Raw genomic sequence first — 143,108 nt, 5'->3', positions numbered from 1 at the left:
AACCCACTGAGCCACCCAGGCACCCCTATCACACACTTTCTTGTCTCTGCTTGGAATGGCCCTCACCCTAGTGGCTGCTGCTTTTCATCCTGCAAGAAACCATTTCCTCAGAATGGCCTTTCCTGACCATCGATTTAAAAATAAGTTCCCACTATCATTCCTTCTTTTCATTCAGGGTTTGTTCCTTTCATTCAGAAAAGTGAATCACAACTTATAATCCTTTTTTAAAAAAATATTTTATTTATTTACTTGACAGAGAAAGAGATCACAAGTAGGCAGAGAGAGAGGGAAAGGGGGAAGCAGGCTCCCCGCTGAGCAGAGAGCCTGACGCGGGGCTCAATCTCAGGACTCTGGGATCATGACCTGAGCCAAAGGCAGAGGCTTTAACCCACTGAGCCACCCAGGCGCCCCACAACTTATAATTCTGTTTTTCTGTTTATTGTCTGTCTCTTCCACTAGACTGTATGATCTATGAAGACAGGGACTACCAAAGGTATGCACAAGGCCTGGCTCCATGCTTGGCTCATAGTAGGCTTTCAATAAATATTTGTTGAAAGGTCGAGTGACCTAAAAGGTTCTTATTGGTATTATGATGCTATTCTTTTCCTTTTAAAAAAAAAAATCTCACTTCCTTCACATTTTGCACAATTCTATATTCCATTTTACTGATGAATAGAAATACTCCTCACTGTTGAATTGGAAAATCCCTTGACTCTTCTTTTCTGTACACTATGCTGGGCTTAATGTCTATGTATAGTATTAACAATGACTTGTTTTTTTTTTTTATGCTCACTTTTCAAGGCTATACTTGTCTTCTTTACAGGCAGATGGCAAAAGAATAAACCTAAGCTTCAGATCATCTAAGAACCATCACTCTTATCCATCCCAAGTGTTTGTATAAGCAAAAGGAGTGGGGAGGGCATTCCAAGAAAGGGAAAGTGTCAGCAAAATCATGCTGCATGTTGTGTGTGGGATAATTAGGAAACACACAGAGTTTTGGGCGTGTGGGTGGCTCAGTGGGTTAAAGCCTTGCCTTTGGCTCAGGTCATGATCCCAGGGTCCTGGGATCGAGCCCCACATCGGGCTCTCTGCTCTGCAGAGAGCCTGCTTCCTCCTCTCTCTCTGCCTGCCTCTCTGCCTACTTGTGATCTCTGTCTGTCAAATAAATAAATAAAATCTTAAAAAAAAAAAAAAACACAGTTTTTATGGTTGGGGCAGGAGAGTCAAAGATCTGGCTGGCTAGAGATCTAACAAGTTGGAAATATTCCCTCTTCTTCCATTTTCTGAAAGAATATATATAAGACTGATGTTACTTCTTCCTTAAATGTTTGCTAGAATTTGCTGGTGAAACCATCCAGGCCTAGAGCTTTCTTTAGGGAAGATTATTGATAAGCTCAATTTCTTTCTTTTTTTTTTTCAAGAATGCCCAGTTTATTTGCTAAAGCAGCTCAACTGCCATGGAAACAAGTTCCATTTCTTTAATAGATATAGGGCAATTCACACTTTTTCTTTCATCTTGTGTCAGTTTTAGTAAGTTGTATTACATAAGGTCTTGAATGCCAAACTGAAATTTCTTTTCTTGAAATTACTTACATTTTGGAGTCATTAAGGTTTTTAGGCAAAAGGGGGACAATCCATCAGAAAGGTTAATCTGGAGAATGTACAATAAAGGTTTGAGAAACAGGTCAGAGAAAGGGGAGAAACTGAGCTAGGAAAACCAGATAGCAGGCTTTTACAGAAATGTGAGGAATAAGTGACAAGGGCTCTGACCATAGTGGTTTTGGAAATGAGGGGAAAGAACCAAATTCCAGAAATATAACCACTTCTTTATCTATATCTCCCTTTGCCTGAACTAGGGTATTGGTAAATTTTAGTGCTTCATGGAACAAAATGCTGCTTCTCAGCATCTACTCTGACCAAGGTGGAAAGTATTCCTTGTACCAGAGCCCAGTGGTAGAAAGGTATAATATTTCTTCTGTGATTTAGATTTCTAGCCTTTAAAACTGAGGCCTTAGGAACTGGTGCCAGCTGCCTGTCCTTTTGGTTTTAAGTTTAAATTCACAATTAGCTTTTCCAATATACTGTTGATATTTTTCTTTTTTATGTGACAGATGTGGTTTCATAGGGCATCTAGAGGTTGCTTAAATTCTGTAAGTAAATACTGTGGTGTATCTATTTTCCTAATTTGGGAACTGAAATGGCAGCTATGCTAGAGGGAAGAAACATGGGATTTAGAGTCAAAGGCCTGAGTTTTAACACTGGCTCAACCACATATTAGCTGTGTGACCTAAGGCAAGGCACTTAATCTCTCTGAACCTTAGCATTCTCTTGTGTAAACTGAGCATAATACCAATCTTGCACATTTCACAATTTGTTCTGAGACCCAAATGAAAGAAAGTAGTTTTCATTTTTTAAAACAAATAATCCATTTAAAATCCAACATCTAATTATTTCTGTGAATAATGCTCTTAGTTAAAGCAAATTAACATAAATGAAAATCTTTTAGCTGATAATTTTAAGAAGTTTTATTTGTTTGCTTTTTGGGTGGATTTCCGTATCCCTAAGTGACTACAGTAATACTATTTGACTTTCAGGGAAAAAAGTAAAATTTACTTTTTGCTGTGAAAATTTCAACTGACTCTTAGAAGACTTTATACTTACCTCTAAGGGCTCAGTAACTTTCTTTTTTTTTTTTTAATATTTTATTTATTTATTTGACAGAGATCACAAGGAGGCAGAGAGGGAGGCAGAGAGAGGGGGGGAAGGAGGCTTCCAGCAGAGAGCCTGATGAGGGGCTCCATTCCAGGACCCTGGTATCATGACCTGAGCTGAAGGCAGAGGCTTTAACCCACTGAGCCACCCAGGCACCCCAGGGCTCAGTAACTTTCAAAGGAGAAATTATTGTGCATTTAGCAAAGACACTCAAGTTAGGTTAGAATTTGCAAGTCCTAACTCTTAACCTATGCTCTGAGAGGTATTAAGCCTGTTATCAGGAATAAGCCATAATGGCTTGCTTACTTCTTTACCTCCTTCAGAGGTCTTTACTTCAATGACACCTTCTCAGTGAGAGGTTCCCTGCTCATTCAGTTTAAAATTTAAAACTTCTCCCCAACACTTCTCATTTCCATTCTATGCTTATTTTTTCCCCACAGCATGTCATTTAACACATTATATAATTATTTGGTTTATATCTTGCCCTTTCCTCACCCTGTCCCCCGCTTTAATGTAGCCTCCATGAATTTTATCTGTTGATTGTTAATATCTCTAGAATATAGGACAGTACCTAGTTCATAATAGGCACTTGATAAGTATCTGTTGAATGAATTAAAAAAAAAACACTTCATGGGTTCTCTCTTTGAATTTAGTAGTGTAAGAATATGGAAAATCTGGAATATGGCATTTCAACAAAACAGTGATAGGACTCTGTGAGCCAGCTACTTCTTCTAATACTAGCCACAGCAGACCAACATGTCCACTTGTTTTTAAAAAAGATTTTATTTATTTATCTGTCAGAGAAAGAGAAAGAGCACGCACAAGCAGGAGGAGAGTGGCAGGCAGAGAGAGAAGTAGACTCCCCACCAAGCAAAGAGACCTATGCAGGACTCGATCCCAAGACCCTGGGATCATGACCTGATCCCAAGGCAGAGGCTTAACTGACTGAGCCACCCAGGTCTCCCTACATGTTCACATTTAAACAGAAAGGGTCCTGTTTGCTCAGCTCTGAGAACAATGATTAGAAACATTTTTGGTCACTGTTCACTTTATTGAAGATGGTAGAGTACAGGAAGTAGCAGAGAGGTGTTCGGGGGTCGTTTTCTAAAAAAATGGTCTCCCAAATCTTGGGCTCTGGCACACTGCCTATCAAATAAGGTTGGGAGTCATTAAGATAATCCTTTCCTATCACTTCCAGAGGATTCCCTCTGAAACACAAGTACCCCAGGAGGGGATCACAGCTTAATCCTTCATCATTTAACACTTGAGTTGGATTTAGGTTATGGGGTGAGAACTGGGCAGGAATATTTTACCAATTTTGCAGTTGTGCCTAAGGGCAGACTCTGACTAGCTTTTTTCACATGCCAAAGTCCTTTTGCCCCTAAATATCACTCCACCAATAGTATAGATTGCAACTAATGGAAAAGGATGGGAAATGAGTCCCTATTTCTAACCAGCTACAATTGTATCAATTCTATCAACCTGATCTCTGCAATTGCAATTACAGAGATCATAAAGGAAAAGGAGATTTGGATTTCAAGCATACCAGTCTGGTGCCACAGAAGGTAAGACAGGTTATCTGTCTGTCAATTTGGGGCCCTGAGGTGTAAATTTGGCTGTGTGAATGCCCACTGATTAGGTCACCATGTGATAAAAATAAGTACATGTTTTGTAGTTTATACCCAAATGTTCATACTCAAGCTGAGTGACTCTTTTGCTGTGTGCTATGAGCAATGATTCTCCGTCTCCTATAAGGGGACTGACTATACCTGGAGCGCCTGCAAAAAATACACATTCCTGTTAGACCTAACAGAACAGAATCTCAGGAAGAATACAACCCAATAATCTGTGTTTTAAAACAAGAATCTGATGATTATCATGGATAGCCAGGTTGGAGAACCTTTGTGAGGGACACCAAGGATATGACATGGGCCCCAAATTTAGGAACTTTGTTGTTTATTTGGAAAGTTAGAAATGAAGTAAGAAATAACTGAGCAGGGGTGCCTGGGTGGCTCAGTCAGAGTGTTAGCCTTTGGCTCAGGTCGTGAGTCTAGGGTCCTGGGTTTGAGCCCTGAGTCGGGCTCTATGTTTGGTGGGGGACCTGCTTTTCCCTCTCTCACTCCCCCTGTGTGTATTCCCTGTCTCATTCTTATCTCTCTGTCAAATAAATAAATTAAATCTTTAAATAAATAAACAAATGAGCATGGTTTCATCACAGTGGTGAACCTGTGGCACATTATATAAATGTTAACAATATGAAGACCAGAAAGAGAGAAGTCAGTGGTGGTGAAGACCGAGTAGAGGAAATAAGATTTTGAGTTTTGGATAGGATTTGAATAAAGGAAAGAGGAGCATGTGGGGGAAACCAGTAGGGAAATGAAGAGAGGTTCAGAGGCAGCAACACAACAGCATGTTCTTAGAACAGGGAGTCTGACCAAATTAGAATCTATACTTTGATGAAGTGTTAGAAATAGGAATTGATAGGTAGGTTAGGCCAGATTATAGGAGGTCTTAGAAGTCAGTCAGAAGAGTTTAACCTGACTGAGGTGGGAAAATAAGGAGTAAAATTAAACCACCCACTGAACAAAATCCACTCTAAGTGGCAGACAGGGTATGGATTGTGGTGCACACTTGATGACTAGGCCTACTGTCTCTTCTTAATTCTGAGACTCTATGCAGAAAGGGAAAACAAGAGGGGCCTGTGTGTATCTTCTCACTAAACTCTCTTATATAAATTTTTTTTCAATCTCTGATACAAATTGCCTTTACCTCTTCCTTTTAAAATCAACAGAAAAGTTTCCAGGGAACCTGAAAGCTGCTTCACTGTTTAAGGCGATGCTTACTTCTAATGGTAGAAACCCTTCTACCTATCTGTCTATAATCCTAAAGTAGTTTTTCTACCTATCCTGAAAACATATTGGTCTGGAAATTCCCCATAACTGAGGAAGCAGTTTACTTACACTGAATATGAATGCATTGCTCCCAATTTTTCTTGTAAAAGGTTTTATGAACTGTGAACCTATAGAAAACCATTTGAAGAGAGAAGGGCACTGAGAGTGTGGTATGTACCCTACCTATGGAGGTAAGCTTTCTCCCCTTCTGTTTCTTTGGTCACTACTGAGCAAGAAATTTTAGAAGCCAATGCCTGAGTCAGAAAGCCAAGCTCCTGAGTGATTGAGGATTTTCTGGTTTCAAATTAGACAGAAAACTAAATTAGCAAATTAATTGTTGGATGTGTTTTCCTGGGCCCTTCATCAGCTGCTGCAGGACGGGTAGCCAATCAAAGAAGACTTTTGGCTGCCTTGGAGAGGGGGCAGGGTTCAGAATCAGGTTCTGCTAGCTACCAAGTGTCAGACATGTTAATTTTAAATTACTTTTGTACAGCTTGGTGTCAAAATGATTAAAGCATGAAGAGAAAAACAGAACCAAAGGAGAGAGAAGGGAAATTATTTACCTTGCATCTGGAGCAAGGACACTTGCAATTCTATTTCATCTGGCCTTCTATAAATTATGTAAGTTCTAAGCGTTAGGCCTTTTAGTGACCACCTGAGAGGGTTGTGATGGTGATGGTGATCATGGCTCTCCATTCCCTTTGTATAATGTTGCTATCTCTAGATGGCAGAATCTATATCGCAAACACTAATATGGCCACAATTTCTTCCTCCTTCTCCAGTAAAACTTTATTCCAATAATGTATTAGTCACTATGTGTCACACACTGCCCTAAATATATGTATATTCTTAAGATTTTATTTATTTGAGGGAGGTGGGGGAGCAGAGGGAGAGGCAACCAGACTCCATACTGAGCATAGAGCCCAACCCAGGGCTCTATCCCAGAACCCGGAGATCACAACCTGAGCTGAAATCAAGAGTCATCACTTAACTGAGCCACGCAGGCACCCCCTAAGTATATTTTACATATAATATACCCTATAATCCTCACAAAAGTGCTATGAGGGGGATCCTATAATCCTTCACAAAAGTGCTATAATCCTCACAATAATGCTACGTATGCTATTATTTCCACTCCACAGATGAGAAAACTGAGGCCTGGAGAGGTAAAGTTATTTGCTGTAGTCACTCATCTAGCTTCTGCAGAGCCTGGATTCTAGTCCCAGCTTTGTCCTACTCCTAAACTGTACTGTCTCCTCTCCATTTCCCTTCTGGGTTGAAGGAACCAAGAACTTAAGTAAGTCTGATTACTAAGACAATTTCATTGGCCCTTTTAGCAGTCACACACATTTACTTTTTGTTGAAGATGCTGCTGAGATCAACCTTATTCTCCATGAAACAGCAAAGTCTTTACAGAACTTGTTTCCCAGGGTAAGCAGATAACCAGATCACTGGCTGGCTTGTCTGTCTTCGTCTCTGTACATAGCTTTTCCAGTTGGTTTCATGGACTTTGTGACACCTTTGTGACACCTTTTGCTCAAGATGAGCCATTTCATCTGTATTTTGTATGTGAAGTGTAAGACTGACCTCAGCGGCTATTGCTTTTCAACAGTTAACACAACGCTGTGCTGCTTAAGTTCTCTCAGTCTGCCAGATTTTATTAAGTTTATTTTTTCCACCCTTCCCACATTATCTTATCATGTTTTTTTGCCTCTGGAATTGCAATGTAGTGCTACTATTCAACTTTTAAGATCCTGATGGTGTAGAATTCAAAATATTGCTCCCTGGATGCTACTAAATAAGTTTTAGTTGCATCAGGATATTCTAAAGTTGCTAAGTGATACCGAAGCCACCACTCAGGATAATATTGATAATGCCTAAAAGTGATCTATAAATACAAGCATTAAATAATTGCCCACTGATAAATTTAGAAATAGTAAATCTTATAGCTTTAGGGATGTTTTAATCAACTGATTTTTAGTGAGTGCTATCATTTACCACTGTGCTAAGTGCTTGTCGACAAACTAATGAGGTGGGTTATATTATTTTCCCTCTTTTTACAGTGTCTAAGTGAATGGCAGAGCAAGGATGATAGGCACCTTGAATATTATATAGTCCAGCCGCCGTGTGCATTTCGTATGCTTCTAGTGAAGGATGTGGAGCTTGTTACATTTTAAGACTGTCTATTTTATATTTACATGACTTCTTCCATATTCTGAGCTAAAATGTGTGTTTCTAAAGCTCCTAATCATCAGTTCTAGTCTTGCCCCATCCCACCTCCCTGCTCCAGGACAAGTTTAATTCCTTTTTCATGTAGTAGTCCTTTGGTTATTTCAAGATGGTTCTTCTATCTCTCATGAATTCTTCAACTCTTCCTCATAAGCCAGGGTTTCAAGACTCCTTACCATCTTGGGTGGCTGGTCTTTATTATATTCCTCTAAAGGTGAACACATTACTTAGATGTGGTCTAAACAGAATAAGGCAGAATTTCCCTCCCTCCTTGTTCCAGATGCTATATTTCCATCAATCTAGTCTAAAGTTCCACTTAATTTATCTGAGCTGCATATGGAGGAAAACACAGCCTGACTCCCTATCGCCTTCCCTTGCCATGTGCTTGGTTTTAATGTTAATGTTCCTTTTCTGGTTCCATCATAATACGAGCACATATTTTTCTTCTGCATGACCTTGATCCTCCATTCCTTGTAGCATAGTACTGATCTCTGCATGGCACATAGGTTACATTTATTTTCTCTTGGTTTCTATCACCTCATCTCTTTCCGCTTCACCTCCTGGTTCCTACCTAGTTCAAATCAGAGAATCCAAATTGCTTTCTAACCATCTTGTTTCTTTCAAATGTGAGGTAGGCATGTTCTGAATCTGGTGTATTTGGATGTGTCTGTCCTGGTTAGCATTTACAATACATATGCTAACAGTCTGAGGCTGGCTGCCAAGAGAGTAGTTTGATTTGAAAATGCTTTTCCTAAGCAGATCTCAACGAGTTTCACTTTACATGAGTTCCAGAGGAAAAAACACGACCCAGGGCTTGGTCATCCTGAATGCAAAAGGTGATGAATGCATGCTTACTCTTCATTCCATGGACAACTAAACTGATAACTAACGAGGTCGGATGATAAGCATAATGGAAGGAGCCTGGGTTCAAAACTTGACTCTGCAGATTGCAGCCTGGGCGATCTTGTGCTAGTTACTTAACTTCTCTGTGTCTCAATTTCCTCATCTGTAAAACAGTGGCAACAATTGTACCCACTTCTTAGGCCTGTTGTGAGGAGTTAATTCGTATAAAGAGCTTAGAACAGTGTCCGGCTCACACATAGTGAAGGACAGATATTCCTTCATGTTGGATAACACCAAAACAGAAGGGAGATTATTTCTCCTAGGCATTTAAGTTTTCCGCCTGCATCTTTACAAGCCTTAATTCACTGAGCCTTAGTATTGAGGTTTTGGCTTTATAAGGAAGCAGACTTTCAGAAGGAGGCTCAAGAGTCATTTGTGAATGAATGCCCCTCAATCTGGGGCTGGTGAGAAGCAGGGTAGAATTGTTATTGAAGAGGGAGAAAGGCTAGAAGAATTAAAATCTATCGGGGATGAGATCCAGCATTATCTTTCTTTTCTTCCTATTGAAACAACAACAGCAGCAACAACAAAACTTTCAGACAAAAATGAGTAAATATGACTCCTAGTGAGGGCTGTAGAACTACAGACCTTAACTAAAAGAATTAAGTAAGTGGTCTATAATGGCCAATCTTTTGTGCTTTAAAAATCTCTGGATTTAAAAAATGAAAACATGACTTCCTATCCCCCTCCCCCCTCTCAAAACCACCCCTCTTCTTAAGTCTTGGTCGTATAGCAGTTTCCTACGGAATTCTACAAAATGCCAAAGGTTTCACAGAAACTTAAGTTTGCTAATGTATGGTCTACAATGTACACTCTACACTAACAGAGGAAATTAGTATAGGTTGTGTCAAATCATGTTAAAATACAACATTAAATAAATGCAAAGAGCCCAGAACAAAGGAAGTGATTAAGCTGGTTTAACTGCATTCAACCCACTATGCTAAATCTCTGTAGGGGGCTTGAGTTAAACAACAAATTTGGTTTCTTGGCCTAAATCCTTTTCTTCAAAGAATACATTTTTCTGGTAATTCCGATAAATTTGTTTTCATCTTCTTCATTTCTCAGTCCCTGGGGAAACTGGGGTGAGAATAACCTATCCAATTGGGTTACATTTTAGGAAGAGATGGGACTGCGAAGAATGGAATAGAGAGGATCAGTTATACAGCTAAAGAGGCATTGGGTTAACCGAGGAATGGGAGGTGTGTGATTGTTCAGCCCCAGAAAAAGGCCAGCTAGTGACGCCCGGGATGAGGATTTTATCCGGCAGTGAATCAGGGAAGACTGAGAGGGAGATAATAAGGTGTAATTATAGCAGTGCTGTTAGTGCCTGTTTATGGGGTCTGGCAGCAATTTGGTTGAACACCCCTCATTTTGAGAAATTTGTAATTTGGCAGTAAGAATTCTTGCCTTAAAATCTGGCACAAACCCTCACAGTTTAATATTGCAAAATCTGGGAAATGTTGAAATGTGGCTGCTATTCTAATTGAACTTTTTCAGGCTCTTTCGAATTGGTTTTTTTCCTGTTGGATTCAGAAACAAACGCCTTTTTAAAAGTTCACGAAGGTTTTTTAGACTCTAGACTCAAGTAAGCTTACAAGCAGATGTACTGCTGTAGTAAACGCTCACGACTTAAATCTTTGTGTACACACAGTTGCGGGGGTGGGGTGGGGGCTTTAACTTGAAAAACCAGAGTTCCTTCTGTTTGGTAGCCCTTTAAAAATTCCTCACAATCAGTATTTTGTTTAATTTCCTTTGAGTCGGAGCGGTGCAACGTGGTGGTGCTCTTGGTTTTAGCAACCGACTGCTTCCCCCAAGATTATTCTCCGTTGTTTTAGAGTAGAAGGGAGGTCACCAGGCTTTAGTGAAATGTGGCCAACTCCGGCTGGGACCAAGTTGGCCCAACCGACTTCTCTAAAGTAACTGGAAGTTTTCTGACAGGAAACCGGTCAGTTCTTGTAAGTCTCGGCTCCGGTTCCCACGGCCCCGGCCGCGGCGGCGCCCCCGACGCCCCTCTCCGGCCGGGGAGGGGCGCGGGGTGCGGGGCGCTGTGGGCGGCAGGGGGCAGCAGCGGGAAACCCGTTGTTCTCGAGGCGGGGGGTGGGGCGGGAAGCCGCGCCCCCCCCCCCCGTTTCCGCGCCCCGCTCCCTCCCCTCCCCCTCTCACGCCTTCCCTCCCCTCCCCGCGGGGAGGAGGGCGGGGGTGCGGAGCCCTCCCCCGGGACAGGGGGCGTGCGCGTCTCCTCCGCTCCCCTCCCCCCGGCCGGGCTCTCCTGGCTCCCCGAGGCGGGAGTTTCCAGGAAGAGCTCAGAGCGCGGCCGCACCACCGAGCGCACGGAGACATCAAGTAGTCCCTCAGAGCAACATTAATAGGGAATTCTAGCCGCCAGGGCCTGTCCGAGTCGCAACTCCGGAAAGATAGCGGGTGACAGCCTGGCTTGAGGAGCTCAGAGAAAGAGGTCCGAGCTTCCACTGTGCATTGCCGGAGAAAGATGTGTGGGGGAGGCGGAACGAGTTCCGGCGGAGGGCTCGGGCGCGCCCGGTGGAGTGAAGCGCCGCGCGGTCGAAGCGCTCACGGAGTTAAAGTGGGCGGGAAAACCCGGAGCGGACTGTCCCTGACACGCCCAGGACCTCCCGTACCATTTTTCGTGGGGGAGGGGGACGAAAAGAGCTTGGGAGAGTAACGTGTTTCCTTTCTCTGCTACCTAAATCCCCACTGAAGAAAAAAGTGACGACCCGCCAACGGGTACACTCAGCAGGAAGCTTAGCTCCCGCCGGGGCGAGGAGGTGCCGCGTGACTCCTCCTTCTCTAACGTCCGCACCGTCGGCGCTAGGCGCGCGGTCAGAAGCCCAGGCCTGTGAGCCAGAGGAGCTGGGCGCGCGCATGCGCGCGATGGCGCGCGCTTCCCGCCCCTTTCCTGAGAACGTTCGCTTTCCCCCTCCCCCCACGTTCCTCTGCCGCCACCTCAGAGCTTCCCCCGCAGCCAGCCCTGTCTTTTCGGGGGAGGTGGCCCGTCTTGCCTATCCACTGACTAACCCCTTCACCTCAGCTTCGCCCCGCCTCCCCTGAGCTCCGGTACAAACTCCGCAGCGAGCGCTCGGCTTTCACATTCCCGCCTCCGCCCTCTATTTCCCCTCCCAGCCCTGAAGCACTTCCTGCGAACTGCCCGGGTCTCGCTCTTCTCAGCGCGCCGCCTACTCCCTGCCCCGACTGGGTAGCTGCCTTCGCCACTGCTTGTGATCCTGTAATTCTTCCTCCAAGTAGCGTTCGCCTGCTCCATTTTACAGATGGGGAAGTTAAGGCCCAGAGTTCTGACAGGCTGGATTCTTCGAGTTCTTCCCCAAATCGAACCATAACTGACACTGGAAAGATAAACCCTCGATTTCCTAGAGTTTCAAGCAAGCTTGGAAGGACAGCCCCCCAGTCTTTACCTTGGGACCCTCAGTCCTACAGGGCAAGCCACAACAGACCAGTCAGCCACAGCCATAGAAACAATTTACCCCCAATCAACTCTGTAGTGTTTACTACGTCAGAAGAAGGGCCAATTCGAGATCCTAGACTTAGAGGTGATAAAAGGTTATTTGTTCAATGTAAAATCGTTTTTTAACGTGATGTGTCATGTTTTCTCCTAGATCCTGTAATTCTCTTATTCCTCCCCCCATTCGAGATCAGTTTTTAAGGCTTTGAAAACATTGTGATGGAACTTGTTTCCTCGATTAATTAAAAAACTATTTTATCTTAAAAGATAACTTCACTTTTTGTTAATATGGTTGGTTATTTTTATCCTGAATTCCTCCTCTTCCCAAAGTTAGTTCTTCCATGGGCTTCAGCTCTAATTTGAGTTATCCGTGAGAGGCTTGCAAGAGACGTCATAGAGAAAGCTGGAAGCACTGTAAACCTTTTGTGTACCACAAAATCTTAAAGATATAACTGGGAACAAAAAGAAACTGGAGACCCGTGTAATTTTATGTATATTTAGAGATTTCATTAATTCAGATTTAATGATTTGAGTCTTATTCCAAGCATGGTAAATATGGATCTGTTTTGTTACTTTTTTTTTTTTTTTTGGTATGACTCTTTTATCATGATTTCCCTCTATTGTAAATATTTCTTTTTTTTTTTAAGATTTTATTTATTTATTTGACAGAGAGAGAGAGCACAAGTAGGCAGAGCAGCAGGCAGAGAGAGAGAAAGGGAAGCAGGCTCCCTGCTGAGAAGAGAGCTCTATGGGGCTTAATCCCAGAACCCTGAGACCATGACCTGAGCCACCCAGACGCCCCTTTGTAAATATTTCTAAATTATATTTTGGGCTGATGTCTTCTAAGCATAACCATGGTCTTAAGAACCAGTCCAGATTTGTTACAAGAGAGTTTTTTGTTAAGTAGACTAAGAGTGTTGCATGCTAACACTTTCTGAACATTTATTTGTTCAGCAAATGGATACTTCCTAGATGCATAGATAGCACTGTTACTTCTTTTGTGGGATATAAAGTTGGACAAAACTGGCCTTTTTTTTTTTTTTTAAGATTTTACTTATTTGAGAGCGAGAGAGCATGCCCAGAGGGAGGGGGGAAGAGGGAGAGGGTAAGACACAAGCAGACTCCCTACTGATTGTGGAGCCTAAGGAGGGGCTCCATCCTAGTATCCCAAGATCATGACCTGAGCTGAAGTCAGAACTTCAACCGACTGAGTCACCCAGGTGCCCCAAAACAGGGCTATTCTTTTTTTTCTTTTAAAGATTTTATTTATTTCTTTGATAGAGAGGGACAAGCAGGGGGTGGGTGGGAAAAGGAGAAGCACGTTTCCTGCTGAACAGGGAGCCTGATTTTGGGGGGGAGGGGTTTGAGGGGGAGGTCCATGAGGAGCTCAATCTCAGGAACCTGGGATCGTGACCTGAGCCAAACGCAGACACTTAATGACTGAGTCATCCAGGCACCCCAAAACAGGGCTGTTCTTAAAATGCAATATAGTAGTTGGGGTGCCTGGGTGGCTCGGTGGGTTGAGACTCTGCCTTCAGCTCTGGCCATGATCTCAGGGTCATGGGATTGAGCCCCACATCGGGCTTTCTGCTCAGCGGGAAGCCTGCTTCCCTCTCTCTCTCTGCCTACCTCTCTGCCTACTTGTGATCTGTCTCTCTGTCAAAAAAAAAAAAAAAAAGCAAGCTAGTAGTGGAGATAAAACTCTTTATCATAGGCTCAAATCAGCGAAAATTCATTATTTATAATTCATTTTAAAAAATCATATAAGTTAAAAAAATCATATGTTATATATTAATTTGCGGTTTACAGTACTCTTCCCCTTTGTTCGTGTACAGTTCTCAGGTTCTGAACATGCAGATCAAGGGATGAGAGCAATGAATAGTTAAGAACCATCTAAACAGAAAGGAGCAGGAGTGGTGACTTAATGGAAATGTGAATAATGACACAGTCCATTATTGAAAAATAAGATCGTAAGAACGGCAGGAAAGAGAAATTTAAGTGTAAGAATGTGCAGGTCTTCAGATTTTAAGTGCCGAAGAAAAATGGGAAAGTCTTAGGAATTATGTACTGTTTAACTTTGCATGAGTGTTCACAAACACAGTTTTTATTTCAGGAAAGATAGAATAGTCTTGGATTTAAGCATTTGCCTACACACATAGATTTGGTGAGGAGTTTTAAGGAAGGCAAATGGTAGAGAAGTAGAATCTAGTTTCCAGTGGAATTCAAACTTTGTAGAGCAGGAGTGGGGAGATCCTTTGACTAGTTTAGGCAGACCCAAAACTCTTACCCAACCATCCCTAAGAAATCACTTACGAGTCAAGAGATTAAATATAACTTAAATCTAAATACTTTTGACCAATTTAGAAAGCATTGTATTTGAACTTTATTACTCAAAATTACTCTTGTAGGGGCACCTAGGTGGCTCATTCGGTTGAGTGTCTGCCTTTGGCTCAGGTCATGATCCCAGGGTCCTGGGATAGAGCCCTGTGACAGGGCTCCCTACTTGGTGGGGAGACTCCATCCTCTTCCTCTGCCTGCTGCTCTGGTTACTCGTGTTCTTTCTCTCTCTGTGTCAAATACATAAATCTTTTTTTTAAAAGTTACCCTTCTAAATGATTTTTTAAGTTCAAGCTCCATTCAGCTACTCTAAGTGTGTGTGCTGGGTTCTTGCTTCTGCTTCCAGAGTTCACTGCAACTTCCACCTTGATGTTACATCCTAGTCTGCAAACTGATGCCTCTCATGGGGTTAGTGCTCTAAGTAACTAGGGGGTACCTGGGTGGCTCAGTCAGTTAAGCATCTGCCTTCCGCTCAGGTCATGATCCCAGGGTCCTGGGAACTAGCCCTGCATCAGACTCCATGCTCAGTAGAGAGCCTGCTTCTCCCTCTCCACCTCCCTCTGCTTGCATTCTCTCTCTCTCTCTCTGTCAAATAACTAAATAAATCTTAGAAGAAAAAAAAAGTAAGTAACTAGGTTTTCAGCTCGATCTCATTTTGTTTCTCACTTTTAAGTTCAGAAGTTAAATTGTGAGAACCTCAAGAACATAGTCTTTCAAAAGTAAAATGAAAAAATTACTTGTGAAAATGTATATTTTTTTAAGTCTAAGGATTTTCAGAATTCTCATATGTAAAAAAAAATTCGTGTATGTGACTGTATTGTTTGTTTTTTTTTAAGATTTTATTTATTTATTTGACAGACAGAGATCACAAGTAGGCAGAGAGGCAGAGAGAGAAAGAGGAGGAACCAGGCTCCCTGCCAAGCAGAGAGCCCTATACGGGACTCAATCCCAGGACCCTGGGATCATGACCTGAGCCGAAGGCAGAGGCTTTAACCTACTGAGCCACCCAGGTGCCCCTGTGACTGTATTGTTACTCATAACCCGCAATAGTACCACAAAGACATTACAAGTCAATCTGCTATGGTTTGTTATCACTGATATGCGAGAACAGTGGCACTATCTGATTTCTTAAGGGAAAATCACATTGTAGACTAAAATCCATAGAAAAACTGACACAAGTTATCACCTTTATCCCAATGGAATTTGGGCCTTTTTTCCTCCCTTTATTGTCATCCTCTGTGTCATAGTGCATAAATGGTCAACCTGTGTGTCACATAGTATAAACAGATCCCTATTGTTAGTCCTGCATCCAAGCTGGAATTCATAAGGCTTCCGTTTCTTCTGTCATTTTAGAAGCCACAGTTTGAATAGCAGCCCATTAAGTCTTTTCATTCAATAAGCCTTCTAAAGATGACTTTTCTGGCCACTGCTTCTGACTCCATTCTTTGTGGGATCCTGGGTGTATCACTTCTCTTATTTGGGCTTCAGTTTCTCTACCTTGGGTCTTGCTGGATCCACAACCAGCTCCTGGACATTCTTCAGGGGACCACTTTTTTTTTTTTTTTTGCCTTAGTGCTACAGGGCCCTGGATTCTTCATCTATGGTTTTTCTTGTGTTTTTTTTGTTTTGTTTTGTTTTTTAAGATTTTATTTACTTATCTGACAGAAGAAAAGAGCACAAGCAAGGGCAGTGGCAGGCAGAGGGAGAAGCAGGCTCCCTGCTCAGCCAGGAGCCCCACGCAGGACTCCATCCCAGGACAATGACCTGAGTTGAAGGCAGACACTTAACTGACCGAGCCATGCAGGCATCCCTAGCATTTCCTTTTCAGTGTGAATGTTAGTAACAAAATCATAGCCGTATTAGCAATACTGGTACTTGTGAATTTCACTGATAGAAATCACAGATAATTTCCTATCACACTGTAGTTGTTGAGGACATGTTGATATAGTTTGCTTTACTTTACTACTAGATCTTGTCATTTAATGTGTTAATAAACACATTGTATTATAAATTTTTAATATTTTGATAACTATTTTGGTTTCCTTTGTAAAGCTCTTTTTAAAAAAGATTTATTTATTTATTTTGGGGGGTCAGAGGGAGATGGAGAGAGAATTTTAAATAGACTCTTGCTGAGTGCAGAGCCCAGTGTGGGGCTCTATCTCATGACCTTGAGATCATGACCTAAGCCAAAATCAAGAGTCCGATGTTTAACTGACTGAGCCACCCAGGCATTCCAGATTTCCTTTGCAAACCTATGTAATATCCTCTATAATTATTTAATGCATTTAAAAACATTCTGACAAGAGATGTATAGGTTTTTCCACACTGCCAAAGAAGTCCATGGTATACAGAAAGATTAAGAACCCCCACTTTAATAAAAATAATTACTATTTGTAACGGTTATAAACAGTTGAATAAGAAGAGTCCATGAGTCCCCATGGAAATAAATAAGTATATGATCATTATACAAATGTAGGAAAATTGAAAGCTTTTCCTACAGTAAGATGAAAGCTAATAAATATAAATGGAATGATGAGGGAGGAAACTCATTCACAGATGCTAAAACTGGTGGGTAAAAGTTTGATGACGAGAAGGATATTTACATTCCAAAGTATCTCTCCATAAACTACTTAGTAGTTATAAAGGGGAAATAGTGGAAGAACCTCTTTAACACCATCTTAACCAAGTCATCAAGCTTATATCACAGATATTGGGACAAACTGACTTTACGTATCTCTTAACAAGAAGCTCTGAGGACACAACATCGCTTCACTGGTAATCCTGCCAAAAATGTACAGACTGAATCTAATCATGAGGAAATGTCAGACAAACCCAAATTGAGAGCCATTTTTACAAAATAGCTAGTCTGTACTCTTCAAAAATGTCAAGGTCAGGAAACAAAAAGAAAGGCTGAGGAACTGGTCCAGATTAAAAGAGGCAAAAGAAACATGGCAACTAAATGCAATGTGTGACCTTAGAAGTTATCCTGGACCAGGAAAAAAATAACCCTAGATAGTGTTTTTAGGACAACTGACAAAAGTGGGTTGGGCCTCTGCCTTTGGCTCGGGTCATGGTCTCGGGGTCCTGGGATCGAGCCTCGCATCGGGCTCTCTGCTCGGCAGGGAGCCTGCTTCCTCCTCTCTCTCTGCTTATTTGTGATCTCTGTCTGTCAAATAAATAAATAGAATCTTTAAAAAAAAAAAATCTAACATGGCTTGTGAATCAGATAATAGTACTGAATCAATGTTAAATGTCCCAATTTTTATATCTATACCGTGGCTACATAAGAGAATGACCTTGTTCTTAAATAACATACTGAAATATTTAACAGTAAAAGAGCATGATGTCTCTAAGTTTCAAACGGTTCAAAAAATGCATATATTTATGTCTATATGCAAAGATAGAATAATAAAGCAAATGGAGAAATGTAAATAAAATTTGATTTGGATAAAGGACAGGGGAGTTCTTTCTACTATCCTTCAAATTTTCTGACACTTTGAAATTATATTACTTTAGATCATTTGCTCCATCTCCTCACTTTGAAGAGGTGAAAATTCAGATTTTGGAAGGTGAAGACTGGCTCAAGATCATACAGCAAGTTAGTGACAAGACTTAGGGGCAAAACTCAGATCTCCAGATGTCAGTCTGCTTTTAACAACACTAACTGAATCCTTTGGTGTTTGTGTTTGGAAGGCAAAAATTGAGCCATCCCTTTTTACTTCTCTTTTTAGTGTCTTGGTTCCTTAGAGATAGTTCCTTCTACTAGAGAACCACAGAATCATAACTAAATGCCTCTTTCAGTTCCTTCATGATTAGGCAAGGATCAATTTGAAGTTTCTGAGCTGTAGAGTTGGAATATCGCTTTACTTTTGTAGGTTCAACATCTTTCTTACTGCCAATCTTTTCCGTAAATGGTTGGTTTCTTTTATATGGCATTATTTGTACCCCTTCTCCTATAGAGTGATGGTGTATTACTGTTTAAACTTCGTTCCACAGGCCACTCCATTTCAAGGTCTCGTCAACACTGTGCACTCTAAAGAAAATTGTATTTTTCATTTCTATGATTCTATAATTCAGTTTTCTTGTAAAAAATTAAGGCATAATATACTGGGGAAAGGGGGATCTAGGATCTTAGAATTATAGTCTTAAAGAGAGTAATCTAACCACAGTAATAGATGGTGGGGGACATTTAATAGTTCTACTAGTTACTGAGTAATATCAGCTTTATCAAAATATTAAGGACTCAAATCTGTTGTTTTCTATGTAAATCAGTTAATTATCATCAATATGAGGACTCCATGTCTCCAAATGGAATAATGGAAAATATTAAGTTCAACCATATGAAAGTGCCGTTTTTGTAACAGCTGACTATCAACACTTTTATATGGCTCAACTTAACAGCAGTGAGCACATTATTAGGATTACTTTAGGTTGTTAAATTAGGCTATTTTTCTTTTCTTACAGCACTGTAGAAAAATGGAGATATTCATGTGGTATCTGCTTTTGACTCTTCAACTTCTCAGTTTCTTTTCCTACCCTGGCTGTTCCTGCCCTCACACTCTGTGATATTCTAGCTAGGCTTTGGATTCCTCCAAATTTCCGTCTTGGCTTGTATTACCTTCCAGCACTTGGGAGCCTTCCATCAGTTCTTAGAAAGTTAGAGATGGACTATCAGAGGCAGTTTGTTCAATCTCTTTATACTTCAGATGAGGAAACAAAAGCTAGCATCATAAAGCTGATATCTGATAGTGTGGCAAGAATGCAAAATCCTGACTTCCAGTCCTTTGATCTTTCTATCTCAGTACCTATGTTCTGTCTGGACTTATATTCCTGCATCCCAACTGTATAGACTTGTGTCTATCCATCAGTCTCTTTCTCTTTCCTACCCTTATCTTTTACTTGGTTCTCAATTCTCCTCAATCACCTGGATCTTATTTCCTCAGTTTTGCCTTTTTACCATTCCAGAGCAGACCATGCTTATGCATTCTTTCATCTTTTCCATTCGTGAAAGGTGAAGAAGTAGTTATATTCCATGAATTTTACTTCCTGGGGTGATACCATGGGGAGTAGCTGGGATCATTTTATTTTAAGATAATGAAAGATACCCTTGTGTATTTGTGTATCTTCAGTGCATTATTTTATACTTACACAATATTTTGAAAATAATTTAAGAAAAACTCGTGGTTGATAATATCTGTCTGTACAATAAAAAATTCCATAGTCCAATGGAAACAATTGAAAGTAATTAGAATATTAGAATATTATTATTTAATGAATGAGTGATTCTTTTGTTAAGCCCCAGAGAGTAGAGTTTTGAGTTGCGTTTGACTTTGCTAAAAATATACCATATCTTTATTCCTAAAATACTGAATTGTTTATTTGAAAAGACCTTGGGAATCATGTTTAGAGGAGCAAGGTAAAATATCAAGAAAAAAAATTGTCATGAGGGAAGTGAAAGACTAAGGTAATGAACAAGTGCTGGAGTCCTAGTAGTAATGTAGCCTTTTTTTTTTTTTTAATTTCCTTAAGTAATTTCTAAAACCAACATGGGGTTCGAACTCATAACCCTGAAACAAGAGTCACATGCTCTATCAAATAAGCCAGTCATTACTCCCTAATGTAGCAATTTTTAAAAGGAAGAGGGAAAATAATAATAATTTCTTATAATATGTTTATTTTTAAGATAGTTCAACTAGAGACTCAGCCACTAAGTAGCAAAACTTGGCAGTAAATGTTTGGTTTATGAATCTGGTAACCTGAAGAGTATCTCAGATTTTTCTACCTTTAAAGACTTAGCTATTGATAAGAAGTTCCTTATAAACACCTTATTTTGGGGCACCTGGGTGGCTCAGTGGGTTAAAGCCTCTGCCTTCAGCTCAGGTCATGATCCTAGGGTCCTGGAATGGAGCCCCACATGGGGCTGTCTGCTCAGCGGGGACCCTGCTTCCTCCTCTCTCTCTGCCTGCTTCTCTTCCTGCTTGTGATCTCTGTGAAATAAATAAATAAAATTTTTTTACAAAAAATAAACACCTTATTTTGTCATATAGGCTGCATCCTTGCAGCCCAGGAATTTGGTTTCATGTGTGTTACCTGCTTAAGGACAAATTGACTTTCTATGGGTTAGATGTGTGGTAGGCAAGATGCTACTTCAGCGGGGAATTTGGATAAGCACTGACTGATGGATGTAAGAAGTCAATGGAGACTGGGGCGCCTGGGTGGCTCAGTGGGTTAAGCCTCTGCCTTCGACTCAGGTCGTGGTCTCAGGGTCCTGGGATCCTACTTGTGATCTCTCTCTCTCTCTGTCAAATAAATAAATAAAATCTTAAAAAAAAAAGAAGTTAATGGAGACTGTCTTAAGGCCAGTGTTTGTATTTTCTTCCTTCTGCCATGTAGCTTTTCTAGAAATCATCTTTGGGTTCTTTTATTAGTTAATCTCCCACTCCCATTCCCAAACCCACCCTCATCCTCATCTCCCCACCATCTTTTTATGTGTAAACCAAACTTTTGTCAAAAGCAACTTATGGCAAGGTTGTACAATTTTCTTTGGAAAATAAAAAATGGTTATGTATATGACTATCTCTGGTCTCTTTTCCTTTTCAAGCTTTAGTCACTCTGTTATTCATAGACCTGATTTGGAAAAACAAAGAGAAAGGACTGTTCATCTGTGGTAAATGGTGTTACCACCGATAATTGTAAAAAGGGTTTTTAGACACTATTAATGATTCTGTCTAATAAAGTACAACTCTTAGAATCCTAATTTTATCACCTAAGAACTTGAAGTTTTCTCCAACTATCAGTTGTTCCTGTTAGATAGATAGAGCTGAAAAGAGGTGGTGTTTATTTCAGGGTTCTTTCACAATCATATAGTGAAAGTGAGATGTTGCTTTATCAAATATAAAGAAATCAGTTGCCCATTACTCATGCCTCTATTCTGCAGGTATTTCCTATGAATACAGTGGGCAGTACATTTAAAATTTTTTCACTTTAGCTTATTTTACTAATAGTTATTATCTTTAGTTTGTTGAATTTTCTCCAAGACTCTAGGAAAAAAGAGCCTTACAGATAAACTTAAAAGAATGACACTTCGATGACCACCCTTCCTGAATTCTTCTTGGCTAAAGGGTTTAGCTGATGAACTTGATTTAGACAAGAACCTACCTAGATCCATTCTACTTATTCGGAATTTGCCAATCTCTTAAAATTTGTTTTACTTTTTAAAATTTTTAATAAATTCTTTTTTTTAAAAGATTTTATTTATTTATTTGACAGAGAGAGAGATCACAAGTAGGCAGAGAGGCAGGCAGAGAGAGAGGGGGAAGCAGGTTCCCCGCTGAGCAGAGAGCCCAATGCAGTGCTCAATCCCAGGACCCTGAGATCATGACCTGAGTGGAAGGCAGAGGCTTAACCCACTGAGCCACCCAGGCACCCCTTAAAATTTGTTTTAAATGTCTTCATCTTCATAAAAATTTTCTAGTAAGATGGCCAAGATGATCTTTTCTTCTCTTTTAGCCACCCATTAACACATTATACATACCAGTTTATCAAGCCAGCTGGATTCTTTGAGATATTACTAGGTGTTCAGAGTGAAATAAATTAAGTAAACACCAAATATTATATATCTCTCAAATATATTTATAATTCACCTTATGGATATATTGTGAATGAATATTCAAGTCTCTGAGAAGGCCTGCAATAAAAGAAATCTGCCTAATTTTGTTTAGTCCATTGTGCTTAGTAAATGCTTTCTAAATTGCAAGTCATAATTCATATGTCACTTTCTGCATGAAGACTTTAATGACTCCCTCAGGCTGTATCCAATGTGTCCACCACTGAATTCACATAGCTCAGAGTTACATTTTAAATGCTATAAAAATTTAGTTTCTATTAATATTATGATATAATCTTTTAATTGTAAGCAACAGAAAACTCACTTCAAATTGGCTTAAAGCAGGGTGCCTGGTGGCTCAGTGTGTTGGGCCTCTGCCTTCAGCTCGGGTCATGATCTCAGGGTCCTGGGATCGAGCCCTGCATCGGGCTCTCTGCTCAGCGGGGAGCCTGCTTCCTCCCACCCCCTGCCTGCCTCTCTGCCTACTTGTGACCTCTTTCTCTCTGTCAAATAAATAAACAAAAATCTTTAAAAAAAATTGGCTTAAAGAATTAAGGGAATTTACTAGTCATTAACTGAAAACTCAGGCAAAGTTTGGTCCTCAGTATTGAGGATCCATGATATTACCAAAGACCTGGTTTCTTTCCATTTCTTTTTCAAAATACTTGATTTTCTAAAATTTGCTCAATATGACTCAACATGCTCAATCTCAATATGGCTGTAGCAGTTTCTAGGAGGGTTATATGTCTTTCCTCATCTCTAGTCGTAAAAGAACATCTCTCAAGGGAGCTACTTCACAATAACAAGGAAGCATCTTTCTCAGAAGCCCCAGCAAAGATCTTTGCATATCTCATTAGCTTGAATTAAGGCCACTCATCTGTCACTGAACTAATTAATGTCCATGGAGAGAGGATGTGCTGGACTTAGGTCAAAAAGTTCTACCTTGGACTTGAGTGTGAAGTCAGCTTCCTTGAAAGCTTTATGTTATTACACATAAAAGAATATGGGTACTGTTACTAGTAGGAAGGAGGAATAGGTGCCAGGAAGCCAAAACCAATAAAAATCCACTATGTGATGCTTATTACAATATTCCATTACTTCTGTGTCAATACATTGCTACACATTAATTCATACATAATTAGTACATTAATTAATCATTCCATATTAATTAACTTTGTTCATACAAAAACTTGTACCCAAATGTTCATAGCAGCAATATCCATAATAGCCTAAAAGTGGAAACAATCCAAGTGTCTTTCAATTGATAAATGGATAAACAAAATGTGGTATAACCATATAATGGGGGATGCCTGGCTGGCTCAGTCAGAGAGCATGCAACCCTTGATCTCAGGGTCAGGAGTTTGAGCCCCACATTGTGTGTAGAGATTACTTAAATAAATAAAACTTTAAAAAAATGCAGTGGAGGGGCACCTGGGCTCAATCCGTTAAGCGTCTGCTTTTGGCTCAGGTCATGATCCCAGTGTCCTGGGATCAAGCCCCACATTGGGCTCCCTGCTCAGCGGGAGCCTGCTTCTCCCTCTCCCTCTGCCCCTCTGCTCATGCTCTCTCTCTCAAATAAATACATAAAATCTTGCAAAAAAATGTAACGGACTATTATTTAGAAACAAAGAAGAATGAACTACTGAAACTTACTACAACATGGATGAAACTTGAAAACATTATGTTAAATGTAAGAAGCCAGTGTAAAAAGGCTACATATTACATGATTCCATTTATATGAAATGTACAGAGTCAGAAAATTCAGAGACAGAAAGTAGATTAGTGGCCACGACAGACTAGGAGGAGGTAGAAATGGGATGTGGTTGCTAAGACGATACAAGGTTTTCTTTGGGGGTAATGAAAATGTTCTGAAATTATTGGTGATGCTTGCATAACTTTATGAATATACTCAAAACTACTAAATTATACACCTTAAATGTATTTTTTTTTTAGATTTTATTTTTTTAAGTAATCTCTTCACCCAACACAGGACTTGAACTCACAGCCTCAAGATCAGGAGTTGCATGCCCCACCAACTGAGCCAGCCAGGGACCCCTGTACACTTTGAATTTAAATGGTAAATTTTATGGTACATGAATTATGTTAGTAAAAAATATATACACATATCTACCTTGAAGTTAGGAGCTCATTTGCACTTTTTATTTTCAAATCCCTCCCACCCCATGGCAACCGCAGTGCCTTACACATAGCAGGTGCTCAAATAAGATTTGAATGGAGGGGGCACCTGAGTGGCTCAGTTGGTTAAGCATTTGTCTCTTGATTTCAGCTCAGGTCTTGATCCAAGGGTCTTCAGGCTCCCTGCTCAGTGGGAAGCCTGCTTCTCCCTCTCCCTCTCCCCCTGCTTGTATTCCTTCTCTCACTGTGTCTCTCTCTGTCAAATAAATAAAACCTTTAAAAAAATTGTTTTCACTTAATTTTCAACTTTGAGAACGAAGAGTTTAACTGGAGCTCTGAATCTGTTTTGTCTCAATACTGCTTATAGTATTTGTCTTATTTCTTAAAATTATTACCTTAAGTTTGGGTTTCTTCTCCAGAGGGCTTTAATCGTATTAGCACCTTTCCAAGTTAACGGTCTCTGTATTTATCTCCACAAAGACAGGATGTGAAGGAACCTATGTGTGCAGGGGGAATCATTGGTAGTGCAAATGATCATGAGTCTGAAGAAGAGGAACGTCAGAAATAAATTTATCTTCCAAGTTTGTCCTGGCTTTCTGTAAACTGGCCACCCCACTGCCTTGCCACCCCAGATTATAAGTAAGATATAGAGCTTGCTTAGCTCTGTCATTCAGAAACAGAGACAGCGAGAGAGGGAATACAAGCAAGGGGAGTGGGAGAGGGAGAAACAGGCTCCCTACAGAGAAGGGAGGCCAACATGGGGGATCCCAAGACTCCGGGGATCATGACCCGAGGCTAAGGCAGACGCCTAATGACTGAGCCACCTAGGCACCCCAAGTTTCAGGCATTATGGCACTTTCTTAAATGTGCTATTTTATCCTGTATCACCTAAATAAAAATAGATATATTTCCTTATCGTATTTGTTTCTTGTGGCTCCTATAACAAATTACCACAAACTTGGTGGTTTAAAACAAAAGAAATGTGTTCTTTCACAGTTCTGGAGGTCAGAAGTCCAAAGTCAAGGTGTTGGCAGGGCCACACTTCCCCTGGAGGCTCTATGAGAGAATTCTTTGCCTCTTCCAGCTTTTGGTGGCTGTCTGTAGTCCTTGACTTGTGGTCACATCGTTCAGTCTCTGCCTCTATGGTCCCATTGCGTCTTCTCTGTCTCCTCTATGTGCCTCTCTCTTTTTTTAAAAAGATATTTTTCATTTATTTGACAGAGAGAGAGAGAGAAAGAGAGGTCACTAGTAGGCAGAGAGGCAGGCAGAGAGAGAGGGGGAAGCAGGCTCCCCGCTGAGCAGAGAGCCTGATGTGGGGTTCAATCCCAGGACCCTGGGATCATGACCTGAGCTGAAGGCAGAGGCTTTAACCCACTGAGCCACCCAAGTGCCCCATGTGCCTCTCTTTTAAAAACAAATTAATTTTTAATTTTTTTTAGAGAGATCGAGTGAGTGCATATGAGTGAAGGGTGGGGAGTGGGGGAGAGGGGAAAAGGGAGAGGGAGAGAGAGAATCTCAAGCAGGTTCCACATCCAGTGTGGAGCCCAACACGGGGACTGATCTTTCAACTCCAAGATCATGACCTGAACTAAAATAAAAAGTCAGTCACTCAACTAACTGAGCCACCCAGGTGCCCTTCTATGTGCCTTTTATAGGGACACTTCTCCGTGGATTTAGCAATTATCCAGAAAACCCAGGTCAATCTCCTCAAGATTTCTAACTTAATTATATCTACAAAACTCTTTTTCCAAAGAATGTTCAAAGTTCTGGGGGTTAGGACATGGACATATTTTGGGGGGGCACCATTCAGCCCAATACACCTACATAACCATAATACAATTGTCATTCTTAAGAAATTTAATACAGTTACAATTTTATTACCTAGTATTTGATCCACATTTAAAATTTCCCAATTTTCCTCATAATTTACTCTATGGCTTTTTAAAAAAAAATGCAGGATTGCATTTTGTCTTCAGGTGTCTTTAGTTCTTTAGTTTTCTTTATTCTAGAATAATTCTTCACTTTTTATTTCCCCCATGATATTGCCATTTTGGGGGAGGCAACACCTTAATTTGGTTGAATCTGATTATTTCTTTATGATTAAAGTTAAACATTTTGGGCAAAGATATTAGAGAAGTGGCTAGTTACTCTTTGAGAGTAACTCAAAGAGTTCTCAAGGAGTGATCAACCACTTTCTCCATCTCTGGTTTCCCTCCTAACTCTTCCTCGCCAGCCATTTGTTCAACCAAGCATTTGCCAAAGCAGCCTTTAAAAATGTGTTGGTTTACTCTCTCTTTTCTTTAGCCCTCCCCTCAAGTTAAACAATTTTCTTCTGTATACAAAAAGTACAAATATTGGGTTGGAGCATGTGAGATTCTTCAATATCAGGCTGAAAATTCCCACGCAGGCCTTGGGAAATTATATTAAAACCACTTAGATAGTCACTAATGATTCTGGGACGTTGAGGCTACAACAATTGAAAAGGAAGCCTTTCAAATGAACAAAGAAATGGCTCCAATTATCAGTACCTATGGAATATCAGACGCTTCTTATTGTTAATGAATAAGGATATATTGGGAAAAAATCTAGTAAATCCACTTTGTGATTCATTCTTTGGGTAAAACTTTACAATTTTTATTTTACTTCTTTAGTTTTGGGCTACTGGTTCTTTTCTAAAGACTGCATATCTTCACATTAGAGTCGAATCAACTACTTAATGGTACTGTTTTTTCCTTGTATCCTTCCGACTTTGTACAACTGGTTACATTTCAACTCTCTTTTTGTTGCTCCTGGAATAGCTACTATTGTTTTCTTCCTAGTCTCTACTTTTTGGGGAATATGGTCAAACAGATGCTTTTCTGTTTTCCTTATCCTGGTGAAGGTGATTGCTAATGAGTGGCCTATCTAGCCACTGCCCTCCTAATCTTTCTAAAAAAAATCCTCGAAAGGTGGCTTCTTGGTACTTACAAAGATTTTTCTATTTCTCCCTTGTAGTGCAACTATTAGAGCTGGTTGATGGGGTCCCCAAGGGATGTTCTGAATTTGTTAGAAATTGCTATGACTCCTTATTAACTTGATATATGCCTTAGGTCTCTTATTTTTGGAGAAGTTACAGAACTATATAGATATAAAGTTCTGTGTTTCTTTTGCTGTGTTTGGCCAGTTGTGTGATCAGTGGATGTCTTTTGTATAAAGAAAGAATGAGAAATTAGAAGGAAGACGAGATAAAAATGGAGGGAGAGGGGGCGCCTGGGTGGCTCAGTGGATTAAGCCGCTGCCTTCGGCTCAGGTCATGATCTCAGGGTCCTGGGATCGAGCCCCGCATGGGGCTCTCTGCTCCGCGGGGAGCCTTCTTCCTCCTCTCTCTCTGCCTGCCTCTCTGCCTACTTGTGATCTCTCTCTCTCTCTCTGTCAAATAAATAAATAAAATCTTTTTAAAAAAATGGAGGGAGATGGTTATGGGAATGAAGAGCAGGATGGGCAAAGTGTGAAGGAGCCATAAAGCTAATTAATGAGTTTGAAGCCTTGTCTTCTAAGCATGAAAGCAAAGAAAATGAGTCAGAATCTGAGACAACCAAATCTAGTAAAGTAAAAGAGATTAGGAAATTGCCTCTAAAATGATATCATTGTCTATTCTCTCTCAAAACATACCAGTATTATTTATTCCTAGCAGAAAAAGGAAAATGGTCTTTGTAAGTACTAAGTAAGGTCTAGAGAATTACAAACCACTGAAATATGTTATTTCTTTAGAGTTGAAATTTTATAGAATCATAGAACATAAGATCTGAGGAAACTTAGAAAAAAGTTGTTTATTACTCACATTCATTCATTTCTCAACAAATATTTGTTGAATGTGTCTGGCACAATGTCAGGTCACATCAACAAAATAATAATAATAGTAATTCATACCCTTCAGTATAGAATAATTGCTATGGAAAGATTTATGCACATTACAAAGCGCGTATAGAAGATGTGTCTTTTTGTTTGTTTGTTTTTGCTAGCTTGTTTTTGAGATAAGATAGTCTTATTTGAGTTAAATCTTGAAAAAGAAATAGAAGTTTCCCTAGTGAGCAGAGGGGAACAAATCCTGACTGAGGAGACAGCACATGAAAAAGCACAGGAATATGATATACAAGAGTACATTTAGAGAACAGCAAGTAATTTGGTATATTAAATATGCCAATCATTTCTTCTATGCTTATATCCCCTTCTTAGGAACCTGCCCTTCTCAAAGCTATTGATTGTTTTTGTATTACATGACCTTAGACCCTTGGCCGCAAGGGCAGGAATCGGCCGTTGACTGGAGCTAATGAGATTTTCTCTTACAGAAATAAAGTAAACTGAATAGACTTCCCTTGTTAGTAATGATAGACTATATCATTCAAGTCAACCCTCCTACTGAAGACAGCTAAAAAAACTAGATGAAACAAACCAAAAAAAGCATCCTCTAAAAGCATCTAGTAACTAAAAAAATAGTGAGGAATTACTGGGCCAAGATTTTGGATAGGTAAGAAATTTGGAGAGATGAGCCTGACACTCGGGCTGCTTTTGTCTGGAAGCATTTACTACATTTACTGATTCAGAAGAAGTAACTGTCAAACTAAGCTATACTTTTGGCAGTCTTGAGAGCTGATGGGAACAAAAGTTGGAGTCCAGGGCCCATAAAAGGTAATGACCCTGACATATGGTCTTCTTTGACCAGGTAAAATGCTGCACTGTAGGTGTAAGGGAACACCAAAATTAAACTAACCCTCATATAGACTTCGGGCTGACTTCATGTCATTGTAACCTGGTCCAGAAAAATCTCAGGGCCTGAACTCGTATTAGCCCTAATTGGCCCTAACTGCTAGTAACAAGAGTAAATAAAGAGTAAATAAAAATCCTCTTTGAAGGAAAATATCATCATCCTCAGCCTCAAATTATTTATATAAAAAGTTGTTTTTTCAGGACACCTGGGTGGCTCAGTTTTAGGTGTCTGCCTTCAGCTCGGGTTATGATCCCAGGGTCCTGCGATTGAGCGCTAAGTCAGGCTCCTTGCTCAGCGGGGAGCCTGATTCTCCCTCACCCTCTGCCCCTCCCCCTGCTTGTATTCCCTCTCTTGCTGTCTCTCTGTCTGTCAAATAAATAAATAAATAAAATCTTTTAAAAAATATATTTTTTCAAATACAGTGTCTAGCACAAAGATAACCAGACATGCAAGGAAATAAGACACCATGAAGGAAGAGAAATAACAGATAATAGAAACAAACCCACGGGTATTCTGTAGATTGCAATCACTGGACACAAACTATAAAACAACTCAGTGTACTATGTTCGAGGAGGTAAAAACTAAACTTGAAAAACTTGGCAGACGACTAGAAACTATTAAAAGTGATATAAAAGGGGTGCCTGGGTGGCTCAGCCAGTTAAGCTGCCAACTCTTGATTTCCACTCGGGCCATAATTTCAGGGTCCTGGGATTAAGCCATGCATTGGGCTCTGCACTCAGCAGGGAGTCTGCTTTAGGATTCTCTCTCTTCCTCTGCCTCTCCCCCTACTCACTCACACACTTGCTCTCTTTCTTTTTTATTTATTTATTTATTTATTTGTTTGTTTCAAGATTTTATTTATTTATTTGACGGAGAGAGAGGTCACAAGTAGGCAGAGCAGCAGGCGGTGGGTGGGGAAAGGAGGCTACCTGCTGAGCAGAGAGCCCTATGCGGGGCTCGATCCCAGGACCCTGAGATCATGACCTGAGCGGAAGGCAGAGGCTTAACCCATTGAGTCACCCAGGCGCCCCACTTGCTCTCTTTCTAATATAAATAAATCTTTTAAAATAGATAAATAAAAGTGACGTAAAAATAGCAGATTTGTAAATGAGAAAAATGGAAACTCTAGACTAAGATGGTGGTGAGCACTGAGATTTGTAAGATCAGAGATACGCCTACCCAGTGACCTTGTTGATCCATTTACAAGTCCAGGAAGAAATATAGAGCGAGGGGTGCCTGGGTGGCTCAGTGGGTTAAAGCCCCAGCCTTCGGCTCAGGTCATGATCCCAGGGTCCTGGGATCAAGCCCCACCTCTGGTACTCTGCTCAGCAGGGAGCCTGCTTCCCTTCCTCTCTCTCTGCCTGCCTCTCTGCCTGCTTGTGATCTCTATCTGTCAAATAAATAAATAAAATCTTAAAAAAAAAAAAGAAATATAGAGCGAAACAGAGGTGAGAAAACATGTGACTACAGGGAGAGAAAGATGTAGAGAGAGTTGCCACTTGACGATTTCCCAGTCCAGCCTCTTCTCACTACAAATGATGCCACAATAAATATCTGTGTACACATATACTTACATATTAGTTTTTTAATTTCTTCTTTTTAAAGTTTATTTATTTGAGAGAGAGAGAATGGGGGCAGGGCAGAGGGAGAAAGAGAGAGAATCTCAAGCAGACTCCTCACTGAGCATAGAGCCTGACCTGAGGCTCAATTTCAAGACCCATGAGATCACAACCTGAGCAGGAATCACGAGTCCAGTGCTTAACCACTCAGGCACCCCACTAGTCTTTTTATATTTATTTAAAAAGATCCCACATGCTGCATTAGAAGAATATCTTAGGGGGGTGCCTGGGTTGCTCAGTGGGTCAAAGCCTCTACCTTCGACTTAGGTCATGACCTCAGGGTCCTGGGATTGAACCCCACATTGGGCTCTCTGCTCAGCGGGGAGCCTGCTTCCCCCCTCTCTCTGCCTGCCTCTCTGCCTATTTGTGATCTCTCTCTCTCTAAGTCAAATAATTAAGTAAAGTCTTTTAGAAAGAAAGAAAGAAAGAATACCTCAGGGCCACCTGGGTGGCTCAGTCGTTTGAGTGTCCCCCTCATGATTTTGACTCAGGTCATGACCTCATGTGTTGTGGAATTGAACCCTGCGACAGGCTCCATGCTCAGTGAGGAGTCTGAAGATTCTGTCCCTCTGCCCCTCCCCTCACTTTCTCTCTATCTCTCAAGATTAAATAAATAAATAAATCTTTTTAAAAAAGTATTGGGGTGCCTCAGTGGCTCAGTCAGTTAAGTGTCTGCCTTTGGCTTGGGTTGTGATCCCAGAGTTCTGGGATGAAGTCCCATGTTGGGCTTCCTGCTTCAGCAGAGAACCTGTTTCTCCTTCTCTCTCTTCCACTTCCTCTGCTTGTGCTCTCTCTCTGTCAAATAAATAAATAAAATATTTTTAAAGTGTTTTAAAAATGAATATCTTAAATTTTGACACTATCACATTACTTTCCAAAGTTCTCATCCCTTCACATTCTTTCAATACCGAATTTATCAATGTGTTGATATATTGCCAATCTGAAGAGTTAAAAATGGGATCTTTAAAAGTCTACTTTGCATAAAAACAGACATGGCCAGGGTGCCTGGGTGGCTCAGTGGGTTAAGCCTCTGCCTTCAACTCAGGTCATGATCTCAGGGTCCTGGGATCGAGCCCTGCGTTGGGCTCTCTGCTCAGTGGGGAGCCTGCTTCCACCCATCCCTGCCTGCCTCTCTGCCTGTGATCTCTCTCTCTCTGTGTCAAATAAATAAACAAAATCTTAAAAAAAAAAAAAAAACCCAGACATGACCAATGGACTAGAAAAGAGAACCCAGAAATAAACCTTTGATATATGGTGAAATGATTTTTAACAAGGTGTCAAGACAATTTAATGCGGAAAGAGCAGTCTTTTCAACAAATAGTAGTGAGAAACTGAATATCCACATGCAAAAGACTCTTACCTTATGCCATACACAGAAATTAACTAAAAATGGATGAAAGACATAAATGTAAATGTGAAAGCTATAAAACTCTTAGAACAAATAGAAGAAAGCTTCACGTCATTGGATTTGGCAATGATTTTTTGGATATGATAACAAAAACACAGGCAACAAAAGCAAAAGTAGATAAATTGAACTTCATCAAAATTTAAGACTTTTGTGCATCAAAAGATACTATCTGCAGAGTAAAAGGCAACACACAGAATGGGAGAAAATATTTGCAAATCATATATCTGATAAGAGATTAATATCTAGAATACATAAAGAACTTCTACAACTCAACAAGGACAAAAAACACTGGAGAAACCCTAACTAAAAAGGGGACAAAGGACAAGAATAGACATTTTTCCAAAGAAGATATACGATTGCCAACAAGAACATGAATGATGCTCAACATCCTTCTTCATTAGGAAGTTGCAAATGAAAATCACAGTGAGATATCACATCACACCTATTCTATGAAAGACAGATAATATTTGTTGATAAGAATATGGAGAAATTGGAACCCTTATATATTGCTGGTGGGAATGTAAAATGGCACAATATTTTTAGAAAACAAGTTAATGTCCCTTAAAAAACTAAAAGTAGAATTATGATTTTGGGAGCTTAGGGAAGAGAAGTGGAACTGGATTATAAATTAGGCTGTCTATGGCAGTATTTAAAGCTATGGGACTAGACAGGATCACCTAGGGCAAAGTGTGGATAGAGCAGAAAAGAGCCAAAGGCAGACAATCTTCAGAAGTTAGAGGAAGAGGAGGATCCAACCAAGATGAAACATGACCAAAGAGGCAGGAAGAAAGCTAGGAGAACAAAGTATTCTACAAGCCAAGGAAAGAAATGACTTCAAGGAGGTAATAGTTGACAGTGTTGAATACTGTTGAGAGGTTAAGATGAAGGTAGAGATATGGCTATTGGATTTGGCAAGATAAAGGTTATAATGACCTGGAAAAGACAGTTTCGGTAGCATGGTGGAGACAGGGGCACCTGGATGGCTCAGTCAGTTAAGCTTCTGACTCTTGATTTTGGCTCAGTTCATGATCTCAAGAGTTGTGAGATTGAGCCCCATGTCAAGTCCATGCTGGGTGTGGAGCCTGCTTAAGAATATTTCTCCCTCTCCCTCAGCTCCTCTCCCCCACTCTCTCAACCTCTTTTTAAAAAGGGGGGGGGGGGTGCCTGGGTGGTTCAGTGGGTTAAAGCCCCTGCCTTCAGTTCAGGTCAGGATCCCAGGGTCCTGGGATTGAGCCCCACCCACATCGGACTCTCTGCTCAGCAGGGAGCCTGCTTCCCTCCCTCCCTCTCTGCCTGCCTCTCTGCCTCCTTGTGATCTCTGTCTATCAAATAAATAAATAAAACCTTTAAAAAAAAGAAAAAAAAAGCAGGGACAAAAACTATTTTTAATGGATTAAAGAGAGGATGGAGATGAGAAAGTAGAACCAGCAAATAGAGACAAATGGTTTAAGTAATTTTGTAAAGAAGTAGGGTGATAGGAGAGAGTTGGGACAGTGAAAGCTTTAAAAATATTTTTAAATAAAGGGGCGCCTGGGTGGCTCAGTCGTTAAGCATCTGCCTTCAGCTTAGGTCATGATCCCAGGGTCCTGGGATCAAGCCCCATATCGGGCTCCCTGCTGGGTGGGAATTCTGCTTCTCTCTCACCCACTCCCCCTGCTTGTGTTCCCTCTCTGGCTGTTTCCCTCTGTCAAATGAATAAATAACATCTTTGAAAAAAATATTTTTAAATAAAAACAAAATTTTCAGTAGATTACATTATATGGTACAAAATGACATACAGTGAAAATCTCATTCCCATAACTTTCCCTCGGTCATAATGTTTTCTTCCCTCATTTCAATGTTTCCAGTCTCTTACAAATCCTTCTGGAAATATTCTCCGTATATTCGAGCAAATATTTACATATATATATATTCTATCTTCCCTCCTTTTAAACAAATACACAAATGGTAGCTCACTATACATACTGTTTCTATCCCTGGCTTTTCTACTTATCAACATATCTTGAAGATTGTTCTATAAAGGTATATAAAAAGGTCTTCTGCTTTCTTTATGGTTGCATTATGTTATTATACAACAATTTATTTATCCAATCCCCTAGTGATCCCTACTGATGAATAATTACATGTTTTCCAATCTTTTGTTATTACAAATAAAGCTGCAAAAAAATAATTTTATACATAGATCTTTTCACATGTGTGGAAATATGTATCTGTAGGATAAAACTACTTAGAATTGCTGAGTCAAAGCATAAGTACATTTGTGAGTTTGATAGATATGGTGTCAAAATTTTCTATATAGTTTGTACCAGTATATTTCCTACCAGCAATGATGAGAGAACTTGTTTCCCCATATAATGTTATCAATTTTTTTAATCTTTTCCAATCTAGTAAGTGAAAATGGTTTCCTGTACCTTAAATTTACATTTTTTTTCTTTTGAGTGAAGTTGAATATATTTTCAAAAGTTTAAAAGCTATTTGTATTTCTTTGAATTGTCTCTTTTTCCATTTTGTTCATTCTCCTAATGAATCATTGGTCTTTTTCTTAGTCGTCTGTAGGAGCTCTTAATATATCAGGCATATTAGCTCTCTGTGATATGAGTTGCAGATATGTTTTTTCATTTTATGTTTTTCTCTCCAGAAATTTTAAATTTTTACATATTTGAATTTATCTGAATTTTGTGTCATACTTTTAAAACCTTCCCCACTCCAAAAGTATTTTTTAGAAATTCCCAGAAGGGAGCCTGGGTGGCTCACATGTTTAAGTGTCTGCCTTTTGGCTCAGGTCATGATCCCGGGGTCCCTGGATCAAGCCCTACATCAACTCCCAACTCATGGGACAGCCTGCTTCTCCCTCTCCCTCTGCTGCTCTCCTGCTTATGCTTTCCCTCTCTCTCTCTCTCTCTGTCAAAAAATAAATAAAATTTTTTTTAATTCCCAGGAGAGTTTTTATTAAGTATGAGGAAAGTGGTACTAGCGGATGTTTACATGTTTTCAATAGAAAGGGAGGGATCAATGATGCAGGAGATTAGAGATTAGAGAAAATTTCAGGGGTAAAGTTGGTGACTGGGCTAAAGGGGATGGGACACAGAGCTTAAGTGGGTTGATTGGCCTTCAGTAGGGATAGGGACAATTTCCCTTTGTCACAGGAAAGAAGACAGAGAATATGAATGCTGATGGAGGTAGGATGGTTGATTTGGTGGTGAGAGGATGAGAAAGTTCTTATCTGATTACCTTTCTTCTCCCAGGAACATAGAAGGCAAATTCGTTAGCTGAGGGCAGGGTAGGAAGCGGGTATAAGGTTTAAGGAGAGATGAAGATTTAGAAGGTTTAGGGGCCTTGTTGGATTAGATGTTCTAACTTCTGTTCATTTCTGCTTCCCTTGAACAAAAGATAATTTAGTTAAAAATTTTTTTTAAAGATTTTATTTATTTATTTGACAGAGAGAGATCACAAGTAGATAGAGAGGCAGGCAGAGAGAGCGAGAGAGAGGGAAGCAGGCTCCCTGCTGAGCAGAGAGCCCGATGTGGGACTCGATCCCAGCACCCTGGGATCATGACTTGAGCCGAAGGCAGCGACTTAACCCACTGAGCCACCCAGGCACCCTAGTTAAAATTTTTATTGATACTATGATTCGACCTGGTGAAATGACGATTTCTCTTTGAAAACTCCTTGGAGACTGCTTCATATGATTAGATTTTTATCATATGGGTGATACTAGTAGTAGTATTATTTGTATCACTACTAATTTACTAGTATCAGCAGTAAATGACTTCATCTTGATGTGCTGTGCTTGGGTTCCTTCTGGGTGATCTTGTCTTCAGGAGGTGTCTGGGTTCACTCTTTTTTTTTTTTAAATTTTATTTATTTATTTTTTAACTGACAGAGATCACAAGTAGGCAGAGAAGCAGGCAGAGAGAGAGGAAGGGAAGCAGGCTCCCTGCTGAGCAGAGAGCCTGATGTGGGGCTCAATCCCAGGACCCTGGGACCATGACCTGAGCCGAAGGCAGAGGCTTTAACCCACTGAGCCACCCAGGCACCCTGGGTTCACTCTTTAGATGACAACTGAAATCTTCCCCACAAATAATTCATGTTCTGTACTTACCACAAAGCTGCTAAAATCTCAACAACTTAGGCTTTGGTTTCTTTCCTTCCCTTTGTTCACCTGGCATTTATTCATCTCTAAAGAGAGAATTTGATTGGGTTGACTTTATTCAGTACTGAGTGCTGCTTTTTTTTTTTTTTTAAGATTTTATTTATTTATTTGAGAGAGAGGGAGAGTGAGGGCCAACTCCTCAATGAGCAGAGAGCCCAATGTGGGACTCGATCCCAGGACTCTGAGGTTATGGCCTGAGCCAAAGGCAGGCATTTAATGGACTGAGCCACCCAGGCACCCTGAGCACTGCTTTTGAACACAGCTACCACTACTGCCTTGATGCCTTAGTTGGCTAATGTATGTGTAGTTGCCTGTGGCTCATGTGTTAATCATCTGTGAGAGCAAGGTTTGTCTCAATCAAAACACGTTGTATGAGTCATAGCACCTGAAGAGGAAAGAACAGTTTGAATCACTTTGCCTAGAAGGGGGCCATGTACCTGGCAAGTCTAGATGGCTGGCATGGACTCCTTGATTCCTTCCAGTAAATTGTTTGTATTCTTTGTCTCCGTAACGCATTCCGCTTTTGGAAATCTAACCTAGGGAAATGATTCGTAGGAAGTAGTTTAGAAGAGTGGTTAAGAACACACAGGCTCTGGAGTCAGATATACCGAGGATTGAATCCCAAGTGGTGGTGATCTTGAGTACGTATCTACTAGAGGTTTATATCTTTGGGCACCTGGGCGGCTCAGACGAATAAGCATTTGCCTTTGGCTCAGGTCATGATCCCAGGGTCATGGGATTACGCTCTGCATTGGGCTCCTTGCTCAGCAGGGAGCCTGCTTCTCCCTCTCCTTCTGCCTGCTGCTCCCCCTGCTTGTGCTCTTTCCCTCTTTCTCTGTTAAATAAATAAACAAAATCTTGAAAAAACAATTTAAAGAGATTTATATCTTTGAATCTCAAGTCATCATTATGCAATTTTTAAAAAATATCTTCATTGGGATATAATTCACATACCATAAAATTCACTCATTTAAAGTATATAGTTCAGTGGTTTAACCATATTCAAAGTTGTGTAACCATCACCACAATCAATTTTAGAATATTTTTATCATCCCTAAAAGAAACCCCTGCTCATTGATCACTTTCCATCCTATAGAGCCCTGTATAATCACTAATCTTTTTGTCTGTGTGGATTTGGCTATTCTGGACTTTTTGTATAATGGAATCATACAATATGTGGTCTTTTGCACCTGGATTCTTTCATTTAGCATAATGTCTTCAAGTTCATTCATGTTGTAGCATATATCAGTCCTTGATTCCATTTTATTAGTAAATAATAATTCCACTGTTTGAATATATCACTTTTTTTTTTTTTATAAAAGCCCTGACAATACACCCTTGGACTTTTTTTTTTTTTTTAGATTTTATTTATTTATTTGACAGATAGAGATCACAAGTAGGCAGAGAGGCAGGCAGAGAGAGAGAGAGGAGGAAGCAACTTTCCTGCTGAGCAGAGAGCCCCATGTGGGGCTCAATCCCAGGACCCTGGGACAATGACCTGAGCCGAACGCAGAGGCTTTAACCCACTGAGCCACCCAGGCGCCCAAAATAAATCACTTTCATTTACCCATTCATCAGTTGATGAACATTTGGACTGTTTCCGTTTGGGGGCTATTATGAATGATCCTCCCGTGAACATTCACCCACACCTTTTTGCATACAAGTTTTTGTGTAGACATATATTTTTATTTCTCTTTTATATACCTAGAAGTGGAATTGCCAGGTTATAGGATAACTCTGTCTTCAACTTTCAAGCAATTGCCAAACTGTTTCCTAGAATGCTACATCACTTTACATACCTACCAGCAATAGCTGAGAATCCAGTTTCTGCATCCTCACCAACACTTGTTATGATCTACCTTTCTGATTATAGCCATCCTGATGGGTGTGATTTGATATCTCATTATGATTTTGTTGTTGTTGTTGTTTGTTTCTAAGTAGGCTCCATGCTCAGGCGTGGAGCCCAAGGCAGGGCTTAAACTCCTGACCCTGAGATCAAGCCCTGAGCGGAGATCACAAGTAGGCTCCCTAACCAACTGAGCCACTCAGGTGCCTCTCATTAGTTTTGATTTGCATTTCTCCAACAGTGTGTCTGCCTTTAGCTCAGGTCATGACCTCAAGGGACTTCTTGCTCTGCTGGGAGTCTGCTTTTCCTTCTGCTCTTCCCCCACCTGTTCTCTCTCTCTCTCAAAGAAATAAAATAAAAAATATATATATTTTATTTGTGGAGCGCTTGGGTGGCTCAGTGGGTTAAAGCCTCTGCCTTTGGCTCCGGTCATGATCCGAGCGTCCTGGGATCGAGCCCCGCATTGGGCTCTCTGCTCAGCAGGGAGCCTACTTCCTCCTCTCTCTCTCTGCCTGCCTCTCTGCCTACTTGTGATCTCTGTCAAATAAATAAATAAAATCTTTTTAAAAAATTTTATTTGTAAGTAATCTCTACACCCAGTGCGGGGCTCAAACTCACAACCCCGAGATCTAGAGCCTCAGGCTCCAGTGATTAAGTCAGCCAGGTGCCCAATCTCTTTATTTCTCTTGATGGTGTCTATCATTTGCAGTAAAATGTTTTAGCTTGGGGCACCTGGGTGGCTCGGTGGGTTAAGGCCTCTGCCTTCAGCTCAGGTCATGATCTCAGGGTCCTGGGATCGAGCCCCGCATCGGGCTCTCTGCTCAACGTGGAGCCTGCTTCCCTTCCTCTCTCTCTGCCTGCTTGTGATCTCTGTCTGTCAAGTAAATGAATAAAATCTTTAAAAAAAATGTTTTAGCTTTTGATATAGTCCAATTTGTCTACTTTTTCTTTCGTTGCTTTTCCAATCAATGTTTTAAATTCGGCTTTACTCAGTCTCTCTTGATCCTACTCCAACCAGGCTTTAACCTTTAACACTATATCAGAATTGCTCTTGATAAACTCATCAGTAATCTCTATATTATTGATCCAATGGTCAGGACTCAGCCTTCCTTTTTTTTAAAAAAAGATTTTATTTATTTATTTGACAGAGAGAGATTGCAAGTAGTTAGAGAGAAAGAGGAGGAAATGGGTTCTCTGCTTGGCCGATCGATGCGGGGCTCGATCCCAGGACCCTGAGATCATGACCTGAGCTGAAGGCAGAGGCTAAACCCACTGAGCCACTCAGGCATCCTCAGCCTTCATTTTTATTTGACACAGCTCTCACCCCTTCCTTCCTGAAATACTATGGTTTATTCACTAGGCTCCAGGATACTACACCCTCCTGGTTTTCTCTTACCTCACTAGCTGCTCCGTCCCAGTCTCCCTTGCTGCTTCTACCTCATCTCTCTGCCCTTTAAACACTGGAGTGCAGCAGGAGGCAGATCTTGGATTTGTATCTCTTCTCAACAGTCACTGTGTTGGTGATTTCATCCAGCCTGATGGCTTTATTTTTTTTTTTAAGATTTTATTTGTGCATTTGAGAGAAAGAGGAGCAGGAGGGGGGGCAGAGGCAGAGGGAGAAGCAGGCTCCCCACCAAAGCAGGGAGCTCGATGTGGGGCTTGATCCCAGGGCCCTGAGATCACAACCTGAGCTGAAGGCAGACGCTTAACCAACTGAGTCACCCAGACGCCCCTAGCCTGATGGCTTTAAATATCATCTGTATGGGACAGGGTCCTGAGATCAAGTCCCCACACTGGGCCCCTTGCTCAGTGGGGAGCCTGCTTCTCCTTCTGCCTGCTGCTCCCCCCTGCATGTGCTCTCTCTCTCTCTGACAAACAAAATCTTTAAAAAAAAAAGATAAATATCATCTGTATGCTAATAACTCCTTAACTTATATCTCTGGCCCAAACTCTCTGCCTGAAACATTCTTCCCCCAGATATCTGCACTGCTCACTCTGTACTATGGACTGAATTGTGTCCCCCACCCTAATTCATATGTTGAAGCCTTACCCCCAGTGAAACTATTTGGAGATAGGGCCTTTATGAAGGTAATTAAGGTTGAATGAGGTCATAAATTCTGATCCAATAGGAGGAGGAGACTCCAGAGAGCGAGCTTACTCTCTCTCTCTCTCTCTCTCCCCACCTCCTTCCATGTACAACACCCAGGAAAGGCCATGTGAGAACACAACGAATGAGAAGGCTACCGTCGGCAAGCTAGAAAGTGAGCTCTTATCAGAACCCAGCTATGCTGACACCCTGGTCTCAGATTTCCAGCCTCCAGAACTGTTAGAAAATAAATGTCTGTTGTTTAAGCCCCACAATCTATGGTATTACGTTATGGCGGCCTGAGCCAATTAATAAACTCCCACACCCACTTTAGATTTTTGCTTGATGTTTCTTTTTCACTGAGGTATTTCCTCATTGTCTTGTTTATAGTTGCAACCCTGCCTAACCCCGGCATTGTCTTTCCTTTCCTGTTTTATTTTTCTCCATTGAATCAATTGACATATATACTATCTGTATTTTAATTAACTTTAATTATCTGTTTTCCACCACTAAAATGAAAGTTTTTAAGGGTAGAGTCTTTTGTTCACTTTGCTTACCTCTGTAACCCTAACCCTAAAACAGTACCAGGAAAATCATAGGCCTTTTTTTTTTTAAAAGATTTATTATTTATTTATTTAGGGGCTCCCTGGGTGGCTCAGTTGGTTAAGGGTCTGTCTTTAGTTCAGGTCATGAATCCAGGGTCCTGGGATTGAGCACTGTGTTGGGCTCCCTGCTCAGTGGGGAGTCTGCTTCTCCCTCTCCCACTGTCTCTGCCCCTCTCATGTTCTCTCCTTCTGTCTCTCTCAAACAAATAAACAAAAAAAATTTTTTTTTTAAGATTTATTTATTTGAGAGAGAGAGAGACCACACAGGCACAAGCAGGTGGAGGGGCAGAGGGAGAGAGAGAACCTCAACTGGACTACCCACTAACGTGGAGCTCGCTGTGGGCCTCAATCTCATGACCCTGAGATCATGACCTGAGCCAAAATCAAGAGCTGTATGCTGGGCACCTAAGTGGCTCAGTTGGTTGGGTGTCTGCCTTCGGCTCAGGTCATGATCCTGGTGTCCTAAGATCAAGCCCCACATTGGGCTCCTTGTTCAGTGGGGAGCCTGCTTCTCCATCTCCCTCTGCCTGTAGCTCCCCCTGCTTATGCTCTCTGTCAAATAAATAAATAAAATCTTTAAAAGATTAAAAATGTTGGATGTTTAACTGACTGAGCCAGCCAGTTGCCCCAATTACAGGCTTTTAAAAATATACATGTTTGGGGCGCCTGTGTGGCTCAGTTGTTAAGCAACTGCCTTCAGCTCAGGTCGTGATCCTGGGGTCCTGGGATCTAGGCCCGCACCCGGCTCTCTGCTCAGCAGGGAATGCATTTCCCCCTCTCCCACTCCCCCTGCTTGTGTTCCCTGTCTCTCTGCAAATAAATAAATAATATCTTAAAAAAAATAAAAATATATATGTTTAATGAATGATTGTCATTGTAGCTTGAGAATATACAATGAAATTGGATATATTAAATTGGAAAATAATGAAGCTGGCTACTTCTGTGAAAGTGATAATTCAGGCCTTCATAGTTACTTCTTACGAACTGTTAATGAACAGCTTTTTTTTTTTTTTTTTTTTTAATGTTTCCATGAGTCATGGTGGGATGTGTGTGGGTGAAATATTGAGGTCATGGACAAGGTAGGGAGGGCATTGCTCAGGTGTGCCTTTCTGCTGGAATGCCTTTCACACTTCCCTTAATCTCTCAATTTTCAGTCTCATTGCTTCCATGAAGGTTTTCCACAGCTATTGCAGCTACAAAGCCCCCACCCTCATCACCATTGCCATGAAAGACTCTTGGTGAGCAAGTCACAATTGGGACGGAGATGCTCTTTATGTCGACATCTTATAAACAGAGCCCAGTCCTAAAGCATCATGCTTGAATGTTTCATGTACGGTGGTGACTCCTCTGACATTGTTAGGAGGTCCTTTTCAAAGCTTGTGGTCCATTGCTGGCATGGCGGTGCTCTCCTCTTTGTGGTGATCTAAATGAAAACGTTTTGGCATGGGAATACCCTTAAAGAAGCAGCTTAAATGTTTTTGATTCTTTACTAGGATCTGTGTTTCATGGTCATTATACTTTGGCTGTTTAAGATAGACTTGTTTTTGTGACTGTTTTGTAGCAATTCTTTGTATATGGCATGAGAAAGCATCAACAGAAGGATCTCTAGTGAAAGATATGACTTCATTATTTTAATGATGGAACTCTATATAGATACATTTATGTAAATAAGTTATATTAGTAGCCACTGAAGTAGGAACTATAAGTAACAAGAGAAAATTAACAGATTCAATTCTCAGTCATCTCTAAATCAACGGATACTCTTGCTAGTTTTAATTAGTGTGTATACTTATTATATAATTTGTATAATCAATTTCAGTTGAAGTCAGGACAGATCATTTACATGTTCTGGTATAACATGTACTTTAGATGTACTTTTCTACTGAGAATGACTTTAATAGTTCTCTTGCAAATTTTCACAGTAACAAAATAAAAATTAATTTAATTTTAATTTAACTTTTTATTTTTTTTAAGTAAGCTCTCTGCCCCAGTTGGGGTTGAACTTACAACCTTGAGATTAAGAGTAGCATGTTCCACTAACTGAACCAGTCAGTGCCCCAAAAGAAAAATTAAAAGTATCTGCTAACTTGATGACACCCATAACAATGGTATTTATACACATGACCATTTGTATGTATTACTGTAAATACTATACAGTCTCAAGGCATTTTGCTCTGGGCTTTACTATTGCATGTATCATGAATTATCCAATCTTATTAACAGTTGAATTTTCTAGTACTTTGAATGGCATTGTCTTTCTTTTTTATTTTTATTTTTTTAAGATTTTATTTATTTATTTAACAGACAGGGATCACAAGTAGGCAGAGAGGCAGGCAGAGAGAGGGGGGAAGCAGGCTCCCTGCCGAGCAGAGAGCCCAATTCCGGGCTCAATCCCAGGACCCTGGGATCATGACCTGAGCTGAAGGTAGAGGCTTAACCCACTGAGCGACCCAGGTGCCCCTGGCATTGTCTTTCAAAACAGCCCTTCTAATTGCAGAATCTTGGTATCCTGGAATTTGCTGGTTCAGTATAAACAGAGGTTGACTATTCTGTAGATCCACATGTCTTATGAAATGTCTATTTCCTGTTTTCTCCACTGCTGAACTGTAACAGCATTTGGAATATAAAAGTTACTACTGCTGGGGTTCCTGGGTGGCTCAGTCATTAAGCATCTACCTTTGGCTCAGGTCATGATCCCACAGTCCTGGGATCGAGCCCCACATTAGACTCCCTGCTAGGTAGAGATCCTGCTTCTTCCTCTCCCCCCACCCTGTTTGTGTTCCCTCTCTGGCTGTGTTTCCTCTCTGTCAAATAAATAAATAAAATCTTTTTAAAAAGAGTGCCTGGGTGACTCAGTGGGTTAGGGCCTCTGCCTTTAGCTCGGGTCATGATCCCAGGGTCCTGGGATGGAGCCCTGCATGGGGCTCTGCTCAGCAGAGAGCCTGCTTCCTTCCCCCTCTCTCTCTGCCTACTTGTGATCTCTGTCAAATAAATAAAATCTTTAAAAAAAATACTACTGTCTTGGCTGTGTTATACTGTCTGAGTAGGACCTTTTTTTAAAATTTGGTTTGGTCTAGAGGCATTATTTAGAGGGTTTTATTTTTTAATTCAATATAACTGGTGATATTACAACAAAGCAAAGAATCCCCCAAACTGCAATACTGAGTGATATGGCACAATTTCAAGTCATGTACAGTGTCATGGGAAGTCCACCTTTAGTTATTCCACAAACTGACCACTTAATTTACCACTTAGCAAGCATTTATTGAATACCTTTGTAGGGGGTACTTGCAAATATTGGAAATACAATGTGATAAGCTAAGGTCCTTGCCCTCATGGAACTCATAGACAGTCAACTCCTATTTTTTTTTAAATTTATTTACTTGACAGACAGAGATCACAAGTAGGCAGAGAGGCAGGCAGAGAGAGGAGGAAGCGGACTCCCTGTTGAGCAGAGAGCCCAATGCAGGGCTCCATCCCAGGACCCTGAGCCGAAGGCAGAGGCTTTAACCCACTGAGCCACCCAGGGGCCCCAAGACTATAGGGATTTTAGATGGAATGAAAACTGTTTAGCATATTGTATGTTCTCTATTGCTGTATAGCAAATAATTTCCCAAACCAGCAGCTTAAGACAATAATAAACATTATCTCATATAGTTTACATGGGTCAGGATTTCAGGAGAGTCTAAGTAGTACAGCTCAGAATCTCTCATCAGTTTATAGTCAAAATGTCAGTTGAAACAGCAGTCTTCTGAGACTTAACGGAGGAAGGGAAGATCCAATTCCAAGATGGTTCACACACATGGCTGTTGACACGAGGCCTCATTTCTTTTTTCCATGGACCAGGCCATTCATTTGCTTGTCCTCAAGACATAGCAACGAGTTTTCTCCAAAGAGAGTGATCCAAGAGAGAACAAAGCAGAAGTCACATCACTCTTATGACTTGTTCCAGAAGTCGTCACCTTTACTTCCACAGCACCTTATTGGTCACTAGCTTGTCATGGTTCAGCGTGGGAGGTGGCACCAGTGCCAGGATGTAAGTGTTACTAATGGCCATCTTGGAGGCCAACTACCACATATATAAGTCTCTGAATGCAAACTTGCTGAAATCAAACTTTGCAGAAGAGCCTAATACAGTCATCTGATAAACAACATCTGTTCGTGTTACTAGAAGTTCATATTCAATTGCCTATCAGTAGAGGATTTGCATGATCCTATTTCCCACTTATTTAAGAACCCCACCTTTTCCTACATTTCTCCCCCACTTTTTCCATTAATGTTTACAGAGTACCTGTAATCATTAGGATTTTGGTTTTGCTCGGTTCAGAGAGATATAAAGACAGAACACTTGCCCTCAGGTGCTCATGTGATGGAGGTTTATAAATTATCATACAAATGTGATAACGGAGGCATGAAAAATCAGGTTGGAAAAGAAATATCTAAGTAGAGGGGCACCTGGGTGGCTCAGTGGGTTAAAGCCTCTGCCTTCCGCTCAGGTCATGATCCCAAGGTCCTGGGATCGAGCCCCGCATCGAGTCCCGCATCAAGCCCCGCATCGGGCTCTCTGCTCCGTGGGGAGCCGGCTTCCTCCTCTCTCTCTCTCTGCCTGCCTCTCTGCCTACTTCTGATCTCTGTCAAATTAATAAATAAAATCTTTAAAAAAAAAGTAATATCTCAGTAGAGTAGAGGCCGCCAAATCAGAGATCATGGGCCAAATCTGCATTACTGCCTGTTTTTATAAATAAAGTTTTATTGTTGTGCAGCTATTCCCATTTGTCTATTGTCTCTGACTTGCACTACAGTGGTAGAGTGAAGTCATTGAGACTGAGGCATTAAGTGGCACTCTCATTCCTCTTGGCTTGTATAGCATACAATATTTACTACAGGGTTCTTTACTGAAAACTTTTGCCGGCCCCAGGCCAGAGGAATTAATGTCACCCACACAGGTGACATTGGAGATAAGACTTGGAGGAGCCATAGAAGTACTTTTGCAGAAGGGAACATCATGAGATAAAGTATGAAGGGATATATCTTTTTTTTTTTAAGATTATTTATTTATTTATTTGACAGAAATCACAGGCAGGCAGAGAGGCAGGCAGACAGAGAGGAAGGGAAGCAGGCTCCCTGCTGAGCAGAGAGCCCAATGTGGGGCTCGATCCCAAGACCCTGGGATCATGACCTGAGCTGAAGGCAGGGGCTTTAACCACTGAGCCACCCAGGCACCCTGAAGGGATATATCCTAATACCCTGGAGAGGGGTCTTTAGTGGACTAAGACTACATTGGGTTAACCCTCAATCACTGCAGCTTACAACTACAGGAATTGAAGGAACAAGATGCTAACAGGAAAACATGAGACATAACACAAACATGGCACCATAGCTCCCAACCCACATCCCTACTTTCCCCTCCTCCTCACACAAAGATCCAAAGCAAAGCTTTGAAGGCTAAATTATTGAGCTTAGCTAACTTTTAGTTCAACTGAGTTTTGACCACAAATGCGTTTTGGCCCCAACTTTGGTGGAGTAGAGCATCTGAAGAAAGGAGAACCCCTAGAATCTCAACCCTGTTTACAACATTGAAGATGAGTTGCTTCACCTCTCCTAGACAAAAAGTAATAGGTGTACGGAAGGCCAAGTAACAGACAAAACAATAAATGTGAAAATCTGAAGGAACAAAATGAAAACCCAACCTAAAGATGGAGTGGGGTAAAGAATCATGGAATATTGTAGCTAACTGGGTAGAAGCAGTTTGGATAGAAACTCTAATACAGCAAAATATATATGGCATATATTACGTAGCATAAAACCAACCTAAAGCAGAAGCAGAAAATGGGAGAAAACATGAATTAACTGAGGCAAACCGGAATTGGTGTTTGTCACAACTAATGGGATAAGGAAGAAAAACTAAAGAATTAAAGGCATCAAAAAGCTGCTGTAAATATTAAATAAGAACTCAGAAAAGCACAATTCTTATTGTCATTTATTCATTAGTGGCCCATGCCATTGGCTGATGGAGCTTGTGAATAATCCTACGATTTAAGTCATCTCAGACATCTGCATGGAAGATCTTATCCCTCTACATATCTTCCAGAAACATGTATTTTAGAAGATTGTCTAAGATTTCTTCTTTCTTTTCTTTCTTTCTTTTTTTTTTTAACCATCATACAAAAAAGGATTTCATTTTGGGAAATTGATTCCTAATTTATGGCAAGTTTTACTTTCAGAAAGAAAACCACAAAAGAACACAATCTAATTCAATCTTAAAGGCTGGCATGCTGAGCAAAGAATGTTCTTATTCTTTGTAGGAGCTCCTTCTTCACACTGTTAGGTACCAGGGCTCTGCCTTTTGGTGTGATTCAGCCACCGAAGTCATCAACGGACCTTTTTCTTTAATTACCTCTTTACAGTGTTCCTTCCACTAACGTTGTGCCTTCCCGCCACATTTGATTAATCTAGCTCTCAGCAACTCGTTGAGGCGTTCTCTTTCTCCAGTTTCTATCAACTTTTGGTTAATCGCTGCTCTCATCTGTGCATCTTTGTTCATCTTGCTAACCACACTCTTCAGCTGCCCGGACCTAGACCCTCAGTAGCTTGGGCACCTAAGCACACAGAAAGCTAAAACACGCATTTCCCTTATTCTTTTTTTAAGACTTACTTATTTATTTAAGTAATCTCCACACCCAAAGTGGGAGCTCAAACTCATGATCCTGAGGTTAAGAATCACGCTTTCTTCCTACTGAACCAGCCAGGCACTCCGCCTAAGATTTCTTCTTATTGAACTACTTCTGTACTTGTTTTCACCAAAATCTCAACCGTATGTTCCATCAACCCAATATTTGCCTTTGCACTCTGGATGGGGTATTCATATCCCGGATAGCCTAATATTTGACCCTGTGGCTTTCCTCATGTAGCTTTAGATCTGTTCTTATGGAACCCAATAATGGCCTTTAAAAGATATGGCCTTTGGCTCAAGCTGGGCTAGTCCAAGGCATCCCCAACCCCTCCTTCAGGGGGAGATACTAGCAGCTGATGAGAACCACTTCTACTTGATCTTCAAATAGTAATTGCTGCTTACAGACACGGCTGGTTGGTTACATTTATTACCAATAGGTCCATGGTCAAGTTGACCACAATTATTATCAAAATACATGCTGAATATATCTTATTACCTCTCAAGCAATAGTATAAGGACAGCAATTTGGCTTAATAGAAAGAATGCAGACTTTGAGAATAGCTTTCTAGGTATGACAATGTGGAGGGAAGTGGGTCGAGGTAGGGAGAAAAGCATCCTTAGTCCTTAATCGTCATTCATCCAGGGGCATCTGATCCCCTATTTCTCCTTTCCCTCAATACATGGGCATTTGAAGTTTTCTTGGCCTACTTCTGTTTGGCCACTGCTGATCCAGAGCAAGCTGGAACAGATGTGCCTGAGACCGGGTTTTGACCATGCAATGGGAGTGAAATCCCCATAGGAGAGGGCAAAGCAACAATATGAAAAGAACCCAACTCTTTGATTGACCATGTGGAGTAGAGCTGCCTGCAATCCACAATCTTCCAGACTGTTATTTGACAAATAAATTCCTGTTTTCTGTTTTTATTTTATTTTAAAGATTTTATTATTTATTTGACAGAGAAAAACACAGCAAGAGAGGGAACACAAGCAAGGGGAGTGGGAGAGGGTAAAGCTTAACGACTGAACTACCCAGGCACCCGTTTTCTGTTTTCAAAAAGAGAAAAGAAGGGGTGCCTGGGTGGCTCAGTGGGTTAAAGCCTCTGTCTTCAGCTCGGGTCATGATCCCAGGGTCTTGGGATCAAGCCCCCCGCATCGGGCTGTCCACTCAGTGGGGAGCCTGCTTCCCCTCCCCTCTCTGCCTGCCTCTCTGCCTACTTGTGATCTCTGTATGTCAAATAAATAAGTAAAATCTTAAAAGAAAAAAAAAAAAGAGGAGCACCTTGGTGGCTCAGTGGGTTAAGCCTCTGCATTCGGCTCAGGTCATGATCTCAGGGTCCTGGGATCAAGTCCCAAATCAGGCTCCCTGCTCGGCAGGGAGCTTGCTTCCTCCTCCTCTCCCTCTCTGCCTGCCTCTCTGCCTACTTGTGATCTCTCTCTGTCAAATAAATAAATAAAATCTTTTAAAAAAAGAAAAGAAAAGAGAATCCAGACTTTTTATTCAGGATTGGATTTGAATCTCAGCTCTTATACCTATTATTCCTATAACCCTGTTTAAGTCACTTAAAGTCTGTTAGCTTTAACTTCCCACAAATGTAAATTAGGGTTGTTACATATTTTGCAAAGATGTTCTAAGTAGAGGGAAGAAAATATGTATACCTGGCATATATTGGACACACAATGTAAGATGATAATTGTAACTTTTTTAAACTGAGTATGTTGGTTTTATTTTTAAATATTTTAATTTATTTGACAGAGAGAGAGAATGCACAAGCAGGGGGAGCAATAGAGGGAGAGGGAGAAACAATCTCTCTGCTGAGCAGGGAGCCCAACATGGGGCCTGATCCCACTGAGATCATGACTTGAGCTGAAGGCAGATACTTAACTGACTGAGCCACCCAGGTGCCTGAGTACATTGGGTTTAACCTAAAACTACAACTTACATTTCTTATCATAAAAAAAAAATCGTATTTTGAAATCTCTCTGTAATCTACAAGAAGATCTTGAAATTTTACCAGGTTTTCTTTATGCCCATACAGGAAGGACTAATTTTCTTTCTTTCTTCCTTTCTTTCTTTCTTTCTTTCTTTCTTTCTTTCTTTCTTTCTTTCTTTGACAGAGAGATCACAAGTAGATAGAGAGGCAGGCAGAGAGAGAGAGGGAAGCAGGCCCCCCGCCGAGCAGAGAGCCCGATGCGGGACTCGATCCCAGGACCCTGAGATCATGACCTGAGCCGAAGGCAGCGGCTTAACCCACTGAGCCACCCAGGCGCCCCTTTTCTTTTTAAGCTATTTATTTGACAGGGAGAGATCACAAGTAGGCAGAACAGCAGGCAGAGAAAGAGAGGGAAGCTGGCTCCCTGCTGAGCAGAGAGCCTGATGTGGGGCTCGATCCCAGGACCCTGAGATCATGACCTGAGCTGAAGGCAGAGGCTTAACCCACTAAGCCACCCAGGCACCCCAGGACTAATGGTTTTTAAGTCAGAAATAAGAAGGAACTTAAAAGAACAGTTTAGAAACAAAGAACTTTTTTTTTCAAGATTTTATTTATCTGTTATTTGAGAGAGAGAGCAGGGCAGGGGGCAGAGGGAGAAGCAGACTCCCTGCTGAGCAGGGAGCCTGAGGTGGGGCTCAATCCCAGGAGTTTGGGATCATGATCTGAGCTGAAGGCAGACACCTAACCAACTGAGCCACCCAGGTGCCCCACAAAGAACTTTTGATGAAAAAAAATCATATCTGGCTGAATTGTGTTAGCAGAAATTGATAACACCTCACTTTTCTACAGAAAGTAATTTATCTAACAATCTAGGGTATCTGTAGGGGAATCGAGAATATTGGAGCAAGTAAAAAGGAACATTGAACTGCTTTGAAAAGCCATTACTACTTACTTTTTAGGAAAGACTCCCAGAATTAAAAGCCTATTTGCTCGGGACGCCTGGGTGACTCAGTTGGTTAAGTGGCTGCCTTCAGCTCAGGTCATGATCCCAGCGTCCTGGGATCGAGTCCCACATTGGGCTCCTTGCTCGGCAGGGAATCTGCTTCTCTCTGTCTCTGCCTGCCACTCTGTCTGTGCTCGCTTCTCCCTCTTTCTCTCTGACAAATAAATAAATAAAATCTTAAAAAAAAAAAAAAACCTATTTGCTCTCACTTTACACACAATGCTAATAAACTTGGTTATCTGGTTTCCTAGGACACAGATTAGGTAGAGGACTGCCAAAGCCAGGCACTCAAGAAGCAGTAAGAAGTACTATCTAACATTTTAACAAAAAGAGGCAAAAAGCCAGAAAGAAAATTATTAGTATGGAAGCAGCCCAAGTGTCTATTGATAGATGAATGGATAAAGATAAAGAAGTTGTGTGTGTGTATGCACGTGTGTGTTTGTGGGTGATGGAATATTACTCACCCATAAAAAAGAATGATATCTTGCCATTTCCAAAAATGGGTAGATCTACAGAGTATAATGCTAAATGAAATAATTCGGTCAGAGAAAGACAAAAACCATATGATTTCACTCGTATGTGGAATTTGAGAAACAAAACAAATGAACAAAGAAAAAAAAATAGATAAACCAAAAGCAGACTTTTAACTATAGGGAACAAACAGATGGTTACCAGAGGGGAGGTGGTGGGGGGATGGGTGAAACAGGTGAAGTGGATTAAGAGTACAGTTACCAGAATGAGCACTGAGAAATGTATGGAATTGTTGAATCACTGCATCGTACACATGAAAACTAATATTACATTGTATGTTGGCTTTCTACTGGAATGAAAATTTTAAAATAAATGAATAAAATAAAGTGAAAATTAGGAATGTAAAGAAAAAAGAAAAGTATTAGAAGGACATAAAGGAACACAAAAACACACTTAACCTTGGATCATTTGGGGGAGAACAAAAAGTTGAGAATATTTCTGTGTTTCTTAAAGATGCATCGCTTTGCACTCTAGCTCTTTTTTCTTTTTCTTTCTTTTGAAGATTTTATCTATTTATTTGAGAAAGAGTGTGACACCGAGAGAGACAGCACGAACAGAGGGGAAGGATAGAGGGAGAAGCAGACTCCCCACCGAGCAGGGAACCCAATGCCGGGACTTGACTGGGCAGAAGCTTAACCAAATGAGCCACCCAGGTGCCCACACTCTAGTTCTGAATGCTAATGATAACCAAGAAAGAAGTTAAATTATATTTGCTATATGTTTCAAGAATTCAGAAATCTATTTTATTTAAAATAATATTTTAGGAGCACCTGGGTGGCTCAGATGGTTAAGCATCTGCCTTCAGCTCACATCATGATCTCCGGGTCCTAGGATCAAACCCCACATTGGGGCCCAGTTCCATGTAGAGTCTGCTTTTCCCTCTCCCTCTGCCTCTCCCCTTGCTTGTGTTCTCTCTATCTCTTTTTCTCAAATGAATTAAAAAAGTCTTTAAAAAATAAAATAAATAAAATAAAATATTTCATTAAAGGTGGTTTTTAAAGCATTTTATACTTAAAGGGATTAATTTCAATTATTTAGAAAACGGATTCATACCTCTCACATTTTTCAAGGATAAATGGAGTTTTTCTGAATTGTAATAGCAAAGAGAGAGTAAATACACACCAGTTTGTGTTGACAGGTCTTCTAAAAGTGTCTTTAGATCTGGTTGGTTGCTTTGACCCCCAAGCAAGAGAAAATAAATAATGCATTCCACTACAAGCTGACTAACAGTAAAAGTTTAACAAGCTCCCATTGGCATGCCCAGCTCTGTGGGAGACAAAAAGTAGAAAATAGAAAAGGTATGCAACACCTTTTTTTAAGTTCCCAAGAATTAAAGGAGGATCATACAAACAAACCCATAATATGAAACTACATAAATTAACAAAGGTTATATATAAGGATAATTTCTAAGCAATGCCTGATACGTGTAAGTTATTACTTAAGAATTCAGTAAAATCATGAAGTCCATTAATACTATGGTTCTTTGCCTTTGTGATACCTCTGTGGCTCTCAGGGGTTTATTCAAGTGTCAGAGTAAGTTGAAGGCAGAAGGTTCTCCAAGGCTACCAGCCAGGACCACATGACTCCATCTGCTTCTCTTCCTTTATGTCCAAGACAGCAAGGTCTTTCCTGCCTGCTTTCACTCAGAGAGAGCAGGATTCATTAAGACACACTGAGGGAATCCGCCAGACACATGATAGGTCTATTTGGGCTGCGGTGTACCATTGTACAGCCTCGTCCACACCCCCCTGCACAAAACAGGAGAGAACCGGATCCTTGTCTGCTTTGTGTACAGCACAGGGCTGGTGTGGAGTAGTAGTATCCAAACATTTCTTGAATGACTGCGATAGAGTGACAGTGGAAGCTGGAGGTTCCGGAAGCCTAAGACGAGAAAGCCTTTCCCAGGACGAAGGACCTGACCTGGGGACACATGGGCTACTCGGGGAGCACAGGGTAACGTACAACAACCTGTAGTCAAGCCACATACCGCCAAATGGACTCAGGCAAGGTTCCAGATCCAGCCACCAGCAATGAGGGAAAGTGCTTTTGTTATTATGCTGATTTTAATTTGGGACTGATCATTTATGTTTCATATCAAGAGTTCTTCATTTATTAAAGAACACCTTGATTTTAGAGAACAACAACAACAACAACAAAAAACTCCTTTTCCGTGATCTGCTGTTCAGTCGGGCAGAATGTTTAGACCAACTCTCTTTTTTAAGGAGTAACTTAGCATACCCAAATGTCTAAAAACCCAACCACTGTGCTGCTGGAAGCACAAGAGAAAACAATCCAGGTAGAAAGGAAAGGGGAGAGATGCTTAGGTTCCCTATTCTGAGAAGAATAGCGTAGGGAAATGAAAGTGAGCTGAAGAGAGGAAGAGAAATGGTAGCTGAAGAAAGCTGAGAGAAGCAGGAAGGGAGATTGCAAAAGTGTGTCCCCTTTAGCTCCACGTGCATTTGCACTTGTTTCTTTCTCTGCCTCTTGGTTGTCTGAAGGTACCAGGCATGTGTTCCCACACAGCACACCCTCGACCTCTCCTGGTCACACTCTGTCATGAGTCACAACCTTGACTGCTGTGGAAACAGCAAAGGGCAGGGCTCTGGGGAGGAAGGCAGTGCCCGACCCAGTGTCCACTACTTCAAGAAATGGGCATAAGGTGGCAGCACTGGTAGGGCCTGCAGGTGTTGTGGAAAGCAACTTGGCCAAGGACCAGCTGTACTTGAGCTGCTAAATCCCAGGGAGAAGATGGGAAAAGGGGACTCTGTTAAAGACCTCCTTATTAGGGTCGTTAGTAATGGGAAGTGCCAGGCTTCTCCTAGGGGAGCAGTGGCACTCAGGAGTTGCACAAGGAGGAGTGGCTGATGGGTCCCATTGTCAGGCACCCCCACCTCTGTTGAAGGAGCAGCTACCACTTATGAGGAACGATTAAGATGCATCAATGAACAACATGGATGAAGCCTGAGAACATGGTAAGTGAAAGAAGCCAATCACAAAAGACCATGTATTGTATTGTACTGTACTGTACTGTATTGTAGTCCAGAAGAGGCAAATCCGTAGAGACAGAAAGATTAGTGGTTGCCTACGGTTGGGGCTGGAGAGAACGGAGGTGACTTAAAGAGTATGGGATTTCATTTGGGGGTGATGAAATGTCCTCAAATTGATTGCGGTGACAGTTGCACAACTCTGAGTAAGTTAAAAACCATTGAATTGTGCACTTTAATGGGTGAGTTTTAATATACCTCAATAAACCTGTCACTAAAAAAAAAAAAAGAATGATGAACATATAGTTAAAAAACAGAGAGGAAAGGTAATAATGTGAGTGCATTCTTACCATTCTCTCCCTCCCCGGTCTTAGGAACAAGGATGACCTCCGTATGGGAGAGAGGCATCCCTTTTTCTGGAATCCCCCATCTCTAAGACAGTGCCACTTAAATTTTAAGTTGCATACAAAGCACCTAAGGATCTTGTCAGAATGCAGATTATGTTTCAGAACGTCTGAAATGGGACCTGACATGGTGCATTTCTAAGAAACTCCTAGGTGATCCTGAAACTTCAAGACTCGAAGTTAAAACTTCAAGTCTTGAAATTAAAATTTTTACTTATTTACTCTTATTAACATATAATGTATTATTTGTTTCAGGGATGCAGGTCTGTGATCCATCAGTCTTACACAATTCACAGTGCTCATCATGGCACATACCCTCCCCAATGTCCATTAGCCATCCCATCCCTTCCACTCCCCTCCACTCCAGCAACCCCGAGTTTCTTTCCTGAGATTAAGAATCTCTTATGGGGGGGGGGGGGCGCCTGGGTGGCTCAGTGGATTAAGCCGCTGCCTTCGGCTCAGGTCATGTTCTCAGGGTCCTGGGATCGAGCCCCGCATCGGGCTCTCTGCTCAGCAGGGAGCCTGCTTCCCTTCCTCTCTCTCTGCCTGCCTCTCTGCCTACCTGTGATCTCTGTCAAATAAATAAATAAAATCTTAAAAAAAAAAAAAGAATCTCTTACGGTTTGTCTCTCTCTCTCTGGTTTTGTCTTATTTCATTTTTCCCTCCCCTCCCTGATGATCCTGTGCTTTGTTTCTCAAATTCCTCCTATCAGTGAGATCATACGATAATTGTCTATCTCTGATGGACTTAACATAATACCCTCTACTTCCATCCGTGTCATTGCAAATGGCAAGATTTCATTTTTTGATGGCTCCATAATATTCCATTATACATATATATATACACACACACACACACACACCCCATATATATACCATATATATATATATATATAGAAGATGTGGGGTGTGTGTGTATATATACATATATATATATATAAAGAAGATGTGGTATATACCATATATATGGTATATTTAGCCATTGGCTAAAGTGTCTGACTTGGTTTCTGCTCAGGTCTGATCTCAGGGTTGTGAGATCGAGCCCCACATCAGGCTCCATGCTGTGTGGAATCTGCTTGAGTTTCTCTCTGCCTCTCCTTCTGCCAGTACCTCTCTCCCTGCTAGCACTCTCTCCCTTTGAAATAAGTAAATAAATCTTTAAAAATCATAATAAAGTTAAAAGACCAATTAAATAGTTTTATTTTTACCTCATACTTGGTAGTGGCATTTATATGTATAGTTATACATATATATATATATACACACACATAATAATACATATATATGTGTGTATATATATATATATATACACACACACACATAATGCTTCTAATAACAGTTAATACTAGTATCTTGAAAAAGCACATTACTAAAGTACACTGTGGAATTTATTATCTATTTTTATTGAAAATTTAGTATTTGGAATTTGTAAGAGAGCTAGGTTTGAATCCTGACTCTGTCATTTACCAGAGTCATGGCCTTGGATTACTTTATCTGAGCTTCAGTATCTTCGTTTATAGATTGGAGATAATGCTATTTATCTTAGTGGATTTTTGTGAGTACTAGAGACTATATGGTGTACACATAGTCGTCGATCATAAGATTACTATTTTTTTAAAGATTTTATTTATTTACTCATTTATTTGAGAGAGAGAGCATGAGCAGGGGAGGGGCAGAGGGGGAAGCAGGCTCCCCACTGAGCCGGGAGCCTGACATGGGGCTCAATCCTAGGACCTTAGGATCATGACCTGAACTGAAGGCAGACACTTAACTGACTGAGCCAGCCAGGCACCCTAGGAGATGCTTCTTTAAGATTCTTTTTCGTGGGGTGCCTGGGTGGCTCAGTGGATTAAAGCCTCTGCCTTTGGCTTGGGTTATGATTCTGGGGTCCTGGAATGGAGCCCCGTATCGGGCTCTCTGCTTGGCAGGGAGCCTGCTTCTCTGCCTACTTGTGATCTCTGTCTCTCAAATAAACAAATAAAATCTTTTTAAAAAAAAGATTCTTTTTCTTCATTCATTTGAAAAAGATGTTGTTTAGAGTTCTAGGAAAATGCATATGGAATATAATTTTTCATAGATAGGGTGATGGGTTTTTTTTTTATTAGTTCTGATATGAAGGAATTCAAAGTAAAAGTTCAGATATTCTGTAAGGAATTTTGGTCTCCTTGATTCTTTTTTTTAAACCTTTTATTTATTTAGGTAATCTGTATTCCCAACATGGGACTTGAACTCATGACTCCAAGATCAAGAGTCACATGCTCTTCTGACTGAGCCAACCAAGCACCCCAGTCTCCTTGGTTCTTAAGTATGAAGCTGAAATAATTCAACAACAACGATCTTTACTTTTGTTGAAAAAAATTTTCAAACTGAGTTACTTAATTTCATTTTAGGGTCTCTGTTATTTTCCTTTTTGTTTACCGGTACAGCAGGCAAGTTCTCCTAGTGCCTGGCCCTCAGGGAAGCCTACAGAGAGAGGCAATTTGGAAAACCCTGTTTTGGATTGGAGTTGCTCCTTAATAGCTCCCCATGGAAGAGGGATTCCTGCTGCAAATGACGTGACATCACAGGCACATGGCTTGAGCTAGAGCAAGGACTGCTGCTTCTTCCTTCTGGAGGCTCTCTGACCTAGGAGGTCCGTGGCCTAGACCACTAGGTGAGTGCCCAGGTCCCTTGTTCCTCCATGTCACGCTTGGGCTATTCTCTGGAAGTTACAGAGACACAGAGGCTGTCCAATGTGTATGTTTACTTTTCTTTTCATATGCTTTTGACTTTTAGGTTGACTTCATCTCCTTGGTTTTCCTGGTTTCTGGAAGAAAATGAGGCAAACGTTATCATTGGCAAATTCCTGCCATGCCGCTTTAGTAATATTGCCCCCCCCCCCCATTTCTACACTTTTATAAATTTAAACTCTTGCCAACACATTCTATCACCATGTACTCTTCATTACTTATATGAAGGCCTAAGCTGTATGGAGACAAGAATTTGTTTTCTTCTCTATTTGATTTTTAAATTATAGACGACTCTAATGCTGCCAGCTGGTAAATGTTTAGAGTTTAAGGTAAACATCACTCCAACTTTTATAATGTTTAGAGTTTAAGGTAAACATCACTCCAACTGAAAACTGGTTTTGAAGACACCATTTTTTGAAAAAAAAAAACACCTATTTTATAAAGAATACTCTTGAACACATATTTTCAAATTTGAAAGGGAAAACAAGGGGTTCTACCTGTTCCATGCGGTTTTGAATATTTAGGATTTCTTCTGTTAACTGTTCTGCTGGATGCGGTGCTCAGAAAGACAGAACGGGAGACACCAGCCCCCGGAAAGGAATAGCCACATGTTCATGGAGTGAGGAAGTGCTAGCTGCTGGCTGGGGACTTCCCAGATCACTAATTTTGAAACCTCCAAACACTGACCTAAAGATCAAATCCTTGTCCTCAATAGCAAGGATCAAATGGTTGGAAGGCTGTATTCTGTTTCCTCATCTAGCACCAGGATTCTGTTGGACAGTTGCAATAAAATGGATGCTAAGACCCGCTCGTTCTTTTCTTCCTCATCTGTCCAATTAAGGATATTCTTTGATTTGGTGCATCTTAGTCGTTCTTTTTGGTGGACAGTTGCTTCTCTTGTTAAAAAGACCAAAGACCATTCTAAACTTGGAGTCAGCCAAGTAGGTAGAACAAGTATCTCATCATTCCACACAGCTGCCTTGCACTGGGCTCCAATCTATGCAGAAGTCCCTGTTATGAGCGTTGTTATGTACAAGAACTTGAGCTTTGAGAGCAGCCGTGTGGCATAAATTGTACCTCGTGGACATTTTTGTATGGTTTAGTCCAAGTACAATTACCTGATGTGAGAGCCTATGTGACACTGAGACAAAAAAAGAGAGAAGAGAGAAAAGAGGGAGGAGCAGAAGTTATCTTAATTCATTTCTCTTCATTCTCCCTAGGGGAAAAGAATGACTAAAATATAACCTGTGTATAAGAGCATTAATATTATTAATAATAATACTTTCGATAACTAGGCTAGTGATCTCACAATACTTTTATCATCCATTATTTTCTTTATACTCACCCAAATCTCAAGGTCCTATAGAATGCGTATTGCCACATCTTAAGTTTTTTGGTTTGTTTGTTTCTCTTTTCTCTTTCCTCATTAACTTTCTTTGAAAATGAGGGACCTTGACCTGAGCGCTAAGAACTTATAAATTTTGAATGAAAAAAGCCTATACTATTTTGAAGGCATTGTCCTTCCTCTTAAACATCAGTCTACAATGTCCTTTACAGGCGATACAAAGATTGTGTATGTATACAATATGGTACATCACAGCAGAGTGATGTCAATGGGCCTTCCATTTAGAGTAAACTCAATGACAGAATTTATATCCAAAATCAAAAAAACGGAAAATTCTAGACTGGTTTCAAAACATCATAGTGCAGAGACAGTCAGTTGACTCCTGGAAAGCCTCTCTTCCGGTGCATCTGAGCACACATAGTTCATATGATTAGATTTCTTGAGTTTATTTAAAATCTTGGGGGCGCCTGAGTGCCTCAGTGGGTTAACCCTCTGCCTTCAGCTCAGGTCATGATCCCAAGGTGCTGGGATTGAGCGCAGGGCATCAGGCTCCTTACACAGTGGGAGCCTACTTCTCCCTCTCCCTCTGCCCTTCCCCCTTCTCCTGCTCTCTCTCAAATAAATAAATAAAATCTTAAAAGAAATAAAATCTTGATCATTACAGTTTATAAACGAATACAGCCACTTGGAAATCTGACTTAAAATGAAAGTCTGGACATTTATCTCAAATGTTGAGATAGCTCTCAAGTGGTAAGCTCTTTGCCCTGAATATTAGGTAGGTCATCCTCCTTTAAATCTTGTCTTTCCTTAACTCATCCCTACCCCCATTCATCTCCCAAATTAAAAAAAAAAAAAAAAAAACAACAACAACAGAGTTTTCCATGGTCTTTGTAGTACTCCATTCCTGTAAATTCCTTCTCCATGTTTTTCTTCTGTTTCACTTAGTTTGGAAAATGGCAGAATAGAATATGTTTGGTAATGTTTGGTATAACCCTAATCCTGGCTGGCATCTGTGATCCCTTAAAACACGCACACACACACACACACACACACACACACACACACACAATTTGAAGATACCTTTTCTAAAAAAAACCTATTTTATAAAGAATTTTGCTGAATTCTTTACATATGTAGAATATGTATATTTGTATATATTCCTCTGTGTGTGTGTGTGTGTGTGTGTTTGTGTGTGTTCTGGGGTTGAAGTATAGAAGTAAAAACCTTAAAGTAGAAAACAAGCATCCCTTATTATCCAGTCCCCTTACAGTTGTTTAGAAAAAATGTTTCCCCTGTTGTTCCTATTAAATATTTCTCGTTTTGGCATCATACACCAAAACATGATGTCAGAGTGTGTGTGTATGTGTGTACATGTAGGGTAGAGGTAAGGGAGAGACTAGGTCACATCCTATAATGTGCAGTGGTGAAGAACCTATTAAATTACATAATCTTTAATTAGCAGATCATTGAGAATATGAACACACACACAGGCAATCAAAAGGTGACGTCAGTGAACGGTTATGGCTCAGCATGACTGTTCCTGTTTGTTGTTGCATTTAGTCCTAGCACTGTTGCTATCACAAGGCTGTCCTTTGAGTTTTACTGTGGGACTTTAGAAATGTCTATAACAAAGGGGCATCTGGGTGGTGTCCAACTCTTGGGTTTGGCTCAGGAAATCTCGGGGTGGTGAGATGGATCCCTGCGTTAGACACCACACTCAGCGTGGAGTCTGCTTGAGATTCTCTTTCCCTTTTTCTCTCCTGCTCGTGCTCGCTCTCTCTAAAAATAAATAAATAGATCTTTAAAATATGCCTATGCCAGATAGCATTAATAAGTATTCTAGGACATAGTTAAAGCAAGGAACAAGAAGGATGTCTAGGTGACTGAGTCAGTTAAGCATCTGCCTTAAACTCAGGTCACGATCTTAGGGCCCTACAATCAAACCCTTGCATTGGTTTTTTTGCTCAACAGAGAGTCTGTTTCTCCCTCTGCCTCTGTGTCTCCCCTCCCCAACTTGTGCTCTCTTTCTCAAATAAGTAAATAATCTTAAGAAAAAAAAAGCAAGGAACATGCTGCTGAATGAACTGTATAAATATGGCTTTGGAATGACCTTATTATTAGCAATAGTCATTTAATTAACTTCTAGTTGAAAGAATAACTTGCTCACAAGATTACTGAGCCTCAAAGACCCATTTTGGTCTAAATTAGGTCAGAACAGCACATGCAACTCAAGGATTGCTGAGGAGGGTCAGATGCCTATGGTAAAGTTGCCTCATCATGAAAGGGGAGTATTCAAGGAGGAAACTGGGTGCCCTTGATCTATAGTATTTGGTTAAGTTTATAAAAATGGTTTCTATCTAACCTCTCCATAATCAGTTATAAATCATGCTAATGAAGGATTACTAAAAATCCTCAGTAGCCAATCAGGGTTACCTCCTTACATCTGTTTTTTCCTAGAGAAGATCTTTTTGAAGGCCATGTAGTACTCTAATTCTCCCACAATTCCATCTTAGAAACACTGGTTGCTAGTTCATAAAAAAACAGAGAATAGGTGTGGAGTCAACTATAATACTGCTTTTCTAGAATACTTTGGACTTCTAATTTTAGCTGGGCTAAAGGGGAAACACAACATCAGCCATCAACTCCAGTTTTTGCTAGACAGAGTATCCATATTCTTAGTTAGCTGTTGGTTGGTTGGTTGAGAAAAAAAAAAGAGAGAGAGAGAGAGAGAGAGCCCTTGGACTGTTCTGGGTCAAAAAGGACCTCACATTGAAGAAATGTATAATCTATATCCTGGTCTTGGTGTTTGGGGCAAAAATAGTCCCTAATGTTGAATGGCATGGTGTATTCTTTTGTTTGAGTGTAGTTTGTGGATGGACCCTATTGATGAAAACACACTGTGGTAGAGAGCAGTATGTGTATGTGTGTGTGGCCGTGGGGTTCAGTGCTGTTTTTCAATGGCCTATCAGATAGGCTCAATGAAGTGTGTGGGGTTGTTTCTCCTTTGTTTCCTGTCTTCTCCCTCCACACCAAGACAGGCAGAACAACACACTTATACACAGGTGTCCACGAGTTTCTCTGGAGGGGTAGGCGGATGAGCACTAACCTGCCAGTCCCCACCCTCCAGCCCCTCCGGTTGCTTCTGAATCCAATGTTGTTAAATTTCCTGGCAGAAAGTGATAATTTGGAAAAGTGCCAAAACCCACAGTAGTTTTTCCTGGCAGCTTTCCTTTGGTGTCATTGGTAAGTTTGCATTTCGCCGGAGTGCCACAACACTACCACCACAGTATCTCACAGCTCCCTTTTTTGTTTGGTCCACTTTTCTTTTCTCTTTGGAAGAAGCCATTTCCTTTCTGTAGGGATAGCTGGGTTTCAATTCTATTAAAGCTAGTCAGAATGCTTTCCCTTAGGGGCCATTCACTTCCCGTCTTATGCCTAAGAGGATCCTTTGGATTTTCTTTGATTCTTACATAAAAAGCCCGGGATGATCATGCTGGAGTATTCTCTTGAGGTAGCTGTGTTGCAGAGAACAGGCAGCACATTTGCTGTTTCAGCCTCCCATCCTGTTTTACAGGACTGCCTGCCTCCCTCCATTTTGTCAGTGCTCACACAGTTCTTCCTTCTCTTTCCCACTCTCTTCTACAGAACTTGTGTTGGAGCAAAAGGCTCCATTCCAGATCCATTCCAGAGTTGCTATGAGAAACCTCCCCACTCACTGACTCTTTCTCCTATCTCAGTAAAATGGCAGTGTTAAGAAAGCCTTATGCAATCAGGGCTGAAGGAAAAACCCACCTAGAATATTTGATTTTCCTTCTGATTTTCTCCTCTACCCTCAACGTCCAAAAATTTCCCTTCCAGTCATTTTTACATGTGTGAAATTTTCCTAAATTGGTTTTAAAATAAAGCAAAACGAAAACAGCCTACATTGATTTAATATGGGAAGTCAAAGATAACAGACTTTTCCTGTTCCTGAGCAATAGCCTTCAATATTAAGATCGATGACCTTATCTTTTCTTGGTAATATTGTTGGTACTTAGCTCTCCAAATCTAAAAAAAAACTTAGTGTAATAAGTACCAAATACAAAATCATGAAGTTTCTCTTCTGATGGACTATAAAGGGGCTTTTAGGCTTTTTTTTTTTTTTTTTGAAGTAGATTTTTTCATATACTATTTTTGCATCAGTTGGTGAATATAAACCTTCAGTGAGGCTCAGCAGAAATGTCCAAATTCCTGATCTGCCCAGTGGTTTTATAAAATTCCAGTTCAGGTATGTTTGCTTATCTTTAAAATACTGGCAGTACTTTTACTCTGTTTTCTCCAAAAGAATAGACAGCATGCTCCGCCAATGAGGTTGATGGAAAAGAGAAAGGTACATAATAGAGTGGGAGAGTTGGTACCTATTTCCTCATGTTAGATCGAACTGGGGTTGTAAGATTTTGTTTCAAATCTGCCACAAACCAGACCAGCCTGGATCTTTATTTTATTTCTGATTTTAGTTTTTGGAGAGGTGATGGTGAGGGTAATTCTCATTTTATAAAGCAAGTAGATGTACACCATAAGGTATTTTTGGAGAGCTACTCTTCTGGTAGTGGGGAAAAAAAAAAAAGCCTTTTTCAGAAATGACCATTTCTCAAAATGTGTTCCTTATTATTCTACATGTGAATTTCTCCAAATTATTTTAAAACTTTGAGATTAGTGGAAGAAAGCATCTACACAAGCAGTTGTTGAGCGCCTGGCAAGCTCAATGCTTCTGGGGTTGCTGCTTCAGGACTCTAGGTGTTGGGCAGGCACAATTTTACCGCTAAGAGCTGTTGAGCGCCATTTAGGCTCCATTCCATTTTTCTCCCTGGCGATCCAGTTCGTATCTTACAGCTCCCGTCTGGGAGCCGATAATATAATGAATTGCCTTGACTCTCGCTTCAATCCACTTTCCTCGCTTAATATGCAGCCCAAAGTTTTGCAGCTCGCTGTCAGATGGTAGTGCTAGACTTTCACACTGCTCCCAAAGCCTCCGCTGGGGCTGTTTCTGAACACGGAGTTACAAACTTTAAGAAGCAGGCAGTTCCAGACGGAAATCCACGCCAGGATTTGAACTCTGCTTCTGGCTTCCGTCAACTGACATAGTTGCCCTTTTGCTCAAACTCGCAGCTCCAGTTCGCACTCGGGAGAGCTCCGCTGGGTGTCTGCTGTTTTGCCGCGGCGGGGACGCGTGTGGGGTCCACAACCCGGCGCTCCCCCGATTCCCCGCGCCTTATTCAGAACCGAGGCAAACCCTCACTAGGATCCCGGGTATTAAAACGTCTTCCCCCAAAAGAAGTGGGGAAAGGAAGGAGCCGATCTCGATCTTTTTTTTTTGTTGTTGAGTTTTATATTTCGGACCCTTAGGGGAAGCAAATTGCGAGAAAGGAAGGGCTGTTCTTCCAGCAAACGTTTCCCTCTCTTAGCAAGCCCTCCAGGCCTCGGTTCCACATTTTGCAGTTGATTGCGTGGATTTTAAGAGGTTTTTCCCTTATTTTCGGGCCCAATCCATGCACACTGTACAAGCCGGATAAAATGAGAGTACATGCTCTGCCATTTTCAGTCGGTTTGTCCTGGCAGCCCTGCCCCCCTCCTTGGCTGCGCAACCGCTGGAGTTAAAGCTGAGCGGAGAAACTCCGCCTGATCCGCTGGGCGGGAGATCCAGTCCACATTTGCCAAGTGCTGTGCGGTCGAGGATGGCGATAAGAACTCTCCTGTGAGGGAGCGAGCAAGACTTTAGTCCGGTTTCCATGTCAACGATTCAGTCCATATTTGCCATCAGGCTGTTGGTGGCTGAGGCGCTTTCGTGAGGGTAGCGCTGTCCTAGTCCTAGTTCTCCAATCTGCGCCGGGATTCCTGAGCTGCCTGGGTGTGGGGTTAAAATACTGGGGCTATGGGGGAGAAAACTCCACCGGGAGCCCCAAACCTGAGTCTTGGAGCTCCGGCCAGCCACGTGCCCAGCTCCTTCCCCCCCCCCCCCCCCCCCCCCCCCCGCTTTCCCGCTGCCATTGCCCCTAGGGAAAGCTGATGGGCCAGTTTCTAAGAAAGTTCCCTTCAACTCGGCAGTCCCTGGGATAGTGGTCTGGGGCTCTAAAGGTAGGGGTGGAAGAGGACCCTGAACGATTTGAAATTTTTTAAAAATGGTAAAGGAGAAATCCTACATTACTTGCTCCAGCCCAAGTGGATAGATTTTTATGCACTTTACCTTATTGCTAGATAAAAATGGTGGCTGTTTTCAAAACAGCGTGCCCACGTGTAGGAAAGTGATTTTGGCACTTTTCAAATTTCACTGCCATTGAAAATAAGGGGGATGAGGGCTTTCTCTGGAGACAAATCCATTCTGGCTTCCAGATTTTCACTGGGCTCCAGGTTTCCCATTACACTCCAGCTCTGAGGAAAATGGCAGGGTAATTGCATGTAAAAATTCCTCATTTGTGTGCGGACTCAGGACTGTTTGCCAGCTCAGAAGCAGTTGATTAAATAGCCAAGCTCCATTTATGAGGCAGCCTATAATTTGGTTTCTAGGACCTAATGCACCGGGAGAGTAGTTGCCCCTGAGGACTGTGAGTGAAAGGAGGGCACTGGCCCATTCCAGTCCGTCAGAGCCTGGTAGTTTTGTTCTTGACTTGAGGGGGGAAAAAACCCCACCAGGCTTAGATTAACAGGAAGGTTTTGTCTTTTTAGTGTAAGATGATATTAAGTTTTCTTCAGAGTAGGAATGACTTCAGGTTTTTTGAATTATTCACGGTGACCAGCGGCATGACCAGAATTTGTCCAAGGGGCCTGCAGGATCTGGAAGTTCTAAGATAATGGATCTGTGGCTATGAAGTCTCCATTTATAAAATCTGAGGGGAAAAGAGGCCCTGGTGTCTAGTGACTACACTGGCCTGGGCCTCTCCCAAGGCAGCCTTGGGCCTGGTGAGGAGCTGGAATCCCCTCTGGCTTTTGCAGCCTGTCACGTCAGAGCATTCCAAATCAGCTTGAGGAGGAAAAGGTTGCTGCTGGGATTTGGTAGGGCTGGAGATCTAGAGTTTTCTATGTATGTCTCTAGCTCAATTGGCATCTTTTGAAATATAATAGTAAACTTTGAAGAATCTTTACACTGGGGGGTTGAAAACAATTTGGTTGCATCCATTTTTTAAGTGACCTGTTAGACTGCCCCTTTTCTCTATTTAAGTAAGGAGAAAATGGTTGGCCTCCCTGTGGCCATCCCCATTCTGCCCTGGTTCCTTTGAACACTCAGTTTCCTTCAGTCGCTGGAGCCTCTTGTGTCAACCGTTCACTGTCTTACAGGTATTATCTTCAGAGACTGGGACTATGGTCATTGTGGCTTAAATTCTCTTCAGAGGAAAAATTGGCCTTGGGTTCTCCTGCTGGAAGGCTGTCATATGCCCCCAAATAGCTTCAATGGTGGTCATTTTATGTTAGTGTTGAGATAATCTAAGGTTGAGATGATCAGCTTTCAGCTCAAACCCGTTCTTATATTCTGATCACATTGTTGAATATGGGAAGACTTGTCGGCCTTTTTTTTTTTTTTTTAAGGCTAAATGGACGGGGGCTCTGCTACTTTTTAAAAATCACCCTCCCTCTGCGCTTTGACTGACAGGGCAGTCCCTTCCCCTTAGTCTTCCAATTCTATAAAATGGGGATAATCAGAACCTCATGCCCGCAGGGCCTTATGAGGCCCGCCTAATGAGGGAGGGGAGTGGAAAAACCGAAAGTCTGAACAGTGATCTGTCATTCCTTTGGGCTTGCAAAGGGGGTAAAATGTAAGGCCCTGCTCGTTCACTCAGCTGGGTCTTTAAGAGCGGGTTTGTAAAAGGCTTTGAAGAAAAGTGCTGTAGAGGTGCTAAGTAGCAGCCAAGAGACCAGGCCCGCTGCCAGGGGGTCAGGCCTGGGCCGAGGCGGCCGCGGTCTCGGGCTCAGGCCAATTTTGCAGCCGCGAGTAAAGTTCATGCTGCCCGCTCCCCTCGGTGCAGCCTGAAGGGGACCGACCCGGATAGGAACGCCAAGAGGGAGGCGGCGCAGGCTCCGGAGAGGCGTGGGCTCCGGGCCGGGTTTTCCCCGAAGCCTTCGGCGGCGGCGCTGCCGAGCGAAAGCGGCAGAGGGCCTGCCGCCGCCGCGGCTCGTTCTCTCCCCTCCTCCTTTGTGAGGGGAAGGGAGCGAGTCCGTTCCATGGCCTGCGCCCGCTCCGCGCTCCGTTCCGGGTTTGCCAGGCGGCCGCGACGGCGCTGGGTAAAATGGCAGTGCTGAGCCTCGTGTCGGAGTGAGGGGGGACTCGGAGGAGAGTGGGGCGCTCTAGCCGCTCAGTTCGGCCGCCCGCCTGCTCGCCAGCCCGCTGCCGCGCAGCAGCCTCGGCCCGCGCCGCGGCCGGGGAGGAGAGGCAGGACGCCCGGCCGGGTCCGCGCTCCGACTCTGCCTCCCGGCGCCCGGGCTGCTGCCGCGCGCCCTCCAGCCCGCCCGTCCCGGGTCCCCCTCCCCCCCGCTCCCTCCCTCCCTCCCTCCCCGCCCCCTCCCCCTCGCCTCCCTCCCTCCCTCCCTCCTCCTTTCTCCGGCAGCAGAAAGCGGAGAGTCACAGCGGGGCCAGGCCCTGGGGAGCGGAGCCTCCACCGCCCCCCTCATTCCCAGGCAAGGGCTTGGGGGGAATGAGCCGGGAGAGCCGGGTCCCGAGCCTACAGAGCCGGGAGCAGCTGAGCCGCCGGCGCCTCGGCCGCCGCCGCCTCCTCCTCCTCCGCCGCCGCCAGCCCGGAGCCTGAGCCGGCGGGGCGGGGGGGAGAGGAGCGAGCGAGCGAGCGCCGCGCAGCAGCGGAGCCCCGCGAGGCCCGCCCGGGCGGGTGGGGAGGGCAGCCCGGGGGACTCGGCCCCGGGGCGGGGTGGGAGGGGGGGGAGAAGACGAAGACAGGGCCGGGTCTCTCCGCGGACGAGACAGCGGGGATCATGGCCGCGCAGGTCGCCCCCGCCGCCGCCAGCAGCCTGGGCAACCCGCCGCCGCCGCCCTCGGAGCTGAAGAAAGCGGAGCAGCAGCAGCGGGAGGAGGCGGGGGGCGAGGCGGCGGCGGCGGCAGCGGCAGCGGCCGAGCGCGGGGAAATGAAGGCAGCCGCCGGGCAGGAAAGCGAGGGCCCGGCCGTGGGGCCGCCGCAGCCGCTGGGAAAGGAGCTGCAGGACGGGGCCGAGAGCAATGGGGGTGGCGGCGGCGGTGGAGCCGGCACCGGCGGCGGGCCCGGCGCGGAGCCGGACCTGAAGAACTCGAACGGGAACGCGGGCCCTAGGCCCGCCCTGAACAATAACCTCACGGAGCCGCCCGGCGGCGGCGGCGGCGGCAGCAGCGATGGGGTGGGGGCGCCTCCTCACTCAGCCGCGGCCGCCTTGCCGCCCCCAGCCTACGGCTTCGGGCAACCCTACGGCCGGAGCCCGTCTGCCGTCGCCGCCGCGGCGGCCGCCGTCTTCCACCAACAACATGGCGGACAACAAAGCCCTGGCCTGGCAGCGCTGCAGAGCGGCGGCGGCGGCGGGGGCCTGGAGCCCTACGCGGGGCCCCAGCAGAACTCGCACGACCACGGCTTCCCCAACCACCAGTACAACTCCTACTACCCCAACCGCAGCGCCTACCCCCCGCCCCCCCAGGCCTACGCGCTGAGCTCCCCGAGAGGTGGCACTCCGGGCTCCGGTGCGGCGGCGGCCGCCGGCTCCAAGCCGCCTCCCTCCTCCAGCGCCTCCGCCTCCTCGTCGTCTTCGTCCTTCGCTCAGCAGCGCTTCGGGGCCATGGGGGGAGGCGGCCCCTCAGCGGCCGGCGGGGGAACCCCCCAGCCCACCGCCACCCCCACCCTCAACCAACTGCTCACGTCGCCCAGCTCGGCCCGGGGCTACCAGGGCTACCCCGGGGGCGACTACGGCGGCGGGCCCCAGGACGGGGGCGCCGGCAAGGGCCCGGCGGACATGGCCTCGCAGTGCTGGGGGGCTGCGGCGGCGGCGGCGGCGGCAGCAGCAGCCGCCTCGGGAGGGGCCCAACAAAGGAGCCACCACGCGCCCATGAGCCCCGGGAGCAGCGGCGGCGGGGGGCAGCCGCTCGCCCGGACCCCGCAGGTACACAGCTGAGTGGGGAGGGGGCTGGGGTGAGCGGGGTCCTGGGAGTGGGTGGCGGTGCGGGGAGCAGGCCACAGCCTTGGGCTACCCCCAGTCCGGGGCCCCCACTGCTGGGGAGCTGCCATTGTCTGGCTCTTCTCTTAAAATGGCTGCCCGTCTGCCTTCCTCTCCTTCCCTCCTTCAGCCTTTGTGTGGGGCTTTCCCTGAAGTGTATGCTCCCCTTCTCCCTCTCCCTTGGTCCCTTCGAACTCCTGGGGTCTTCAGAGGGGTGCGGGGCAGAATGTGCGGGGAAGGGCCTGGCCTGGGGTGAGGGGGGTGCTGGGGGCTCAGCTTAGGGGTGTGCAGTGCTAGGAGCTCGGGGGTTGAGTGGACAATTCTTTGCTCACCTGCCGCTCCTCTCTGCCCGCCCTCCTGCCTTCCTCTAGGCCGTTCCCCATCTGTGCTTTCAAGGAGGGGCCCCTCGGGCTCTGGGGTACCTCGGGGGAGGGCCGGGGCCTGCTTGGGGGCAGCTAGAGGCCGGCTGCGGTTCACCCAGGGCAGCCCGGGCCATCTCCTGTCTTAGTCTCCGTCGGCCCAGTGGCCTGGGCTTCTCCCTGGAAGTGCTGGTAAACAGCTGAGTGATTGGAGTAGTAAGTGCAGATTGCTTTGGTTTGGGATTTGAATTATGGAGGTAAAATCCTTCTGTCAAAGCCAGGAGACAGTTGGTCTTAGGTTGACATCCTATCTGTGATCTGATTGGCTCCCCATCTCCTGCTCTTGGCCATTTATAATTGCCTCTGATGTAATGGTACAACAATCCTGATGAGCTCATAAACTTTTACACTCTGCTTTTCTGCCAGTGATAACCCAAACCATCGCTGCCACTATCTGCCTTTTATTCCAGAGCTGAAATTGGCTGTGACCTTGAGGAGGGAGGTTTAAGCAGCAATACTGTATCAGCAGGAGCAGAGCCCCAGACAGGCTGCCCTTGTTACATTGTGCCGAAACAAAAGAGGAGGCAGTGGCATTTTGCTTGTACCTTGGATTTATTTTGCTTGTTATGTTTTATGCAGCCTGAAATAGATTCTGTGTTGTCAGAACAGTAGCTGAGTTTTTCTCTACAATGGGTTTGCTGTTTGTTTTGGTTTTGTGACTTTCCTGATGGTATAAATGACTTCTTTGATGGCTCTGAAGATGCATTTGTCTTGAGTAATTTTGACCGTGTTCGCTTTGCAGAATCGAAATTATTTTATTGGGGCTTTTTATTGAGTGACAAATGTGGGATCTTTATGGGAGGGGGTAAGAGAAAACTTTTTTTTTTTTTTTTTAAGAACTGGAAGCTTTCTGAGAGAATTTCATATTAGGTTCAAGTGTTCTGTTTTAAGGAAGACTGGCCTCATTCTTTGTTTACATGTTGAATTTTGTTAACACTTTGTTAATTGAACTTTGGGAGAGCAGCTCCGATTTAAAGAGAAGCTGACATCTTTTATGATCTTGTGAGGGACTTTCTCCTAAAGGCCTGGTTTGTTGAAATTTATCATTTGTTCCTGGGATATCAAAAAGGCTGATTTTCTGTTTTGTCATCAGTCACTTTAGAGCTTTGAAGTAGAGATCATCTAATTTTTTTCTTTGCGTTTTAAGGTATTTTCCACTTTTTTCTATCTTCCAAGGTAATTAAGATATTACCTGTAATGATACTTGGTATTTGCTTAGAAATGACAACTTTTAGGTACACTTTAATGCATTCTATTTTATTTTTATTTTGCTCTGAGTACCTCTTCATGTTCTTTCTTCAGTATTTTAGTCAGGAATATTGGGTATTCTGTGGAGTAGGTACCTTTTGAGAGAGGGGAAAAGCTCTTCATGCCCCCAGCCCCCAGCAGTACCTAGTTGTACCTTCCTGCTATGAGATTTTGTTCACTGATTAGCTGTGTTCCTTCCTCATCCTGGAACTGCTTTTCTCTTCTCTTGAGCTGGGAGTTTTGAAAATAGCTGTGTTAAATGGCAGATTTAGAGCTCTGTGCCTTGACTCCACATTGTCTATAATCTGTGTTTGGGCAAGAAACGGGAATTTTAAATGGAATTTCTGGTTCTGGAGGATAAGTTTTGTCTTAGAGAAGAGACCATCCTCTTCTTTCAGGATAAGAGATATTACATCTCTTTTCCCTTGAGGGGAGGAAGTCTGAGCCATTTACTTAAACTATTAGAAGAAATAATTTGGGGTAAGTTAAGACTCATTTACAAGCAAAAATTAATTTGAATTCTGCTGGTTTGGGGATATTCAGGCAAACAGTTTGTTTTTTTGAGGAGGGTGGGGGAAGCTGTATAAAACCAACTTTTGCCGTAGAATGGTTTCTGTTTTTCAGTCATTAAATATTTGAGCACTTTCTGGGTGCTAGATAGTATGCTGAGTAAGTGTTAGAAAAATAGATGTCGTCCCTGTCTGAAAGCTGTCTGTGCTACTTCTGGATGAATTTTTGGATTCACTTTTAACATCACCGTACCTAGCACTTAATGCAAGGTTCCTGTTCAATTTCAGTTCAGTTGCCTACTCCCTGACGTCCAGAGAATGGGTTGATGAGTATTCACTTGTGGAAGAGACTGTACAACTTTCAGTTTTGTGGTAGTCTCCATGAAGCATGTAGATGAATAGATTTTGATATGAATTCCTCTTTGCTACTTAAGGATAAAGCTCTTGTCAGACCATGAATCCTTCTTTTTAAGCATTCTTAAATAAGAGGGTCTTGCTCTGTCCCTTTCTCAGTCTTGGATTAAGACTGTTTTGCAGAGAATTGATTGACACAGCTAAGATGGTAATGTTCTCATTTGACTCTGCTTTTATGAAATAAAGATTAGCTAAGTGTTTGTATTGTGGCTCTGTCTTTTTCACAGGAGCAGGAAGATCCCAGCCAGCAAACTTTTCCTTTATTGCTTTCCATATGTAACACTGTGGCTCAAGGTGGTGAATCCTGCTACTGATGAAATATTTTTCGGTCACCTATGGACTTGAACCTCCTGTAAAGCCTTTTATTTGGGATGCTTTTAGCTGTAGTATCTTGAGAGGAGTATCAGCTCATCAAAGTAAAAATGAAATAGAATATGTGGTCCAGGATCAAGATGAATTTGATTGTAGAAGTTTAGCTGTCCTTGCTATGGAAATATCAGATGATATTTCCGATTCCTGGGAAACAAATACAGGAATCTTGGGCTTATTATGGGAATGCCTGCTGGCAGAAGTTCTGGGCTGGCTAAAATACAGGACTCTTGGAGCTCTCTCAAGTAGGAGGGACCAGGAAAACCACACTGAAACGGCACTTAGTTGTGAGGCTTCATGTTTCTCTACTGTCCATGAGAGAACTAGGGGTGATGGGGGTTGGGTTGGTGGCAAGAGAAGAGAAAGCATCCAGGACCAAGGTTGGCTTCTTTGTATTGGGCCCTATAAGGACTTTTCAAGGTTTCTTTCCTTGGTGTGTGACAGAGAGTAACCATGACAAGTGGCACCTGCTGTAATCAGATGTCTTGGGTTGCATTAAACATTCATCTGTTGGATTGATTCCTTCAGGGTGTGATGTCTACAGTAGGCTTTAGCAACGAAGTTAGTGAACTTTTGAAAATGTGGAAGTAGGCTAACAGAGTATGGTCAGGGCCCATTCCCAACACCCCGCTCCCCAAGGTTGTATTATAGAGTTCTAGAAGCCACTGAACTGAGCAAATATATGGTTAAAATATGGTATTCAAAATAAATTGGCACTGAATTATTCTTTCCTGCCAGTGAGCTGGGATACCTCAGTCTCTAAAATGGAGTCCTGATTCCCATGGCTTTTATCTCTGCGTTTCTCCTTGTTTAGATTGATCATTATTATTGTTGATGCACACTGAATTGTGTGTGACATAGTGGTGGGGGGCAAAGAGCACAAGGCTCAGGAGCAAGAGGCTTTGATTCCACATTCAGTTCTAGATTAAGCTGTGTGATTTGGGGCAAGCCTTTGATGTTGTCTCTTCAGCAGTAAAGTGAAGTTGGTGGATCGCATGACTTTCTTCTCTGATGCTACACATTGGGCTGTGCTTTCGTACCTGACTTACCATGACGGCAACTTTTTTCCTATACATGTACCGGTAGGGGTCTTGAGACTGTCTTTCTTCCCTTGGGCCTTAAGAACTCAAGGCTGTTTCCTCCTGAGGATTTACAGGAATAAGCTCTGAACAGTTGGGTACCACGATGATCGGTGGCCCTTTACAGAAAAAGCCCTACCAAACTATTTTGCTTTGAAACTTTGTCATTAATCATTCTACCTGGCTGGTGGTTAATACACTAAACATTAATGGAAAAATTGGGCAGACTTCATTAAAGCAAGACTTGAAAAATAGTTGCTTCAAAATCTCCAAGAGGGGATTTGGGGAATAGATTCAGGGTAGGGTAGGGAATAGATATTCATAACATTAACACTCTGCTTCTTTTTGGGGGGGGGGGGGATGTTAGGATGGTGGGAGAGGTCTCTTTAAGTTTTCCAGACTCTTCGGGTGTTTGGGCAGGTCTAGGTCTGGTTTGGGCAGTTGGTTGTAATCTGAGTGCCTGAACTTGCCCTGTAAGTTTTGCTGAGAGAGGAGCAAATGTTCCTGAGACTAGATCAGGAAAAGCCAAGCATTACAGGGTCAATTTCAATAGGCCTGTTGCCCTTTTCTCATACCTTTGGTTTTTTAAGCTACATGGTGTGATTTCCAAATGCTGGAAATGCTCTTCCCTCTCTTCTCCAGCACACCTGAATTTCCTTTCTTTCTCCTCCTGGCTTAGTAGTTTAGGAGGATAATTTAGGCATCTTCGAAGTATGCTAAAAGGAAGCTTCCCTTTATGAAAGAGGGGAAAAGGTAGAGGAAAAGGTGTTTGATCATTCTCTGCTTGACACAGCAGCTTCTTCCTCTCTGAAGGAACCAAATGTTTCAGAGCTTTGTGTAAATACTTGCTGAGCTGTCAATATGTACCCAGGAGGTTTCTGTAGTAAGATGTAAACGGCTCTATAGAATGTTTGACAGGCAAATTAATAAACAGTTTTCAAGCAAAGATAATGCTAGTCTGTTCTCATGTGGGGGAATAAAGTAACATTGGAGAAAAAGAAATGTGGGTAGGGAAGGGGGTAGTACCGGGGGGTGTGGAGACGTGGAGGTAAGGAGAGATGATCTAAAAGAGATTGGAAGTGAAAAGATGCTGTCTGGAAAGAGAAGCCTCCATGGTCCTGGCTCCGGGCTAAGTTCAGGGCACATGGAGCCCCTGTTCAAAATGGATTGCAGTTTCAGAGTGAAAATAGAAGTTTGGAAAGAAGATCCTAAGTTTCAATAGTGAGGTAAGTGCTCCAAAAGCTTTGGTTTATGAGACACTGAGTTTCAAAGCCTTGTTCTTTGGGAAAGGTTTTGTAGTTTGGCGAGATGTTTTTAGGGTTGGGTTTGCATTTTTGGAATACCAGAAAGGAGGGGGGAGAAAAAGATACTGCAGCTTCAGCGTCGTCCTCAGCATCTGTTTTGCTGTGGCTCTCAGGATTAGAAGCCCACTTTCTGGGCTGGGTTTATTTGTATAGTTTTCACTGGACTGTGCATTTTTCATATATATGTTCAAATTAATGTTCCCAGGTTCCTGGGTTAGTACAAGGTCCAAATATTTGGGGACTCACTAAATCCTGCCTGAAGGGTTATATGGGTAGATTCAATCTTTGTTTTTGAAATTGCCATTTTAGGATTAAAAACATTTCTGTGTTCCTTCAGTGAAACATTCTTTTTGTGGAGGAAGAAATATTTTAGAAGTATTTTAGCTGTGTGCCTGTAGTATTCTGCTTTGGTAGCCTTGTGAGATGACCAGATTTATCTTCTCAAAGTCTCTTTTTAAACAAAATCCACTGACTCTGACACGAGTTTTCTTCACAAGAAGTGTTTTTATAGACCAGAGTCCTGAAAGTGCCTGTTTGACTTAGCATAGTCGTAGGGAATATGAATATCATTATGGCCCTGGCCATAATTTTTAGGTTCCACTAACTTACCAAAGGCTATCAGCTTGTTCTAAAACAAAATACAAAAACTTGGGTTGACACGGACATTGGTTGCAAAGGCCTTTCTCAGTGTCATGGTGATAAGGGTATTAGACCATCAGGCTTGTTGCCGAGAGTATGATTTCTAGCTCCGGAATTTGGAGGTTCAGATGGAAGTAGGAAATAGCCCTATGTGAACATGCCAGTTAGATACTAGGAGGGGACTTAAAAGAGACAGTATCTGCTTCAGAGGAATTTCATTTTCTTGGCGAAGCATGCTTATGTGCACACATCTGGAAAACTTGCAAAGCAGGGTTTTGTAAATGGGTATAGACCAAACTAAGTGTGTGGGCTGAAGGAATTCAAGAATAAGGAGCAGTCAGAGTTGGGCAGGGTTAACCTGGGACAGTTTTTCAGAGGCAGTGAATCGTGAAACTTAATGTTCAAGAGGGGGAAAGTTAAAATATAAATTTGCTTTTTTCATAATGCTACCCTGAGTGCCACAGGCTCTATAGGATCCATGTTACACAACCATCTCCAGACCCATAGTTGCTTCATTCTGGTGACTTTGAGAATTTGGACTGTCACTGTAAAATTCCATGAAAGAGAGTGGCTCCAGGGTCTTAGTGGTTCTTGTGGTTATGTGGGGCCTTTAGTACAACCTGCCAAGTTCTTGGCCAGTGTCAGGGGCTCTTTTGTAGTAATTTTGGGTTTGGAAGGTTGTGTCCCCTTCAGAGTTGTGTGCCCTGGACAACAGTGACAGTGGTTCGACTTTGGTTGGAGAGCTTAGGTGTTTTTCTTTTTTTGGCAGAGCTAATCGACTTTTCTTAAAATGACAGCCATGAAGTACCTGTCCAGACACTTAGGCTGCTGCTGTTTCTAAAGAGTTGGGAGCTGTGCTGAAGCTGAGTTGCTTGGATCAGACCTTCTATTGAGGGTTGATGGGTGGGTAAGGCTGCACATGTGCAGTTCGCCCATCTGTTCAGAGAAATAGCCTTTAATATTGTTTTTGATTAGGTTGGCCATGGCTAAAAAGTTCATGAGTGCTGCAAACACATGCTTATTCCTACGGGAACCTCTGAAATGGCAGTGATTCTGGTTTCTCTCTACCTGCTGGTCCATGTGCAATTGGACCACACATGATTTCTGGCACTTTTCAAGGGCTGTAAGTGGATGCTTAACCACTGAAGATGCCTAGAGAGTCCAGTGCCAGGCCACTACGGTGCATTCACCTGGAAGAGGAGGCTAGGTTACACTGTTGCAGTATGCAAGTATGGAGTCCTGAGTACAGATTCGAGTCGAGCAATCTTTCTCTCAACTTGTTTTGCCTTGCCATTCTGGCATTTTGCAAAGCGAGTTTCCAGGAACTCAGAATTGGGGCTCCGTGGCTCATCTGCGATGGATATCAGGGGAATAGGGACCTGAGATGAACTCCTTAGGCTGTCTGGGTTTTAGAGGAATCCAGGTTAGGGTGAATGTTGACTTAACTACCTTGAATCTTCTTCCCGAAATTGTTCCTCCCCCCCATTCAAATGGGATGGGATTAGTTTTTATTACATGTTAAAGGACATCTGAGTGAACTTTCATGTGTTTTTACTAGTCATGTGTGCATGCCAGAAGATGGTCTTGGGACAGGTTGAGTTTTTATTTCCCAGTGGCTTCTGCATATTCCAAGGGTGTGCTGCAGTGAGAGGTCCAATGCCAAGAATGCATTCCAACATGCTGCAGAGTAGGAAATTTGATCCCTAAAATGTTGACTTAGTGTTGGTTATGGTACATATTAGAAATCACCCAGTAATCCAGGACAGATTTTTGTCGCCCTCCAGGAAGCTAATGTTGATATGAAATACTAAGGGGCTTTGGGCACTGGGGCTATGTGCTCTGCAGGCCCAGAGTGCTGCTTAAATTGCCACCCATATGAAGAGGAAATGTGCCATGTGCTTTTTTTCCTCTTTTGCATTTGGGCTTCCTTATGGCTTCGTTGCTTCTGGGTTCCCAAGTCTGCAATGTTAGATATTAGACTTCCTCCTCCCTTGGCACGGACACATTCATGATTTTCTGTGGCTCATCACCAGCAGCCAAGATTTTTGTGTGCTTTTTCCCTCTTAAACTTGTTAGCTTTCAGCTTGCTTGTTTATAGACATCTCTGTTAAAAGGAACTCCCTGCTCAAGATCTAGCACAAGCATGATGGCAGCAGGGGAGTTTAGGGGCTGGTGTGATACCAGTCATTTAAAAACCCATTTGCTGTGTGCGTGGTGTTTTTTTATTTTGCCTCCTGTTTTCCTTGAGGTCACAACTTGCTTGTTGGGCATGAGTGCATCTGGGTCCAGCTGTTTGCTCTCAACTGACTTAGGCCTGGTATACTTTGACTTTAAGCAGAGTGTGAGATCAGCCACATGCTAGATGATTAAAGGCTACGTAGTGCGGAGCGCTTCCCTTTAGAGGAAACAAATATGTCTTTGGGCTCTTCTTGCACAGTGATTTCCCCCTTCCTCTGGGTGGACCTTCTTATGGCTTTCTCTTGTCCTTAGCGAACAAGTCACCTATGCAGAAATGCCAGGAATTAGTTGCTCTTTGCTACTGTGTCTGGTCTGGTGCGTATGGATTGCTCTTTCTACTCCGATCCTCAGGTGGTGGAGTTCTTTGGTTGCTCCAGCAGTAGTAGATGTAAAAAGTAAACTTTTTACCTGTTTGGGAATCTGGCTGCCAAAGATAGCTCTACTATAAAAGATTTGGGGAGCAGTTCTATAGGTAGTTGATCCATAGCTTTGTCCTGGGCTGGGGATAGACTCAGAATCTCACTGAAATTCCAATTTTCAAATGATGGGATACTGAGGGTGAGTGTTACCGTTAACAGCCATGCATTTGCGTACTTACCATGTGCCAATCTCTGTGCTCAGTCTCTCTATGAATTTACTTATTTAATCTTCAAAACCATGAGAGGTGGGTTCTATTGTTACTCCTCCCACTTTATAGATGAGGAAATAGAGTAAAAACGAGAAATTTGCCCTAGGGCAAAAAGCTAGTAAAAGGTAGAGTTTTGATATGAATCAAGGTTTGTCTGATTCTTGAGCGCCGTAACATTTTAAAATACTAAATTTGCTTCTTCAAAATAAGTTATTTAAGCACTAAGGTTTATTGGGACATTATTTTTGCAGTAGCCTGGGACTCTTCAATGGGGTGAAAGACTGAAAAGCCTTTAGTTACAGTTTTACCTTATGCCTAGATTTCTCTCCATCTAGAATTTTTTTTTTTAAGATTTATTTATTTATTTGAACAGACAGAGATCACAAATAGGCAGAGAAGCAGGCAGAGAGAGAGGAGGAAGCAGGCTCCCCGCTGAGCAGAGAGCTGGATGTGGGGCTCGATCCCAGGACCCTGGGATCATGACCTTAGCCAAAGGCAGAGGCTTTAACCCACTGAGCCACCCAGGCGCCCCTATTTAAGTTTCTGATGAATGGCCATGTGATTCCCAGTGCTTAAGAATTGGTGGCATTTGGTCATCAGGCCACTTTTCTTTTTGGGAGGGACCTTTGAGAGGAGTGAGGGTAAGGGTAGATTGAGGCTCATAGATAGACTCCTTCACTTTGATCTAAGTGAGAGCAACTTGCCTTATGAGAGTATTTGCAGATTGACTTTACTTTCTATGACTTGGAGCACTTGCAGGAAAGGCAAGGATTATGGTCTTAATTTCCACTCGGGGAAAGTGAACACATGAAGATTGAGTACCTCACACAAAGTTTCATAGCAGAATCAGCTCTAAAACCAAGATTTAAAGTTCCCTTATGCTGTGTGACTTCAGGCAAGTCACTTAACTTCTTTGAATCTGTATCCTCAACTATATAATGAGGAGAAAGATCTACCTTGTAGGTTTCAATAAATGTTAATAAGATATTTGAAGGTACTATTATCAAATAAAATTTGGACATGACTCCTAGTTGGTAGAGGCCCGTTTGAGAGGGGGATAGTACCGAATGGTTAAGGACACTTGATCTTTACTGAATTAAAAGCTATCCCATAGTTCTTAGCTACATTAAGTTATATTAATGCTTAAAAAAATAAATTTTATTACGTATCTGTTGTTCTGGTTTGAGAGATTAGTCCAGTGGTTCTCTGTGGGATCCCTAACCGTTAGCATCAGCATTACCTGGGCCCTGTTGAGAAACGTAAGGGGGCGCCTGGGTATTCAGTCAGTTAAGTGTCCAACTCTTGATTTCAGCTTGGGTCTTGATCTCAGGGTCATGAGTTCAAGCCCCACATTGGGCTCCATGCTGGGTATGGAGCCTACTTGAAAGAAAGAAATGCAAATACTTATCCAGACCTGCTGAATCCAGAACTCCAGCAGGGTGTTTTAACAAGCCCTCCAGGCCATTGTGATGCATACCCAAGTTAGAACTACTGGGTTTATGCATTTATGGTCAGCTGAGCTACAGAGTATATCTGAATTACGGGAGGGACTTCTTCCAGATTATACCATAGGCTAATGTTTCACATGTAGCTGCCCTTCCAAGATGTGAGAGAATTACTGGGTAGAGAAAAGGTAAAAAATGCGTGGGGTTGGGGAAAAGAAAGGAAATACTTTTGAGATGGATCGTCTACTGTGCAGTAATGATAAACTCCAGTGACCAAGCAGGTTTATTTCTTTGTAGGTCTTAGGGACTCCCTGCCTTCCAGTTCTCTTTTTCTTAGCTCTTTGGTGACATGCAGAATGAGGATAATCTGAATCTGTGGTACTGATTGTTTGATGAAGGTAGAAAAGTTCATTTTAGGATTTGAATCCTAAACTGTGTGGTCAGCACAGCACTGTGTGACTGTGTGGTCAGCAGGTATGACCAGGCAAGTAAATTGACTAAGAAAGTGATTCTGGAAAATGGCACTCAGGCCAGTTTGGGAGCTTTGATTAAACACCACGATGTCCCTTCTGCTCATGATGGCCAACTGATCTGAGAGCAGGGCCTTTGGTGATCTGCTGGTCTCTTAGTAGGACATCCTTAATGACCTCCGTTCTCTCACACCTTAGCCCCCCAGTGGCTAGCCAGAGTTTTGCTATGATTCCTTTCCTTGTGACCCTTGTGGTAAAGTCCTAGCTTCTCTCCTGACAAGTTGCCCATCTTTGAAGTGGTTGAGATCTCTCCGAGAAGCGGACTTTTGAGCCAAGACCTGTCCCCAGTTGTATGACTTGATAAATAATGATTGTGCTTGGCACAGAAGTGGAAGTTTGAGAAATGGTCCAGGAATAAACAGTAACAATGCAAAGACATAGTGTAGAACCAGTGTTCTAGTACACCTGCACTTTCTGAAAACCTGATGTGGTTTCTGTATTGTTCCCATTAAAAACAAGTTTCCTTGTACCAGGCCTCTTTTCCCTCCTGTCTGAGGAGTGAAGCTGTGATCACTGTGACCCGGCTGCGATAAAGGCCAAGGCTTCTAGGAGGCAGTGTACTGACAGTTTGATCTGTGATTTGACCTTTGTGGGTACAGACAATTCTAGTAGGGAGTCATATGTTCTTTGTGTGTGCTTGTGTGTTTTAATCTCCCTTTGTCATTCCTCTGTCTTCTAGCTTGATTTTCTCTGTTTCTTGTTTTTTACCTTTTCCATTCCCTCTTTTTGATGTCTCTGTTGGTAGAATGCAGAGCACATGGAGGCCTAGTAACTTTACCATACTAGAGCTGGTAAAATGTCTTGATTGGAGGTGCAATTTACACCACTTTGAGATCTAATGGTATCTGTGTGCCTCAGTTGGAGGTACCTGCCCTAAGGAGAGGCAGGAAGTGCCTTTGTCTAATTAACTAACAAGCAGAAGTTTTCCTAAATGATCTCTACCTTTTCTACTCTCTTTCTCACTTTATTGCCTTTGGCCTGGAGACTGTTTCTTAGACTTCCTCAATCTGTTTTTGGGGTTGTGTTGGTACAGGACAGATTGTAACATTTTTGTTTTTCTTTCTAGTCTGTGATTTGAATCCTCTGCTTTCCCAGTGTAGCTTTGAATCAGCTTCTTTAAAACCCCTACATAAAACCTCAAGTGACCAATATGTGGTCTCATTATGGTATTTTGGGTTAAAATAAAATGAGATTGAGATAGCTGGGTTCACCCACCCAGACATATTCACCAAAAGGAAATTCTGTGTGCCTTGAATAAGACAATCTCCAAAGAGTGTGTAAGCTAAAATGAAAACAGACTTGGAGGTGGGGGGTGAGGAAAAGATAAATTTTAGCTAGATTTGCATAACTTAGCTTGCCAGGTATCCATCTCAATTTGATTATACTGGCCAGAGATAGCAAATAAAGAGGAGAGACAACTAAACTTCAGAAAAGATAGCTAGTAACTTCGGTCTGGCCCAGGCATATTTCTGGTATAACTGATGGAGCCAGCCAGGGTCGCCTGAACACATTTGTATCAACAGTGGTGTAGAGGAGGTTGGTACCAACGTGCTTTTGGAGCTCTGAAAAGAACTGGAGAATTTACGGGACTGTATGGCTTTTCATTCAGGGAATTGCTGACCTTAAAAAAAGGCCTGAGGATTTTTTTTTTTTTTTTAAGTTTTTTTTTTTTTTTTTATTTGACAGACAGAGATCACAAGTAGTCAGACAGGCAGAGAGAGAAGGGGAAGCAGGCTCTCCACGGAGCAGAGAGCCCGATGTGGGGCTCGATCTGATGCGGGGCTCGATCCCAGGACCCCGGGATCATGACCTGAGCCGAGGGCAGAGGCTTTAACCCACTGAGCCACCCAGGCGCCCCAAAAGGCCTGAGGATTTAAGAGGCATCTATAATCTTAATAAGGTTGGCTCTGCCCTGGGCCATTCTTTAACTTATTTGAATGTATCTTTTAGAGTTCAGAGTGGATTTCGGGGGACCAGGAGAAAGACTGGCATTTTTGGAAAGTGGTCCAAGGCAGCCCTAGGAATTAAATAAACACAGTGGCATTGCTGCTTCACAGTGTCTTTACAGGACTTGATTGGATTGATGACAAACGGAATCTCCGACTGCATGTAAATCAAGTTCCTACAGCTCAGTGATGTGTCACAGATACCTTTTTTAGTACAGAGGAGAAATTTTGGCAGGATGTAGAACTGTGCACTTAGAGAAATTTAGGATCTTTTTATATAACCCATGCAAGACCAGTCCAAGTTTGGAATTACAGATAAAATAAAAGGAGTGGGGGAAAATGAGAGCTTCTTAAAGAGAAAGCAAATGAGGCCTTAAAGTTTTGCGACTATGAGCAGTTTTTGCTTTTGCCTTTTTTGTTTGTTTTTAAGCAGTTATCTGCAAAGCAGTTTAATATGGAAGAAGGAAGAGTATTTCAGAAACTAGGTCAGAAGAAGTAAGCGTGATTTAGAAGTGCTGTCTTTATTGAAAAGTTGCTATGTGCCCTCCTGGGCGAAGCTGTGTTTGTAAGGTTGCATGACCCTTGGCTCTCTCTGTATTCCTTATGTGTACTGCATCACTTCATGATAAGGGACAAGTAAGCAGGGCAGAAACTGTCTTAAAAACTGTGCCACTCCATTGGGCTTGTGGTCCATCCACACTAAGGTCCTTTCCCTAATAGAAACACCAAAGAATGGTTTGTGGGAGGAAGTACCTTTTCCTGGTGTCAACCCAGACCACCTCATGTGGGTAGCAAGGTCTGTACATTGTTTTTAATTATCGAGCACAGTACTGGGATGTGACATCCCAACCTGTCTTTCTTGCATACCATCAGGATTTCCTAGACTTTGATCCTATTCCCCATTTCTCAGGAATTTGGGGGGATAATAACTTTTTAGTTCACTTAATTGCCCAATCCTGTTACGGACTTACTTGCCAATGTAAGAAGTCTATGGCAGAACTTTTTTTTTTTTTGGAAACCTGTGAGTACCTACCTTCCATTTGCAGGTTGCTTGCAGTAATGCAACAAATACTTACTGAGCTTCTACAATGTATCAGTTATTGTGTTGTGAACATAGGATTCATAATTTCTGTTTCCATGGAGTACTTTCTAGTGGGGAAAGATGTAAGTAAATAATTACAAATAACCATAATGAAGTTGTAATAAATGTGCTGGAGAAGTACGACCTTCAGTAAATTATCTTCCGACTATTTTTTAAAGTAAATTTTTATATATGATTACCTTGGCTACTGGGTGGCTTTGTAATGTTGGGCTCTTGGGATGGGTACTGGTCAGTTCTGATTCCCTTTCCCTTCACTGCTCCAGGGTCAAGTGTTACAGGAAATTCTCCATCTAAGATTGGACTTGTAATGGGCTAGAGTCCATTGTTTCTCATCGAGGCTCTTCTTTGTGTGGAGATGCATTGCAGGACATTTGGCATCCTGCTCCCCAGGTAATAAATGCCAGTAGCAACACAGAGTTGATGTGATAAGAAAAAAAAAAACAAAACAAAACAACAAACCACAAAAAAAGGCACTTTTTTACACATTTATTTCCAAACACTTCTCAGGGGGTTAGTATTGTTCTGATTGAAAATTATTGGGCTTTACTGTCAGGATTCTTGGGGAGGAGATTCCTTGGGATTCCTTTGGGAGAACAGACTGAAAGGTAGAGCTTGAAAACTGGACTGATCAACCCTTTCAATGTCTGACTTGTGCTGTTCTTGATTTTTAAGCAGGTATTTTGAAACTGCTTACAACCCATTCTGCTTTTTCTCTCATTGAGGGTAAAGGGAAGTAATGTCTGTTGTGTGTGTAGTTTATGAACCTGTACGTTTAACCAGCATTTCACACATTTAATCATTTCAACTGTCTTATATCTTTGTTAGACAGTTTTTAATCCCCCATTTTACAGATGATTCTGGTGCAAGGGAAGTGACTTGCTCAATGTAGTATCAAAGCCTGTGCTTTTTTTCTCTTTTTTTAAAAAGCATAACTTCAGTTTATTTGTTAGCTAACCTCTAACTGGCCACTTTGGGTTTCTGGTCTTGAGTGTATAGGACCAGACCTTAAGTGTTCTAGTTGCTAAGTTTTGTTTCTAGAAATCTGGGACTTGTGCAGGATGATAATAGCTAACATTTTGGGTGCTAGAGGATATAACAGTCAATGAAACAAACATCCACCTCTAGTATCTCTAGACATATACCCACTAGCTTATATATTTTAGTCTAAGATACAGACATTAAACAAGATAAATAGTAAACCATAGAGTATTCTAGTGATACATGCTTGGGAGAACGGTTAATCATGGACCAGGTCTAAGAGCTGTGCAGGATTGAGATACTGGATGGGTTTACCTGGGAAGGCCACGTTAAAGTGTTGTTTGATGTGGAAGAGAGCTATACTAATACTGGAAGAAAGAAAGTGTATTCCTGGTGGAGAGATGGGTGAGGCCGCAGCATGTCCAGTTAGTTTGAAGAAGAGGGTCTTGTTTTAATGTATTAAATCATTCATTCAGCCCCGAGGGCACTACTACTATTGTCTCTGCTCTCTTGATGCAGAAACTGAGGGTCAGAGAAGTTGAAGGCCTTGCAAGGGCAGGGCTCTTAACCATTGTGTAGGACTGGCCACCCAGGGCCAAAGCATTTCCTCTGCATGAAGGAGGTTAGGAATTAACAAGGCCTTGAGAATTTCACTTTCTCTTCCACAGTCCCCTTTCCTTTCCTACTTTTAAAGAAGGAAAGTTGCTTTACACACACATCTTCACTGTCCTGGAGCTTATCTTCTAGCCTAGAATACAGACCTTGAGCAGCATAAGTGTATAGTATGTTAGTGATATGTGTTTAGGTGAACAGGACAACGCAGGGACTCGGTATATGAATTTCGGAAAGCTTGGTTTTGACTGAGACTGATGCTTATTTAGGAATCTGGGAGTCTGAGGTGCATCCCGGGTGGTTTCTGTATTGGCCAAGCACTGCCCTCTAAAGACCATTGTTTGGCTAAGGAAACTGAATGTGCATCTGAGTTCTAGAGTCACTTGGTACTAGAGATGGGAGGTGTTTGGGGAAGAGAGCCTGAATGCTCCCAGACTTGACAGGAGAATTGCCTAAGGAGATTCCTGGCCCTCTCCCAGAGCTGCTATTCCTAATCTGGAGGGCCGGATTCCATTGTGTTGCTGAGGATATTAAGGTGCAACCTGGCTAGTGCTTCGCCCATCCCCCTCAACCCCAGCCCACCCCAGGGAACTGGTCAGAGAAGTGGGATGGGAACCCAGGTGTCTTCTCAGTCTAGTACTTTTCACCATGTTGTGCTGCTGCCTTACTCTTGAGATTAAAAAGTTGTTAAGAAGGGGATGTTTAATTTTATCAAATGGCATTTCAGTTCCTGTTTAATCATCTTCTTGGGGCCTTAACTGTTTTTAAAACCTGGGATTGAAGCAGTACCTAACAAGGAATTCTTTCTCAATAAGTTGTGTGGTTTCCTCAGAGGCTTTTGTAATTCTTTGGAAATGGGAGAGATTGGTTAGCTAAATTTGGTCTTTCAAAAAAGTGCTCCTCATCATTTTCAGAAGAGCATTTTCTTTGTGAAAGGTGGCTAATGAAAGTGCGCTGGTTAAGAAGGACTCATCGTTTGTTGTTCATTAGTTTGGTGCTGTTGCTGTACTATTTGAAGGGCTCTTTCTGGAACCAAAGAAGAAATAAAGAAAATACAGCCACCTGGTTGTGGTTTTTCTGGCATGCCTCTTCTGGGTGGACAGCTGTGAGATGGTTATTACAGTTGGCTCTCATAATCTGTTTGAGTTTTGCTAGATGATTCAGTGACTCTTACCCCTTTGGTCTCTTTTTTACCCTTCGTTAGTTTTCTGTGATCATCTGACCTAGAAGGATGGAGCATAGTTGCCTAAATATCTCTGAGCCAGGGAGAGAAGCCCCTTGTTGTCTGTCACTTTTAGAGACAGAGTATGGGTTGGAAGATCAAGTCTCATGTCTGGTTGCAGCCCCTCCTAGAGGTTTGGTCAGGCTGGTGCTTCAGGTGGTGGCTTTGAAATGAGTTCTTAAGTCTGCAGAAAGGAACATGCCCTAATCTAGAATTATTTCTAGATTCTAGATTCTAGATTCTAGATTATTTCTAGAGTAGGGTTGATAGAACTTTTCATTGAGTTTGAGTTATTTTTTCAAAGATTTTATGTATGTATGTATGTATTTGAGAGAGAGCACAAGTGGGCAGAGGGAGAGGGAGAAACAGACTCCCCGATGAGCAGGGAGCCCGGGAGCCCAATGCAGAACTCTGGAATCATGACCCAAGCGGAAGGCAGACACTTAACTGATTGAGCCACCTAGGCACCCCTGAGTTTGGATTTTTATCGCTTTCTTTTTTTTTTTTTTTTTTTTTTAAGATTTTATTTATTTGATAGAGATGGAGAGAGGGACCACAGGCAGGGGGAGTGGGAGAGAGAGAAGCAGGCTCTCCACTGAGCAGGGAGCCCAGTGCGGGGCTCTATACCAGGACCCTAGGATCATGACCTGAGCTGAAGGCAGATGCTTAACAACTGAGCCATCCAGGTGTCCTGAGTTTGGATTTCTAAATTTGTATTCTATTTGGACACGTAACAGAATTTTGAAAGTTTTTATTTTTATTTATTTTTATTTTTTAATCTCTTTGGAGAGGGGCACTTGGGTGGGCTCATTTGTTGGGCATCTGCCTTTGGCTTGGGTCATGATCCCAGGGTCCTGGGATCAGGCCCCGAGTTGGGCTGTCTGCTCAGCGGGAGGCCTGCTTCTCCCTCTCCCACTTCCCAGGTTTGTGTTCCCTCTCTCAATGTCTCTCTCTCTGTGTCAAATAAATAAATAAAATCTTTTTTTTAAGTCTCTTTGGAGAGGTGTTGTTAATATTTGTTTCACCATAGGCAGATGACCAGTTCATTTAGTACTTGGATGAACTAGCACTAGAATGTTTTCCATCTCTTGTAGAAAATTTGGGGGGTGATTCTTAGATTAAGAAGGATAAGAATCTTGGGCTTAGTGGATTTAATTTCCTAGATCAAGTGTTGGTATGTCTGAAGTGGTATTTTTCTTTTCCTATCATCAGTTTAGCTTCAGAAAATCTTAAATAATGTCTCTGGTGAGACCAGATAGGAGGTTAAGGAATGTCTTATTGTTGTCCTAGGTCATAAACAGTAGGGAAACCTGACTGTTTAAAATCCAAAACAGAATGAAGGAAGTCTCTTTATTTTAAGAGGCAGAGTCTGGGGGTGGAACTAAACAAGCAGGTTTCTGGGCAGTTTCTCTTCAGTTCGGGTAGGGGTCCTTGACCAATTTTCAAAGCCATGAAATACTGGAAGAGTAAGAAGAGAATGAGGCGGCTTTGGATACAGATGTCTGTGTGGCCAGGGAAGAGGGCACAATGAGAATGATTTATTCTGGTTAGCTGCTGTGTACCAGGGTATAAAGGGTGATTCTTTTTAGGGGAGTCTATTCTGTCCATCCTGAGATCCCAGTGGAGCCACGTGGAGCTTGGGGGAAGCGGAAAGCGTTGATTGGGAGAGGCCTTACCTTTTATATTTGTCCCTCCCTGGAATGCCCCTCAACAGGGGAGGGTCCCGAATGGGAACTGGATCAACAGCTGCCGCCTGTCCCTGTGATCACAGGAAGCCGAGGCCGGGTGCCTTTGTATGGGAGCTCCACAGCCAGACAATAGTTTGTGCTGGCGGGGCCATGTGGCGAGTCACGTGACCTGGGGCTGTTTTCTGCCGGGGTCCTTACCCATCTGTTCTCTCGGCTCTTTCTGGGTTATCAGGCGCCAGTCCAAGTCCTCCCAGGCAGCCAGCTTCATGGCCAGAGATTACGAGCACTAACCTTCCTGGCAGGGGCGGTGTGGCTTCGCGTTTATGCAGATTAGCCATGTGTTTCTCACTTCAAGGCGTTCCACAGGAAAAGCCTTTTCCTGTGTTTGGCTCTCAGTGGGCGGTTCCCAGCTTACTGTACTGGGACTCGCGAGCAGCAGGCATGCACGGGAGGGATCACAGTACACTGGCCCCCTCCCATTCCACCTCCAGTGCTACGTCACCACAACACAACCGCTCGCGCTCTCATACTGTTGGTGTCATTCATTCGGTGCCAAGATTGCTTTAAAAAATTCCCTTGGCCCCAGTTCAAACAGGAGTACAGCTGGGATGTGTTAGATTTTAGGCAGTCTGCCCTCAATTTGAGATGAGTTATAAATAGCAGTGCCGACTTCCTTAACTACCGCTCTCTGAGGTAAAATGCAGGTTAATTACTGTGGGAATCAATTAGGGGGTTCTTTCGGTTAAAGAGCCAGGGATGCTTTTTTTTATTGTTATTAAAAGTCATACAACAAATCTGGCCAGGAATGAATTGAAAGCACAAGGAGTAAGGAATAATATTTAGATGTCCAAATTCCAGGTTATGGCACGAAGTTTATACTGGCCCCAGCTAGTTGGCATTTAGGATGGCAGAACAAGTGGTAGTCAAGACTCCTGCATTCTGATGGACAGCTTTTCCTCAGCCCTGGCCCATCCCTCTCTACTCCTGTTCTTGCCAATCTTTGGGTACCAAATCTGACTCCTTAGGTTTGCCTGCCGCCTGGTCACATCCATTCTGTATCTTCGGATTGAGACTGAAGCCTGGAGCTTTCGGACTTTCATTTCAAGAAAATTAAGTTGATCTTTCTTTGGCGCCCACAGGAACACGGTGTGATACATTTTGGTGAATACTATCTTTCTGCTTGGAAGTTTGAAGGAGGGGGCCTTGCGGGCACTCTTCCCTGCTCTCTTCACAATCAGTCATGGTCAGGAGTTGGAGAATTTTGAAGTCCAGTTTGTTATATCTCAGCATCCCTGAGGGTTGTTACGGCTTTCCTTAGTGCAATAAGAAGTTGTCAGGGATTCCGTTAGCCCACTGATCTGGAGGGGCATGTAATTCCTTTGCCTGGATTAGGAGGACTCTATGCAAATGGTTAGTCTACAAGCTGTTCTGACTATATTCAGAGGGTCCTGCCTGCTAGGCATCTTTGCTTTTGATGCCCCTCAACTGCATCTTTTGATGCATTTTATTTGGCAGGCGGTTTGTAACATGGCCAGTGATCTGGAAAGAGATGAGTGGTGGATGGAGATGGATTTTTTTTCTTATGGCTCTTTTCCCCTTTTTTATTTTTATTTTTTATGAATGTAGGAGAGTATAGCAAGGGGCCCGACTTCTCTGATCAAGGGGGCATCATTTTCTTCTCATTTATGTGTCTTTGTGGCAGAGCCTTTGCTTTTGAAGTATAATCACAGTAATCTACTCCTGTGGTTTCCCATTGAAAGGATTTCCTCTCCATCATTCCCAGAGTGGAATCTCTGGCTCTTTGCAGCCAGAGTTTGGTGTTTCCCCATTCCCTGCCTCTTCCTTGGTGCCTGCAGACTGCTGATACTGGCTTTGCTGTCTTGGATGTAGTAGGGATTTTTCTGGCTTGAAATTGCTATTTTCCAATAAAGCTGATTAGTGATGATTTAAGGCCCCTTCTCTGTTATGAGAGATTGTAAGATGGCATTTCATCTATAACTGCAAATCGCAAATCTTTCACAATGGTTTGTAATGTCAGACGTGTGAGTTGGGTCTCTACTTACCTCCCCTTCTGATACGAGCAGATGTTTAGCTTTGACATGAGACCAGAGTTGTCAGATTATTTGAACTGAATATGTTTTAATTTGCAAAGCTGCATATTCTGTTGATTATAAACCTTTGGTGAAGGGAGGGGGTCAGAAATCTGATGTCCAGGAGGGGCAATGTCTTAATTTTATTTTTAGAATAAGGATTTCTTTGACTTGCATTTATTTTTGGTCTGCAAAGATTTCCTAAAGTTGATGGAGGAATCCTTGAAACCTTTATTAACTAGGCCGCTCTAAGTAACTGTCCTCGACTGGGAGTACAGGTCCCTAGATAGGAGGGAGAAAGAGATAATTTGCTTTTAGCCTTTTGTTTCTAAGCTGTGTGTGGGGATGCCTTTGCAGTTTGAGGACCTCTCTGGTACAACATGGCACATAAGATTCTTCTCAAAAGTGCTGCTTCTCCCCTGGCTGTTTGTTCTACCCTGCCCTCTTTTTTCTTTCGGTTTAATCCACATTTTTTTTTCTCTTCCCTCAAAGTCATAACCTGGTTTAGGGTGTGCCCCTGGCCTGTGGCTAGATGGTTTGATCTGGGCTTTCTCCCTATAGTATCCCCTACCTACTTCTTACAGTAGGGCAGCCTGGCACATTGAAGTTACTGGGCCCTAGCTCTGCACCGGCTTTCTGTGGCAGGGAGTGGAGGGGCAGGTAGTGAAGGTAAAACACCTGATCTCTGGCTTCCTAGAACAGTACTTTTTTTTGTTTCCCCCTAAGATTTTATTTATTTATTTGACAGACAGATCACAAGCAGGCAGGGGGTGGGTAGGGGAGCAGTCTCCCTGCTGAGCAGAGAGCCCAATTCGGGAGCTTGATCCCAGGACCCTGAGATCATGACCCAAGCGGAAGGCAGAGGCTTAACCCACTGAGCCACCCAGGTGCCCCCCTAGAACATAGTCTTGATGGATGCAGTTAACTAGACAACTAAGTGCCAAATCTTACGATTCTGAATTTACTGTAGGAAGTTTAGAGATAACAAGAGATCAGAGTGTGCCGAAGAATGGGAAGTGCCTTTGTGTTGAAGGGTTGGGTTTCTGCTAGTGGAAGCCATTGTGGACAGGAGGGCAGGGCAGGATACCACTGTGTGGAGCTGGGCATGTCGCTGTGCGGGTTGAGTCTGAAGAGTATATAACTGCAGCACACTGTGGACTTCAGAGCCAGGCAGAAGCACTGTTAATTGTTATTGATAATAGCTACTATTTATTGGGCATTTAAATGGTACTGTATGTAGTGTATTATGTGCATTTGTTTTTTAAGATTTATTTATTTATTGAGATTGATTGATTTGGGGTGGGCAGGGAGAGAGAGAGAGGCCAAGGCGGGGCTGGATCTCACAACTCTGAGATCATGACCTGATGAAACCAAGAGTCGGATGCTTAACCAGCTGAGCCACTCAGGCACTCCAGGTTGTGTGCATTTTAGGTGAAAAATTTTTCACTGTTTAGATGGACTTATGCTCAGGATTAGACAGTGATAGAGTTAGGATTTGAACCCAAGACTGTAGATTTATACATTCTTTGTTCTTTCTGTGCAGTACTCTACAGGATGTAGACAGGAATTTTGGAGCCCTTGGTGAACAGGGAAAGATGAAAATGATTTGTGAGCACTGCTCTAGAACTGTCAGTCCAGTATGATAGTCACTAGCTACATGTGGTTATTTGAATTTAAATAAAAGTAAATAAAAATAATTCAGTTGCAGGCATCTGGGTGGCTCAGTCAATTAAGTGTCTGCCTTAGACTCAGGTCTTAATCCTGGGCTAGAATGGAGCCAGCACTGGGCTCCCTCCTCAGCGGGAGTCTGCTTCTCCCTCTCCCTCCGCATCCCCCTCTCCCTCCGCATCCCCCCTTCCCCTCCCACTTATGCTCTGGCTGGCTCTCTCTCACTCTCAAATGAGTAAGAAAATCTTTAAAAAAAATAATTCAGTTCCTCAGTCACACTAGCCATATTTCAAGTACCTAAGTCACATGTCACAGAAAATTTTATTGGACAGTGTGTCTCCAGATCTCACTTAATAGTGTACATTAGAATCATCCAAGGATCCTAAGGAGTGGAGGGGGTTGGGGAGAGACCCAGGCATTCGTGCAGCCCCACAGAAAATTCTGATCTGTAGCCCTGATTGATAACTACTGCTCTAGAAGCTCCACAGTAATCATGGTAATGACCGTGTTGTGGGGAGACCTGGTCTGACAGATACCTAGAGTGGGCTGGTCTTTTCAGTTGAGCAAGTGTAGTCTCCTCACCTGGGGGCCACATGGACAGCAGCTGCAGTGGGGGTGAGCTGAGCATCTGGTCACTATGTGTGGCATCTTGTGGCCGTGTAAGCCCCTGAGCTCTTTGCAGGAGGGACTCGTGATGTTTTGGCTTCATTGCCAGGTGTATCTGGGGAAGACCCCATGCTATTTATTACTTACTAGTCCAGTTGTTAAATCTGAATTTCCTAAACAGTGCCAAAAGAGTTCCTGTAGCTCCAAAATTAATGACTGAGATTTTATTGGAGCTTCTTATTACAGAGGCAGGACTTGGACAAAAATTTGGTAGGTATGATTGTTGGAAACAGCACTTTAATAATATTGACATGTAGTAGTGATTTGGGATACGGTTTTACTGTGGTTCACTGTAGGTGAGTTCTAAGTTCTGGAAACTTGAAGGGTACTTCCATCCTCACTGTTACCTTTTTAGCTGAGATTTTGCTGCAACCTAAGAATTTTGACTCTGCTTTTTTTCCTTTTGGTGTTTAGAAGGACAGTTTCTGTGGCTTTTTGTCTTACCATTTTCCGTATAACAACTTGACTTTCCCTCTATTATAAAACACTTAGGTAGTACTCTGTCCCCCAAGAAAGACATGTACAGAAAACCAGTTATCTCAGTGTGCCTCCCTCCCCTTATCTTAGAGGGCTTTGATTGTTTTTTAAGGTCTTATCCACCTTAAATTATAGAACATTAGTTATAGAAAAGCAGAAGAGGAAGGACCCTAGGTATAATCTAGACCAGTGGTTCTTAAAGTGTGGCCCTTAGCCAGCAGCATCAACATCACTGGGGGAACTATTACAAGTGCATAGCTTAGGCCTGACCCTGAACCTGTAGAGTCAGACACTCTAGGGGTGGGTCTCATTAGTCTGTGTTTTAAAAAGCCCTCTAGGTGATTTTGATTCATTCTAAAATTTGAGAACCACTGAATCCTTAATTTGAGAGCTAATGTTATTCAGGCCCAGAGTGTTAATATCTATTCCCCATTCCCAATTCAACATTCGGTTTTCAAGTTTTGTGTCAAGTCCAGGCCTACTCTTCAACTCTGGTGTATCTATTTAAGGTCTTTAATGACACACCCCACCCATCAGTATAGGTAGGCATCACTAGCTGGAAAACATGCTGGACTCTGTCCTGTATATAGCTCCAGTAGGATAGAGTTATGTCAGAAAGTGAATGAGCTGATTGAACCTGTTGTCCCACATAGAGCTGAAAGAAAGCCATGTTAGTAGCCAAATACTTGTGAATTATACTTTAAGCTTCCATTATTGGTGTACCTGTATATCTTGTCCTTTAAGGAGATAAAAATTCTATCCTTACACATTCAAACCTTTGAATATTAAAAGAGATGAACTTTTCAGTTGAGATGGCCAAGGCTCTAAATTCAGAGTCAACAGCTGTAACTTAGCCATGTTACCCATTGAGAAGAAAGCATAAACGTAATTGCTTGTGCCATAGTGTAAACAAGCTACAGACTTGCAAGAAGAAAGAGTCCACCATTTAAAGAATAGAAGCATCTAGATACTTAAGTATTTGAATCCCCAACCACAGTATTGAAGCATTAGTTTTGATGGTGTTGAACAAGATGATGGCAGAGCATAGCAGCACTGGCCTCTCACATCTGAAGGGTCTTTGTTCTGATTTCCGCACTAGAGGGTGCATATATTCATTGGTTCACACCTGGCCTGTCCCTTGGATCTCAAGTAGTGCCACACTCACAAAGTAGTACATAGCTTTCATAGTGGTATTTTCATTTCACATAGGGTAAAACCAAGGTTATGAGGAAGGTTAAATGACTTGCCCGAGGATTACTGGGTCTGTACCACTACTTTTTCACAGTAACTGTTTTCCTATGTGGCATACAGATCTGTACGCTTGGGTTTATGTTCATATTGGCCAGAGGCTGTCAAAGCTTCAGGTTAATGAAATGCTTTTTATTTTGTAGCCATCCAGTCCAATGGATCAGATGGGCAAGATGAGACCTCAGCCATATGGCGGGACTAACCCATACTCGCAACAACAGGGACCTTCATCAGGACCGCAGCAAGGACATGGGTATCCAGGGCAGCCATATGGGTCCCAGACCCCGCAGCGGTACCCAATGGCCATGCAGGGCCGGGCGCAGAGTGCCATGGGCGGCCTCTCTTATGCACAGCAGGTAGATGGTGACTCCAATTACCTTAACCCTTGTTGCTGTCCGTGATCTGGACTTGAGCTGTAAACTCAGAATGAGTCTTTGGCATCTAAACCTCTCAACAGGAGCATAGGCCAGTGGGCTCAGTTGTCTACAGTATGCTGCTTACAAGGCCAAAGTTGTGGTCATCATGCCACGTGTGCTCACAGAAAAACTGTTCCCCGGCCATAGGCGGTTACCTTTGTCATCTGTGTCCTTTGACCTGGCTGGCCTGCTTGTACCCACTGAATAGTGATCTCCAAAGGATGTGGGGGAGAAAAGGCAGGGGCTGGGCACCAATCCACTATAATCAGGAAAATCCTCTCGTGCCTTGTCCCCTGGGAATGGAAAAGGCCCTTCGTGTTTCCAAAGGCCTTCGACATATAGCTGTCTCACTCAAAATGAAAGATTAGGAGGGACTGGGAATAGAAGAAAAAGGGAAGATTGAACAGTAGCGATGCTAACAGTGCTGTTACAAATGTAAAGATATCCCTCGTCTCCTTTTGTCTGGCCATCTGCACCATTATCTATTGTCATTTTTTGTTTTGACAGCATTTTCTATGATTTATATTTGAGTAATACTCATACTGAAAATGGTGATGGGCAGAATATAAAACCTAACTTTATTTCTAAGACTTTAAAGCAAAGTAGCTCTTTAAATATGGAAAATAGGATAATGTCACTCTGGGGTTTGTTTGTTTGGGGGCTTGTTTGTTGTTTTTGTTTTTCTGGTGAGCAGATGGATGGAGAGATGGATGGGTATTACGGGGTTGGTTGTTTTTTTGTTTTGCCTTCTTACCAGATATACCCCCAGTGCCTAGAATTGAGCCTGGTACAATCAAGCAAGTAGGCTCTTAGATATTTTTGAATGAAGACTGAATGAAAAAGAGAACCAGAGTAGCTTAATGATTTGCACACTGTCTGGGCTATTAAACCCTACGTTTTTCGTTGGCTGAGCCACGCTGCTGTTGACCATTTGTCGTGGCGAGGATACAGATTCCTAGCACTTACAAAACAGTTTAGGCTGTGATAAAGAAGAGGTTCCCTGGTGAAAATGGCTGCTCTCAAACTCTTAAAAGTTGCCCAGATATTAATGTCAATTTTCTGTAGACAAATGCAGTCCACTTGTAAACAAACCAACTAGTAACCCAGCTGGGCTGTCCTTCTGGCTCAGTTTAGAGAGGGATGGTAGGAAAAATCATGGGCCTTCTAAGTGGGAGGCTGGGCTTGCCTGCTTCCTATACCCATCCCCAGGCTGTAGTCGGATAGAATACCTTTCTTCATCCAGAAGAGTCTGTGCTAAAAGTATCCTTTCCTTTCCTACAGATTCCTCCTTATGGACAACAAGGCCCCAGTGGGTATGGTCAGCAGGGCCAGACTCCATATTACAACCAGCAAAGTCCTCACCCCCAGCAGCAGCAGCCACCCTACTCCCAGCAGCCACCGTCCCAGAACCCTCACGCCCAGCCTTCCTATCAGCAGCAGCCGCAATCTCAGCCACCACAGCTCCAGGCTTCTCAGCCTCCCTACTCCCAGCAGCCATCCCAGCCTCCACATCAGCAGTCCCCGACTCCATACCCCTCCCAGCAGTCCACCACCCAGCAGCACCCCCAGAGCCAGCCCCCTTACTCACAGCCGCAGGCACAGTCTCCCTACCAGCAGCAGCAACCTCAGCAGCCAGCCTCCTCGACGCTCTCCCAGCAGGCTGCATACCCTCAGCCCCAGTCTCAGCAGTCGCAGCAAACTGCCTATTCCCAGCAGCGCTTCCCTCCACCACAGGTAAGGTGCCCCTGCCTCTCGCCCTTGCCTCTTGCCCTTGCCTGCGTGTGACCACAGACAGCTTGGGGCTTGGTGTCAGGAGAACTTTGCCGTACAAATTATTCTCTCATGTGCACTTAAAAACCAATTAAACTGTGGGTAAACATGTTAACTGGATTGATTGAACTAATAAAGGCATAACCTTCTTAACTGCATTAAAAACCTGTGGCTCTTCTTACTGATGAAGAAATAGGGCAATGGGAAGTTGCATAGACCGATAAGAAATTAAAAGATAATGGGACTTTTGTTTGTTTTGTTTTTGTTTTTTTTTATAAACTAGCATTCAGAACTGAGCATTCAAGTGAGTTTGGTTCTTTTTGAAAAGTTAACTTTGGGAGGCTGTGTACTGTATGTTCATTCCAGCTGCCGTTACATTCTGCCATTGCTGAGAATAGTTTGGACCCCTTCATTTGAAACTGCCATCAGAGCTGACATCACATTCTTAGAACATTCTTTAGAACAGTCTCAGTGGTGGCAAGTTTGATTTGTTGAAGGTGGATTTGATTTTAGGAAATAGCTAAAATTCCTTTGTAGCCATGTCTGTGAGCAAGGTAGGTGATAAAGCCTAAAAATAACAATTTGGGCTTTATTCTTTTAAGAGCAAAAAAGAGGGGATGTGACCAGATGACAGGTCAACTAAAGATTCTGTGCATTGATGGCATTATTGGAATAAATATCTCATCCCAAGGCAGTTTCATTTTGAAGGAAGCAGTACTCATTTTATTGTAGAGGTTCTGGCATGAGGTTTGTTTTTTTTTAATTAATTGGTTTCATTCCTTGATTGATTATAAAAAACCTTGTAGTTAGCTGTACTTCAGCATTTAACCCCAAGGAATAGCTGTCTGTGCCGATAAATGGTCAGCAGTGCTGTTCAGAGTCTTAAATGCACTGTTGACAGTCTTTTTTTTTTTTCTTCTATTTTTAAGTTTTTAATTCCAGTTAGTTAACGTACAGTGTCATATTAGTTTCAAGTGTACAATGTAGTGATTTAACCCTTCCATACGTCACCTGGTGCTCGCTGACCTTCCTGTCTTAAGAGCCACACCTTGTATTTTTCTGCCTTCAGATAATATCGTGGGTAGTTGGCCAGTTTCTTGGTCCCACCTGCCCTCTGTGAGACACTCCTGTAGCCCTTTCACCATGAAGCAAGCTTGCCTGGTTTACCAATACCAGGCCTTCACAGCATTTTGTTTTTCTTATTTTAGGAGTTATCTCAAGATTCATTTGGGTCTCAGGCATCCTCAGCCCCCTCCAGTAAGGGAGGGCAAGAAGATATGAACCTGAGTCTTCAGTCAAGACCCTCAAGCTTGCCTGTGAGTATTCTTGCCAACCTCTAAAAGATGATGGGGCAGAGAGGAAAGCAAAGAAAACTGGTTTCTGGTTGGATGTTTTGGTGGTATGACCTAAATAAACAATTAGCTATTCCTTGAATTCAGGTTGAAAATTCTAAATAGGAATTTATGGACTGATCTTGTGGAATATCTGTTTTGGCTGGCTGCCTGGGGAATAGGTTTGGTGATCTCTATTTAGAGTTTTCTGGTTTCGTGTTTTATTTTTTTTTAAATCTTGGGCCCTGAGGCATGAACCAGGTAAGGGACAGAGAAGATGAAGATATTGGAAGCACTATTCGCTCTCTATCAAAGTTGAGAGAAGTTTCGGGGTTGTTTTGACCTTATTTTTGAGTGTTTAATTTTTAGGTTTTTGTCTTAGTATTTAGCTAGGAAGTGCGAGCTGGGGTGCATTCAGCTTGGATGGTCCCTTTGAGCATGGGCTGAGTAAAAGCAGTTTTTCTGGTTGTTTTGTGTGAATAGGTGCTTTTGTCTAGTAGAGTGCTTGGTGCCCAGATGCTTGATTGCTGTTTGTGGATGAACTGATTGTATCCTGAGAAAGGCAGTACATTCTGCTGATGAAGAGCTTGGGCTCTAGAGCCAGAGCTCCTGGGTCTGCATTTTGACTCAGCCACTAACTCTGTACCCTTGGGCAAGTCACTTAACCTTCTCCTGCCTTTGTTTTTGCATCTGTAAAATGATCCTAATCATGGAGCGGTAACTAACATGAGATAGATTAAAATAGAGTGCTCATGCATTGTGGGCACTCCCTAAATGTCAGAGATTCTCATTATCTCAGAGGACATACGGACTCTACTTGATACCTGAGAGACCGCACCAACTAGTTAAAAGTAGACTGGTTCTGGGAACACTTACCCCTCATCTTAGCTCTAGTACTATGTGCGGGCCAGTCACACAGGTTCTGAAAATTAATCTGCTGGGCACGGGAATAAAATGGGCTGCTCTAAAATCTAGTATGACCATTGGTAGACAAGCCCTCCATTACCAATCCTGATTCGGTTAGTAAATAGAAATTCAGCCACATGTGTCTAGATAAAAAAAGGTCTTTAGAAATCTTTATTCTACTCTGATTTGAAGCCTATCTCTTCAGTTACTCTGACTTGGGAGAAAATGATCTCTGGATCTTTAAGGAATAAGTAGGAGGCAGGAACTCTCATCATCACGAAGCCTCCCCTGGCTTCCCCTGAAGATCTCTGAGCCATAACCTGCGTGGGGCAAGGTCTCCGGATTCCCTCGGTACCCATTGTGCAGGCATCCCAGGCCATGGGCATAGCCACTGTCAGGCGGGCCCCCTGAGTCTGCGGACTTTCTCAGTTGAGGAATTGGGTGAGGATGTGTCTGGATAAGGCAATCCCTCTTTGTTCCCTTTTTATTAAGGACTGTTGCAATCCTTTTCTGCATCCCAGACCTCACTGGAATGTGTTTTTTAACCTGATTCAGTCAAAAGTGTGTACCTACTCCCTCCTCATCTGTGGTCTGTAGCTGACCGAATCTGAGTGAGGTGCTGCTGTGGCAAGAAACCGAATCAGTGGATTTTTTGCCAGTGCTTTAAGTTGCTCCCCGTCAGAAAGTTTCTGCTTGCTCCTGGTAATCTTCCAGCGGAACTGTGTCATTTTTCAGTCCTGAGAAGCTAGCATACAAACAGGGTTGAGAGCCTTGTACTGTCACATCCAGAGCTTCCGATTTGACCTGCCGAAGTGAGGGCACTGGCAGGAGAGGATTGTTCCTGGGCGGCCTATCACAGGGAGCCTTCCCAAGCTCAGGCTTCTCCTGTGAATTCATCCAAATGGGTCATTTGCTCTGTGGTAGAAGCTCTATGTGGGAGGTGAGTTGGCTGGGTTATTGGCATCTTGTTTGTTGAATTGCTTTTTATCCCTCTGCTATTTGGACTAAGAAACAAAAGGTGGTTATTCTTTGAAATTTTGGTTTGATGCCAGATTTGCCTACCCAGGCTGAGAAACCGTCACATTGGAAGAAAGGAGAAGTCGGGATTCCCTAGAAGGGGCCCACTCTTTCCCGAAGCAGTTGTGTCAAGGGATCCCGAGGTTTGCCGCTGCGCTCCTTCTCTCAGCGGGTGTTTGTGGGGCGCCTCTTGGTGTTTGGCTCTGGAACGGAAGCTGGGCTGACTGGAGGGCAGCCTCTCCAGTTCTCCACGTCCTCCTCTTTGTTCATTCACCTTACCACATAGTCCTAAAGGCTTTATGATTGTGACCCTTGATGTAAAGACTTATTATGTTTTCCGATCCTGATTATTACAAAAATTAGATTTTGAGGAGTTTTTGCTCTGCTGTTAATGCCAAACCATTTAGCTGCTATTATCCTGATTATGTTGTCCCTCTGTTTAAAATCTCTCAATTGTTTTTCATTAATCTTAGAATAAAATCCAAAATCCTTAATATTATGTAGGCTGCCCCCTGCTTCTGATTTAGGTCTGGAATGAGGCCTGAGACTTCGCATTTGTAACAAGTTCCTTGATGCTGCTGATGCTGTAGGCCAGGGATGGCACTTTGAGAACCTGTACTTCATCCTGTTTTGCTGTTTGCCTTGTTATTGACTTTGTCTCAGTTTTGTAAGGCTCCATGCTTTTTTCTGCTTCCAGACCTCTGCACAGACCCTTCCCTTTGCCTAAGACACGTTTCCTCCTAACTCCTCTTGTCATATTTCAGGCTACATCTTCAAGATTATTTCTTCAGAAAACTTCCTAATCAAATGTCAAAACTCAGCTTAAATAACTTCTGTGATGCCCTCACTGACTAAAGTCAGTTTTTATTTAAAAAACAAAAAAACTGCAATATTTAAGATACATTAAAAGGTATAAAGAGGGGTGCCTGGGTGGCTCAGTGGATTAAGCCTCTGCCTTCGGCTTGGGTCATGATCTCAGTGTCCTGGAATCAAGCCCTGCATCGGGCTCTCTGCTCAGCGGGGAACCTGCTTCCCCCTCTCTCTCTGCCTGCTTCTCTGCCTGCTTGTGATCTCTCTGTCAAATAAATAAATAAAATCTTTAAAAAAAAAAAAAAAAGGTATAAAGAATGATTCAGGGCATGAGGACCCACCTTTAGAAATCAAACCTTGCGGGATGCCTAGGTGGCTCAGTCGTTAAGTGTCTGCTTTCAGCTCAGGTCATGATCTCAGGGTCCTGGGCTCGAGTCCCACATTGGGCTCTTTGCTCAGCAGGGAGCCTGCTTCTCCCTCTCCAACTCCCCCAGCTTGTGTTCCCTCTCTCACTGTGTCTCTCTCTGTCGAATAAAGAAAAATAAAATCTTTAAAAAAAAAAAATCAAACCTTGCTCACATAGTTACGCACCTTATATGGCCCTCTGGGATCACTTCCCCATCCTTATACCAGGAGAAACACTATCCTGTATCTTGAGGTTTCTTTGCTTTACTGTCACCAGAGCAATTTGCTGATACTACGACACTTGGGTCTCTGTCACTTGATGGTAAGCTTCTGGAGAGTAGGCACTGTGTTACTGTGTGTGCCCCTAACATCTATCACATGATGCCCCAGACGAGTGGTTCTCTACCTTGGCTATGTATTAGAATTATCTGGGGAGTAAATGATCTTTAAAAACCAGTGGCTGGGGTTCACAGAGTTCTGACTTATTTGGGGTTGACAGCAGTTGACCAGCTGTCCCTGCCGATTCTGATTTGTAGCTCTGGTAGAGATCCACTAATCCAAACTGTGTCAGGTTCCTTTGCTAAAATAGACTGTCTTAACACCCGTGTTTTTTGTCAGTATTTATCTCAAGTGTAATTTCAATTACTTACTTGACACAAGCTCAGTGAGGGCTGACAGTCTCTGTCTTGCTCATGGCCATCATAGTGCCTGGCATAAAGTAGGCACCAATTCAGGGAATGAATGAACCTGAGCAGTATGTATTACATCGTTCATTCAGAAAGTGTATGTCTGACAGGGAACAGCTTGACCATATTGTAAGATTGTTGTTTTCACTGCGAGGGAAAGGCAAGTATCACGGCCTTTACGGGAAGGCCTAAACTCCATTTTAGAGGACGAATTAATTTATTTGTGCTCCTGACAGTGTTTTTAGGAAGAAGTGAGGTTAGGGTTTGTCGTTTATCTTGTAAAATAGCTACTACTTCACCTTACGGTAAGAAGGTTCTTGTAAGGGAACCTCTAGGTGTTTTATTAAGTCTTTAATTTCCTTTAGTTTGGGGCAAAATCTTTAAGGGTCTTATCTGAAAATTAGTATCTGACTTTTGATTATAATCATTTCAGGGAATGACTTGGAGTTGCATCTTTAAAAGGTTCTGCTTAAATGATTTACTCAAGTGTATGTGGTTTCCCTAGAATAATGAATGCTTCCCAATTTTTTTCTTACTGGGGCACATTTGTAAATTTACATTATAGTCTGAAAGTGTACTTGGGATAGAGCTTCCATTCAGTGGTGGAGAATAGATACAGGATTGAAAGCCCAGATCTGGAAAGGTTAACTAGATCAGTGCTTCTCAAAACTTCAGCATGCAGTGAGAATCATCTGGAGATTAATTAAAACACAGATTACTGACCTCTACCCAGAGAGATTCCAGTTCAGTAGGTGGGAGTAAGAATTTGCATTTCTAGCAAGCTCTCACATGGTGCTTAAGTTCCAAAAACCATATTTGAATAACAGTGGGTTTAGGTAGTAGTCCTTTAACAAGGGAAGAAAAAAAATCACAAGACTAGGAAGCCACAGTGGTAACTGAATAACAGTGGTAACTTACACTGTAGTGTAAGTCTTGGTGATCTGGAGGGAAGGCCGTGGCTTGAAAATGGTAGAAAGAAAAGATCTTGACTTGGGCGAAACAGACTGCCTGCAGCCGTGGCCCCAGTGCAGTCTGTTCCTGGGTAGGGCAGCCTTTAACTGCAGTACCCCCCTGGGGGTTCTCCGTGTGCCACTCACTGGATTCCTTCCAGAAGTTGGTCACCAAATCCCAGTCTACCTCAGAAATGGTTTTTGAATCTGGTTCCCCCTGTCCTATCCATTGCCTTTTTTTTTTTTTAAAGGACCCTGTTACTTCCCACCTAGTATCTTGCCCTGGCTGTTTTATTCCTTTTCCTTCCAAGTCTGTCCTCACCATAATCACCAGAGTACTCATCTTAAAAAAAATCAAATCCGGGGGGCGCCTGGGTGACCCAGTCCGGTAAATGTCTGACTCTTGGGTTTGGGTCAGATCATGATCTCAGGGATCTGGGATTGAACCCTCCATCGTTGTCAGGTTCCCCACTCGGTGGGGAGTCTGCTTATGTCTCTTTCTCTCTCTTTCTCTGACTCTCAAATAAATAAATAGATCTTTAAAAAAAAATTCTGGCAAGTGAACATTACTGCTTTAAAAACCTGGCTACCTCTTGCCTATGCGTTTAAGCCCAAGTGTGACACAAGTTCTTTTGTGATCCGGAGGATAAGGATATTTAAACCCAAACAAAAAAAACGGTCGGGGTGGGGAGCGGCTGGGTGCTTCAGTGGGTTAAAGCCTCGGCCTTTGGCTCAGGTCATGATCTCAGGGTCCTGGGATCGAGCCCCACATCGGGCTCTCTGCTCCGCGGGGAGCCTGGTTCCTCCTTTCTCTCTGCCTGTCTCTGCCTACTTGTGATCTCTGTCAAATAAATAAATAAAATATTTTTAAAAAATGGTTTCCCATCCCTCCAGTAAAAGCTAGTACAGTGTTTGTTGTGATATTCTATGGAAGGCAGACAGGCATTAGACAAGGGTTAGACTTTGATGACTTCTGAGGTAGCCTGTGATTTGAATATCACTTGGTTGCTGCCCTCAAGTATTCTTCTTTGTTTATATAGTAAAACAGAAGAATGTATGCCTGAATGTTATAACGGGTGCTTTCCTAGTTTGGGGAAGACAGTGATCATTTATGTCTAAACAGTTGAGGAAAAACATGGTAGAAGTTTCAGAATGACCTAGATATGGACATACTTGGGTGGTTGGGAAGGAAAAGTATAGCCTGAGCAGAGGCCAGGTGGAGGTGAGGTATAGTATAGATGATACTGGGGGACTGGTCAGGATCAGGCTTCTAGAGGATAGGGAGTAGCAGGAGGGAAAGCTAGATTACAGGGCTTAGGGCCAAGTAAGCCATTTGAATTTGAACTTAGAGTCCTGCAGATAGGCTGTCCAGTAACATGATAAAATTAATGTTACAAAAAGTAATCCATTCATGTATAATGTGGTTTGAAATGGGGAGAGTCTGGAAGCAAGGGGAGAAGTTAAACTGTTGAAATAATTCTGGTGAGAGGTGTGGAGTTGTACCCCCTCTGTCGCGTTTGCATAGCCAACTAGTCCTAGTTCTGAGCTATGCAGGAAGGATTCTGTAGAACTGGGAGAAAGCAGGCAGAAAAATGTAATGATCTTGAAGGGGGGTGGGGAGAAAGAGATTTCATTTACAGAAATAGAAAGGTTAATAGGAAAATTCATTTTGGGGAACTCATTTTGGGGAACAGCTAAGTTCCATGTAGTGGAATGTTTAAAAACAAATGCTTAGCTGCTAGTTGGAGACAGGAGACTGCACCTTGGGTAAGAGCTGAGTCTGTGTCAAGTCAGAGAGCATAGAGCGGTCTGTGGAGTGATTCATCGTTAACCCGAGGAAGGAAGGAGGCCTCCCAGGCCCTGGCTTATGGAGGGAGGAGCCAGTAGGAGTCCTGGACAGTGTCTGTGGTCACCAGGTAGGAGCACCCAGCAGAAGCTGGTCAGCTTGAAGGAGGACCAGGAAGGGTTGTGTCTATTTATGGAAGCCCAGGGTAGGGGGGGATGGTCCACATCACATTTATAGTTCAGAGAATATAAAGTTGGATTCGTCAGGAAGCCCGTTATGGGGTCCCTTTTTATGTATGGGGAGGACCTGAGGTCTGAGGGCTGGAAGAAAGGAAATGAACAAGGGAAAGGCGTAAAGGTAAAGAGCATTCTCGAAAGGCATTGAAAGGAAGGAGCAGCTGAATCAGCCCGCATTCCTCTGCTTCATCTGAAGACCCGCATGTATATAAGGCAGATGGATTGAAGGGTGAAGATGCTGGCAGAATATTAGGAGGGTATAAACAGACTTATCTTTCAGGAGTTGTGAAAGAAAGGAATCAAGGGGACTCACTGGGTTAGCTCACAAAGGACACTGTACCCTTGACTGGAAAAGTCTGAGAGGCTGCAGTCGAAGAGCTGGATCATACTTGTTTCTTCTAGAGAGGTAGGCGTGGAAGTCATTGATGCTGGGAATGAGGTGGAGAATAGGATTAGAATTTTTTCATCTCTATTAAATTATCTGTAGTTTTTTGGTTTTTTTCTTTTAAACCACTTGCATTTCCAAGCCCATCTTTAGATTTCACTTAATAAAACTGTAGCTATTAGCACTCATGTTTTACTACTGTGGTATTCTCATTCGCAGAGAGCTTGGGTTACAGTGATCTGGAAAGAGGAAATGGGAGGGAACTGTGTTGTTCCTGTAGAATCCAAATCTTAAGAGGGCAGGAGTAAGGCCAGGAAGGGAGCTTACAGGCAACACCAGTCCTCCTAGAAGAGCGGGAATTCAAATGTACTGAGTAACCACTCCTTTTTTATATTAGAAGAAACTAAGGATCAGAATCAGGATTTGAATCCAGCTCTCTATCTCTGATATTTCAGATGAAATATTTCCCTAGCAGCCCACCCAACAGAAGAAAGAAAGTCTGATCCTCTGTTCAAGTTTAGCCAAAAGCCTCAACCCCTTTGCCATTTAATATTTACCAGACTTGTCCTGAAAGGATTTCCATTTCACTTTTGTTTTCCCAGGCCTTCTTGTCAGGGAGGCACAGATGAGTTGTGAAAAGGGCAGCTGTGGTACAGGGAAGGGTGGGAGAGTGAACATGTCCAAGTCGATAGGGCAGGTCTAGAGGAACTAACCAACTAGGGAATCCCCTCAGAAAGTGGAAAGCTGACTAGAGTTTTGTTCTTTGGTTCCCCCTGAGTTGGACAGGAGCAAGTCCTATTCTGTGCCTTTCTTCTTAGAGCACAGTGTCCTGATTAAGGCTAATGTTAATCAGGTAGAGCCTTGTTACTGAAAAAATGTGGTCCATTATCTAGCAGCACAGACGTCACCTGGGAATTGTCTTAGAAATGCAGGTTCTGGGGCACCTGAGTGGCTCAGACTTGGGCATCTGCCTTTTGCTCAGGTCGTGATCCCAGAGTTCTGGGATCGAGCCCTGTGTCAAGCTCCCTGCTTGGCAAGAAGCCTGCTTCTCCCTCTCCCACTCCCCCTGTTTGTGTTCCCTCTCTCAATGTCCCTCTCTCTCTCTCTCTCTCCGATCTCTATGTATTAAATAAATAAAATCTTAAAACAAACAAAAACCCAGTTTCTCAGGTCCCACCCAGCTTTATTGAATCCAGCAGTGTTAACAAGATCCCCAGGTGATTCATTTGTCTAATGGTTTAGAAGCAAGGAGTTAGACCCTGAGAACGGAGAGTAAAATTTTCAGATGAATATCAAGCTGGGGACTTTGGAATACAATGAGTTCTACTGACTGTGTCTAGTAACACTTATACTCTGAGTGGGGGACATAGGAGGGGGAGACCACCACCACTTGTTTTGTGGTGCTTTGGGGGGCCCTGGTTCCCCATGCCTGCAGCCCAGACCCCTTTGTGGGGCCACCTGCAGCTCCCAGCAGACCTGTGCAGCCTCATCTCCAGCCACTCAGGCGTGCCTCAAGCTCCTCACAGCCCCCAGTCCTTCCTGCCATTGTCTTCGTACTGAGTCTGCTCATCCACCTTCCCGCTCTGTTAATGTCCTGCAAAACTCCTGCTTCGGCTTCAAAACCCAGCTGAAATACTTTCTCTGGGACTCCCCCAGTTTCTTCCTGTTGGCCTGGCATCATGCGGGCGCCTCTGCGTGGGCATTGGGTCCACATCCAACTCCTGGGCCAGGCAGCCGGCTACTCGGGAAACCTGTGCTGAACAGTCCAGGTTCTTGCTGCCCACCTGAGCTTGGCAGCCTGCTTCTTGTTAGGTTTACTGGGGGAAGTGACAGAAATCCTCTGAAGGCTTAAAAAATTGAAATGCTTGAAGGATTTAAATTTTACACTGTGTTGCCTTTTGTCACATTTCATGGTAAAAGGAAACAGGCCAACAGTTTTTGCCTAGGCTTTTTTGATGGCTTATTTTCAAGAGGCTAATAACAAAAATGCCACTGGCAATTTTGGTACTCAGAGAACCTGGGCCTTTCTGAGGTTGGTGACCTGTTTTCTTTATATCTGACTGTGTATCTGTGCTTGTTCCCCTTGAATTGTAGCCCAGGTGCTCTCAAAAAGTCTCAGAAAGGAAATCCCCACCCCCTCTGTCAGATCTGCCCAGACTGCTCAGAGCAGCATGTGCTTTGTGCAAGTAGCCGTCCCTTCTCTCAAACGCTGGTTCTCCGGCAGGGCTGGCCAATCCGCTTCTCCATCTTAGTCACGCTGCTGGGCCCTGATACTGCCTGGTGCCTGCTGGAGCCTGTGCGGCTCGCCCCACACTACTGTATGCTTGTTCCTGGGCCCATTTCCTGTTTCTATTCTAGTCACTGGTGGCTCAGCTCTGCTTCCTGCCTGTGTGTCTCACACAGATTCCTCTTGCTAGAACCTTTTGTTTTCTTCAGAACAACTTCAGTCTGAAAACGAACAGCCTCACTTCTGGTGTGATGGCCCCTGGGGTGAGTTTGCCCTTCTGAGGGCTGGCAGGAAGTACCTCCTTCCCACCCAGCAAACCATACCCCTTGGATTCGACCTTGTTCTTCAGGTTGTCCCCAGCCCTGCTACAGGAAGCTGGTGGCTCGTTGCTTAGACCAGAAATTGCTCTAAGAAGACGAGCTGGGATCTTTGGCCGTTAAACCTGTCTTCACTCCCCAGCTGCGCGGGGTTGTCAGGACTGCTGCTTTATCACCTGGAGCTTATAAACTTGTTTCTCGCTGCTGCGGAAGATACTTGGTACCCTGTCTAGCCCAGACCTCCCTAAAGTCCGGAGAACACTTACACGGGGTTGGGCAGGTAGTGCTATCCTCAGCAGAGTAAAAGCTTGCAGAGAGTATAGAGATGGAAAGAAAGCATGTGCTGACTCAGCCTTCTGTCCCGTGTGAGCAGTTCGGCGGCCCCCGACCCCCCACTCTGGCGTTAGAGTGGGAGGGAGAAAGTACAGGGAGGTTGTAAAAAAGGGAAGAAGTAAAGGAGCTTGTTCTGGACAGATATATTTTAAAGTTCTAAAACTCCTCCGTTTTTCCCGAGAAGAGGGAATATTCTCTTGGCAGAGAATTTGCCTTGTGAATAACTCTGTTCTCCTTTCTTCCTTCACAACTGTTCTTTTGGGATCATCTAATAATCCCACGTCAGATGCAGTGGTTTCTACAGTGAACCGTAGGCCTAGGTATGTTGAATAGAGAGGGATTTAGTATAGGGATTTGGGCTTACAGAATTGCTGGAAAGATTGAGGAAGCGTGCTCTAGGCTCGTCCTTCAGGAGCAGGACCTAAAACTAGATTTCACCCACCCGGGAAACTCCTACCTTTAAACCACTATCGTATTATATTAATTGCTCTACATCTGCTGTCCAGGGATGCGTAAGCTAGAGTCAAGAAGGAGCAGCTGCTGCCACCAGAACCAGCATCCAGTTTACTGGAAGACGAAGCCAAAATGCTGTTGCAGGAACAAGTGAAGGAGACAGAAATATGGTCTCTGCCATACTTTGATCTAATCTTGAGTTTCCTCCTAATTAGTAGAACCTGAACTATATCTAAACCCATTCACAAGGGGATTTTAGGGTTTTTAGCTTTTTAACCCCTACAATTAAGAGAAGAGTACATTAGGGTGCCTGGGTGGCTCAGTGAGTTAAGTCTCTGCCTTCAGGGGCGCCTGGGTGGCTCAGTAGGTTAAAGCCTCTGCCTTTGGCTCGGATCGTGATCCCAAGATCCTGAGATCAAGCCCCGCATCGGGCTCTCTGCTCAGCATGGAGCCTGTTTACCCTTTCTCTCTCTGCCTGCCTCTCTGCCTACTTGTGATCTCTGTCTGTCAAATGAATAAATAAAATCTTAAAAAAAAAAAAAAAAAAAGGCCTCTGCCTTCAGCCCAGGTCATAATCTCAGGGTCCTGGGATCGAATCCCACATTGGGCTCTCTGCTCAGCGGGGAGCCTTATTCCCCCTCTATCTCTGCCTGCCTCTCTGCCTACTTGTGCTCTCTCTCCCTATCAAATAAATAAAATCTTTAAAAAAAAAAAAAGGTAGAATGGAGACAGCATGAGCTGTTCCACAGAAAGTTCACTACACTAACACAAACCTGACACCCCTTCCTCTTACTCCCTAACCTTACATATGAGGAACCTAAGACCCAGAAAGGGTAAAGGACTTGCCCAAGGTCATTTAGTAAATGAAAACATTCTGTTTCTGGACTTCCAGTCCAGTGCTTTTACTATGAGGACCAACTCCTATAAAGGATCAGGGAAAAGCTTCTTTATGAGAAAGAATGCCATATTCACTTTGGAGAGGAGGAAGAAGTTTGTAGAGATATGGGCCTGAGATTTTTAGGCAAAGGTAGTGATACTGTAGTTTCTGGATTTAGGTCTACTCACCAGGAAGATGTAGGAAATACTTTGGAAGGAAGAAACCTCAAAAACCAGAATTTCCTGCAATTCCTGAGTCAGCATATGGATGAACTCCGTTGCCTTGGTGATCATGGCTTTCTTCCACCCACCCCCCCCCACTTCCCTTTCTCTCCTATTGGTGCCTTTTTTTTTTTCTTTTTAAGATTTTATTTATTTGAGAGACAGCGAGTGAGCATGAGCAGGAGAAGAGGGGAGGGAGAAGCAGACTCCTCGTTGAGCAGGGAGTCCGATGTGCAGCTCAATCCCAGGACCCCGGGAATCACGACCTGAGCTGAAGGCAGACACTTAACCAACCAAGCCACCCAGGAGCACCCCGTTGGTGCTTTAAAACCTTCTGTAAAGCTCTTTGGGAGATTACCTCAGTGAAGTGCATGCCCCAGCTTCTGCCATTGTCCTTCTCCAAAAAGACCCAACAAAATCAAAAAATGGGGCCTCCCAGATATGTGATTGCCAAGCTGTGTCTCATCTGTCCTGAGGGCTAAAGGGGTGTTTGGGCTTTTTGAACAAGAAATAAACCAAGCCCTCCTACATATGCTGTCCTTCAGAACCAATAGGGCCCGCCTGCACCAGAGTGAGAAACTGTTCCACCAAACTGGGTCCAGAGGGGAGGGACCTCGGGGTATGGAGCTTTGTTAACATACCTGATAAATCAAGCATAGAGCGAGTTCTGTTGTCTTTTTTCCATGTTTTTAAGATATTTGGCATTCAGTCTTTGGGGAATTGGGCTTGTTCTCTTGCGCCATCCACTTCCACAGCCTGAAGCTCTTCCATCTTCCCCGCTTGGTGTCAGCACGGAATTGGCTAGTATTGTGACATAATCTCTGATTGCCATTGGGCGGAGCTCACCTTCAAGCGGCTACAGCGGCTAGCTTGCTTCCCATTTGACCTTTTCCAAGGAAGCTAAGAAGCCATGCCTTGTTGAAAGTGGAAACTAAAAGTTGAAGGCTCAAGCTGAAAGTCGGCAAACCTGTCCCTTTAAGGCCAGCTTTGATGTGGGAGGAATATTAAATATTGTTTATGGAGATAAGTGAAGGTAATTTCCTGACATTTGGGGGAAGGTAGGAGAAAAATCAAGTTCCAAATAAACTGAATCAATCAGTATTCAGAGGAACTGTTATCAAGAATATTTGGTCATTTTCCCTTCATCTGCTTTTAGAACTTTACTGTGTCTTTCCCTGTGTTCAGAGTTGTTTTTCTGGTTTTAAGGCCTTTGGGGCTGATGGTTGTCTGTTCTGGTTTAAGATGCTATTCAGTCCCTACTCTCAGATATGTTTGTTACATACCTTCCCCCAAATCTTTGGATTTTATCTAGACCAGTAGGCCATGGTAGGGAGGGCCACTGGCAAATACATATTTAGGGGTTTAAATACCAAACTCAGAAGGCCATTGAGCTCCCTGGACCTCGGTCTAAGCTGTGCTCAGCACAGTGCCAACCTTGCCTTCGCTAGTTACGCACGTCGTATCTTTGCTTTCTGGTTGCTGAGGGGCAGCTACGTGAGGTGGAAGCCTAAGGCCACACATCCCTCTCCCTTACACTTCTCATATCTAGAACTCTGCCTTCTTTTCTGTGTTTCTTTCCTCTTCCCTTTCCTTGACCCTTGCCTTCCTTGCTCAAGTTCTAGGATTTCAGCTGATGATCTTGGTGGAACCAGGTCTATATGGTTGACTTTCCTAACAGGAAATGCTTAACTTGGGGAAAGTAGGGAGTTCCTAACTTCTTTGCTTTCTCAAACTTTACAGTGCTTATTTCCTGCTGGGATTAGAACAGCCCCTTTCCATAAATATGCACTGTTCTTGACTGCTCTAACTCAGGCCCAGCTCTGACCCAGTTTCAGGGGTGTGTGTGTGTGTGTGTGTGTTTTCAGATTTGAGTCTGTTAGCTAGTGACCCTTAAAACACTGTACACTTTTGGCCAAGAGGTGGTTTCTGACTAGATAAGACATTCTCTCCTGACCCAAGTGAGAAGCCTTTGCAGAGGAGGGGTGTGTGTCCAAGGCTAGTCAGATCGGTAACATGGTATTTTATAGGCCTGGTGGGGACTGAGACAAAATTGGAAAACAAGGTTTCAACTGATTGCTACACTGTGGGGAGTTCTAGGATCTATTTTTTTCAGGAGTTGGGAAACTGGAGTTTTTAATGTAAAACCTCAGAATTCTTAGAAGGATCTGTATGGGAGTGTTGTTCAAGGGTTAAAAGGTTCTCTGACTCCTGTGGGTCTGTCCCTGCAGCTTCATGTGGACTGCGCATGTAGCTTTGGCTCCCTCGGAGCTGGCATTTAGGATTTTCTGAGGTTGGAGGCCAGCTGTGGCCAGAGACGTCTACCCATTGCCCACTCTGCTTGTGTTTGGTGTTTGTTTTATTGGTTTGGGGAGGGGGAAGCGCAGGGGAGATGTTGAGCAGAAGCACTCAATGTGATTAAACCTCTAGCCGAGCAGATCTGTGGGAGCAGAATATCGACCCCTGGAAAATCAATGGCTGCCGCAGTGGCCAAGCTGCTGTGTGCAGGGGCTCCCACCGCAGGAGTGTAGGCAGCCCCACAGTCTTTCTTCTCCCCTTTCTCACCTCAGAAATGCCTTCGGCCCCCACCCAAAGGGGCAGACCTACCTCAAGAGATTTTGCTGAGGTGGATTAGAACAGCGGTTCTTGTATTTTTGTAATTAGATTGAAATTTCTCCAGTGACACAGAGCCCCGCCTCCCGACAGCCTCCTTTCCAGACATTCCTTCCCCGCACTGCAGTTCAGTCATCTGCTCTTACCCAAGTGGCCAGGGCCTACTCGGGCTTGTACTTGACAGTTTTAGACAGGAGAGTTCATTCCCTTGATGTCAGCACCCAAGAGTCCCTTCTCCATGTGGAGGTCTAGAGCTCAGGTATGGGATTATGGTGGGGGAATCAAGGTTAAAGGAAAAAGAGGAGACTGATGGAGATTGGGTCTACAGAGGATGCTTTTGAGTAGATTATTCATTGAGTAACTTCTCAAACAGGTTGTCTTTTGTGTGCCTGGCATTTTTCTGGTCTCTGGTAACATAGGAGGACCTGGCCTGGTCCTACTGTGGTCTCTCAGGCATATTCAGCACAGTGCCATCAGTCCTGCAACAGTGGGTCCAGGAGGAGCCCCTTGGAGGGACTCTGAGCATCACCCCTAGGTGAGAGTTGAAGGGCCAGGAAGGTTGTGCTGACCGTGGAGGCTTTGTCTCCCCAAAGTTTTTCTTGTCTCCAAGGCAAAATGATTTTAGTCTTACAGCACCTATAGCTTGACTTCAAGTAGTTGGCCTTCCCACCCAGTTCTCTTCAGTGACTGGGAAATGGGCCACCCTTCTGTGTTAAAGGAGAGTTCTGGTGCTTCCCCTTATTCCCACACCCGGTGGATCACAGCTATGGACAGGGGGTTGAAGCTTGTTTGGGGAATGGGCCCTCTAAACAAGCCTAATTGTCCTGCAGTTGGGAAGGGTGACAGCCGGGCTGGGTGAGGATTTGAAATTGCCTGAGATGAGGCCATCTAGAGGCCACAGATGTTTTGACTTCTCTCTCTGGGCCACACCCCTGTGCCCGATAATAGGGGTAGAGCACATTCAGTAGGAATTCCAGCAGATAACAACCTACATGGGACTTAGCTTCCTGAGGGTCTCCCTAGATTCTAAGTCACTCCCCCCTTCCCCCTACTCCATGTACATTAAGTATCCTTCTAAGGGCCCAGAGGTGAGAAAATGTACTAAACCATTTAGTGTAGCAAGTGAAAGGGCTGATTTGAAATAAACCATGAAAGAAGGGTTAGAAAGGAAGAACGATTTATAGGAAAAGTGATTAGGCAAGAGGAGAGTATGTTGCATTGTAGTCTAGTAGAGTTAAATTATCTAGTTCTGGTCTTTATTTCTATAGAGGAGCCAAGCAAGGCCTAGTGAGGTTAACTGGTTAGAGCCATGGCGGTAGTCACTCAGTATGTCCAGACACAGGTTGTGGCCAGACTTCGGAGCACGGAACATTGTTTCTGATAGCGGCAAGCTTCCACGTGAAGTAGGAAGAACGCAAGCCCTGGAATCAGAGGAACATGGGTTTGAACTCGAGTTCTTCTGTGTAACAGCTCTCTGTCCTCAGGCACCACATTTAACTTCTGAGCTCTTGCTTTGGTAAAACAGGGAAGAGACCTGCATCTAGAAGACGGTTGTGAGAATTAAATGTGAGCCAGCGATGTACCTGAGGGCTAAGCACATGAGAGTGACACATTTGTGTTCCGCTCTGCTTTCCTTCAACAGGGAGACATGAAGAGACTTCCTTTATTCCTCTTTCCAGCATCCTTTGGATTCAGAGATTTGGTCTCCCTGAGTTTTATTTATGAATTCTGATGTGTAGATTTAGGGGATTTCCTCTTGGAGGTGGGCCCCTGAAAAGCATTCTGGAGACCAGAAGAGTTCTACCTTTCTTTACTGTACATCCCCCATCAGGCAGCCAGAAGGTACCAGGAAGAAGTGACCCATTAATCCCCCCCAAAATAATAGCCTGTTGTTGAAAAAGAGAAGAGGGAGTATGGTGATACGTTTTTGGAAACTTGGGGTAGGAATTAGGGAATCAAGTTCTCTCAGCCTTTCTTTCCCAGAGCAGTTTCTGCTGTTCCACACGGTGGGCGTAGTTCAAGCAGGAGATGATGTTTGGTCCTAAGCTAGAAAGATGGTGCCAGCTTCTGTGTCTTTCCTTTCCCCTTCTCAACCGCCTGCTTAGCCCCTGACTCGAAAATACCACCAGTAGTAAGAGGCAGCCTATTCTGTGTATTAATTCGTTCTTGCCATTTCACCAGCACCAGCTAGCCCGCTCCCTGGGCAGCGGCCCTCTCCCTGGGCAGCTCACCTTTCGGGCCATGACCACTCATCAGAGTTCTGTAACTCTGGAGTCCCTGCCAGTCTGGGGGGGTCAGGTTACCCTTTCTTCCATTTAGCAAAGACTGAGGGAAAGAGAACCTACAAATGAAGCTTTATTGTACTGAATATTTCTTAGACGTGTTTGGTAGAGGTAGCCTCTTCTCCCCTGACGCTTGACAAATAAGTTGCTTACGGAAGTCTCTATGAAAAACCAGGTCTCCCCAAAACTTACTTGCCTTGTGTTTGCCGTACTCCTTTTTCCTTGAAGTTTCTCCCCTTTCCAGACAGAAGTGCTGTCTGCCTTTCTTCAAGGGTCAGGTCTCCCAACCTTCAAGGGTTAGGATTTCTTCCCACTGCCCCCCATGGGAGCAGCCTCCTGCTGCGGCCATGGATCTGTTAGGTGCGCGGCCGGAGAGCACCTGAGAAGTACCAGTGCAGATCCAGATTGGTCATCTCAGGCTGTGCCTTGGGGCTTCTTTCATTCTAGGAAAAGTCATTTAAATGAGTATGGCTGAATTGCAAGGTTCCCAACACACACACACACACACACACACACACACACACACACCCCTATAAGTATGTATGTAGGGGGTGCGTCTGGGTGGCTCAGTGGGTTGAGCCTCTACCTTCGGCTCGGGTCATGGTCTTGGAGTCCTGGGATCAAGCCCCGCATCAGGCTGTCTGCTCAGCGGGGAGCCTGCTTCCCCCTCTCTCTGCCTGCCTCTCTGCCTACTTGTGATCTTTCTCTGTGTGTCAAAGAAATAAATAAACTTAAAAAAAAAAAAAGTATATATGTAGGATTTACCTGGTTCTCTTGGTGGGTGGTTTCCCTGCCAGTAGTCAGCACAACTTGGCAAAAGCTATTCTCAACTGAAGGAGAACGAGAACTCCATCTGGGTTAACAAAAGCTCCATTTCTCAAGGACTCATCCAAATTTACGAGAAGACTTGGGGGTATAGCTCAGTGGTAGAGCATTTGACTGCAAATTTACGAGAAAACCCTGAGTTGAGCATTTTCATGAGCCTGTTCTTTAGACCTGCCTGTTGATATTATTTAATCTGCTCGGCAGAATGAACTGATGTCATCCTCAGGCTCTGTCAGGAGACTGTTTAAACCCCCTTCCTCTAACCCTGATCTGGTATCTTCCTGCTTGAAAATGTACTTCATCAGGCAGCCAATTCATGTTAGAACTTGCAGCCCTTCCTGTGAGAGAGAGCACTAGCAGGCCTCCCCCAACCTCCCTCCCCGCAACGAGGTATGGACTGTGTGATTTCAGGCATGGTTTTGTTGTGGTGTGAAGAGAAGGTGTTAGCTGCCGAGTTCTGTTTGTCAGCAGAGCCTGACAAACCCATGCTGGCACTTGCTGGGGCTGGGCAACCAATCACAGCTGGAACGGTTATCGTCATGGAGTCCCTATGGGCTTCCTCTATCAGGTCACATCCCAAAATAACATTGGGCAGTATTTCAAGTGAAGAAACGAAGGCTTTCGGGGCTGTAGCCAGCCTGGAGTGTGAGATTCTGTGTGAAATAGTTGGACTTGCTCCAGCGCTTTTGATCTGCATGGTAGATGAGCAATAAAATGCATGAAACACGTTGGAAACACGTGAGGAAATTCTCCCTGGCCCTGCTGCTTCCTTGGAGCTGGCAGGGCACTGAGTGGGCTGATCCTCACCTCCCATCTCTCAGCAGGATTATGCTTGGAAGAGAGCAAACCTAGGGAAAGAGATCTTTCCTCTTAAGGGGCATTGCTACAGTTCTTTCAATAGACCTCCTGGAAGATACCTGTTTGGTGGGCCTTTTAGAAGAACCAAGACACCCTGAGTTTTGAAATGCAAAAGTAGCCCCTGCCAGGGAGAGTAGGGGCTTGGGCTGATTGAACTTTGTGTGATAGGTGTGTTGTGGAAGGTCAGACTTGTTCAGCACACTAAGGTCTGACTCAACAACCAGACATCCGGCTTTTTGTGGAACAAAAGACCTGAAAAACTGGCTTTTTGTGGGGTAGAAAGCAGGAGTGTGTCCCATGTAATAAAAGAACATGGAGTTCAGAGCAATATCTGTTCATGTAGTTAGAGGGGAGACACTTATTTTGGGGTCTTCCTCCCCACCAGGCCCTGCCATTTCCCAATGAAGACATTTACTGTGATTAAGCTACTGGGACTGATCGATATGTCTTACATCTTACACTGCTTATGTGTTGTCATATCTCTCATTCCAGGCTGTTAACTGCTGGTACTGCATATTCCATATGGCCCCAACCATATGGTGCCAGTGGAGTTTCATGCATATGGCCCAGGGTTACCACAAACTCAGATTTGTCCAGTCCCCCTATTGTGTAACTGAGAAAACCAGGCCCAGCTTGTTGCCAGCTTGTCCAAGGCCGTAACTGATAAGTACCAAGAACCAGGCCTTGGTCTCCTAACTCAAAGGTGTGGTATTTTTTTCTTAGTCCGGATAGTATCACAGCATAATGGAAAGAGAGAGAACATAGGCTTTGGGGTTCACCAGACCTGGGTTCAAAATCTAGTTTCTGATGCTCACTTGTTGGGTGACTTGGGCATGTAACCCAATCCCTCTGAGCATCAGCGTGTGCGTCTTGAGCACGTCAATGGTAGTAGTACCTGCTTCCAAGAGTAATAGAAAATTAAGGAACTCCATAAAGTGCCTGGTACATTATACATGCTCAAATGGTAAATGACAAATGATTTGTCCCTTTCTATGCTAACATTCTAGTTCTTAAAAAAAAAAAAAAACAAAAAAAAAAAAACCACAGGCACCTGGGTGGCTCAGTCGGTTAAGTGACTGCCTTTGGCTCAGGTCATGATCTCAGGGTCCTGGGCTCAAGTCCCACATCAGGCTCCTTGCTCAGTGGGGAGCCTGCTTCTCCCTCTCCCTCTGCCCCTCCCCCCTGCTTGTGTTCTCTCTAGTTCTTTCTAGCTCTCTCCCCACCAATAAATAAAATCTCTTTTTATTTTTTTAGATTTCATTTATCTATATATTTGACAGAGAGAGAGACAGCAAGGGAAAGAACACAGGCAGGGGGAGTGGGAGAGGAAGAAGCAGGCTTTCTGCCCACCAGGAAGCCCGATGTGGGGCTCATCCCAGGACCCCAGGATCATGACCTGAGCCAAAGGCAGACGCTTAACAACTGAGCCACCCAGGCACCCCAATTAAAAAAAAAAAAAAAAAAAAAACAAACTTAAAAAAAAAAAACCTTTTAAATCAACTACCCTCATGCTGACCAGTTGCCATCTGCTGAAAATGACAATTTGAGAGATTGGCCTCAAACCAACCAAATCAGAGAGATAAGATTAACGCTGCTTCCTTCCCCACTGTTAGTCTGTGCCCAGGCATCCCTGCCCACGTGGGGCTGCTGTTGACAGTGGTTTATTTAACACTTTTTCTCCAAGGAGCTCAGGGCACTTTACCAAAACTGATGGCGCTCCTCAAAGTGCCTCTGTGAGGGAGGCCATCCCACTGCTGCCACAGAGACCCTCAGGGTCCTGAGAGAACAGTCCCAGTGGCCACCAGTGTTTTTTCTTCATGCTTCTGGGATCTCTCAGCTGGACTAGCACGTTCGCTTGTGGATCTGTGGAGAACCTGGTTTTTAACAGAAGTGTGGCCGAAGGAGCCGTCCGTAGGCCCTGTCCCGACCCATAGCAGTGCTTGGTGGGCTATTGGGTACCCCCCATCCCGCCCTCTTCAGTTCCTCAGAAGATTTCCAAGGGTGTATACCAAGTTGAACAGAGGGGAACTTTGGCTTTACCTATACTATCTGAACTGTTTTTGCCATGAGAATATTCCTATTTTGTTTAATTAGAAATAAAAATATTCAGGGGTGCCTGGGTGGCTCAGTTGATCATCTGACTCTTGGTTTTGGCTCAGGTCTGATCTCAGGGTCCTGGGATTGAGTCCTGCATGGAGCTCTGCCCTCCGTGGCAAGTCTGCTTGAGGATTCTCTTTCCCCCTCCCTCGCCCTCCACAAGCAAGCAGGGGCATGCTTGTGTTCTCTCTCTCTCCCCGCCCCCATACATACATACATACATACATACATATATACATACATACGTGTTCAAAACACTTAATTTTCCAAAGCCATTTGAATAGGGCCAAGTTCTTATGGAGGACCTTTGATTCCTATTCTGCTTAAAACACACTGATTTGGGGCGCCTGGGTGGCTCAGTGGGTTAAGCCGCTGCCTTCGGCTCAGGTCATGAGCTCAGGGTCCTGGGATCGAGTCCCGCGTCGGGCTCTCTGCTCAGCGGGGGGCCTGCTTCCCTCTCTCTCTCTGCCTGCCTCTCTGCATACTTGTGATCTCTTTCTGTCAAGTAAATAAATTTAAAAATCTTAAAACACACACACACACACACACTGATTTCTTTTCTCTGTAAGCAAGTAGTTCATATCGCCGGGAGCTGGCAGACCAGTAAGGAATGGGTACTGAGGGAAGGAATGCTGAGGAAACCTACTGGTCCCTGAACGAGAGCATTGAGCTATGGTTTCTGTTATTGATCCGGGCCTAACAAGTGGCTTTCAGGCTCTACACCGCTGGCATCTCTTGTCTTCTTGCTGCCTTTTTGAGTTTGTTCTCCTTGTATCAGAAGCCAGATGTCCCTGGTATAGCTTAGCCCTCCACATGAGGCTGGAATCCTCCCTCCTCGGGATGAATCCAGGGCTTCTTAGAGCTCTAGGTACTTCAGTCCTTGGCAAGGAAAGACACCCTCTGCTGTTACCTACAGGACAGCCTCCTTGTCCATGCTGGGACTAATTCTCACTGAGTATTTAAAGCATGCTATGTGTGCTAGGTCTGCTGCTTCTAGGAAAGCTAGCATTTTCTGACTTCTGAGCTAACACTGGAGACCTGGACACAGGCACAAATGCATACTTACCTGCCTGCCTTGCCTTCAGGGCAAGCTTTATTCCCATAGAACTCAGCAGAAATGTTCCCAGCTTAGTGAAATAACCAGGTAGTTTGCAGGAAGTCCAACCAGCCTGATACCAACCTGATACATGGGGGAGAGCCCAAGAGATACCCTGTGGCCTTCAATGTTATTGTCAGACTCCAGAGTGAGTGTCATCTTGAACTAATCTTTTTAGGCTGAGCTTGTTATGGTAATAAGAATGGACTTAACTCGGGCCAGTTCGGATCTCCTTTTTCTTCAGGTGTATTTCTTTAAGAGAACTTTTTTAACCATTTCACCATTAGGTGTTTCCCAGATCTGAGCGCCTACCCAAGGCTCTCATCCTTTGTTCAGCATACAGTAGTTCCCAGCCTGAAGTTAATGTGTGGTGCTGAACCAGTGATACTGCTAGAGAATGAGCTTGGGGCTGGGTGTGCATTTCCTGTGGTGAACATTTCTCATATTGAGCTCCTGGTTGCTAATCTTGGGAGTTTACTGACCTAGAGTGAACTCTTTACTGATGAATTCAAGGTAAGCAAAGCCCCCCAGTAAAGTTCTCACTGAAAAAGCTAGGAGGAAAACTGATTTGTTCAGTTGGTAAACATTTGTTCATCCCTATTGTGGGCCAGTTGTTAGGAATATAGTTCCAAATCTCCTTGGCAGTTTAGGAATTATCTTTCCTATACAATATATCCCTTTCCCACGTCCTATCCTTTATGTTTACTGTGTGGTAACTTGGAGCAAGTGTGTCCTTGGTAAATGTAGGTTTTAAGAATCTGATGGAGAGGGGATCTGTGAACATTGCCCAAACTTGTTTAACATTCTCCTGTAGCTAGCTCCTGGTGCCATCCTGGTAGTGTTTTGTTAAGTTTCCCCATCGGAAAGAACTAAAGCCTTACTGAAAGAGCAGCTTTCTTATGCCTATAGAAGTTGGGGACAAGAAAGAAGATCAAAGTGCTGGATGATCTGCTCTGGTAGATAGACCGTGGGTCAGCAAACTACAGCTTATGGGCTAGTTACTTGTTTTGTTTTGTTTTCAATTTTTTTTTAAAGATTTTATTTGACATAGAGAGATCACAAGTAGGCAGAGAGGCAGGCAGAGAGAGAGGAGGAAGCAGGCTCCCTGCTAAGCAGAGAGCCCCATGTGGGGCTCGATCTCAGGACCCTGAGATCATGACCTGGGCCGGAGGCAGTGGCTTAACCCACTGAGCCACCCAGGCACCCCTAGTTACTTGTTTTTATAAATAAAGTTTCATTAGAACACAGTCCACAAGTTTTTTGATTTATTATCTGTGACTGCTTTTGCACTATGGTGGCAGAGTTGAATAGTTGTGACAAAGACTAAAGGCTCAGAGTCTAAGATATTTTCTCTCTGATTCTGAATAGTGTGCCATCTGTAAGCTTTAGTATCATGACTACATAACTTGTGCGGTGTGTTTGCTCTTGGTTGTCTAGGGAAAATATTAATTGTGTAGTACAACTGTTGAAAGAAGAGTCTTTCTGCCTAACGCTGCTAATCCATATCCTTGTGTGTGTTTCAGGATCTGTCTGGTTCAATAGACGATCTCCCCATGGGGACAGAAGGAGCTCTGAGCCCTGGAGTGAGCACATCAGGGATTTCCAGCAGCCAAGGAGAGCAGAGTAATCCAGCTCAGTCTCCTTTCTCTCCTCATACCTCCCCTCACCTGCCTGGCATCCGAGGCCCCTCCCCATCCCCTGTTGGCTCTCCCGCCAGTGTTGCTCAGTCTCGCTCAGGACCACTCTCGCCTGCTGCAGTGCCAGGTACCTTCAAGTGCTGGACTTCGGGGAGAGGGTAAAGAGACTGGCCCCCAGTGATAGCAGGGCTCCAGCCTTCCCCTGCCACAAAGAGCATCTCTGGTTCATGTCTATGAAGTTTCCCTTCAGCATTCGAAGAAGAGAGGTGGGACCCCCTTGGTGGGGTCCTTCTGTGTATGTGGTATTGGGAGATTTAGCCTTGCCAGGAGCCATTTTCAGCTCTGAAATGACCTCCTAGCTAGAATTTCCAGGCTTAGCCATAATTGGCTTCTTTCTGTGTTCGGAGCAGGCAACCAGATGCCACCTCGGCCACCCAGTGGCCAGTCGGACAGCATCATGCATCCTTCCATGAACCAATCGAGCATTGCCCAAGATCGAGGTAAGACCCTGGGCTTTCAGAGAGGTGTGGAAGTTTAAGGGAGCTATTTGGTTATCCTGTGCAATAGTTGTTGGAGAACTGTATGACAAGGAAGCTTAGGACAGTCCCGGCAGTGAATCGTGAAGTTAGAATGGGCTTGACCATGCTGATGGCTCCAGTATTCTGTTACCCCCAGTCTTGTTTTTCATTGTTTGTGTTCTGTTGAATTCCTCCCTACATGGTATCTAATTTGGTCAGCAAATACTGAAGCATCAAATCTTTACTCTTTAAATGCTGTCCCATTTTGTTGTCAGTGCTGTTTGTCTTTCAGACCTGCATTTAGTAGAAACAGTTGCCGTGCCCTGGTTAATGGCTATGTCACTTTGGAGGGTGCCTAAAAGAGCACATAATTATATAGCAAATAAGATACAGACTTTGTGCGAGTAGTTGCTATAGAAAATGTAGATGGTGAGGTCCTATGATAAGGAAGAACTTTTGTTCTCATCGTACTGAGGTAATAATATATGGACACTCCCCACAAATAGGTTACATGCAGAGGAACCCCCAGATGCCCCAGTACAGTTCCCCTCAGCCCGGCTCGGCCTTATCTCCGCGTCAGCCTTCAGGTGGACAGATGCACACAGGCATGGGCTCCTACCAGCAGAACTCCATGGGGAGCTACGGTCCCCAGGGGAGTCAGTATGGCCCACAGGGTGAGTATGCTACCCAGTCAGGAGTACACAGAGGTGTATACATACACTGCTCTCTGGGTTTTAAGAGTAGGACTGCCCTTTGCCTTAAATCCACCAAAGCCAGGCCCTAAAATAAGGCAGGACTATCATCCTGGGAAAGTCCCTGAATATCCCTGAGCCTCTCTTTCATCTGTAAAATGGGGAGAAGGCATTTTGCCCAAGACTGGGCAGACACTTAATGGCCATTAAAGTAAATTAGTCCTAATAGAATGTATCTTTGCTCAAAATGAGCTCTGGACAGATTTAAAGCTGAATGTCTCATGCAGAGCCCGGGAGAGATGGCAGATTACCTATGTAGAAAGGAGGGAGTTCTGGGAGGTGAGGGGCCTGGGTAGCAGCAAAGCTACTCTTGCCTGCCAGCCAGCCTTGCTCTGTGCTGCGCTGGCTTTAGGATGAGAGGACAACTGAGGCCTGCCTTTCTGTGTTCTCGCCTCTCCACCCCCCGCTTCTTTTTTAAAAAATGGGGTGAAGGCTGCAGTGAAGTTGGTCTTTTATCAAATCAAATAGCAAGTGATTCCTATCATTTATTATCTTTGGAGTTTTAGAGCTCAGCAAGATTAAGGAATTGCTAGTGAATCACTAACCAGTCTCTGCGTCTTCTCTTCTTCTTTCCTTCCCAGGAGGCTACCCCAGGCAGCCAAACTATAACGCCTTGCCCAATGCTAACTACCCCAGTGCAGGCATGGCCGGAAGCATGAACCCTATGGGTGCTGGAGGTCAGATGCATGGGCAACCTGGCATCCCACCTTATGGCACACTCCCTCCAGGGAGAATAAGTCATGCCTCCATGGGCAACCGGCCTTATGGCCCTAACATGGCCAATATGCCACCTCAGGTTGGGTCAGGGATGTGTCCCCCACCAGGGGGCATGAACCGGAAAACTCAAGAAACTGCTGTCGCCATGCATGTTGCTGCCAACTCTATCCAAAACAGGTAAGGCCTAGGAAGTGAAGAGGGTGTCAGCAGAAGGAAATAAACCTCAAAGGTTATTTGGGTTGTTGAGATGCTTCTGGATCTGAACCATGCCATCTTGGTAAATATGTATTTTATTGAGAGCTCTTTAGAAAACTGGGTTTCCTTGCAGTGGAAAGAAAACCAACAAAAATGCTGATTCTTAAGCATCTTCAGTTGATACCAAATTTCACATGACCAGACATTGTATGTAAAGAACTTTATAAAGCATAGCTTATTTTGATGAGTAAAATAAGTTTTCAGAGTCTCTCTATTTCTTCTGTCAATCTAGTTTTTTTGGTTTCCCAAGAGATTTTAATGATACACATGACTTGGATCTGTAGTGTGAGAAATAGAGGATGGTAGGGTTGTGGTTTGCCATTTCTCTAGTGTTCTGTGTGGTCCTTTGTGTTTGAATCTGGCACTAAAGTGCAGAGAGCTCATGTGATTTGGTTTAATGACTTTGAAGATTCATCCATTCTTCCTTGGACACTCACTTTGGTGGCTGTTCACTTCAGTGAATACGATTCCATTGGCTTTTGAAGGCTCTGTGTACCCCATTGTTGGTGGCTACAGTTCTTACAGTGACTCTTATCTTACTGGAATGCTGATGAACTAAGGTAGAATAGGGTAATTAGTGGTAAAGAGATGGGTTTGATAGTACTTCAGAATGATGGAAGCAGAGAGCAGTAGGTCCATCAAGAAAGCACCTCCAGGTGCTGTGCCGTGAGGGGTCCAGATTGGTTGGGATTTGACATGAAAAAGTGGTAAAATCTAGGCCTTTTGCCGTAGAGAGGGCCCTTAAATGGAAACACATTTGACACTGGGAAGTGCCTGGAGGGAGGTGGTACTTAAGAGACACGGTAGGGGTCCCTTCTTCAAGGATTGTATCCTTTAAAATTGAGCTATGGTTTCCTGTTTGGAGCCTGAACCATCTTAGAACCTTTCATGGAAGGTAGTAGATAGAATGTCTAGGTCAGGTGGTATGTAGTTGTGGTTTAGGAAACCCGTAAACTTTTTCCTTGTAAGCCTTACTAGATGATCTTGGCTCACAAACTCTATTTAGCTCAGGTCCAAATCTGAAAGCTCATTGTTTCTAACTCTTGTCTCTCATTTTTCATCTTCTTCCTCAGGCCACCAGGCTACCCCAGTATGAATCAGGGGGGCATGATGGGAACTGCACCTCCCTACGGACAAGGGATTAATAGTATGGCTGGCATGATCAACCCTCAGGGACCCCCATATCCCATGGGTGGGACCATGGCCAACAATTCAGCAGGTAAGTCCAAGCCTTTGCTCACCCAGGAATTTCTTCTAGAATGATCTTCATGTCAAACTTACTGGACTTGTGATCTTTTTTCTTTTTTATAGGGATGGCAGCCAGCCCAGAGATGATGGGCCTTGGGGATGTCAAGTTAACTCCAGCCACCAAAATGAACAATAAGGCAGATGGGACACCCAAGACAGAATCCAAATCCAAGGTAATGATTTATATCCTGACTCCTCTCACCTCTCTGTCCCATCCTCTCCAGGGATAGGAAGGAAAAAGAAAAGAGGGTGACTAGACTCTAGCCTTTTATGACACAGATTAGATCTCAGAAAAGTCTGCTCTTGCCTCTTCTAATCATGAAGGGAGGGTCATTGCTCCCAGGCTAATAGCTCATTGAATTAGACTTCAGTTAGCCTAACGGGTCCTGATAGAAATAACAATGTTTTCACAGCTGTCAGTGATAGAGGAAATGCCAGGCCTGCAGTGTAGAATTCTCTGTATTGCCCTTTGGGAAACTGTGCACCCTGTCCTCATGCATCAGTAGGTGGTGTGTGCCATGGGCAACTAGTTGCTCTTCTCTTCCTGGACCTTCCTCTGAGCAGCAGGAATGGTTGGTGCCCTGTGTTCTGTAAAGAGGAGGATGAGGCAGGTGGGGGTTTGGGTCCTTGCTGGCCTCCCAGTAGGATGGTCCTGAGTGTGCTGTCTGTTGGGTTGTATGGCAGTCTGGGGACCTGTTCAGTGTTCGAAACATTTCTGCCCTTTGTCATACCCCATTTTCCCTATCTCGTAAAGTAGGGGAAATAAAAATGTACAGCTGCCACATTCTGTGGACCCTCACCTCTGGCTCTCAGGCCCTGGTAGCCATCCTCCTGTCTGGGACAGGACAATAAACGTCCAGAGCCTTTCAGGCAGGTTAGGAAGACCCTTCCTTTCTTGACAGGAGGAAGTTTCTTTTCATTTGAGATCCCATTGTCTCGAAATCACATTTTGAATTTCTTGAGTTTTCTGAAAGAGTCTCTGACAGCATGCCCAGGCTCCTGGGTAGTAGCATGGGGGTAGTATAGTGACATTGTTGTCAGGTGTATAAGGGTTTGACACTTAGCTCTGCTACTTAAGAGCAGTGAGATTTTAGGAATGGGCTCCTTGTGCCTGCTTGCTTATCTTTTAAGAGGAGGATAATTAATAATGCCTAATATATAAAGGCATCTAGCATGGCACCCAATGCATAATACATAGGCAATGGTAGCTTCCTTCCTTTACAGGAAGAATTTCTAGCTCCCATTTGGTCTTTTGACCTTGAAAAAGGCAAGGTACATGTTAGTGACTACCCCAGAATAAGAAGCTCTACCACTGCCCTAATCAGAGGACTTCTGAGACCACCCTTAGCATAGGCTTTGAATCTGACCGGTTCCTATGAATCTTGACCTGCCCCTTCCAGAAATCCAGTTCTTCTACTACAACCAATGAGAAGATCACCAAGTTGTATGAGCTGGGTGGTGAGCCTGAGAGGAAGATGTGGGTGGACCGTTATCTGGCCTTCACGGAGGAGAAGGCCATGGGCATGACAAATCTGCCTGCTGTGGGTAGGAAACCTCTGGACCTCTATCGCCTCTATGTGTCTGTGAAGGAGATTGGTGGATTGACTCAGGTGAGTGCCTAGCACTTGGCTTCCTCTCTCTAGGTACTCAGTGGCTTCACCTGGTGCCAAGCCTCCCACAGGGACGTCTCCTGCTCTCTGAGGCACATACTGACAGACTGGAAGCACAGGGCTTCCAGAAGATAAGACAAAGACAGGAGGCTGAGACCTGCCTGGGTAGTATGATGTATTAGCATTGAGTTTACCATATGTTTAGGGTCTCACTGGGGTGCAAAGATAGGGAAAATGCGGGAGGCAGTTTGGCATAGTAAGCAAGGACATGGTTTGGAAAGATAGGTCTGGTTTTGAATTCTTTCTTAGCCACTTAACAACACATGTGACCTTAATCAAGGTGTATGACCACTCTGAGCCCTAACTTTCTTACTTGTAAAGTGGGGAGAGTGTGTATCCTGCTAGACCGTGAGAAGCTAGAACACTCAAAGCTTGCAGCAAGATGTCTGCCATGTAAATTGGTCTGTAAGATGGTATGGGCATAGCCAGAGTAGTTGCTGACCCTTTCCTTCCAATCCCAGTGAAGATAGGATTTCAGGAGCTATTTGATAGAAATAGCTTATGAGGGATGAAGTTAAAGGGGAAATTGTGTTTAGGTGCTCCATGTGGCATACCGACGTGAATGCATTAGTTTGTGCTAAAAACCTCTGAACTGAATACCTCCCTGAGCCTTGCCCCTGCTCTGAGGCCTTAGAGCTTTGCTTCACACGCAGCCCAGGAGGCAAAGAGTTGAGGCAGTGCTGTGCTTTGCAAACTTTCCTCCTATGTGTGTTCTGTAGTCATCAGATCAGGAGCCTGCTGTTGGATCTGAGTTTGTGGCTGAGCTCAGGGGGAGGCGTGGCGGGGAGAAACGTATTCCAAACCTTCTAAATCAGAAGAGGAAAACAGCTGTCACCAGCAGAAAAGAAAGTGATTGGAATGAAGCCAACCAACAGTCAAGTTATGAATTCCTTCTCCCTTCAGGCTTTATTCCCCTCCCCCACAAAGGAAAACAAAACAAAACAAGACACGTGCACACCGCCACATAACTGGCGTGGGAAGCAAAGCCACAGCAGGCTTCTGAGGTGACCCTGGGCTTATTCCTGTCATTCTCCCTGGTATTGAGTTCTCCAAAGCGGGCTTCTCCTGCCTGTAGGGAAAGGGAGGGGGCGTCGGGTTAGGTTCAGCATACTTTTGATTGGATGGGCTTCTGGATTCACTGAACCTAGGATGCGGTCCAGAGGGAATCCCGAAGTCTGTGCCTGTCTTCCGGTTGGCGAAAGGATGCCAGCCTTTTAGGGGCTAGGATGTAACTGAATGCTAAAGACAGTGCGAGTTCAGAGGAGAGAGTTAGTTTGTGAAGCTTCCGAGAAGGCAGAAGATGAGTCCTGAGCCTCTGTGAAGGCTTAGTAGGGTGTAGGTAGAGGAGGGGGTCATCCAGTTGACCAGCCTGCATGGCACGGATATAGGAGAGTCTGGAATATACCTGGCCAGCTCCATCTCCGACCTTCAGGCTTCAGCTCAGATGGTAGCCTGCTCTGGAAGTATTCCTGGTCACCTCCCCACCATCTAGGTTGTCCCTCTCTTTGCTTCCTTATTATCACTCTTCTCTCTGGTATCGTAGGTACCAGGTCAGGAGACAGACCACAGCATGTTGAGCTTCCTGTGTGGGCTGGGACTAGAAAGCTGGTCTTCCCAGACTTCGAGGTGGATGAGTAAGCATGAGAATACATGAAGAAGAACACCTGCCTGGCTAGAGCAGCAAGGCCATCTAATTGTAGGGATCGGGGAATGGTCTTGGTCAGTGTGTCCTGAAGCTTAGGAAAGGAGACAAGTGTAGGCTGGCCACTGGGAGGGCACAGAGAAGGTCTCTGAAAGGTCTACTGGACAACCAGGACAGTGACTGGTGAGGAAAGGGAGCTTGTAGTTTGTGACATGTCACTGAGAAGCGGGACAGCAGAGGCACAAGAATGTAAATTTTGCAAAGAGCCCTACAATGAGAAAACACCCCAGATATGGAAACTTCCAGTTTGACGAAGTAAGTCAAGCAGAGTGGTAGCTGATACTGCCATGCCTTCATTTTGGAAAATGTTGATTTTTATTGTTGCCTTTGAAGAGGTTTGGATCTGATGGTGACTTGCACAGCCCTTTTCAGTACTGTACTTGTGTTAAGCATCGTACCTTCTGAATTCTGTTCTCTCCCATTAATAGTGATGTGAAATCTGCCCTTTTTTGAATAAGCACTGTCTGCTAGTTGCTGTGATCTGTGGATAGAGCCTGCTGAGGGTAGAGGGAAGCTAGCCATGGATTTAACATTTGTTGTGGACTCTGCACCAAGGGGGCTTAACTTTGGTTGGTTAACTGCGATTCCATGAGAGATGAGTGCCTGGTAGCCTGACAGGGTTTGGGGCTTGTGAGCAGGAAGACCAGGTGGAAGATGGACCTCGACTCTTCTGGTTGGTTGTACAGGTCAACAAGAACAAAAAATGGCGGGAACTTGCGACCAACCTCAACGTGGGCACCTCAAGCAGTGCTGCCAGCTCCTTGAAAAAGCAGTACATCCAGTGTCTCTATGCCTTTGAGTGCAAGATTGAACGGGGAGAAGACCCTCCCCCAGACATCTTTGCAGCTGCTGATTCCAAGAAGTCCCAGCCCAAGATCCAGCCTCCCTCTCCTGGTAAGGATCGGGTGCGCAGCCTACCAAGGCTCACCCTTCATGGGTAGCATTCAGGGATTCAGGCTCCTTTACGCGGCAGTACCTGGCCCTAGGGATGGCTGCTCTGCCCTGCCCTACCCCAGGCCTTACCATGGTGATCGAACTGAAGAGCAGCGGCCAGTGGCGACTCCCTTGAGAGGTAGTCTGTAGCAGCCCTTAAGTTTTAATTTTCATTGTGCACCTGGCGTCTTGCCAAATGTTTGTAAACTAGCGAGTAGGAGGGACACCAGAGGAGTGGGGAAGTCTGACAAATCACAGTGAGGCAGGGCCATCTGGGAGCTTTGGCCCACTGATGTCAGTGCCTTAGAATGCAGCTCAGACTAGAGCCCTGGATTCCCCAGAGAGCGGAGATGCTAATGAATGGGAAGGAGGGGTTGGGGAGGGGATATGAATGGAACGCTCTGATGGGAGTGCCTCTGCCCACCCTCCTTTCTGAGAGGAGGCCAGGGCCTGAGCAAGCATGGGGAGGGAAGAAGGCCAGGGCTCCTAGAAGGTGGGTGTAAACACATGTGCCCTGGTGTTGACCTCTGAGGGTGTAATGAGTGCCTGAGATGACTCATCAGCTGGGGAGGCCTAAGCAGTGGGATATCTGCTGCTGGGAATGGTAACTCATGGAAACATTAATTACTGGTAGTTCTGCTCGCATCAGCTTGGAGGAACATTGAAACCTGAGAGGTGACACTGTGCTAGATGTTTGTTGAGTGGGAGCTCCTAGGTTCCTGAAGTACACTGCAGGTGTGGGACAAGATGGAGCCTTCTTACCTAGGATTCCAGGGGCTCTGACTGGGAACTTGTACACCAGCATTACAGGGTTTAGTAGGTTAGACATGGTCCCTGGGGAACTAAAGAAAAGTAGTCAGGGAAGCTGGCAGAGACTCAAGGAAATCCCTAGCATGGTGATGGCATCTCCACGCTACTCCTAGTCTCCAGATCTGAACAGTAGCAAGGAGCAACAGAAACCTCCGATTCCCCAGGGCACCTGGGCGGCTCAGTCAGTTAAGCATCCGACTCTTGCTCTCAGCTGAGGTCTTGATCAGAGTCATGAGTTTAAGCCCCACATCAGGCTCCACAGTGGGCACGGAGCCTTTGTGGGGAAAAAAAAAAAAGGAAAAGAAAAGAAAACTCAAATTCCCTTCTTTATTACCTGGCCTTACATATCCCCTGCTGAGAAGGGCGACTCAGACTTTAAAGAAGCCCAGCTTTAGCCTTATAACGATCCTTTCGATAGAGCCCCCAGGGCATTTGTGTATTTCTGTGAGAGTTAAAGACTTGCCAGCTCATCCCACATCTCTATCCACAGCGGGATCTGGGTCTATGCAGGGGCCGCAGACACCTCAGTCAACTAGCAGTTCCATGGCAGAAGGAGGAGACCTGAAGCCACCAACTCCAGCATCCACACCGCACAGTCAGATCCCGCCCTTGCCAGGCATGAGGTAAGGCCAGGAGCAGGGGCAAGGGGCTTGGGAGACCTGGGCGGAACTGCAGGAGCTTCTGTGCAGCCCGAGGTGTCCCTGCTCTGCCCGCCCAGCCAGGGACTCTCACACGCCCTGCTTACTGGAGGAATTGCTTTATTTGGGGTTTAATTGGCTTTCCTCACTCTGGAGCAGGAGCAATTCGGTCGGGATCCAGGATGCCTTTCCTGATGGAAGTGACCCCACATTCCAGAAGCGGAATTCCATGACTCCAAACCCTGGGTACCAGCCCAGTATGAATACCTCTGACATGATGGGGCGCATGTCCTACGAGCCAAATAAGGATCCTTATGGCGGCATGAGGAAAGGTGACCAACTGCTTGAGGACAGAGCCAGGGAAATGGGGGGATATCTTGAGCGGTTCAGGGTTGTTCTTGTCAAGCCATTCTTGGAGATACGGTCTTTCCAGACCTAAGTTACCACTCTTCATCCCTACCTCCTTCCTTTGTCTCCCTCTCCCTGGCCACACCTCGTCACACCTCAACAAGTAGGAGCTCTTCGCTGATTGGAGCCTCTTTAGATCTCTTCTGAACCTGTCAGGGAAACCGTAGGAACAAGCCAAAGCCCTGAAGAGGGCCTGGTCTTTGGGGCAGGCAAGGTGTGGGTTGCTAGGCCTGCTGGCTTACCAGTTTGCTCACTGCTTTCCTTTCTATGTGCAGCGCCAGGGAGCGATCCCTTCATGTCCTCAGGGCAGGGCCCCAATGGCGGAATGGGAGACCCCTACAGCCGAGCTGCCGGCCCTGGGCTGGGAAATGTGGCGATGGGACCGCGACAGCACTATCCCTATGGAGGTCCTTATGACAGAGTGAGGTGAGCATGGCCCATGCTCCTGTCCCACCCCAGCCCCCCACAGCTGTTGTGGACTCAGTCCACTTCTCCAATTGTGTTTAGGACGGAGCCTGGAATAGGACCCGAGGGAAACATGGGCACTGGAGCCCCACAGCCGAATCTCATGCCTTCCAACCCAGACTCGGGGATGTATTCTCCCAGCCGCTACCCCCCGCAGCAGCAGCAGCAGCAGCAGCAGCAACGGTGAGGGAAGGCTGGTGTTAGTGTCTCTGTGGCTCAGGCTTTGCCATTTCCCACCCTGATCCTCTGATTTCTCTCCCTCCTACAGACATGATTCCTATGGCAATCAGTTCTCCACTCAAGGCACCCCTTCCAGCAGCCCCTTCCCCAGCCAGCAGACCACAATGTATCAGCAGCAGCAGCAGGTGAGGACAGCAGGACGCACTGACACATAGGTTCCCTTTAGCCGATTCGAGGCCTAAGTTGAAAAGTGTAAGAAGGGCTTGCTCTAGATGCTTCGGTTTTCTCCCACCCACATAGTTCTGCTGAAGAGCCAAGCCCTCCATCTCATCCCTGTTTAGATTCCAGTCCAGTCTCTCCAGTTCCCCAAAGGAGCCAGAAACCAACCGTGTTTTGGTTTTTGAACTTTTCTACGTTTTTCTACCTAGAGCAAGGGAGAACCAGGGGGAAATAGGGACTGATTCTTGCTTTCAGAAACAGCTTCAAAAGATCATTTGTAAAGGTGATTCCTTTCTTCCCTTGGAGTCCGTGTCCTCTTTTGGAGGCAAAGAAGTAAGGCCGGCGAGGGTCTGCTGTAGCAGTCTTGGCAGCTGTGGGTCTTGGGTCCCTGAGCGCAGAATACTAACTTCCCCTCTGCTTGTCCCTGTCTTAGAATTACAAACGGCCAATGGATGGCACGTACGGTCCTCCCGCCAAGCGGCATGAAGGGGAGATGTACAGCGTGCCGTACAGCACGGGGCAGGGGCAGCCCCAGCAGCAGCAGTTGCCCCCAGCCCAGCCCCAGCCTGCCAGCCAGCAGCAAGCTGCCCAGCCTTCCCCTCAGCAAGATGTGTACAACCAGTACGGCAACGCCTATCCTGCCACTGCTGCCGCTGCTACTGAACGCCGACCAGCGGGCGGCCCCCAGAACCAGTTTCCATTCCAGTTTGGCCGAGACCGTGTCTCTGCACCCCCCGGCTCCAATGCCCAGCAGAACATGCCACCGCAGATGATGGGCGGCCCCATCCAAGCATCGGCTGAGGTCGCTCAGCAAGGCACCATGTGGCAGGGGCGTAATGACATGACCTACAATTACACCAACAGGCAGAGCACTGGCTCTGCCCCCCAGGGCCCCGCCTATCATGGCGTGAACCGAACAGATGAAATGCTGCATACGGATCAGAGGGCCAACCATGAAGGCCCGTGGCCTTCCCATGGCACGCGTCAGCCTCCATATGGTCCCTCTGCCCCCGTGCCCCCCATGACAAGGCCCCCTCCATCCAACTACCAGCCCCCGCCAAGCATGCAGAATCACATTCCTCAGGTATCCAGCCCCGCTCCCCTGCCCCGGCCAATGGAGAATCGCACCTCTCCTAGCAAGTCTCCATTCCTACACTCTGGGATGAAGATGCAAAAGGCAGGTCCCCCGGTACCTGCCTCGCACATAGCACCCGCCCCCGTGCAGCCTCCCATGATCCGGCGGGACATCACCTTTCCACCTGGCTCTGTCGAAGCCACACAGCCTGTGTTGAAGCAGAGGCGGCGGCTCACGATGAAAGACATCGGTAAGGAGACCTCCCTGATCAGGTTGCTTCATCTGCCCCTAAAAATCTTGTCTGTTTTTTTGTCTCAATCCTAATATTCTGGATGGGAGAAGATCCCGGTACATTGTTGTCTAAAATAGAGCCAGAGAACTTTGGATAAGGAAGAAGGCTTATTTTAGGCTTTACCAAAAGGCAGGCTCCATGCGGTGATGTCCTAAGGGGGCCTAGAAGTAGATGCGTGTCCTCTCCTAGCTAGGAACTGCCTCCCGCCGTGTGTTACCCTTCAGAGTAGCCGGACTGATGGGCCAGCCCTGGGGGAGCATCCAGCCAACCTGGGTTTGGTAGATGGGCGACATGGAGGTTTATTTCAGGAACCCCGGAGGCATGGCGGGTAATGATGTCCCTCAAGTCTGGGCTGCTGGCCGAGAGCACGTGGGCATTAGACACCATTAACATCCTGCTGTACGATGACAACAGCATCATGACCTTCAACCTCAGTCAGGTGAGTACAGGTGCCTGGGAAAGGTGGGCAGAATGGGAGGGCCTGGGATCTTCTTGAAGTAGACCACGCTAAGTGACACGGGGAGTTAAGCCAACCCCAGCCAACATGGTCTCCCCTCTCTCGCTCACTCTCTGGTACCTTCCGTGCCAGTGCTTTGATTCCATGCCAGTACTTTGCCACTGGCCATGGGCCCAGAACACTGAGAACAATAATAATTTGTGTCAGGTATCAGGATAGACTTCAAAGGGAATTGGGGAGAAACTTTTGGTACTGGTACGAAATGCAGATTCTGTTGATGTGAGTGAAGACACCAGCTTTCAAGACTACCAAGAAAAACCTGTGGTGTTTATTAGTGAGCCATGCAGTTTCTTCTACCCTGTCTCCCATCTGCTGCGCACGTCGGAGGTCCTTATCGACCCCGTTCTCCTGAGGTGTAAAGGGGAAGTGGAGTGAAGTCTGCTTGTGGGCGGTGATGGTGGCAGTATCTTAACTACACTTTTGCAGAGGCGATTCTCCAGGTCCTCTCTCCACGGGATGTGCGCCTTGAGTTTTCCCCACAGCCGGGAAGACTTTCTGCTACGCCGTCCCACTCTTTTGATCATCCTTAGTACCTACCAATCCGTCTATCGAGCTGACTAGGGGGCATTGAAGAGTTAACTGTTTTCTTGTGCCGCTGCTTTGTGCTAGGTCCTTCATATTTTCTTTCATGTCATCCTCACAGCAGCCTTCCAAGACAATATGGCCTCTTAGAAATGAGTAAAGAGGCTCAGAGTCTTATCTTTGCCCAAGTTCACACCGCCGTCAGCGGTCTTTCCGATTCCAAAGCCTGACTTTATGTCCATTTCATAAAATTGCCCCCAATGAGAAGGCGAAGGAACAGCTATTGACTGAGCAGTTTCCATATGCCAGGCGTTTGGAATATTCCATTTAGACCTCAGAACAACCGTGTCAAGTGTAGGAATTGCCCTCGTGTTCAATGGAAAGATAGAAGTAGTACAAGTTGGAGAGTTCAAGACACATGGCTAGTTCCTAGAAAAGCCAGAATGCAAACCTAGATCTTTCTAATTCTAAAGCCCTTTTTGTTTTTCATTCTGCTTTACTCTCTTCAGCCAGAGATGAATCTGACTAGAGATTCAGTGTTTTCTTCTAGAGGTAGATGGCCTATACAGGATCCAAACTGGAACTTGGGTCTGCCTAGCACCAGCTTGGTCCCATGTTTGGAGGACTGAACCTCATCCCACTCACTATGTTGCCTGATTGATTCATGGAGGTCCAGCCTCCTGGAACGTTGGGGAGGTTGGAGAAGAGAGCAGGTGAACATCTGTCCACACTGCTGACCTCTTCTCAGCTCGTCTTGAAGCCTTGGGCTGTGCTTGGCAGTGGAGTATAGAGAGTGTCCTAAGAGGGACATTGGCAATGACCAGCAGGTAGGAGGCTGGGCCTGGTGCAGAAAAGCAGGAATTGGCTGGGAAGAGGAGGCCAAGAGATGGTGAGGTGCAGAGCTATTGGTCAACATGTCCGTCCTGCTGGAGGCAGGCTTACATGAAGGTAGGCCAGACAGAAGGAAGAACTGTGTGCTGGGCACAGGAAAGATTGAATGACTTGCTCTGTGGAGAGTCTTTGGGAAAGGAGCAACTCCGTCTCTCCCAGGGATATGGTTGTCTGACGTATAAGGAAAGGGGGAAATTAGGAAGAAGACCACGGGAGGCCTCTCAGGTCACAGAATCTCTCCTTTGGCCCCACTTTTCTCCATTTATTTCCTGTTTTTCTCTTCTAGCTCCCAGGTTTGCTAGAGCTCCTTGTGGAATATTTCCGACGTTGCCTGATCGAGATCTTTGGCATTTTAAAGGAGTATGAGGTGGGTGACCCAGGACAGAGAACACTACTGGACCCTGGGAGACTCAGCAAGGCATCTAGTCCAGCCCCTGTGGAGGGGGAGGAGGAGGAAGACCTTCTAGGTCCTAAACTAGAGGAGGAAGAAGAGGAGGAAGTAGTGGAAAATGACGAGGAGATGGCCTTTTCGGGCAAGGACAAGGCAGCCTCAGAGAGTAGTGAGGAGAAACTGATTAGTAAGTTTGACAAGCTTCCAGTAAAGATCGTGCAGAAGAATGACCCGTTTGTGGTGGACTGCTCAGATAAGCTTGGGCGTGTGCAGGAGTTTGACAGTGGCCTGCTGCACTGGCGGATTGGTGGGGGGGACACCACTGAGCATATCCAGACCCACTTTGAGAGCAAGACAGAGCTGCTGCCAACCCGGCCTCATGTGCCCTGCCCACCAGTCACCCGGAAACAGGTCACAGCAGCAGAGGGTACGCCAGGGACAACAGAACAGGAGGGCCCCCCGCCTGATGGCCCTCCAGAGAAACGGATCACAGCCACAATGGATGACATGTTGTCCACCCGGTCTAGCACATTGACCGAGGAGGGAGCTAAGAGTGCAGAGGCTACCAAGGAGAGCAGCAAGTTTCCATTTGGCATCAGCCCGGCACAGAGCCACCGAAACATCAAGATCCTAGAGGACGAACCCCACAGTAAAGATGAGACCCCACTGTGTACCCTTCTGGACTGGCAGGATTCCCTTGCCAAGCGCTGTGTCTGCGTCTCCAATACCATCCGAAGCCTGTCGTTTGTGCCCGGCAACGACTTTGAGATGTCCAAACACCCAGGGCTGCTGCTGATCCTGGGCAAGCTGATCCTCCTACACCATAAGCACCCAGAGCGGAAGCAGGCACCACTGACTTACGAGAAGGAGGAGGAGCAGGACCAAGGGGTGAGCTGCAACAAAGTGGAGTGGTGGTGGGACTGCTTGGAGATGCTTCGGGAAAACACCTTGGTCACGCTCGCCAACATCTCGGGCCAGTTGGACCTCTCCCCATACCCTGAGAGCATTTGCCTGCCTGTCCTGGACGGACTCCTACACTGGGCCGTCTGCCCTTCCGCTGAAGCCCAGGACCCCTTCTCCACCCTGGGCCCCAACGCCGTCCTCTCCCCCCAGAGACTGGTCTTGGAAACCCTTAGCAAACTCAGCATCCAGGACAACAATGTGGACCTGATCCTGGCCACGCCCCCCTTCAGCCGCCTGGAGAAGTTGTATAGCACCATGGTGCGCTTCCTCAGTGACCGAAAGAACCCAGTGTGCCGGGAGATGGCCGTGGTGCTGCTGGCCAACCTGGCTCAGGGCGACAGCCTGGCAGCCCGCGCCATCGCCGTGCAGAAGGGCAGCATCGGCAACCTCCTCGGCTTCCTGGAGGACAGCCTCGCTGCCACGCAGTTCCAGCAGAGCCAGGCCAGCCTGCTCCACATGCAGAACCCGCCCTTTGAGCCGACGAGTGTGGACATGATGCGGCGGGCTGCCCGCGCACTGCTGGCCCTGGCCAAGGTGGACGAGAACCACTCGGAGTTCACGCTGTACGAGTCACGGCTGTTGGACATCTCGGTATCGCCGCTGATGAACTCCTTGGTTTCACAAGTCATTTGTGATGTACTGTTTCTGATTGGCCAGTCATGACAGCCGTGGGACACCTCCCTCCCTGTGTGTGTGTGCGTGTGTGGAGAACTTAGAAACTGACTGTTGCCCTTTATTTATGCAAAACCACCTCAGAATCCAGTTTACCCTGTGCTGTCCAGCTTCTCCCTTGGGTAAAAAGTCTCTCCTGTTTCTCTTTCCTCCTCCTCTCCACACCCCCCACCCCCCACCTCACACCTTTCTGTTCCTCGTCCTCACCTTACCCCCCTCAGGACCCCACCCTGTTTGAAAAGACAAAGCTCTGCCTACATAGAAGACTTTTTTATTTTAACCAAAGTTACTGTCGTTTACAGTGAGTTTGGGGAAAAAAAAATAAAATAAAAATGGCTTTCCCGGCCCTTGCATCAACGGGATGCCACATTTCATAACTGTTTTTAATGGTAAAAAAAAAAAAGGAAAAAATACAAAAAAAAAAAACCCTCTGAAGGACAAAAAAGGTGACTGCTGAACTGTGTGTGGTTTATTGTTGTACATTCACAATCTTGCAGGAGCCGAGAAGTTCGCAGCTGTGGACAGACCCTGTTCACTGGAGAGGCCTGTGCAGTAGAGTGTAGACCCTTCCATGTACTGTACTGTACACCTGATACTGTAAACATACTGTAATAATAATGTCTCACATGGAAACAAGAGAAGCGCTGGGTCAGCAGCAAGCTGTAGTTTTTAAAAATGTTTTTAGTTAAATGTTGAGGAGAAAAAAAAAAAGGCTTTTCCCCCAAAGTATCATGTGTGAACCTACAACACCCTGACCTCTTTCTCTCCTCCTTGATTGTATGAATAACCCTGAGATCACCTCTTAGAACTGGTTTTAACCTTTAGCTGCAGCGGCTGCGCTGCCACGTGTGTATATATATGACGTTGTACATTGCACATACCCTTGGATCCCCACAGTTTGGTCCCCCTCCCAGCTGCCCCTTTATAGTATGACGAGTTAACAAGTTGGTGACCTGCACAAAGCGAGACACAGCTATTTAATCTCTTGCCAGACATCGCCCCTCTTGGCGCGATGCTGTACAGGTCTCTGTAAAAAGTCCTTGCTGTCTCAGCAGCCAATCAACTTATAGTTTATTTTTTTCTGGGTTTTTGTTTTGTTTTGTTTTCTTTCTAATCGAGGTGTGAAAAAGTTCTAGGTTCAGTTGAAGTTCCCTGATGAAGAAACACAATTGAGATTTTTTCAGTGATAAAATCTGCATATTTGTATTTCAAACAATGTAGCTAAAACTTGATGTAAATTCCTCCTTTTTTCCTTTTTTGGCTTAATGAATATCATTTATTCAGTATGAAATCTTTATACTATATGTTCCACGTGTTAAGAATAAATGTACATTAAATCTTGGTAAGACGTTTGTGAGGCTTTTTACTGTTTTCAAACCAATTAACAGCTTGACCTTTGGTGGGGTGGGGGACTAGGGGGGGTGGAGGGGAGGTGGGGATGGCCATGGCCGGTCCTGTTCTTGGAAATCTCTCTTGGTGTGCTCTCTTCCCTAAATGGTGGCATCCTGGACCCTGTGGCTGTGATGATTTCACCTGCAACAGGTAGTTCTAGGCATAAAAGGCACCTTAGCCCCTTGAAATAAAGTGGGCATAAGTAGCCAAAGAAATTGATGATACTCTAGAAAAAAAAAAAGTGGTTTTTTTGGAAATAGTTGGCTAAGGGAGGATATCTGCTTTCCTGAGAAAAAAGTTTGGTGTTGTTTTTTTTTAAGATTTTATTTATTTGACAGAGATCACAAGTAGGCAGAGAGGCAGGCAGAGAGGGAAGCAGGCTCCCTGTGGAACAGAGAGCCCGATGCAGGGCTCAATCCCAGAACCCTGGGATCGTGACCTGAGCCGAAGGCAGAGGCTTAACCCACTGAGCCACCCAGGTGCCCCGAGAAATTTTTTAACAGTAAGACGAGCATTTATCTCAAGGCAGGCTCCAACTTAACTGTGTGAAAGTTTAATTTGAACACCCCTGAGCTAAAATGCCCTATCTTCCCCTAGAAATCTGCTTTTCCAATACTTTTCCCAGTAAACAGCAACTCCATTGCTTGGCAAAACAAAACAAAACAAAAAACTACTTTCATTTCCAAACCTAGTCTGTTTGCACTCTCCAAAAAAGAGCCCTCAGTCGAGACACTACCACTATAGTTCAAGACACTACCCTATCGTAAAATTCTTGAAATCTCCAAACTGACCTCCTTGTTTCTGCTTTGCCTGGTTGAACCTATTCTTGACATAGCAACCAGAACACTCCCTTTAAAACCTAAAATCAAAATCCTTCAGTCTTCTCTGTCTCAGTAAAGTCCAGATCCTCAGAATGACCTGCAAGGCCCTTGGTTGTCTGGCTTGCTGTTAGCCCTCTGGGCCTCTTTTCTCCTCCCCATTGCTCACTCCCCCACATAGGGACATTTCTGCCTTAGGGCATTTGCATCTACCATCCCCTCTGTCCAGAATACTCTTTGACCAGATAACTCTTTGGCTGAAGTCCTCTTTTTCGGGTCTTTGCTCAGATACTGTGTGGGTGAACCCTTCCCTATCCACCCAATTTAAAACAGCAATATCTGGCCCCCTGCCTTATCTCCCTCTCTGCCTTCTTTGTAGCTCTTGTTACATCCAGCCTGTTGTACAGTTGCCCCTTGAATAGTGAGGAGGCTAGGTGTGCCAACGCCCTCCCTGGGCAAAATTACTCGTATACTTTTTTTTCAAATTTTACAAATGTTGCCTTTATTTATTTTTACTTTTTGTTTTTGTTGTTTTTTTTTAAAGATTTTATTTATTTATTTGACAGACAGAGATCACAAGTAGGCAGAGAGGCAGGCAGAGAGAGGAAGGGAAGCAGGCTCCCCGCTGAGCAGAGAGCCCGGATGTGGGGCTCGATCCCCGGCAGAGGCTTTAACCCACTGAGCCACCCAGGCGCCCCTACTTTTTTTTAAGTAACCTTTATCCACAACCTGGGGCTTGAAGTCATGACCCCGAGATCAAGAGTCATCCCGACTGAGCCAGCCAGGTGCTCCCTCCCCGAGAAATACATGTATAATTTGACTCCCCCAGAACAGAACACTAATAGCCTACTGTTGACTGGAAGCTTTACTGATACATTAACAGTGGATTAACACATATTTTGTAGGTTATATGTATTATAGACAGTATGCCTACTATCAAGGAAGAGGGAGAAAATGTTAGGAAAATGACAGGAGAGAATACATTTATAGTACTGTATCCAAAAAAAAAAAAAAAAAAATCTGTGTAAGTGGACCCACGTGGTTCAAACCCTCTGTTGTTGAAGGGTCAACCGTATTATACTCACCTGTTGTCTCCCACTACAATGTGAGCTGGGAGCATTATTATTTTGTTCACTGCTACATCCTGGTCCTATGACACAGGGTGACCACTTAAATAGTTGTTGAATGAAATTGTGGCCAGATGCGGTTACTTTTATAAGGCTAATGTTGCAATATACAGCTTCTCTGTTCATCTCCTTCCTTAGGGAAACAATGAAGAGACCACAAGCAGTAACAGAGAAAATGACGTTGTTGTGGACCCTTCGAAGTGAAACCTGAAACAAGTTTTCTAGTGAGTACCTACTTGTGTACCAGATTTTGTCCATCACATCATCCTGCAAGGGATCAAGGACGGTGCCTGGGACTCAGTATTCTGGCTCCCATTTTACAGTCAAGGAAAGCGGCTGGTTTGAGCTCAAACACCAAGCAAGGTTCCACAGTCGAGGCCCCCTCCTTCCTGGGTCAGAGAACAGGCAGGAGTAACTGAGTCTAGCCGCGGAGCTCAACAGGCAAGACTGGTTTTTGTCGTAGTCAGCATGAGGTAAAAATTGTCCCAAGAATTTCAATCAAGTGTTCATCAAGCTAAGTGCTTTTAAAGTGCGGTTGTTAATATTTGGGTCAGGGACAGGAATCAGTATTCCTCTATTGATTGAGGGGGAGGTAGAGACAATGGCTAACCTTCGTCAACCAAGACACCTTCCTAGGACCCTTCTGGGGAAAAAAAACTACATGGGAAACTTTTCATATCTATATTTTGGCGAGCTGTGTTGCTAATGACTATTTTTGTACTGGGCCTCTTGAGCTCCATTTCTAGTCTAGAAAGTGCATTTCTGGGCTCTGTGTGGAGCATTACCTAGGAGTTTGGTTTCCTGGGTTCCTTTCATCTGCTCCCCTGCAATGCAGGGGGAGCCTAGCCTGGTCTCCAGTTTCTGACTGGAGTTACCACAGACTGAGAGAACTGCTAGCCACTGAGCTGTGAGTAATTTGCTTTTGAGAAGTAAATAGAACCTAGCCAGTAGAGAACCCAGGGGTGTGGCCAGTAGTTCTTTCCCAGGCTCCTCCCTCCCCACCCCCCAAATGACCTTAACCTTCTTTCATAGCTGGAGAGCTGCCAAGTCTGGCCCAAACAATACTCACAACCTCATTGGCTCTTTTGCCTTGCAGCCACTGCCACCCCCAAGTGGCTAAGGCCCTTCCCACTAGGCCTCTCAGTGGGGTCAAGGTTTTCTAACTACTGAAAGGCAAACACTGACGGAAGGGTGAAAAATATTTAGTGTCCATGGCCTTTAAAAGATCAGTGTTTGGCTCCTGCCGTTGAGAGGCCGAGTGGGGTCTTTGTCCCGCTGTGGATGGACATCTTCAAATGATACAGCAGAGGCCAAAAGGAACATCCAAAACCTGATTGGTGCCACCCCAGATTTTAGGATGGATGTAAATGTCACCCAGCACCCTTGGAAACTGCCAGTGAATGCCCACTGAGAAAAGACGGGATAAAGTTCTGGGAAGGCACAGCTGCCTGTCATCATACGTTATTAGCCCCTGCCTGCCTGCTAAGTTGGCAGCAACAGAATCAGAGGCCAGTGCAGTCGCTTTTGTCCCATAATGGCGTGGCCTCAAAGCCAAGATCAGGGTCAGCTATGCCATGATTCCCATGGGACTGGGGCTGTGGAAAGTCTAGTGTATGAAACTGAATTAATGAGAATGGATACACTGGTCTGTTCCTCTGCCCAGTCTGGGGCCAAGGGCATCTTCAGATATGGTACAGGAGCCAGGCAAGGCAGCAACAGAAAGAAATGAGTTGTCAGGTTGCCCCAGGATGGTGAGAGCTCCATGAGAACTGCCGAACTTCCTTCTTCACACCTCCAGTGGGAACACGGCTTTTTACCCTATTCGTTCAGGGCAATCACTTTGGGCCAAGCACTAGAGTATCCATGAGGTAGATATTATTATCATCTCCATGAGGACAAGGACTGTGTCTGTCTTGCTCAGAGCTACATCCTGATCCTCTGTCACATGGTAGGAACTCCAATTTTGTGGACTAAATCCAATAGGTAAGATAGGAATTTATTAGAGGAAAGAGTAGTTAGGAGCTGTTAAGATACAGTGTGCCCTATGCAGGGTTCTTGGCATAGCCTGTACAGATTCTTAGTTGTGTGGAACAAAAGGACAAGAGGGAAAGAAGTAAACTCAAGAAAGTTTAAAATAGTGTGGAGTGGCAGGAAGAAAAGCCAGCCTGGAGATCTGAATGCAAGTCTTGCCTTTGCCACCAGCTGTGTAACTTTAGGCTGGCCACTTCCCCCTTTTCTGTGCCTACTTCCCACATCCATAAAATACAGGTATCAGGTTAAACAGATTTATAAACCAGATCTTTACTGAGTACACACAACGTGCAAAGCACTGTTATAAGTGCTGATAATACTCCGGTGAATGTGGTCCCCACTCTCTCAAGCTTGTATTCCGAAAGAGGGAACCAGACAAGGAGAGCAGTAAAATTCATAGACAGGACAATCAGGTGGTGAGAGGTGCTATGAAGATAACAGAACAGGGTGATGGGATGGTACAGGGGGCTGGTTGTGGCTCAGTAGTGGGAGAGAGCTTCTCTGAGGAGGCCACCTTTCAGCTGAGACCTGAAGGTAGCGGCCTGGCCAAAGGGTGGTCTGGCAGTGAGGCATTTCAAGCAGGGGAAGCAGCAAGAGCAGAGCCAGGCAAGTTTGAGACACGGAAATGCTGTAACTCTCTTACCTTCTAGGATTCCAGAAACAGTGATGATGCACTGCTTGTATTGTTTAGGTCAGGGATTCGTATTATGAAATCATTTGTTGGTGGTATGGGATATTTGCTTCTTCATGGAAGTGACTGGGTCTATAGAGTCTTTCTGGAACCCTTGGATACGTCTCTGTCTCGCTGGCTCTCCCACAAGTGCTGGTTGCTCGGCTGGCTCCCTGTGTAGATAGATGCAGGCTCCATTTTAGCTGCAGACTCCAAAAGCAGACTGGAGAGAGTTGCCTTCTCAATTACTTACCCATGGCCTTGGAGACCCTTCTAGAATGCCCTCCCATCCCACCTAGTCTTCCTCCATTCTGACAAGCCAGGGCTTTGAGAGCACAAGGTTCAGCTTTCTTGTTTTCCTGTCAGAGCAAGAGCCAGAAAATAAAACAGGAAACAGAGCGGAAGGAGGGGGGTAGTTAGCAGAGAAGGAAAGGAAGGAGAAATTGCTGGAAAGTAGAGCTGAAGATCTGGACAAAGTTCTACCTCTAACGGGTGACAGTTGAGCTGTTAGAAAACATTCTCACTTGTCACAAGAGACCCCTGTCCTTTTTTACAGACAGATTTTTGAGGGAATTTGGTGTGGATGGAGAAACCCTTAAGAATGCCTGTTTTTTTCCCTTGTGAATTCACAAAGCAAGTACAGTTCATTGCTCAGTTTTGTCTTGCAAACAGAGTACTGCTGGGAGCCTCATGGAGTTCTAGAGATTCAAGCCACAACCTCAGGCCCCAGTCACAAGTGTGCACCACAGCCTTGCCGATTCACTGACAGGCCTTTGGAGCAAAGAACAAGTGTGTGTCAGTGAAAAAAACTGCGGAACAGTCTTCTCCATTTTTTCCCTTCTCCGACTCAGGACTGACATGTGATTTCTACTATATCCACCTCACACACAACAGTATCTTAGGACCACTTGGGTGTCAGAGTCTGAAATGAGTTAGAATCAAAAAAAGTGCCTTCCCAGGACGCCTGGGTGGCCCAGTTGGTTAAGCCAACTGCCTTCGGCTCAGGTCATGATCCTGGGGTCCTGGGATTGAGTCCCGCATGGGGCTCCTTGCTTCGCAGGGAGCCTGCTTCCTCCTCTTCTCTCTGCCTGCCTCTCTGCCTGCTTGTGTGTACTCTCTCTCTCTCTGACAAATAAATAAAATCTTTAAAAAAAAAAAAAAAAGTGTCTTCCCTGGCCCCCACAGAACTAATGGAGGCCAGTTTTCCTTGCCTGGAGAGATAGCAACCAACCCTTTGTTCCCACCCACACTAATAGCTGTGGCAGAAGATAAACCCCTCCCTCGCCAGGTCTGTGGCCAGAGGCTAACGCAGACCCCAGCTCCGTTTAGACCGCAGATAGCTGAAACCACAGAAGGCTTTGGAATCCTGCGAAACGAGAAATCCACCAACGGAGAAGGATTTATTATCTGTTTCCTTGAAGGAGGGTGCAGAGTTGTTCTAACAGTTTCCGTTACAGGGGTACCCACTGGCCGCTCCTCCCTAACAGCCTTTTTTGTTGAGTTGGCTTCTTGTGCGTTGCTTCTTCTTTTTTGACCCCACTTCCTACACGGACAACTGTTTGAATGAGGAAGAAGAGCCCTGGGGGGCGTTCTCAGCACCGTCCTCATTAGCCACCTGAGGTGGGGCTGAGGATCGAATTAGGACGCACGGTCCCCATTATCTCGAGGAAGGGA

General features: G+C 44.3%; 2 protein-coding genes and 1 pseudogene across 3 annotated transcripts; 1 reads left to right on the top strand and 2 right to left on the bottom strand.

Moving 5' to 3' along the window:
- Positions 1–46,955: 46,955 nt before the first annotated feature.
- Positions 46,956–47,342, bottom strand: LOC123925097 (annotated as a pseudogene).
- Positions 47,343–66,323: 18,981 nt separating this feature from the next.
- On the bottom strand, positions 66,324–67,310 carry LOC123926720 (vasodilator-stimulated phosphoprotein-like). Its single transcript, XM_045980812.1, has 2 exons — positions 67,048–67,310; positions 66,324–66,648 (listed from the first exon to the last, which is right to left on the bottom strand). Exons 1-2 carry the CDS (start codon positions 67,308–67,310, stop codon positions 66,324–66,326), a joined length of 588 nt encoding a protein of 195 aa, XP_045836768.1.
- ARID1A (AT-rich interaction domain 1A) lies at positions 66,583–136,080 on the top strand. 2 transcript variants are annotated; one of them, XM_045997147.1, is made up of 20 exons: positions 66,583–68,454; positions 93,171–93,383; positions 94,725–95,177; positions 96,422–96,529; positions 119,445–119,685; positions 119,969–120,058; positions 120,583–120,750; positions 121,410–121,722; positions 122,874–123,019; positions 123,112–123,221; positions 124,449–124,658; positions 127,107–127,314; positions 128,654–128,786; positions 128,961–129,133; positions 129,485–129,635; positions 129,717–129,857; positions 129,943–130,039; positions 130,507–131,398; positions 131,749–131,879; positions 133,657–136,080. In XM_045997147.1, the coding sequence occupies exons 1-20, from the start codon at positions 67,309–67,311 to the stop codon at positions 135,385–135,387; spliced, it is 6,855 nt and encodes a 2,284-aa protein (XP_045853103.1). In that variant the 5' UTR covers positions 66,583–67,308; the 3' UTR covers positions 135,388–136,080. The 2 variants fall into 2 exon arrangements, with proteins under 2 accessions (XP_045853103.1, XP_045853094.1); XM_045997138.1 differs by having other exon boundaries at positions 128,958–129,133.
- The last annotated feature ends 7,028 nt before the right edge of the window (positions 136,081–143,108 follow it).

This window comes from Meles meles, chromosome 1, assembly GCF_922984935.1.
Source record: "Meles meles chromosome 1, mMelMel3.1 paternal haplotype, whole genome shotgun sequence".
Taxonomy (NCBI): domain Eukaryota; kingdom Metazoa; phylum Chordata; class Mammalia; order Carnivora; family Mustelidae; genus Meles; species Meles meles.
The sequence above is the reverse complement of the archived record's forward strand: the minus strand, read 5'-3'. Positions and strand labels throughout refer to the sequence as shown.

What these genes read in the sequence shown, in the direction of transcription:
- ARID1A (XM_045997138.1), top strand. Translation starts at nt 67,309, where the DNA reads ATGGCCGCGCAGGTCGCCCCCGCCGCCGCCAGCAGCCTGGGCAACCCG. An exon ending in GCCTCTCTTATGCACAGCAG is followed by an intron (nt 93,384 to 94,724) that starts GTAGATGGTGAC and finishes CCTTTCCTACAG; the next exon opens with ATTCCTCCTTATGGACAACA. An exon ending in CATGGCCAACAATTCAGCAG is followed by an intron (nt 123,020 to 123,111) that starts GTAAGTCCAAGC and finishes TCTTTTTTATAG; the next exon opens with GGATGGCAGCCAGCCCAGAG.
- LOC123926720 (XM_045980812.1), bottom strand. Translation starts at nt 67,310, where the DNA reads ATGATCCCCGCTGTCTCGTCCGCGGAGAGACCCGGCCCTGTCTTCGTC. An exon ending in GCTCAGCTGCTCCCGGCTCT is followed by an intron (nt 66,649 to 67,047) that starts GTAGGCTCGGGA and finishes CTCTCCTCCGAG; the next exon opens with TCCCCCCTCACTCCGACACG.